This window comes from Ochlerotatus camptorhynchus, unplaced genomic scaffold (assembly GCF_037179485.1).
Source record: "Ochlerotatus camptorhynchus isolate MF236.1 unplaced genomic scaffold, CSIRO-AGI_Acam_v1.1 ptg000244l, whole genome shotgun sequence".
Classification (NCBI taxonomy): Eukaryota; Metazoa; Arthropoda; class Insecta; order Diptera; family Culicidae; genus Ochlerotatus; species Ochlerotatus camptorhynchus.
Window position 1 is genome coordinate 2339307 of NW_027040734.1, and position 135237 is coordinate 2474543.

General features: G+C 39.2%; 3 protein-coding genes across 6 annotated transcripts; 1 reads left to right on the plus strand and 2 right to left on the minus strand.

Moving 5' to 3' along the window:
- Positions 1 to 694: 694 nt before the first annotated feature.
- On the minus strand, positions 695 to 71199 carry nSyb (neuronal Synaptobrevin). Of its 2 annotated transcripts, XM_065226136.1 has the most exons (7): positions 70998 to 71199; positions 70345 to 70500; positions 49347 to 49372; positions 29807 to 29939; positions 29540 to 29698; positions 29314 to 29365; positions 695 to 3443 (listed from the first exon to the last, which is right to left on the minus strand). In XM_065226136.1, the coding sequence occupies exons 3-7, from the start codon at positions 49370 to 49372 to the stop codon at positions 3271 to 3273; spliced, it is 543 nt and encodes a 180-aa protein (XP_065082208.1). In that variant the 5' UTR covers positions 70345 to 70500; positions 70998 to 71199; the 3' UTR covers positions 695 to 3270. The 2 variants fall into 2 exon arrangements, with proteins under 2 accessions (XP_065082208.1, XP_065082209.1); XM_065226137.1 differs by lacking the exon at positions 49347 to 49372.
- A 16702-nt stretch (positions 71200 to 87901) lies between these two features.
- On the minus strand, positions 87902 to 91090 carry dup (double parked). 2 transcript variants are annotated; one of them, XM_065226036.1, is made up of 3 exons: positions 90821 to 91090; positions 90153 to 90712; positions 87902 to 89754 (listed from the first exon to the last, which is right to left on the minus strand). In XM_065226036.1, the coding sequence occupies exons 1-3, from the start codon at positions 90902 to 90904 to the stop codon at positions 88368 to 88370; spliced, it is 2031 nt and encodes a 676-aa protein (XP_065082108.1). In that variant the 5' UTR covers positions 90905 to 91090; the 3' UTR covers positions 87902 to 88367. The 2 variants fall into 2 exon arrangements, with proteins under 2 accessions (XP_065082108.1, XP_065082107.1); XM_065226035.1 differs by having other exon boundaries at positions 90153 to 91090.
- A 5790-nt stretch (positions 91091 to 96880) lies between these two features.
- On the plus strand, positions 96881 to 122622 carry SRPK (SR splicing factor protein kinase). Of its 2 annotated transcripts, XM_065226058.1 has the most exons (3): positions 96881 to 97513; positions 97592 to 100063; positions 121922 to 122622. In XM_065226058.1, exon 2 carries the CDS (start codon positions 97844 to 97846, stop codon positions 99776 to 99778), a length of 1935 nt encoding a protein of 644 aa, XP_065082130.1. In that variant the 5' UTR covers positions 96881 to 97513; positions 97592 to 97843; the 3' UTR covers positions 99779 to 100063; positions 121922 to 122622. The 2 variants fall into 2 exon arrangements, with proteins under 2 accessions (XP_065082130.1, XP_065082129.1); XM_065226057.1 differs by having other exon boundaries at positions 96881 to 100063.
- Positions 122623 to 135237: the final 12615 nt, after the last annotated feature.

Consider the following 135237-nt stretch of genomic DNA (forward strand, 5'->3'; position numbering starts at 1 on the left):
AATTCAACTTTGAAATCTGTGCTAGGGAAATCACTTTTCGCAGGCAATCGGTGATAATTTTAATTATCATAGCAACAGTTGCACATTCGTGCAATTTCCAAAAGCGACAACTTTAAACATTATAAAGTCTTAATTTCAGCAGATGCGTAGGAATATTTCTGATCGATTGGTGATAAAATTATTGAAATTGGTTCAGGGGCAGCTGAGTTATTAACGTTCAAAATCTTTCATTTTCGGTTTTCACAAAGTGTACCCCCATATAGAAATTACAGACGTAATCCTACGTCACAACTGTCTTCGTAGTTAATTAACAGTCCCTAGGTACCATATTTTTATTTGTTTTTTTTTCGATTGCAGTTGCATCAAGCTTGGTTTTATTTGAACATCGGAAAAAAGGAAAATAGGACAGCGTAAAAAAAGGTTGGGTGTAGGTGCTCAGTTGAATCCTCAAGATTAAATATGGAAGAGAATAATGAGCACACAGAGAAGCCTCATTAAAGATGAACCGAAATGTTACGGATTACCTTTGTCACCTTGGGAAAAGAGGGTCAATCAACACCGATACATATAAGCAGTTTGAGGTAGCTCCAATCGACTTCTTAAGACCATTAGTGAACTGTATCTCTCCACTGTCTATCGGACTGTCATCAAATCAACTCCGATTACTCTTCCCCGCAGCAGGCAAACATTCCTCTATTTACATACACTAGTTAATTGTCTTTATTTAATCATTAATTATATATCGTTTATTCATTATTATTTATACTTTTCTTCTTGTCTTCCTGTTCTTCTTCTTCATCTTTTTTTCTTCTTCTTATGGTTGTGCTGTGTATTCAGCGTCAAATTGTCCACAGTTCCTTTCGAGTTGCTGCTTCCTCCGTTCGATTAGTTTCGTTTCGTGTTGTTTGGTTTTTTATTCGTGATTAGCACAGATTTGCTGCCATTTTGTTTTTTTTTCATTCCCTTGCATTCCACATTTGTTTCCCCATTTTATTCTCCGTGTCCGTGTCGCATTTTCTGATTTTTGTTTTGCTTTCTTCTGCTTCTTCTTTTGTGTTTCGCATGGGTCTCTCGCAATGGGGTCGCAAAAGTATAGATAATAATTTATAGTTGTATTTTTTTACAATTTTCAAAGCTATATATATGTAATTTTTATATGTTTTTTTTCCCCATTTTCTTTGTTTATTATTTGTTTTGTCAGTATATATATGTTCATTTTTTGTTTGTTTAAAGATATTGAATTCAAAATAGTAAAATTAAAATAATCTTTTTGTTCCGGTGTGAAATATTTCCACTATTCAATTTACGTTTTATTACATAACACATGTCTTGTCTCATTTACTTCTTTTTGTTGTTGTTGTTGTTGTTGTTCTGTTTTATTTTCAAATGTGTTGCCCTAATTTTCTGAATGCTGAACATGAACGTGTGTGTTGTGTGGCTCTGTGTGTTGCGTGTATGAGTAATTTAAATCTGTTGTTTTGTTGTTCCTTTTCTCTGATGTCTACCTCCTGTGGTTTATGCCGTTTTGCTTTGTTTTTAGATTTGTATTGATTTTTTAAACTATGGTTTCACTATGTTTCATCGTTGAGTTGAGTTGAGTTGAATTGATTTCCAATTTTGTCCTGTTTACTTTCACCTTTCCGGGATCATTGTTCACTGCATGAAAGTAGTTTCCGGGACAAAATCGCCTGTCTGCTGAGAGAAACGGTTCCATCGGAGCAAAATGTGTTGTTGTGTGTGTTTTTTGGTTTGTTTTGATATCTTTGAACTTCTTCTGTATGAGTGAGGCTGTGTGGGTAAGCGAAACAATAGACTCATGGCTATCACATCATGGGCGACGGTGATGCGTGATGAGATTCGGGAAAATGGTGAAACTATGGCGAGTTTGCTTTTACGTTTTTTTTTTTTAATTTTTGCTTTGTTTTGAGACACTTTAATAGAAGGAACGACTAGTAGCTTCTCTTTAAACTTTTATTTTTGTTTGGTAAGTGGACACAGAGAGGTGTTGTCGAAGAAAAATCTGTTGATTATCATGACACTATCGATAAATTCTACTTTCAGCATGAAATTGTTGTACTAAAGGTCGTGCTAACCGACGAGAAACAGAACAAAAAAGTTGAATTTTCGTGAGATGTATGTGTGTGCTTGTGTGCACAGGAGAAAACGTTGAGCACCTTCGAGTGAACGAATCTCAGCGTTTTGCTGCTGTGACACTGTGGTTTAAGCCAGAAGCGCTTTTTCTCAGTGCAAACAGTAACCGTTCGGCGCGTGCACAGATGGAAGAGGGTTGAACCGAAGGGTGAAAGAAACATTGACGAAAATTTCGTATCTTGTAATTCTTCGCTAATGATTATATCGGTTTTAGTAGTATCCTTGTTTCCACTATTTTGTAATTGTGTCCTATAGTAAATTTGTGTTTTCCCTAAAGTTCAAATTTATAACAATTTTTGCTCTAACCTTATGCTCTCTTGTTAAGCAAACCAAACAACGCGTTGTAGTCTGGAATCTGTATGTTCGCTTATCTCGTTGGAACTTAACAATACCTTTGTTTTGCTTTGTTGTCAATTTGTGTTGTTTGTCAACAAAAATCTAGAAGTTTGAGTTTTTTTTCATCATTCTTCTTTGTTTCAGTGTAGATTTTCTATTTCACTTTTTTTGATGTATAATTAAGTTTTATTTTCCTTTCGGTAGTTCCTCACTTGTGTTCTTTTCTTTGGTGTTTTGCGACTCTTGGGGACATGTAAAAATGCGGCTTTGCTTGGAATTGTTGTTTATTACTTCTGTGCTGTAGGTTTTTTTTGTCTAATATTTTCTTCCTTTACTGATTAATGTGTGTGTGTAATTCTGGGATTCGACTCTTTGAGTATGTCTTCAGAACATTTCGCGCTTTCTCATGTGGGGAAAAGCTCGTGGAAAAAACTCTGGAGTAACGTTCATAACGAAGAATGCATCGCTTTGTCACCAGACAAAATCTAAACGAGATCGGTAACAACATACATAAATTTATTTAGTTAGGTATAATCAATGATTAAGTAGAAAATAAACGACCATCCCTTTTTTTAATTTTTTGGTTTCTCTTGTTCGATAAATATGTATAATAGATCATATGTAAAGAGTTTTTGTTTTGTCGTCACTATATACTTTAATTATTCTTCAAATTGTATCATTTAATGTGAGTGTTGTTGTGTGTGTCTTTTGTTTTTTTTTCTTTTACTTGTTTCACCGTCGAATAACTCTTTTAAGTTAGTTTCTTATGATTTTTTACTGACTTTAGTTTTTAAACTGATGCTGATTGGAAACTAGCGACGAGACGTCCTGTACGAGTGCCGCCGGTGCAGCCGGGGCTTGCTGGGCGGCCTGTACCTGCATTGGCATCTGTTGCATCGGGATCTGCGGGGCCATCATCATCGGCTGTTGTGGTTGTTCAGCTGGCATAAATTTCGCTGTAAGACGCAGACAATGTCGCAGATGAAAATGGAAAAGAAAATGCATTAGTTCAACACACAATAACTCTACACGCAGCCGTACACGGGGTGGTTCCAAACTTCTACGCAGAAAGGAAAGAACGAAAGATTTTCAATTGTACACATTTAGTCGAGAGAGATAGGATTTTTGCTTGTTTGTTGAAAATATTGGCTAGGTCACAATTAACATTGGCAGCTAAGGACAAACCACTCTTGCTATATTTAAGGTAGAAGGCGCTATTTACGATATTTACGCGGCTAGAAGTGCGAACTGCACCCGGTGGCCGTGCGTGACCCACCCTGACGAAGTGGCATCGAAACGTCGACAGAGCTCTGAATGTGTACAGAAGTCAAAGTTGTGTAGGTCACAAACCGCCACCGGGTGCAGTCAAGTTTGCGTTGTACATACAGGCTTGCGTTGCGATGTTTAGCGCATGTTCAATACACAGGTGGACTGGATATGTAATGCTTTATTGTTTGCTATGGTACAGGGTATTTATCAATGTTTCAACTGTCGGCAAGCTATACTGGGTGGATTCATTATTGTTACATTATTTAGCTTGACAAAAGTGAAAATCGATATGTTTTCGAAAGCAACAACAACAACAACCGAGGAAAGACAGAGAGAGAGAGAGAGTGAGAGTGAGAGGACGCAACTTGAAGAAACACAATGTGTGTACCTGGTGTGGACATATTTATTGAGACAGAGATAGCGTTGTGATTACTATTTGGGTTACTGAATTTGTATTGGTTCGTGTAGGTCTGAAAAGTTATCGTGGGCTTTTAAGTACTTGCTTTAGTGATGTTTGCTTTTATAGTATGAGTATATAATCGAAGACAATATGTCGAGAAGACTGGCAAGTTTTCCAGAATCCATACTATCGCAAGTCAACATATTACGTATTGCTTTTTGTATTTATACTTGACTTTTTGCCTAACCCTTTTCTTCGCATGGTAGCACAGGTGATCCACTACTTTTCGATTCCCATTAAGGCTGTGAACCATTTGCCGAGTTGAATTTAACTCGTGGTTAAAAGTGACATTTCGAAAGTTATTTTCTATGTTCGAAAATCCCTGTGCTGTCGATCGACCGGTTTTCGAGAAGAACTTAGCCAAGGTTGTCAAAATTTAACTTCATGTCTGTCAGAAGTAACCACGCTCGGATAGCAGGGTTAATCGATAACTTTCCATCTGTCAAATTTTAACCAAAAGTTAAGATAATCCACCAAATGGTTCAGAGCCTAAGGCTGTGAACCATTTGCCGAGTTAATTTTAACTCGTGGTTAATTGTGACACTTCGAAAATCTGAAATAAGGACTGTTCATAAAAGAAAGTGGACACTTGTTTATCAATGGTTTATGTAGTTGAAGATGCTAACTTCAAATAACAGACTAAAGTGGTAACTTTTAATACGATAGATTGATAGTTCCGTTTAGAGTATGGCAGTGTGAAAATTGCATATAGAAGTAGAGAGCGAGCTAGACAATTTTTAGGAAGGTACACATCAGTTTTATCATCTCTCTTTACCAAACTCCCTTTGGAGAGGGATGGTGAGGGGTGTCCCCCACGACACCACTGGCAAAAATGGTTTATGGTTAAAACGTAACGAAAAATTGTGAATTTTTGCTCAGTGTGTAAAAACATTGTTTACTTTGGCAATACACCTGAAAAATAAAAAAAAAATGAGAAATATCGAACGATGGGTAGGATCAGCTTATCAACTCGCAGATTAATTCTGCACAAATAGTTTTCCGAAAAGTTGTCGTTTCGAGAATTGGTAAAAAGCGTGAAGTGCAGGGTATCGGACCAGAAAAAGGAGCTGACAGCAGTACGCCTTTTGAAATCGCATAAACCGTGTTCCGTTCGTGAAATTGCCGAAAAATTGGACATTAGCGTCGGAACTGTGCAGATTATCAAGATTATCAAGCAAAAAGCACCCAAAAGGACGGATTCACAGAAAGCTTCTTTGAAAATACGGTCACGAAACTTGTATGACGTTCTCCTTCAAAACCCGAACTGGTGAATTTGTATGGACGACGAGACGTACATCAAATTGGATACCAGTACACTTCTCGGGCCGCAATTTTTCAACGCTGAGCAGAGGACAGAGTGCCTGATGATATGCGATACATCCGAACCGAAAAATTTGGAAAAAGGCTTTGGTGTGGCAAGCCATTTGCTCCTGTGGCTTGAAAAGTTCTTCGTATTTCACAACGGGCACAATCAATGGCTTCTATCCATCTACCGAAAGCATCCGCATCTGCTCACTATGCTTCTGCTACGTTGGAGATGCTCAAGAAGGAAAAAGTCGATTTCGCCGAAAAATTCCAAAATTCCCCAAACTGCCCTGAACTGCGTCCTATCGAAAGGTACTGGGCAATAATTAAACGGCATCTTAAGAAAGATGGAAGAAAAGCAAGCTCTGTTCATTGCTTCAGGAAAATTTGGTCTGCAGCACAACGAAAAGTTAAGAAGAAAGTTATGCAGAATCTAATGGGCAGTATCAAGAGAAAAGTCCGAGCGTTCTTGAGAGATGAGAAGTAAACATTCAAACTCACGTGAAATCGGTTTGATTTTGATTTTCATTTATATAAAGTAAACTTATGAATTTGTTCGGAAATAAATATTTTCCTTTGAGAAACAGGTGTCTAGCAGTTTTTTTCAAAAATGCATTTTCGCATTTCATAACAACGAAAAATCTGCGGGTAAGGGCTACCTTGTCGAACGGTCTTCGATGACTCGGAATCAGACATGTAAGAGGACAGAGTGCCTGATGAGTAGGACAATCTTAAGTAGGACTTCAAGGAATCTGAAAAAAATATACGGTCACATTTCTTCGGCACTCTTGAAACCCGTTTATCTCCGTTAATAAGCCCTAAATCGAGATTTGAAGGGTGTTCCAAATCTGTAACCCGTTTATCTTCGTAAATAAGCCCTACGTCGTTATTTGGTGTTCCAAATCTTTAAAATCGTTTATCTCCGTAAATATGGCCTTAATCGCGATTTGAAGGGTGTTTATGTGTTCAAATTTTTTATATTCGATTTTCTCTGTAAAATTTGACCTAAATTAGATGTAGGTTTTCTAAAATTTGGTCTAACTCATGATTTGAGTTTTCCAAATCTTTAAACCCGTTCATGGCCTTAATCACGATTTGAGGAGTGTTTAGGTGTTCGATATTTTTATACCCAATTTTCAACGAAAATGTTGGCATGATTTGGGTTTTCCAAATCGTTAAACACATTTTTTTTTTGTAAATATGGCCTTAATCGCAATTTGAGGGGTCTTTAAAGGTTGAACATGAAAAAATCCGAACACATGAAAAACGCTGACATTTTTTTTGAGTATTTTTTTTCAAAATTTCACTGTATCAAGTTAAGAGTGTATAGAATCACAGCAGGCATTCGTTGTCAGGATTAGGCCATTTGTTTACATCATGGTTTCACCAGAGCAAGCACATCGCGATTCGATCCTGCACGCTCGAAACGAAAATCCCGGTCTTGGTAGTTTTCGATCAAATCCCTGGGCAGGAATTTTATACCCCGGTTGACCGGGGAGCATGTTAAAATAAAAAAAAAAATTCCTTAAAAAATTCCTTTTTGCCAAGCAATCTGCAGTTGTGGCTTATATTCCTGGATTGACTTTTCGAAATGACCAATGCAACATTACCGCCATATTAAGGAAAACAAAGTTGAAGTTCGACAGATTATTTCTTAAACTGAACGCTTGGACTAGTTAAGTAGTACTTCGGACATGTTACATTGGACGTTTTTTTTTTGCTCAATAACATAATCAATGAGTGTAACTTTGGACGTTTTGTTTTACATGATACTAGATTCCCTTTCACAGACTTCAGAATAGAGTATCTAACAAACATCGGCAAAATTACTGGTACCCTTATTTAAATCCTTTAGTCATGTTAGGCAGACCAAATGTCCAAAGTAACAATCAAGCACCCAGCATTCCAAACTGTATATTGGACAAATTTTGACCTATGATTATTAGGGTGGGTCAGCTTTATATGGAAAAAAAAGTAAACATGAGGCCATGTTAAGCAAGAACAACCCTTTTTTGGTTCCATTTGGGGTCCCAAACAACTAGTCATATACAACTGCCTAACAACTTCAGCCAAGGAAATGCGGTTTTAGAATATCTCTTTTTGTTAAAACTGTGCAAATATTTATGGTTTGAATTAAATGCCTAAAATCACGTTTTCTGCCAATACTGCCGGTTGCCAATGGAAGTCACATTCCAAACTGAAATAACTTCGGAGTTTCTTAGCTTATCGATTTGGTATGTTCAGATGAATTATTCAAAAACATTTTTTCAATCTCATAAGCATAGTTAGAGAGGGGGAGGGGCTCGCCCCTTCACTTTTATCAATGGAAGTACAGCTTCAAACTGAAATAACTTCGGTGTTTCTCATCTTGTCGAGTTGGTATGTTCAGATGTGTGATTCAAAAATATTTGCTCAATTTCATAAGCGCAGTTGGAATAGGGGATGGAGCTTACTGTATCTCCTATCGTCTTGAGTTGGTATGTTCGGATGGGTTATTCAACAACATTTGCCCAATCTCATAGTAGCAGTTTAAAAGTGAGTACCCCCTCCCTCATTCCTACTCTTTTGGTGTAATATACAATGTCAATTCACATAAACGTCTTAGGATTGGAATGATGATTATATTTAAATTTATCATTTTCTACGATTTCTTAGGGTATTTTTTTTGATGCTGAATCTGAAGCAAATTTTGCTATTGTACTGGGTCTCGGGTGGATTTCTTGTTGAAGTCGTAAATCACCAAAATTGTGCATCACTCAAAACAGCAGTAGGCTTTTTGATCTAATTTCCGTCCTACCGTCCAACCCACGCTTTACCTCTCTTTTCTGAACGAGTTTAAACAAAAAATGGAATATTTCTGTCAAATATGCCTTCTAAATTTATTCATCTTTCCACACGTACCGTTGGATTTGATAAATAGTCACAAATTATTGAGATATTGTTTAAAATCTAATACTACTTCTTGATTCCAAATTCGTTCTACGAGTTTCAATTCCGTCCTAACGCATTGAAACGCCATTAGATTTTCTTCGTGCCACGAATAAACGTAGAAAAAGAAGATTCGCTAGGGGCGCTCCTTTTGTTTTGAGAACAATGAGCGTACATATTCATACAATGCGCTCTAACAGGATTTTTGTTGTAGCTAATGAACTAACGCATCAGAACAAACCTATTATTGATTTGTGTACGGTGAAATTATTGATATTATTGATCTTTTCTAATCTATAGAACGGAAATGGGCGATTACGACGAAGTAGCGCCAACAATCAAAACGAAACTATCGATTTGAAATTGGCTCACTACTTGACTAGCCTATTGGTCCCAAGCAAACCGATTAACGTTCCCCATTCTAGTCAAAATTCTAGTACTACACAATGTTTGTTTTGATTCGCTATGAAAGTTTGACAGATAAAATGAGGGGTTAGTGGAATTTCATATTTTTCGAGGGGTGAATCGATTAGCTTGGGACCGAAGGTAGTACCAGAGCTGAGCCAAAAAGTAGAGCTCGTTTCTTCGGGACCTACCAGTCTTAGAGTTACCTATATGGTAGCGCTCTATCCTACATAATTTTGGTTAGGTTTTTGCCCTAGTTACTCTACTGTATGTCGTTAGATTCACTTTGGCATGCGGATGAAGGCAAAAAACATGGCTTTGCTAGAATTCCTTCATTTGTTTTCGAGAAGAATGAATGTAAATACAGTCAAGATTCCTATAGTACGGTTAATAGGGACCGCACTATAGGAACCGGCATTAACGAATACACGTAGCATGTGGGATTAGAGCTAATTGGGGACAAACGCTTATTGTAGGGTAATCTGAAGAGATAACTTCCTGGTGTCTTGTGAAAAGTTATTAAACATAAAATTTGCCACCTTTTGGGAACATTTAGCATCCGGAAAGTCACGACTCTGATCCTCCCGGAAGACCCGGAAAATCCGTAAAAGTGGTCAATTTATGAATCTGATCCTAGAGCTCAGCGAATTTTTCGAAATCACTCCTAGACGTCTTATCAGAATGAATTCGGAGTTGTGACTGGAATATGGACACTTGAGACCACAGGACGGTCCACCGGAAGATCCGAAAAATCCGTAAAAGTGGTCAATTCATGAATCTGATTCTAGAGCTCAGCGGATTTTTCGAAACCACTCCTAGACGTCTTATCAGAATGAATTCGGAGTTGTGCCTGGAATATGGACGCTGGAGACATCAGTTATCTCTTCAAATTGCCGTACAATCAGTGTGTGGTCCCAATTAGCTCAAATCCCATATGCTACGTGTATTCGTTAATGCCGGATCGACCGTACTATAGGAATCCGGCAAGAACGAATCCGTACTATAGGAATCTTGACTGTATATTATATTAACAATATGATCTACTTTTAGCGACGAAAGCGCTACTGTGGCCAAAAACGCTATCAATGTAGTTGTTTATCTTCACGAGGGGTAAACCAAATGAAAATTTGTATAATTTTCAGAATATTATTTTATTTGATGACAACAGTGACATGTCAGACAAATTTTCAAGCAATATACAAAATGTAATTAAGGAAATAATTTGACTTTTATTTTTGTAATAAGTGCTATATACGCATACGTTTTGCAGCTTTTGAACTAAATTTTCGTCTTCTGTACCATTTTTGCATTGTTATAATTGTGTGGCAAGTCCAATCATATTTCTATACCCAGGGAAGTCGAGAAATTTTCGTTTCGTCTGGTACTGGTCTGGTCTGGTCTCGTAGTCTGGTACAAATACAGTAGCACTACGCTTGAGCAAAGGTGGAACCTCTCCTTAGAAAAAATGAGCAAATACGCAAATCACTCTTATGAAATTGGCATCCGAGTGTTTTATTTTAGCGGTAGATGTTTCTGTTCTTAGCATCTACATTTCTACTCTTAGCATCTGCATAGGATGTGTGCCTCTTAGCATCTGCATAGGAGACGTGCGCCAATCCTCCTGATGTTTGGTTTTCGCTTCGATCAAATGTATTAGTGATCCATTTGTCTTAAAACCTCAGAAAATAACATGTCTTGAAAACGTGTTCAGAGCAGTGATGACATAATCGTTAGCAAATTGAGATTTTTCCGCTCTTCTTCTTCTTTCCTTTATTTAACGTCGGTCTCTGTTCCGCAATCTAGTGCCAATCACCGACGGACATCGATTGCCATCCATTGACGGCAATCGAATGTGCAGGAAGGCAGCTTCCACACCTGCGTAGGATATCGCACCCATTCAAACACACATGGGCCGGGACCAACGGCCTTACTTCCCTTCCGAAGGAAGACGTGACCAGAAATTTTTATGCCTCACCGACCTCGGCTGGGATTGAACCCAGACCCATTGGGGTATTAGAAAGCAGTCACGCTTACCACTACACCACCGGCGCCGGCAGTTTTTTTTTCGCTCTGTAGGCTCTCAATATTACGCGTCATATTGGAGCAAAACATCGTGCTTGATATTGATTTTACAAGCTTCTTTGATATTGCGAGGCTATTCACAATGTGTAAAGTTGAAGCGCTAAAATGATTCCGTTGCACCTCGTTTTCTTAGAAAGAGAAGGTATACAAACTATTTTTATATCGCTGGAAAATAGCAAAATTTTGCTGGATTTTGCCGAGCTGTAAAACCAGCAATTCTTCCAGCAAAATATTTTTGCTGACCGACCAGCAAATTGACCCTACAGAAAAGTGACAGCTGTTTACTGGAAATTCAGCAACACGTACTAGATATCCAGCAAATTAGAGTGTTATTTGCTACAAAACATTTTGATACAAAACAATTGAATTGGAATTGGTTTTCAAACTGATATAAAACTCAATTGTATTTGGTATTTGATTACACGCATGAACATTTCACATATGCATCACATTGATTATTCACTTTTAGGCGTTGAATTAATTTCAAAGTGATTCATAATTTTATTGGATTTTTCGACGGTTTTTAAACTCATTTGATGTTCAACCTGGCAATATTTGCAGCGAGCTTTGCAGCTACAGATGTACAGAGAATCGGTGTAATCCATATAAATATTGAGTTCACTATACATTTGCGAATATTCTAATTATATTTTACCTGTAATTCATGATTAGTTGCTCTCTTCAATAGAAAAACAGAATACGTCTCATACAAGTTACTGAGCATCCAGCAAAATATCTCAAATTACTGAACATGCAGCAAGATATAGTTTTGCTGGAAGCCATTCAGCAATGTGTTTTGCTGGAACTCGATCCCAAAATTTGGTGTGTAATAATGCTATTGGGAGATTGCCGTAAAAGCTCAACGCAGATGTCGCCACTGCATGATGATGATAATGTTGACAGACTGCATATAAAATTCGTAAAATTTAGTATTAAATCATAATTTTTATCAAACCTGCGTAAAATCCTTCCAATATAACATTCGAATTGAAGAAGAAAACGTTTTTACGATCAGGCTGATGTGCATCTTTGACTTTTCCAGATGAACTTTCATAAGCTATACCCTAATAAAGAATTACCATAAACGAACGATAACCCAAATTATTGAACAATTCCACAAATGGTTTGGATGACACCCCGAACACGTCGCTAAGCAAATTAACCATAAAATTTTTATTAGGGTATTCATTTCATTTCATGGCTCCATCAATGCTGCATCGTAAATATGATGTAAACAGAAGTAAATTGCTCAATTACTCAAAATAAAGATGATTTGTCATCTTGTTATCACTTTGAAAACCATCTAGCACCATTTTATAGTATGGTGCGTGTTGAGTACATCAAGTTCCGTTACGTTTTTCGTCAAAAAGTATTGTGAGTATCAATATGTTTACCTTAAAAAGGCCAAAATGAACATTTATTGAATATAGGCGTCCTTTACAACCAATTCTCCATTACCACCAGCATGATACAACCTTTCCTAAGTAAATTCACTTAATTTTCACTTTCATCTTAGTGGAAATCGCACATATTCACCATTTTCCGAAAAATGCAGCTGCGCAGGAGGTAACCTCTCCCTATGGATGCAAACTTGTTATGCATAATTTTCCATGAAAACATCTCCGATCCATACCGAAATAATAACAGTTAGTTTTCAAACACGTTTTCTTACACGATTCAAGCAAAAGTTTCCACGGGAAATTATTAATTTTTCTTTATAGACCGATTTGCCCCAAAAATCGTCTGTTTTACTTGGAAAATTTTGAAACTATCCTCCTTCTAGTAGTTCTCACTTCGAAATGTAGGTGGCGAAAGCTTGAAAAAGTTTCACTGCAAGACGCCAATCCCTTTTTTCTTTTCACCGATGACAGACACGACTACTGCCAGCCGTTATGGAAGTTTCGGTTGCGTTCGAGTGTAAAGGCCTGTATAGAGATCTAAGCGAAGCGAAAATCTCATACAAAATACTACATTTTTCACCTGCGCGAAAAACGCAATTGGCAAATATTTCGCTTCGCTTTGAACTGTAAACAGATACGATCCAGCGAAATCTAATTTTGTGGATCGCATCTTTTTCGCTTACGTTTATTTTTTTTTCGCGCATGCAGCGCTCGCGAAAAGAGCAGCAGCTAAGCGAAAAGTTGACGTTTCGGGAGAGCGTATCTGTCAAATTTTCACTTCACCGGAGGTGTAAACTGATCGATTTCGTTTCACATGAACTGTAAACTGCGAAAAAAGGAAACTGGAAAATGTTCCACAAAATTTTTTTCACAACCTTTTTCGCTAGCGAAATTTTATGATTTTTCGCGTGCTTCAATTTTCGTTTCGCGTCGATCTGTATACTAGGCAATAATCATGAAACTCAATCTCACCATAGTTTGCTGAGATTTTCAGCTGGTGAGTTTTGTTAGCTTGAGCTGCGATATCACAGCTCTAGCGCAACTTTTCAAATAGACCAATCTCCCTGCGCTTTGGTCAGATAGCGTATAGGGCGTCGTCGTGCCAATTTGGTCGTGGCACATTTCGAGTATGAGAGAGTGATTGCAGTTTGCTCAAAAGTGCCTGAGTAAAATGCAAGTACTTTCGATGATTACCCGTAGTTGTTACAGTGAAGATATAACCCATATTATCGTATATGTATGGACGTGTTTGTCATACAGAAACATTTTTATTTGATTTTGTGTGGTGGATGGGTTTCGGGTGCGGACGGGCATATGGGTGATAATATTAACACAGACAAACAGACATAACACTTGCAAGTTGTTCGTCGAACAAGCATTTAACGGAAAATTTAAAAGTATCGTAGTTGGTAGTACCGCCACCTGTGGCGCGCATAGTCAATTCCCTTGCGTTTGACGTTTACACACTGCCGCCACCTGTTCAGTGAGTGCCCACCAGAGTGTACTCAACAGATGGCGGTAATGTTTTAGCGACGATGTTTTACAGTGAGAAATATTCAATGTGTTATGTCTGTTTGTCTGTGATATTAAGTTTACGTTATACCCCGGACAGACTATGACTTATATCATGTAATATAGGCTGTCTTGCAATGAGCACTCATACATCTAGTTTTCACTGGAAATCCTGGTCCAGGGTATTAGCAAATATATCATATTAACAATATGATCCAGTCATGCCTTTTCCAAATGTTGCAATGGCGACCCGCAAAATATTGCTTCACGCACCATCTAGCGTTGAAAAAGGTCAGCAACAATCATTCAATTACAATCGAGGGGTGCGAATATAGCACTTATTACAAAAGCAAGAGTCAAATTATTTTCATTAATTACATTGTGTATATTGCTCTAAAATTTATCTGACATGTCACTGTTGTCATCAAATAAAATAAAATGCTGAAATACATTCATTTGAAATATTACACAAATTTTCATTTGGTTTACCCCTCGTGACGATAAATAAATACATTGGTAGCCTTTTTGGCCACAGAGGTGCTTTCATCGCTAAAAATTCGGTTCGCCAGGTAAGCAAGAGAGTGGATCATATTTTTAATATAATATATTTGGCATTAGGATAACGTTGAAATATTGAAAAATGTATCGCTTGAGTTTGAGAAGCACTTCACTTCGCAACCGATGAACCATTCTGACGGCTCACATTACCGTGCAGGCGCCGTGTGTTGGCAGGGTCCAATATTGGACAGTTTGGTGTTTATAAAGTACCATCAGTTAAAACTGTATTTGAGCTTTATCTCTATACATTCTTAAGTGTTTCTTAGAAAATTATCAGTGTACGCTGATTCAAAGAGTAAATGGTATTAACATTGAGCTGTTCATAGTTGGGCGTTGTTCAACTTGTGGTACTTGTACAACATTTCATGTGAGTACAAAAGTAACCATATAATTACAAAATAACTTTTAATGTAGGTTCAGAGTGAGAAAATGTCACTGAGATATGGTTCGTTGGGTATTCAGATGACTATTACATTAAAAAACTAATCCTGGTTGTATCTCTTTTTTCGTTTGCATGTTACACTGTTTGATATTACTAACCGCACCGAGCCTTCATTCCGGGTGGTAGTGACGAACCAGCCAGTGGCTGGAAGTTACTCTAATAAAGAAAAAAAAAATCCGGGTGGTGAGCGAACCTGAAGAAGAAGAAGAAAATGACCATGAGCCCCTTCTCGGAACGAGTGTATTGTTGATGGACCTGGTTTACGATTCAAGGTTGGATTCGATCTTCATCGAAATGTAAGTATTATTGACAATAATCATAACAATCAACTCGTAAAGGGTGTCCACGATGAAATTGCCACGCTATGAAATTGCTCTAACTTTTTAACCGTTGGGTAGAATTTAATGAAAATTTGGGTGGATTTAGTTCATAGTGCATTATTTACATCCTGCAAGTTTTAAAGTCCTGTGATCAAAACTCGCGGAAATGGAGTCGAAAGAACAGCTCGTGCGTGATAAAATCATGCGCATTCATCACGAGAACAAGGATCTCTCGCATCGTTCCATCGCTAAAACGTTGGGAATCGCGAATTCCACGGTGTCGCGAGTGATTAAGCGGTTCGAGGAACGGTTTACCACCGATCGGAAGCCCAGAAGTGAAGGAAAAAGTATTCCGTACAACACCAAAAATCACAACCGCGTAGTTGGGGCCTTCAACCGAAATCCGAACGCCTCCGTTAGGGATGTGGCTAAGAAGCTGCACCTAGGCCGAAGTTTTGTCCAGAAGGCCAAAACTAAGGCTGGGCTTCGAACGTTCAAGGTACAAAAGGCCCCTAATCGCGACGAGAAGCAGAACAAGTCCGCCAAAACCCGTGCCAGGAAGTTGTACCTCAACATGCTGACGAAAGTTGAATGCTGCATCATGGACGACGAAACATATGTGAAGGCCGACTTCAAACAGATCCCCGGCAACCTGTTTTTCACGGCCAAGGATAAGTTCAGCGTTCCGGAGCATGTCCGCACTCAGAAGATGTCCAAATTGGCGAAGAAATTCCTGGTTTGGCAAGTCATCTGCACGTGCGGGAAGCGGAGTGCACCTTTCGTGACCCAGGACACGATGAACGGACAGGTGTACATAAAAGAGTGCCTCCAGAAGCGGCTGCTTCCTCTCCTGAAGGCCCACAACGTCCCAACAATCTTCTGGCCGGATTTGGCCTCATGCCACTACTCCAAGGACGTGCTGAAGTGGTATGCGGACAATAAGGTCAATTTCGTGCCGAAAATGTTCAACCCTCCCAACACTCCGGAGCTCCGCCCCATCGAGAAGTACTGGGCGATTATGAAGCAGCACCTTCTTAAACGACCTAAGGTAGTGAAGACAGTCGAGGAACTGAAGAAAGTATGGGTTTACATGCAAAAAAACGGTTGATTCACAGGTTGTGCAGAATCTTATGGCCGGGGTTAAGGCCAAGGTGCGGGCATTTGCGTATGGACTGTAAATAAAATACGAGTAAAATGGTAAAATGAAGTTTAATAGTTATTTCTCAATCCCTGAAAATTTGATGGCAATCGGATGAAAACTCGAATTTTGCGAATCAATTTTGTGTGTGGCAATTTCATCGTGGACACCCTTTATATACATTGAAATACATACATAGAAGGGAAGGGACGGTCCAACAGGGCACCCGATTGAAGCGATTTGGACGGGGAGAGTGGGAATGCCCTGTTGATAAAATTTCGTGGATAAAGGGCGGGCTCTTCTTCCCACTCATTGGGGCATCTTCCTGTTTGGGGGCTTGTCTTTTTGACCAATTGGCTGATCAAGTTGCTGGAAGGAGATTCTTTATTGTTCCGTAGATGCGTTTAGGTGACTTTGCCTAATCGATCTACCCATTCCGTTTTTGGTCCTTCATACAGCGACATGTTGAGGACAATCAGAGGTTATTAAGCTTGATCAAGACAAACAGAGAAGAGAGCCCACACAGCAAAAAAATAATTTTGATATCACGTCAAAGTGGATGCACTACAATCATGTCGAAAATATGGTGTAATATTACTTGCTAAAAAGGACAAAATTATCATTAATACAATGCATGAACTGACATTACGCTGCTTTTACTGCATTTGTTTATTTATGTAGTCATAAAAATTACATGAAATTTTCGACATGATTGTAGTGCATCCACTTTGATGTGATATCAAAATTATTTTTTTGCTGTGCACTGCTTTCGGACTTAGTTACCTACAATGGGTGGTAAACCACTATCATCATCATCACTTTTCAAATAGTCCAATCTACATTGATCGATTCTCTGCATCGACTTTCTTTTTCGGTAATAACTGGGCTGCATTCATATTTAGGGCTAATTTTTCCACATAGTCTGCTAAAGGAAAGCATAACTAAGCGTATTGGACGATAAGAACAGCTGAACATGTTTTTGGAGCGAAGTTATTAACGAAAGAGAGAGAGACAGAGTCGATGAAGATAATCGATCAATGTAGATTGGTCTATTTGAAAGGTGACGCGAGAGTTTGCAATATCAACCGCAGTTGGTAACCTGTTGATTTTTGACTGTGAAAATCGAGCGTGATATTGTTCTTTGGTGAGATTTGTTTTTTTTTATATTTTCCCAACACTGGTTCAGAGTGATAATCGTTGAAATTGGATATGATGTGTTAGGATTCTCGTTTTATTCAAATCAGACTATTGTGAGATCTAAGAATGTGTGAATGGTGGCTGAACTGGTGAAAAGTGAACAATGGAATTATTGCCGAAAATTGTGATTTTTTGATAGAATTGGTTTGATTGTGAATGTCATTGCTTGTCATGTCTGGTGTCTTCCTTGTACTGGAATAAATATATTTTGATTTAACAAATCTTGACGTATAAACGAGTAAATTAATATTGAAAGTGGTAGAATATCGTGTTGGATAGCATAGAGGGATCGATCAAAGTTGCATAAAAGAGTAGAATAGAGGAGTATATTGATTAGCTGGAATATTCGGAACATAGCGTATTGCTATCGGCGTTGATCGTCCTGAAGAGTAAATCAGCTAATAATCAAACTACAACATCGCCAAGCTATTGTTTTCTGCAGCGTTTCTACTCAATTTTGCCTACTTTCAATCTAAACACCAATTTATTTCCACTACGCTACAGGGTATGCATCATATCATGCTGTATAAGAGATTTCGTTGCGTCCACTATACTATTAATGAAGAGGATATCTACTACGACGGTAATGCGTACTTGTAGCCATGAACTACATGACACAAACACTCACACAGACACCTTCATGCACCATGGAATTCTACGTCTACTTTGATTATTCATGCATCAGCGATTCTAGTGTGCGATGTGATACATATCTAGGGTCCGGAATACTTAAGGGCCTAATTGCTTTTGTAAAATTGATGCATAAACATCTTAGAGTAAATAGTTAGCGAAAGAAAACTGGTCGATTCTTTCAACGACGAAAGCAGTTAGACCCTTTTAGTTCTGAATGCCAGAAACCATAGAAGAAAGAAAATGATGCTAAATAAGAGTAACTGTTATTCAATCGTAGTCATCCAGCTCCACGGTGCGAAACAAGAGGTACCATTGTTTTATTCCACCCAAGTTACGCAAAGAAAGTTCAACCGTTTGTTTTGCACACGTCTGTCAGAAGCTGTCGCTGAGTGGAGCTGGTTGCATGATTGTTTTGAAGATGTTTTTCGAGGAAAAGAGAAAATAACAGTAAAGATTTAACCTGACTGTAGAGAAGTCTAGAAATTATGTGAGAAATAGTAGGCACTGATATAAAAGACTTTTTTTTTTTCAAAACAAAGCAAACGAAAAATGTGTAGTAAGAACAATAGCATAAGAAAGAAGACATCAGAGATTTTTCATTTATCGCAGAATGACATGGAAACGTTTTGGTATAATTTTGCTGAATGTTTCCAAACAAGGTAATGAATTTCGTTCTATTGATATGAAATATTAGTTGGAATCGGGATTGAAAATGGGGTTCTTGTTGACCTTCTAGAATAAGAAGTCACAGCGTAAGCTCTGATGGAAAGATGAGTTGCTTTTAAAAGTTACTCAAAGGCATCATTTTTTCTTAACTTGTCATCCTGCAGAAAAGATTTTCAGTTGAGCATTGTACTTTCAAAAATAAAATTACCGAACGAAAATAGCCGTTGAAACAAGATGTGCTAGCAATTTACAGTCATAACAGTCATTTTGGTTGGTGCAGTTTTACAGTTTTTTTTTCTAATTATTACTGGATTACAGCTTCGATTGCTAATCGTATGTACAGAAATACCAAATCAAATGGGATAGAGGTACAGGAACAACTGAAACCAGAACAGAAAGGTGTCTACCAATCAATCCACTTTTAGAGAACAAAACAATAAAACTTGCTTCCAGAGTTAGTATACAAAAACTAAAGTACGCATTTGCTTGTTTCCAGGGGAGGGTAATAACAGGTTAGGTTAAAAATATCAGAAAATTTTCCATACTGTTTTAGGTTTTGCATGAGCACTGTAGTAGTATTGGTTGCTGAAGTAGGTAGTAGACAATAACTTTTTTTTAGACGTAAATTATCTGCTTGGCTGTTGGGTAATTGGTTTGTGTTTTGTTTGCTTGCTTGTTTTTTTTTCCGCCAAATCTGACAATTATGCTTTTCAAATGGAACAATATTAGCTAGTGACTTGCATCAAATTTTCTGTTATTTTATGAGGGCGCTCTCCGTTTTTTTTTACTTTTTGCTTTTTTTGTATTTGAGGTTGGCCGTGATTTGCATTTGTTTAGTTTCTGGCTGCAAATTGAAAACGGAGAAAAAAGAGAAAAAAAGAAGATATAGAATGAGGATAAGAGAAGTTTGATTTTTTTTTTGGGAAAATCAGAACAAATTTTGCATTTTGTTTGGGTTTATTGGATGTCGGTATTTTTTCTCTGTCGTTTGGACTGTAGAATTATCGTGGACGTGACTGAATATTTGACGTTGTTCATCTCTCCCTACTGCGATTGCGATGTGTCAGGTTGCCAAATAAAGAGAGAAGAGCAGAGTCTGCTAAACTCATCATGGTGGTACGTTAACAAAGAAAATCATAAAATTATAACAACCCGAATAAAAATTTGCTATTAAATGTATAAGTTAATGATTATATTTCATTAGTACAGTTATAAAGTGGCTAGATGAACATTCTTAATGAAAGTTAGTAAGATTCATACTCGAACTGTGGTTGAAAGATTGATGTTGTCCCATTTTTCAGTCGAATTATAAAATTTACAAATGTATTTAATTTAACAGACTTCGTAACGACTAACCGCATGAACAGATTCTGCAATGTGATCGTCGGAAAGTTTTGTGAATGATTTTGTAATTGTTATCTTTATTGAGCAAAGCTTGTGTTACCAAGTGCACTGCGGCTAGAAAATAATCTCGTGAAGGTTTTATACGAAAATATTAATTCTGGAATAACTTGCTAGTACGCTACAGTCTATTGGAACAACTGACATTGCATTTGTTGTTCCAGCCAAGAAGGGAATATTTATTCTAGGGATCTCAATTTATTAGTTTCCAGTTGGGATACTTTGCCTCCCAGTTGTGATTCGCAAGCTATCGCCTGACTAAAAGTAAATTGGTACGCCCCTCGCGCCCCGCTAGCACGCCTCTAGTGTTGGGAATCGAAAATCTTTGACAGTGTTTTGTTTACACTTCAAAGAGAACAACTGGTGCAAGTTTGATCAAAGTAGTCGATCGCGTTCAGAAATAACGTCAAATGGAACTCGAAAGAAGAAAAAATATTGTGCACGAACACCTAGAAAATCCAGAGTGGTCCGGTTCCAAGCTGGCTAAAGTGCTGAAGATGCCGAAAACAACAGTTTGTCGAATGCTCAAAACCTACAAGAAAACCCTGAGTGTAGAAAGGAATCAGTGGACCTACGAAAAAACTGGAACCAGGGATCGTCAGCTGCGCAGCAAGGTGTTGAGGTGCGTTAAAGCCAACCCCGGTTTTTCGATGCGAGATGTGGCAAGAAGGTATAGCGTCAACTTTCAAACGGTGCGGAACATCCTTGCCAGGGAAGGATGCAAGTCGTACAAAGCCAGTTAACATACGAACCGGCACATGAAGCAGAATTATGTGCCCAAAAAGCGTGAAAGCCTCTTGTACACACAAGGGCTGCACTTTGATCGATGACGAAACATACGTCAAACTCGATTTTAAGCAGGTTCCCGGTCAAAAGTTTTGCATCGTGACTGGACGTGGAGATGTGCCGGGAAGATTCAAGTTCGTGTTTGCCAACAAGTTTACGAAGAAGACCATGATTTGGCAAGCGATTCGCAGTTGTGGCCTGAAAGCGATTTGCAGTTGTTGCCGTTCATCCGCAAGCATAGGGGCAAAGTCATCTTTTGGCCCGATTTGGCCAGCTGCCACTACTCCAAGGTGGTTTTGGAGTGGTATGCTGCCAACAAGATCGATTTTGTCCTCAAGCTAATGAATCCTCGGAATTGCCCGGAATTTCGACCAATTGAAAAATACTGGGCAATTTCAAAGCAGTGATTTCGACGAAGCGGCGGAGCAGTCAAGGACATCCAAAAAATGCGAGCAAAATGGAAGAAATGCGCTGATTCCGTGTCCGTTTCCACTGTGCGGGTGCTGATGGGCTCCATCAAGAGGAAGGTTCAAGATTTCGTTCAAACTGGAGAAATGTAACCATCTAATGCTGTAGCTTTGAAGTTTTAATAAAAGTACTGTAAAGCAACCATTAATGGACTTTTTAAACTTATTGAATCACGAATTAAAGGTATTTTTGTGCGTACCAATTTACTTTTAGTCAGCCTTTATTTTATTAACAAACGGTAGGCAGCGGGTTTGATTCCCGGCCCGTCAAATAAATTATTCGGGTTGGAAATTCTCGACTTCTCTGAGCATAGAGTATCATCACCGTTTGGAAACTAACGATTTAAAATTGGCTCACTACTTGACTAGCCTATTAGTCCCAAGTACATCTATAAGCGTACCCCATTCTAGTCGAAATTCTAGAACTACACTATGTTTGTTTTGATTCGCTATGAAAGTTTGACTGATAAAATGAGGGGTTCCTGGATTTTCCTATGTTTCGAGGGGTGCATCGATTAGCTTGAGACCGAAGAGAGTACCAGAGCTGAGCCAAAAAGTTGAGCACGTTTCTTCGGGACCTTCTGGTCTTAGAGTTGCCTCATTGTGCTAATGATACTCTATACGCAGGGAAGTTGAGAAAATGTCCAATCCGAAAGATTTCTTCGACCGGACCGGGAACCAAACCCGCTGCCTTCCGTTTGTTAATACCGTGCCTTTGCTGACCAGGCCATCTGAGGCCCCATTCTCCAGATCTCAGAGAAGTTAATTTCTGCATTCCGTCGAGAATCTCCGGGTCACCGTCGGATACCAGGGATTCTCTAGATATAAGAAGTAATGTTCTGTTGGTATGCACATATTTTAGATTTTAGATAATCCCCACTTGGATTGCACTTGGATGCCCACCTCGACTGCGATCTGGAGAATTCTTACATTGAAAGTTGATTTATTTTTTAATCAGGTAAGATGTTCAGAATTTGGCAGATACAAGCCGGGTTTCTCTTGAGGTCTAGTCAGGATACTTTAAAATTTTCATCTGGGGATGCAACGAGCAGGTACTTTTTGAAAGCCACAACGAAAACCGGTCCTGTCTGGTTGGCGGTACAAGAATTCATAGGAAGCAATTCTTCAATAGGTACGAGTACGGGATTAGATTCCGGAGAAGAATCCCAATTGGGGTACCGAAAGAGAAATGAAGTATCAAAACAGGAATTCCAGGGGAGAAACCCAACAAGGAGGAGCATCCTAACAACGATTTTAGAGAAGCATCCCTATAAAGATTCCGGAGGACCATCCTAACAGGAATTTTGGAGAAGCATTCCCAACAGGGATTCAGAAGGAGAATTCCAACAGAGATTAGATTCTGGAGTAGAATCCCAACAGGGATTCGATTCTGGTGGAGAATCCCAGAGGGATTCAATTCCGGAGAAAATCCCAATAGGGGTTCCAGAGCTACAACAAGAATTTCCGGAGAGAATCTCGACTGGGATACGACTCCGGAGGAGAATCGCATGGAGGGTTCCAAAGGAGAAATCCAACAAGAATTGGATTCATCTTAACAAGAATTCCGGAGGAGATTCCTTATAGAAATCCTTTTTCGGAAGAGAATCCCAACAAGGGTACAGAAGAAGAATCCCAACAGGAATTCTGGAGGACAATCTCAAAAAAGATTACAAAGTCTGAGATCAAATTGAAATCTAAATTTGATGTTGTGATGTCGCTAGTAATTATGACTCAGGTTGTTGTCGTTTTGGTCGTTTTAACGGTTAACATATCAAAATTAAAAACTAAAAATTTTTCCAGTGACATTGCATTGAAAATTAATTCCGCTATCAGTGAGAGCAAACTGAAAGCTCAATTCGATACAAATGTTCTCTTTTGATAACAAAACGAGTATTCAATTTGATGTTCTGCTAAGGCAATTAAAACAAAAATGTTTTTGAAGAGTAAATATACAGCAAAATGAAAACGAAATTTGTTATCAAATTTGACAATTGCGTAAACTGAAATCAAATTAGGATTTCAGTTTGATGTTGATATGAAAATTTGATTTGATTCGAAAATCTACATAATCGATTATTGTTCTATTTTTGGTTCTTGAGTTTTTGAATGGAATTTTACGAATTGGTGCCCTTCATATGTCTGCCTTATCGAACCAAAGCTTCCGCTCATCACTTTCAAAAATTATGCAATCTGAACTGACGTCAATGAAATCTGACATTGTTGTTGTATTTCAAGCATTTTCCCGACGTTTCGGAAAAAAAGGAAATCGATTCAAAATGATGGATTTCATTGGTGAATCGATCATTTAAAACAAAAATAGATTTATCCAGTGAGATCCTTTTTTTTGGAAAACTTGCCCAACTACTAATTAAAATTTCCTAAAAATTAAAAAATTAAAAAGGCATCTGAATGAGATTAGCATTAATAAAGATAAATAAAAAATCTACACCCTTGCCCTCCCATTTGGTGAAGTCAAAAAGAAATCCTTGTCAACCATAATACTGAGTACGAAATTACCTAATGTTTCAAAGAAAATTGAATTTGCATCAATATTGTATGAATGAGATACCTTATTAAATTACATAACGTACAAAATCGTTATTGAACTCAATATATAGTTGATTCCTACCATGGACGTCATTCAATTTGAATATCTGTAAGTCACCGGGCTTGAACGATCGTCAGTCGCAGTTATATTTTGTGGTACAAGGAACTCGGTGGCCTACTGACGACCGTTTTTGCTCACTGAGCAGATGATATTGAGATCAAACCAGGCTCCTTTTAAAAATAAAAACTACGGGTAGTAAAGCGCTATTGATTCAACTACGATTTTTGGATTAAATGATGACGTACGATTGATCCAGTTTCGAAAACATTATTGACTGCTTACGGGATCGTTCACTCGAATTGCTCATTTCATTTGAATAGCTTCATGTTTCCGAGCGGTCGTCCGTCGCAGTGGTTTGTTGTGATGGAAGGGGCTAGGCGGCCTTAGAGGGACCGTTTTTTCTTCTTACTAAGCAGAAGAAAATAATTTGCTTAGTATGTTTTAAAAAAAAGCAACGGATATCGAACTAACAATGCTTCAGAACGTGGCCATTGCCGTTATTGACCGTACAAACAGAGTGTCTACTACCTTGAAAAACCTGCAAATACCACGAAAACCGGTAAGCCACAATTAATTTTATTCTTCCTGGAAAAACCAGGAATTCTTTGGGAATTTTGAAATTCTCGTATAGTACGCCAAGGAAGTTTCTCAAGAATTTCAAAACATTTTAAAATATAACCAAATTTTTTGTCCTCGTACTTTTTCTCTTTGAACATACTAATTCTGGGGTGGATTTATCTTCAGTAACAACATAAATTCCGAGGGGGGCGACACATCTAAATCTCAATTCTAGATGCTCAAAAAATCTCACACTAGCGAATCAATCTTCGAAAAATCATCTTTCATTTCTCGCATCTACTTGCATCGTGCTTCATCTTTTTGCAGGAAATCTTAAAAATCGACATAAATCTTCCTTCTATCTACTCAGCGTGCGTGCAGCTAGCCACAGCAAAACACAATCTTTTCTGCATCGTAGATAGAGTCACCCCCTCGATAAATTCTCAAACTATACACATTTTAAACTAAGAAAAAATTTTGAATCCCAGGTTCTAATAAAATCAGACGTGGAGAACTTTTCTAGAATCTGGAACGAAATTAAATATTAAGACGTCGGACATTGAATGTTTTCCAAGAGCCCAGATTTAAAAACAAAATAAGGGCCTTGCAAAAGTTTCTCAGCTTATGGACTTTAATGAATGCAGTTGATGAGAATTTCCATGAAACTCGAGGGATAATTTCAAGGGAATTCAGAGGATAATTCCAAGGGAAGAAATGTTAGGAAATGAATCTGAAGATTTGAAACTTGAAATGAAGTCTGAGGATTCCTTTCAAGTTAGTTCTGTTGAATTCCAGATGAAACGTAAGGAGAATTCCAAGGTAGTTCTGAGTATAATGCCAAGTTTTGAGTATATAAAGGAAATTTCCTACAGAATTCTGAGGAGAATTCCAAGGTATTTCCTAAAATAATTCTAAGAGAGTTCTATCTAAGGGATTTGTAAGGAGAACTCCAAGGTACTTGTGAGTAGAATTCCAATAGAAGAAGGAGAATCCAAAGGGAATTTTGGAAAGAATTCAAGGAACATTTTGAGGATGATTCCAAAGGAAAATTTCTAACAACGTTTTGAGGTACATTTCAAGGAAAAACTTAGAAGAGTTTCAGTGCTATTCTTGTAATAATTTTAAAAACAATCAAATAAGAGTTCCTAGGTAATTCTGAGCAGCATTTCAAGGAATTTATGGGACTGCTTTTAGGGAATTCTGAGTGTAATTTAGAGGGAATTCCGAAGATAATTACATGGGAATTTTGGGAAATACTTAGTGAATCCTGAGAAGAGTTTATGTCAGGAGAATTCTTTGGGAATTTCCAGGTTATACAACGAACCTTATTAAAAATGTTCAAGGAACTGTAGAGTGAATTATAAAGAGCTTTCTGCGGATAATTTCTAGAGTATTATGGAGCTAATTTTAAGAGAATACCAGAGAGAGTTCCAATGTAAACTCGGAGAAAGTTTTGAGATGATTCTAAGGAAACTCTTGAGAAAATCTCAAAGAAATCCTGCGAAGAACTCCACGAGTATCAAGTTGATACAAACATAGAAATTTTTCCGATTTCTCATGCTTAGAAAAGTTCTCGTGATTCTGGATTTAAAAAAAAATCAAATCTTCAATATTAGGGGATTACATGCAGTCCTCAGATCAATATTCCGGACTTGGAAACATTTTCAACATTCTGGACCATGAGAAACTTTCATGTATCATCTTCTTATTATTCTTATTCTTCGCATTTCAAGTTTATTGCTTATCGCATATTAGCTTATTGCGTGCTCTCAACTTAGTGTTCTAAATGCACTTTCACAGTTATTAAATAGTTGAGTGCTTTCGATGTCAATACACGGCCATTGAGATCAACCCAAATTTGAGTTCAGTGCACACATAAATCGCAAAAAGAGCAGGAACTCAGCGATGAGTAAATTTGCCTCATGGGTTTCCAGATTTTTTCAAGAAAAAAATCCCGAATATGAGAAAAGTAAAGATTGGATTCTCTCAGTCTATTCGTCAATTTTCCTAATTTTCCCGCAGATGTTCGTGGCATGAGGCAAATTTACTCATTGCTGAGTAATGCACCTGCACCTTTTGCATTAATGAGTAAACTGAACTCAAATTTGGGTTGATCTCATTGGCCGTGTACCAATGTATACATTTTGTATATTCTATGCCAAGCACAATGGTACTCTCTATGCCCAGGGAAGTCGAGAAAATCAAAAGTTTCCCTCGACCGGACCGAGAATCGAACCCGCCGCCTCCGGCTTGGTTATACCGTGCTTTTACTGACTAGGCCCCAACAAGAAATCGTTTTTGGCTTTGAATTGAAAATGTAGAATATTATATTTCTGTGTTAATATCAGTATTTGGTATCAAAGAACTGAAGTTAAACAACGAAACACCCAAAATTCGCTTTTTTCACCATAAACAACATCAATCTCTTTAGGGTGCCCATTTACCTCCACCTCCCCTAAGCAAACGTTCGGCCATTTTGCATCATGGATTTTTTTTTTCAAGATGGCGTTTTTGACATTTTTAAATTAATTGTAGCACGAAAAGGTCGTGTCTTCTGATCAAAATGACGTCTGAGACAAAGTTGTTGAGAAATGTAAAATTTTCAAAGACGCCATTTTGGGAAAAAAGAATTACTAGATCCAAAATGGCCGAATTTTTGCAAAAATGTGAATGATTCTTATAATTCCCAGATAATTAGACGGAAAATTGCACAGTTCACACTTTTCAATTGTCAAGTTTGATGAGGAATACGCAGTACGATAAAATGTTATATCATTTCAACCATTAAACGGGACAAAATCGGTATTGTAATCTCCGGCAACTGATGGCTTAAACTTTTATTCGGGTCAATATAAAAAAAAAAGATTAGGAAAAATGCGTCAAATTAAACGAAAAGGTAATCAAACGAAAGAGTAACAATTGCAGAACTGATGTTTAATTACGGCAGAGATCAGAATAGTAGTAGATAGTATTCGCGATATAGATGATGTTCGTTATCGTATTTTAACATACGCAATAGATAGACAGAGAAATTTGGTTGAGTACACGACATTCAGTATGTATATTCCTTAGCCGAATATATGGAGCTGATGTCGTATGAGAGAGGAGAAATCAAAGGAACTGAAAATATAGGATAAACAGATCCGATCAAGAGAAATGTTGACGGTAAATGAAAGTGAAATGAAGAAAGGGCAAACGGGCTAGAATTCAATATTATGGAAAAGTGTCGAACCTGATATGGATCCCTAGCATATGTCATAAACAACTCTTCCACTGTTTCGCGTCTCCCATCCCAATTGGTACTATGTTTGGTATTGTTTTTTATTCGTTTCCTGATCTAGTGCTACATATAGGGGAGAGTGGACACACTTGATCCCCTGTTTTAATATTGGATATATCTCAGAGCTTTACGCACAGGCTCACAGGAAAATATGTTATGTAACTGATGAATTATTGGAGTGAAAAGTAAATTCTAAAAAGTACGTTTTTCTAAAAGATGTCAAACATCGCATTTTGATAATATCCATTCCTAAAAGTGCATATGCAGATTTATTTTTAACCACATCGATGTGTGACCATTCTGGGGCATAGGTCTCCCCATAAGGGTTCAAATTTCCCCTAACTGAGTTTTCAATTTCATATCAAACTGAACAAAAGATCAAATGAAACAGTACCAATTCAATGCTTATAATTGATTCTACTTATTCAAAGCTTTGAGCTGTGAAAATTTGATGTTAAGAATTTTCATGCTGGCTAAAACAAAGTCCCACGGAGCGAAAATATAAGTACTGCTCTCAAAAAAAATATACATTCAACAATCTGACACGCAACTGTCACCAATAACATTACTTTCCGTCTAACTAGACGAAACTTTGTGGCAACTTACCTGAAAAAAGTATATTCTGGCTTTCGATAAAACAGAGAGAGAGAGAGAGATCAAGTGTCCCCAGGGATCAAGTGTGTCCAGTTTCCCTTATAGTCTTTGAGTTCCCCTTCAATAAGTTTTGGTTCCGTTTCTGAGTCGAAACGTCGTCCGAAATTATAACAAACGGATTGCTTTGATAATAACTTCAGTCAAGTCGCCGTAACGTTGCGTAAGTTGGTGTGTGTGAGTAAAGATTAGTCATTCACTGATGGTGATAAGATGTAGTTATTGTGTTGGTTCGTTCGATCAACTCTTTCATTAGTGATGCTGCCTATATTCATTTATACTAGATGGTATGTGGGCAATTCGATTATTGTAATTAGCCGCCTACATGAAGTTTGCTGTTAAATGGAAAAGTACACGGAATATCTTGATTAGTACGTTAAGAAACCAAATGGGGGCACTGTTGACTGTTGTTTCTGTGGTGGTTTTTGTTATACTAATGTACTCTCTTTTGTTTGTGTTTAAGTTGAGTTGTGAACCTACGCTTACGGACGAGATCCATATTGTATGTTTCGTTTTTGCTCGGGGAAGGAAAACTGACATTTTCCTAGGAAGATATTTTTTTTTGTTTCTGTAAAAGGAGTGGTCGAGTATCGTTGGCGCAATTTGTCGTGAGATCCAAATTCTGACTGAATTGAACATTCGTTTAGGATTCGGGTTTGGTTTGTTTGTTGGTAGCTTGTGTAACAGTTTTGTGCTTATACAAATCAAACGGCAATTGAGTTAACACACTTAGGTAGTGAAATCCTGTCGAGTTACTTACCTACAATGATTGCAAGTATAACAAGGCCAATTACACCCATTATTATCATCATCTAAAAAAGAAAGTATTGTGGTTATTAATCGACTAATTTTAACGAGGGTGTAATGAAAGGTAGCATCATCAACGTGATAAGTTTGACCGCATTCTAAAAATGATACATTTTTGCATGCATCCCTACTTAACTTCTTATAACTGAACTGGACCCATTCAACTCGTTCCTACTTACTTTTAGGTTCTGCAGCCAGAATTTCCTCTTCAGTTTGCCGGCTTGCTGTTCGAACTGTGAGGCTCCCTGCTGCAGGGCGTCGGCTCGGTCGTCTAGTTCCGTCAGTTTCTGATCTCTCTCCAGCACCTTTTCGACATTCGTTTTCATGATATCCACAACCTGCGAGGTGGGTGGGTGGGTGGTGAGAAAAATGGAAAAGGTTAGTCAATTAAAAATTAAATATGATTCTCGTGGGGGAGGTGGCAGAAATTTGCCTTCGATACTTACCTCATCTACCTGTGCCTGTGTCTGTTGCAGTCGCTTCTGTGCAGCGATCTGCTGGGGAGTCCTTGGTCCGCCGACAATTCCATCTGCTCCAGGTTCTCCCGCTGCGCCCGGTGCGAGTCCGTCTGGAGCTGACCTGTGAGTATTCAAAAGAGGAAAGAGGAAGAAATATCGGAGAGGAAAATAATATAAACCCCAGAATTAGTAAGCTGTCCTGTGCCTGCATTTCATTGTTGGTTATAATTAACTTGAAACGATACAAACAGAGAAATTCCAAAAATAAACGCAACGGCGTGGAATCATAGCTATATCAACTAGAATTGATATGAATTCAACTCGAAATCAATAATCGGATAAGGTGGGAGCAGCAGAGCTGTGCTTTTGGTGTGGTGTCCACTCCGACGGGACACTGACTCTAACCTACACTCACTGTTGGTGATAAGAAGGGGGTTGAAGAAAAATAATATCAAGTTTTTTGGAGCACGCTTTCTCCTTCTACTTCTTCGGTTTTTGATTCAATCGATGCCTCTTTTTCGTTCTGCAGTCGGTCGAAGCTTGCTTTGTTCAATCGTTTGGTTCAAAATTATGCAAGTAGGCGTCGAAAGTATTGAATGACTGAACTTGCTGGTACTGGAAAGGGATGTGGAATGTGGGCGGATGAGATGAAGCAGCAGAAGCATCATCATCATCATCAGCAGCATCAAATCACCGCCCACGTATGCTAAATTTGGTTTCGTAGGACTTGTGAAAACATACGCCAACACAGTTTGCATCATGTAGGATGATGTAGTCGACGGTAATTTAAGTGCAGTGGAAAATTCCGTTTGAACAACTTTATTTCAACCATACCTGTGTATCAAGTCATCAGATAAAGCAGACACAGGAGAGGTGCATAACTTATGACTCCACTTAAGAAATGTACCAGTTATAGCCATGAAGTTTACAAGGAGTAGTGCAATAAACAGTACTATCACAGACAAACAGACACAACACTCGCAAGTTGTTCATCGAACAAGCATTTAACGGTAAATTTAAATGTATCGTAGTTGGTAGTACCGCCACCTCTCCCTTGCGTTTGACGTTCGCATACTACCGCCATCTGTTCAGCGTACTGCCCACCACAGTGTACTCAACAGATGGCGGTAATGTTTTAGCGACGATGTTTTACAGTGAGATATAATAAATTTGTTCTGTTTGTCTGTGGTACTCTTACGTATGAGCAAAGATGACCTAATCCAAAAAGATGCACAACTCTCACGATCCACGAATAGCGCCGCCGGGATGGAAAACTCTACTAGTACACTGTTAATATTGTGCCTGTAAAATGTCAAACTGAACTTCAAAATCATCTGACCGACCGGTTACACGTTGCCTCCCCCAAGCAAGTGGAACAACTTATTCACGAATAAAATCAGTCTCAAGATGGCCCAATGCAATTTCAGCACATCGCCTTCAATAGGCCTCGACGACGAGGAAGCGCTCAATGGTCGATAGGAACACTTCAGTTCCAAAGTTTCAAGTCTCCCAACAAACGATCATAATCTTCGAACCAGTGGGAATGACGCTCTTCAAATGCTGTTTTTGCACACCACTTAACATTCCACTAGCAATAGAAAATCATGGTAAGCCCAAGGCAATGAGTTCATCTGTCTTTTCATCGGTACCTGCAGGAACATTCTTTTGGTTTTGGTGATTCGTTGAACTCTTTCGGTCCTGGACTAAGTAGGCGAATTATAGTAGCTATCTGGGTACTGTGAAGTTGAACGATTTTATTTTGCAAACTAATGGAAAACGGCTTGAAAATTCGTCCAAGTTTAAAACTGATTTGCTCCTTCTCAGTTGATTCCCGCTAAAAGCTCTGAGCCAGGAGTGCTCGAGCCCCCATTACTCTATCAAAGTTTGTTTACCTACATGTTTCGCCAAAGTATGTTTTAATGCAATTGAAAACTCAGCTGAGTAAGAAAATCAGCTGAGTATACTTTCATAACTATTGGTTTTTGCCTTTGTGCTTATGAAAAAGTATGAATTATTTTTATGAGATTACAATGCATTTGTTGCTTCTGAATGTTTGGCTCCCGTTTAACAGTTCACACTGGCTCACAAGTTACAACAAGCACATTGAGTGAGTCCGCATCACCTAGGTGGAATGTGGAATGAAGCAAGTGAAGGCGGTTTCACTTATCAAAATCAAACCCGAAATATTCATCAATGAACAATGACGTTCCGTTGTTTGCAAAGCATTTTCTTCTTTCCAAATTTTCACGGCCTTGTACGATTTTGGTTAAAATCTATTACTTTTTTAGTCTTTTTCTCAACAGATGGCCGGAAATGTTGTTATCAAGATGTCCTCACGTGAAATATATGGGAGAATTTTTAAGTCAGTAATCTTTTTGCTTTATGTTATCTCCGGTATGAGACAGTACCACAGAGAACAGACGTTGAGGCTCGAACAATATTTCTGTAAAAACTTGTGTAAAGATTCCTATTCAACTTAAGCGCTACTAACGGCGACTTCCCCACTTAAAAACTCTCTTTGGCAACCTGAAGGCGTTGCATAAATTACACTAGACACTAAGTGCTGGTAGCGCCAAGTGGCTAATTTCAACAGAAAATTTATTGGTGGTAGCGCCAAATTGGTCGAAAGTGGAAAATTTATAGAGGAAACCAGGAAATGCTAGCGCCACGTAACGGCGATGTTCCCACTTATTTTACACAAGTTTATGACCGAAGTTGGACGTCTATTCTCTATGATAGTACCATAACTGGTGCACTGGCCATAACTTGAACATCTACTCTAACTGCAGAAATTCGGTTTTCACCGAGATTTTCACGATTACAACTACAAAAACAAGTAGTAAGTATTCATTTTTGAACAACAAATACTCATAAATGGGTAATATTTTTAATCATTTAATGGGTAGTCCCAGTATGCCTCGAAAATGCTTACTTTGTAGTCATTATTGGGTATTTTGCGGTTACCGTATAAAGTGATTCATCGCGGTGGACAAAAAAAAACAGAATTCAAACTGATCTTTGCATTAAGTCCTGAGTAACATTGATCGATTCTCTTCGTCGGCTTTCTCTTTCGTTAATAACTTATTCACAGAACCGTTTCTTGATGTGTTTGTCGTATTGGATGCTAGATAAAAGCTTCTTTTATCGATTTATGTGCTGAAAATACCTGGGAATGTCTTTACATGACCGTCGACGAAGAGAATCTGTCAAAGTTACTTAGGACCTAATGCAATGTTCAGCTTGAATTGTACTTATTTCGTACCGTTGGTTTCATAAGCTGTGAGATACCAATTCTTATGTAAAAAAATGAGAAATCGAATGCCGCTAGTTTTGCCTTGAGCAGACTACCAGAAGTGCCCTATTTGGCCCGTTTCTCCCCAATTTCAAGCAAAATTGGCTGTTGTTTGGCTTTATATGCATTTGCCGGTGATCTACAGCCGTACAATGCAGTGAATGTAGTAGAAAGCTTTGCTGGTCAATCAACTACAACTAGTCTCACGCTGTACAGACCAAGTAAATAGCCCATTTGGCACCATTTTCCCCATAAATCATGATTTAACTTCCGACATAAAGTACACCTATTCCTACACGGGAAAAAAAAAATGCGTTCCGAACCAGCAAAGACAACCAAAGTCATAGAATCGTGAACTCTGTTCTGAAAATCATGATCAAGTTCTGGTAAACGTGATTTATGTTCATGAGTTGTTCTTGATATCGTGAACCTGTTCTCGAAAACGGGATTGCATCATGTTTCCATGGACTGTAAAATGTCAACATTTAAATGATTTTCAATATTTTAAATGAAGTGAAGAAATTGAAGGAAAACAACGGAAGCTTTGGTGTAGGTTCCACCCACACCCCAAACTGGTATCAGGCAGCAGATAAAATGGCGAGAGCAAGAACACCAGATGCGTTCTCCTCGTTGGGTCCTTTTCTTCGAGGTTTACGGCCAGTTTGATGACTCGTCCCAGCCACTGGTATTGTGTCGGACCACCTTCTGATGATATGTCAAATGTCAAACATTGTACTCAAAATGATTTTAAAAAATTTCCCAGAAACACGTTGTTTTTCTAAGCGTCATTTAGGCTCTGAACCATTTGGCGATTTTTTTTTAACTTTTGGTTAAAATTTGATAGATGGAAAGTTATCGATTAACCTTGCTATCCGAGCAGGGTTATTTCTGACAGACAAGAAGTTAAATTTTGACGACCGTGGCTCAAAAACCGGTCGATCGACAGCACGGGGATTTTCGAACATAAGAAATAACTTTCGAAATGTCATTTTTAACCACGAGTTAAATTTAACTCAGCAAATGGTTCACAGCCTTAGTTCGCGTTTGGTTTTCAACGTTAGCAGTTGTGCACTGTGTGCGCATTTTTTCTTCCCTTTGCTTGCTGCTTGCTGGCGTTCTGCTCAGCGTTGCCAGATTGTTTTAAAGTTTATCGATATCAAAGTTTTTAAAAAATCGGTATTTATCGGTATTTACTATATTATTTTATTTTATATTTTAGCTGTTTTTGAAAGTGAAAATTTTAACGTTTGGACTATGATCGAAAAATGCTGAAAGAAAATTCCGGGGAATGTTTGAATTAGCTTCTGAAGGAACATCTAGATAAAGAAGAAAGAAGCTCTTGTAGAAGAAATTTGAGGAAAATTCTAAGAAAAGTTGGAGAAACATCCGGAAACTACCAAGACAAGAATTGAGGAGCTTCTAGTGAATATTAAAAGTAACCATCGAACAAAAAAAAAGATCGGATGTTACATCCAAAGGAAGAAAAGTTTCGGAAAATAGAAGTAAATTCCAGAAGTAGGCAGTTCTAGAGGAAACCAGAAGAAGCTCGGAAAAACCTTCCAATAAAAATCGAAAACCTATGGCTTATGGACACACTTCCAGAAGAAGACGGAAGAAACTTCCTGAAGACGCTGGCAGACACTTCCTAAGGTAGATTGCAAGAAACTTCTGGAGAAATTCGGAAGCCAGAGCGCCTATGGAACAGTCGAATGAAACAAGGACATAATTCCGGAAGAAAGAGATTTCTGGGGGATGTTCTAATGATCCAGCAAATTTTCCTGATATTCATAAAACATCCCTGAAGTTTTCGGAACATTTCTGAAATGCACATAGGAATATTCCATAATTCCACGGAATTCCTTAAAAGTTATTGTAATTTTCTTGAAGTTAATGGGGCTGTTTTAGATGAGGCTGTCTGAATATATATAATCATCTTTGAAGGTATCAGGACTTTCTTGAAGATTACGAAATTTCTTAAGTGCTTTCACAATTTTCTTGAATTTATTGTATCATTAGTAAAAATTTTAAAATTTTAGTTCTTGGCACTGCCATTAAAAAGCACGGAATTTCCCATAAAATGTTCTCACAATGTTCTAATGGTCATGTAACTTCCCTTACGTTTCCTAAATTTGTGGAACATTGCCTGAGTTTCTCGGAAATCCTTTAAAATATCAGCATTTCCTTGAAATTAATTGATCTGTTCTGACGTTCACGGAGCTTCCCTAAAGTTCTCTGAATTCTCTGAAACAAATGAAACTTTCCTGAAAACCATTAAATTTCCCTGAAGTTCTTTGAACTAGTGAAGTTTCCAAAATATTTCTGATGTTTTCATAAGTTCACTGGAGTTCGCTGGACTTTCCTGAAATTTTCGGGTTTTGGAATTTGAACAGAAGTTAATGAAACTATCTTTAATTTATCGGAGCTTACTCAAAAGTCTAGACTTGTCTGAATTTCAGAACTTCTTAAAAGTTCTTGCAACTAGTGCTGAATCCACAATAAAAATTAGGAAACATCCCTGAAGTTCAGGGGAAGTTGAAAAAAAAAACGGGCGGGAGAAGACGGAAGAACCATTCGAGCGATGACTGAAGAAGCTTCCAAGGGAAGTTGAAATAAGTTTTCGGGAGGAATCAAGAAATAAGTTATGGTGTAAGGTGGAAGAAAACTCCAGGCGAAAGTTGGCAGAAAATTCAGGAAGATAAAAATGAACAGAAACATTAGGAAGTTAAAAAATGTTTAAAAAGCATTTCGCGATTCTCTACGAATAACCGGAAAGTTTCTCGATTTCTGGGTAACCTAAAACGTTGAAGAAATGGAAACATTAGTCAAAAGAGAATCAAGCATATGACATTTTCAAAGATGATTTTTTTTATGAAAAATTTGAGTTATTCAAAAAGATACAAGTCTCTCAAAGTAATTTTCTCCAAAATTCGAGTACGGTTAGGCAATAATAATTTTGATCCTTTAAAAAACATCGGTATAAATCGGTACACAATTTAAAAAATCGGTATTCGGAGGAATCTTATCTGTATATCGGTATATAGTTCGGAAATCGGTATAAATACCGATAAATCGGTATATCTGGCAACGCTGGTTCCGCCTCCCGAACGAAAAGCGCTTGTCGAATGTTGTCGTAGTCGTGTTTGTGCATTGAGGTTAGAAATGCAATCGAAGTGTGCCGTGGCCGCTATTAAACGCGTTTGTTTTCGGTCGCTGGAGTTGTCGGTTCTGTGATTCCGGCGTTGTTTGCGAGCCGATTCGTTCGGTGAGGAGCTGGCGCTGCGTCTTACAACCTGTGTTCTGGCGAACTGATGCCGTTGTGTCGCGAGTGATTGGGAATGGAAAGTCTGGAAATTGGACGCACTCCTTTTTTTCTCTGCTGAATTCCCTCTAGTTGGTGCAGCTAGAGTGTATCATGGTTCATCGGGATTTACGCTGCTGTGTGAGGAACGAAAGGCGAGAGTGTTGTTTTTAACACCGGTTGAAGAAGTAGCAGCAGCGCAGCATATCTATGGGAGCTCTTCGAAATCATCGTGATGCCATAAATTCCTTTGCAACATATCGGGTGAGATCTTTCCTATTTTTATTTTAACTTTCATTCCATTATTATATTAAACATCATATGCTGGTGCTGGATACGGGACGGTTCACCCGATTGAAGCGAAATGGATGGAGAGAGTGGAAATGCCAACTCACTGTCTTTAACATTTCGTGAAAAGAGAGTGGGCTTTTCTTACCACTCATTGGAACATCCTCATATTGGATGGCTTTTTTTTTACCGGTTGTATGATCCTGTCGTTGGAAGGAGATGCTCATTTACCCCGTGGATGCATGTCAGCGATGTTGCCCACGGATTCACCCAAACCGTTTTTGGCCCTTCATACAATGACAGGTTGAGTACAATTAGAGGCTATTGAACTTGATCAAGTCGAACAGCGAGGATAGTCCACAGTCTACCGACAGTTGTCTTGCTACAGTGAGTGGTAGTTCCATATCATTATATCATCATCATGGCTGCTTCTTAGACGTCATTGAAAATAAAAGTAGTTTTGGCTTTGCTGCAGTTCCCCAAGTCACATACAATCGTGCTTTCCTCGGCTTTCTACTAAAGTCATCTCGCCTTTACTTGATTTATCCTTAACTAGAAATTCTCTCTAACTCGATGGAACTTCAGGCTACTCAAATATCTATGTTCAAGATCATGGATAAGCGGATTAGGAGTGGATTCCAAGCCGGAGATAACTCTGTAGCTTTGGGACGTTCTGTTGCAGAGCTTCTCGGGTCGGTTAATCCGGGGCACGTTCATCGCCCCGGAAGGATCGCGGTCGCGGGCTGGAGTTAGACTCGGAGTGGCAGGACCGAACACTGCAACGAGTCAAAGTCTACCGGAGGAGTGTTAAGTCTTTTCCGCTGAAGTCGCATCTTTTCTAGACGCAGCCGTCACTCCGGCAGATCAACCGATCCTCGTGTTAACTGGCTCACACAGCGTCATCCAACCACTGGAAGCCGAAGCCCCGAACCACCCCTGGATACAAGCCATTACACGGTACGCCCCACCTTCAACCGTCTTTACGTGGATCGCCGGACACTGCGGTGTTCCCGGAAACGAGGCTGCGGATAGACTTGCGGGATCTGGTGCATCAAGGAAACCGTACGCTCCTGGCTGGACAGCCAAAAGTACAAGGACCAGCGGATCATCTCAAGACTCCGGACCGGCCATGCGATGATTTCCGCAAGGTTTGTTCAATTTGTAGCATCCCCGCCTCGGTGGAACACGTGCTGTGTGTCTGCCCGGAGTTCCAGAAGCTACGCGAACAACATGGACTCCCGGAGAACGTCAGTAATCTGCTTGGTTACGGCCCCTCGATGTTGGCTACGCTGATCGCCTTTCTGAAGGACGCCCACTTGTATGATCAAATCTAGCCCCCCGTCGGTGGCTTCACTGATCGTGTTTTCCGCATCTTTCTATTTTTCTGCCGTCGGGGTTTCTCAACCGGACCGGGCACTGTCGCCTACGGTGGAGCTCTACCTTGTTCGCGCACCCAGTCCTCACCACAGCCCCGATGTAATCCTCACTTTACATCAAGTTTTAAAACTGTTGTCTGTCTCATTCGTTGGGTAATCAGAGCCAGTTATACGTCACGTTAATGTCAAATTGAAACGTATTTTTTAGGCATGATCTAGCCTGACCATCGGCTGTATAACGTGATGAACTAGCCTACGGCTAAAAAGAATGGTAATAAAGAACAAAAAAGGATATGCCGATAGTAAAAAAATAGTATTAATGACTTAATTTTTGGAGATTTTATAAGGAAAATATATTGCGGATTTCACACCTGATTAGACTCCTGCGCTAAAAATAAGTACACAGTAATATTTTCGCACTGGTCATAAAAGTTAAACATGGAGCTTCTTAATGCTTTCTAGAGCTTTAATTCAACAGTGTAGCTTGCTAGTAATGTTCTAACGCTGTTTCTGCTTTCTAATAAGTCGATTTTTAAATTTTCTGGCCTGTGCGAAAATATTACTGTGCAATTATTTTTTACACAGGAGTCTCATTTGATGTAAAATGCGCAATATTTTTAGGAAAAACAAATTGAGATCTCGTTCCATTTGGTGAATTTTCACTTAATCATGACAAATGGAAAATTTGTCAGCTATTGTACCAGATTTATTTCTGACAGACTAAGAATCCATTTTGACAAACACCTTCTCGAAAATAGGAAGAGTCAACAACAGATGGATTTTCGAACATTATAATTTATTTTCGAAGTGTCAAATTTAAGTGAAAATTCACCAAATGGAACACAGCCTAAATCGCTTCGAAAATAAACTAATATGTTCGAAAATTCCTCTGTTGTTATCGGCCGATTTTCGAGAATGTTTTTGTCAACATTAATCCTTATCTGTCAGAAAAAGTCTAGTTGAATAGCAGAGTTACATTAACATTTTTTATCTGTAAAAATTAAGTAAAAATTCGCCAAATGCAGCACAGCTTAAGTAAACAAAACCGTTGGGCGAATGTTTGCAAGCTCAAACATACAAAAGTTTCCATAATCCTGGAAATGATAAAAATTTATCGCAGACTGACAAACATTGTTGAGATTCTAGACCTTTGTTTCATTACCTCAGTAGGGTAGATAACTACTTCGGCCTAATCGCCCATTTTGGGCCTATCGAGAAGAAAACTTCAAATAAATCCATGATTTCAGAGTTAACAAGTCAATTATGCATTTGGTACGATACTTTAGTTAATAAGCTACCGAACGAAGTCAATGAGAACGCGTGATATGAATGTTTGCACCCATTATTCCCAAAAACAAAAGAAGCGCTCCGACCGAATCATGTTTTATCTTCATCCGATAGGCCGAAGTGAAGTCATTGGCGTTACAATGGTGTTTCAATGCGTTAGGCCGAGTTTAGAATCCGTAGGTCGAGTTTGGCGTCAAGAAGCAGTGTTAGACTTTTAACAATATCTCAACAATTTGTTTCTCTTTAGCAAATCTTACGGTACGTACGAAAAGGTTAATAAATTTGGAAGCCATCAGTAATAATAACATTCCGTTTGGTGCTAAACTACGCAAGATTAGGCTAGGCTAAGTGCGGGTTGTGCTTAATAGGCCGAAAATGGGGTAAATAGTTAACCCTATTGTAACGAAAAACGAAAAGATCTACTGTGTCATGATTTGTCAAAGCTAGGGTGAGATTGTTCAAACATTTTAAAATTCAAATGTAGATATGACACCCCACTCTGCTGGCAAACGTAGTTTTCGATACGATTTTACATAATTTTTTACTGTGTATTCTTCCATCCCGTTGAAACTACTATCGTCAGCACACTTGCATAACTTCAGTATTTAATTTCCTCCATTCTTTCATCAGCATGCAATTCCAACATTAATTGCATCGCTGTCTAGTGTGTAAAATTCTCTTATGCCAAAAAAACGCATACCAATTGGTTCCTAACGTTCTATCGCATGTTCTTTGCCGATGAATCGTTCCGTACAGGTACCAATCCATCTCGCGGCGATGATAGCATTTGATTCGTTTACAAAATAGGAACTCGCCAAATTACTGCATCGAAAGGCAAGGCACAGCAGGAGTATCGAATCCAACAACACACCGCTCGTCGTGCTCGTATAGGGTTGAGATCTCATTTCCGTCATCCTAAGCGCAGTCCACACTTTACCTCTCTTGGTCGAACGGGTTTGGAGATACAATGAAATGGTTCTACTCAAGATGACTTCTAAATTTATTTACCTTTCCACGCGTACCGTTGGATTTGATAAACGGTCATAAATTATTGAGTTTTTATTAAAAATCTAACACCGCTTCTTGATTGCAATTTGGTCATACGAGTTCCAATTCGGTTTAAACAAATTTAACCGTTATTGGATTTACTTCGGCAGAAAAAAAAATGATTTGCTAGGTGCGCTGCATTTGAACTAAAATATTATACCAAACATATGATTGATTCGTTCACGTCAAAATGATTTACATATTTGATACGGCAGTTGGCGCTTATGCCGAAACAGTTCGCTACCCTAATAGTAGTCCTAACGCGGAGAGAAATTGGAAGAGCATGCGCAAATCGTGCCATCTATCGATTTCTCTTGGTTATTATATCGTTGCACACAAAGTTGTTGTTGTCATTGGTGGGAACCTACTACTACCAATGCAATGCCACCTATTGCCTTAGGTCGGTCTCGGAATATGTATTTTCAATTGTGTGGGATTACGTTTTTCCCACTGCCCTTTTTTTTTCCGAGTTATTGAGCTACCGAACACTACCTACGCTCAAAGTCTCAGCGAGTTCTCACAGCTTTAGCAGAAAATAGCTGCAACAGACAGCGTCATCTGCCTTCGGTGATGGGTTTCGAGAAATCAAAAATCGGAGAGCTTTTTTTTTCTTGGAAAGTATTTTTGATCGTTATATCTAGGGAATTTCTGGAATACAATCAACTTTTGCTCGTTGGGCTAAACCCGTAGCCCACTTAGTGAAAGGCTTTGTTTATTATCATCACAATCCTTTAGCAACTATCAAAATTGTTCATACATGAGCCCCTCGAAAATGAAGCAGCACTGTCAGAAATGACGTTTGACATCGATTTAGGTTGGCTATACAGCTCAACTAACGGGAGGCCAATTAAATCGTACACGGTTAGAAAAAAGTACCCAAAATTAAGTTCTTTTCACTCATCTCGGCACTATAGTGCAGGAACCCAAAAGTAGGTAAAGTGGGTCAAAGTAATTTTCATTTGCGTGTGTGCAGTTCGTATGGAATTTTCCACTGGCTTTTTAACCAAAAGTAAGTTAGTTGTACCAAACAGTAGGTAAATATGATTATACTCAACTTTGAGTTCCCACACTTTACTACCCCTGTTGGGTGGTTTTGCTCCTCCGTCTTTGACAACATTAGAAGGAGAAAAGGAGACAAACTAGTCAAAAGTAAGCCAAAAGTGAAGTGGCCGTTGGGTACTTTTTTCTTACCGTGTAGCCCACTTAAACATAGCCCAACGAGCGACCGACTTAAACACAGCCCAACGAGCGCAAAATGAAGCATCGCATAACCTTTCTAGACTAAATGCTCCCTAAGACCAATCAATCATAATTCACAAGATATATACGTTTCATCCATTCGTTGGATTCGTGTTTAAATTTTCGATTTAAACAGGCCCGATGTTTTCTGAATGACGCAACCTCAACTGTATTTAAAACCTGGCTCCGGTTAAATTATTCACTGATAGGGGAAATGGATGTTATATCGGCCTAAATGCCCCATACATAAATTCAAAAATCGACTAAATTTTCAATAGCGACCAAAAATATCCATTAGTACCGTCCCAATGACGTGCTCATTTAGATACCTTACCTTACCAATCAGGCTAAGGCCTTGTTGTCCTCTGCTGTCCGGAGAAGTCGTCTCCACTCCACTCGATCCATGGCCACAGTTCGCCAGCCTCGTAGTCTGCGAAGGGTCCGCAGGTCGCCTTCTACTTGGTCGATCCACCTTGCCCGCTGTGCGCCCCTTCTTCTTCTTGTTCCTGTTGGGTCGCTTTCTAGAACCATTTTCACTGGGTCGTCGTGCGGCATTCTTGCGACGTGCCCTGCCCACCGTAGTCGCCCAATTTTTGCAATGTGGACGATGGATGGTTCTCCCAGCTGCTGGTGCAATTCGTGGTTCATTCGCCTCCACCACGTTCCGTCATCCATCTGCACTTCACCGTAGATGGTACGCAACACCTTCCGTTCGAAAACACCAAGGGCGCGTTGGTCCTCCACGAGCGTAGTCCAGGTCTCGTGGCCGTAGAAGATCACCGGTCTAATCAGCGTCTTGTAGACAGTCAACTTCATGCGGCGGCGAATTTTATTCGACCGGAAAGACCTCCGGAGTACGATTCACTGCCATAATACTTCTTTGAATTTCTCTGCTGGTATAATTTTCGGCGGTCACCAGTGAGCCCAAATACCCAAATACACGAACTCATCGACCACCTCGATTTCGTCACCGTCAATCTGAATTCGGGATGGGAAGCAAACATTGTCTTCCCTAGAACTTCTTCCTTTCATGTATTTTGTCTTTGATGCGTTGATGGCACGTCCTAGCTTCAGCGTTCAGTCACAATGCCATAATGTCAATGTCATCGGCGAGGCCAAGAAGCTGGATGGACTTCCTGAAGATCGTGCCACTCGTGTCTATCCCAGCTCTTCTGATCACATTTTCTAACGCGATGTTGAATAGCAGACACGAAAGTCCATCACCTTGCCGTAACCCCCTTCGAGATTCAAAGGGACTCGAGAGTGTCCCCGATACTTGAAAAACGCACATCACCCGATTCATCGTCGGCTTGACCAATCGCGTCAGTTTATCCGGAAATCCGTACTCGTGCATAATCTGCCATAGCTGATCTGCATTCATTTAGATAAAATTGATACCTTTCCTTACCAATCAGGCTAAGGCCTTGTTATCCTCTGCTGTCCGAAGAATGAACCTAAATGAACGCGTCATTGAGATGGTCCTAATGGATATTGAAAATTTAGTTGATTTTTGAATTTATGTGTGGTCCAAATAAGGGGCATTTAGGCCGATATTACATCCATTTCCCCTCTGAGTGAACGCTCACGAATCATAAAATCGCTGATTGTGACACTCTGAAAACGAAATAGCGTTTCATGTGCCAAACACATACTTTACAACCTATTCTTTGATCTTACAAGCACAAATAACATGATAACATCTATTGATTTTATAATTCCGAAAAACATTTTTTTTTATTTATTTAACCCACCATCTTTGACATTTTAGCCATATAGACTGTTTAAAGTGACTTAATCCAATTCTTAAAAACTGGGCTACTTATATTAAAATCAAAAACATCACACACATCATTAAACAGTATGCAACATCTACCGAGAGGATTGTTATAACCATAAGCAGTAAGATGTCCGGGAGTCCACAGAAAGTAATAGTTGCGGAGACGGCGAGCTGGAGTGTGGAAATTGATGTTCCCGAGCAAACAACTGCAGTCAATATGATTACTAACCATGTCAAATATGAACATCCTCTGGAGAAAGACTCGGCGATTTGTTAGTGTTTGCAGTCGAATAAGCGCACATCTATGCTCGTACGGAGGTAAGCTATCTGGATTTGTCCATGGCAGACGTCGTTTATAAACTGTTTCTGGATTCTCTCGATGCGCAGTACATGAACAGCATGATATGAAGCCCAAATCTGTAATCCATATTCAAGAACACTGCGGACCATAGGGCAGTACAGCGCTTTCAGGGCATACACGTCGTCGAATTGTGCAGTATTGCGGCGCAAAAATCCTAGCATGGAGTTGGCCTTTGCAACTGTCATGGATATGTGCTCGTTAAACCGTAGTTTGCTGTCCAAGATGAGCCCAAGATCCTTAATGGCATTAACCCTTTTCAGCGGCGATTGATTCATAGAGTAATCAAAAATGATCGGAGAGTGAGAGCGGGTAAGGGTAATCACTTTGCATTTGGCAGCATTGGCTTGCATTCCATTCATCTGACACCAGGATGACAATCGCTCTATATCAGCTTGTAGTGCGCAACAATCCACGATCGATTTGATCACACGGTACAGCTTAAGATCATCCGCATATAGCAACTTACAGGAACTTAGCATATCACGTCGTTAATAAACAGAACGAAAATGAGAGGTCCTAGATGACTCCCTTGTGGAACCCCCGATGGTATATGGAATACCTCGGATCTAGAATCACGTACCTTAACGAAAGCCTTCCTGGATGATAAGTATGATTTCAACCAACAAACGATCCACGGTGGAAGACCAAGGCGGTTTAGCTTCATAATGGCTAGGTCGTGAGGGACTTTGTCAAAAGCCTTAGAGAAGTCGATGTAAACGGAGTCCACTTGCTGACGCTTCTCGATGCTACCTATAAGAGTGTTCGTGTAAGTCATCAAGTTAGAGACTGTCGAGCGCTTTTTCATGAATCCATGCTGAAACTCTGAGATTATGGGTTGAACAGCTGGATACAACTTCTCATGCAGCAGACTTTCGAGAACTTTGGCCAGGAAGCTAGAACAGCACTACCGTTCATACTGGCGACAACGCTCTGATGAGACAACGAAACCCTACCCCAAGCTCCTCCCCTGATCCTATCCTTCGAAAATGTACCCTTCTAACCTCGAGTAAGCCGCGAGTAATCGGCCCAACTCCTACTAGACATAGAATTAAGTGAATCTTGTTACACACAGTGAACAATGAATTATCGGCTCCGTAAAGCTAACGCGATTGAGCCTTCCAAATAAACGAACTAGATAAAAAAAAAAAACTTTGGCCAAGCAGTTCAGGATCGAGATAGGTCGGTAATTTTCCACTTTGTGCATGTTACCGGACTTGAAGATTGGTGTAATTGAGGCGAGCTTCCAGGCTTCCGGAAAAACGCCATCTTTAAGCGATCGATTGAAAATAGACATAACGGGGGAGTGGCCAACGATGCTGCACAGTTCTTGACGAAAGACGGTGGAATACGGTCCGGGCCTGGACCTTTCGATGGATCGACTGAGCAAAGGGCTTTGAGAATAGCGTCTTGACTGAAGATGAGCTGCTGCAGGTGAATGTCGTATCTTGGTAGCTGATCAATGTATTGCTGCGGTGGAGGAGTTTGATCGGGTTCGAAAACACTTCGGAAAAAGTCAGCGAAAAGGTCAGCAGAAGCGGTGTCGTTGGTGGAGCTTCTACTACCGTAGGTGACGACATTTTTTTAGCAAGTGAGTGGAAGCAGTGCCCTCAACTACTACTCCGTGTTGTGCTTTAGTTTGACCAACTTGAAATCATCTATAGGCTAGTTTTAGTAGTTGGTTTTTATTTTGCGGCATGGTGGCTTTCGATTACTGTTACTCCACCAGGCACATGACCGTTCCGGTGATAATGGTAGTAGCGGTCGCTGAAGACACCATCGACGATGACTGCGGGTAGTCCACCAGCGAACACAACCGAATAGGAAGTCGCATTTGGCAGCGTTTTGTGAATGTATTCACCTGCTCACCGTTAAAGCAGCCACAGCCTTTAAGCAGCAGGAACATTTTCGTCGCAAGCTCAACTTAACCGCTTCGTCCCGTTTCTTGTCATCCAGTTGGTATATAACCTTGGCCACCTCGAACCGTTCATCCGTGTTGTCCCAGTCGGGTGGTTGGCATCGATACCATGAGCCCGTTCCAGCGGCTATAGATTTTGGATGCCATCAGATGCGCTTCGATGATATCTTTGCCGTGCTCGTTGTCCCGCGGACGGAGGAACTCGATCACATTCTTAACCCCTTAACCCCTCCGATTTAACCAGGTTGTCCTGTATCTGCTTATGCGCCTCTGGAACATCGTCTTGTTTAGGATGTTTAGGATCTGGGATAGGATTCCACTGCTTGTTGTTTTGTTTCAAAACATTTGAACTGTTAAATTAACCGGATTGCCATACAAGCAAACAAATTCAGTCTGATGATAACTGACATTCTCGGCACTGCTGGCACAGCTGCGGCACACGTGAGACACACTGAGAAAACAGCTGGCGAAAAATAAGCGTGTAGAATGACCAACCCTTTCGTATAGTCGCTATATTCGTAGTCTGGCGGATAGAATCTCGGGAACCAATTGAGCTGTCAAATAGCGGAACCAATCGAGCAAATCACGACCAACAACAGAAAAGAGCACATCAGCTATTGCGAACAATACTTCGGATACAATTTTCTCGTGACTCAAGGCTCGCCTACACAAACTAACAAAATCTTTGGGTTGAGGAAAGTTTCCCCTATCCGATGATGCCGGTAATTTGCATTCGATTGGCGAGGAAAGAATAATCAACGTTTTAAAAAAAGTTGATAGTACCCTTTCAATTGTTGGTCTAAAATATATTGAATTGGTTCCGCTTTTTGATAGATCAAAATTCTATCCGCCAGACTAAGAATATAGCGACTATACTCCTTCGGCCCTTATTATAATGAGAAAATTCGCTCAAGACGCCAAGTCATTGAAATGCTTCGTTTCGGAGTTATTAATGTATCCCACAGGAATAGATTCCCGCACACTGAAATACAGTTTCACTGTATTTTTTAAACAGTTTTCGAACGATAAAATACAAAATCCACCGAGTATTCAGTTTTTCTACGTGAAATTACTGTTGCTATAAACTATTTATGGTAAGGGCAAGTGATGAATTTACCGTAGAAAATTACCCACAATGGTGGATATTGATCTGTCATTAACTGAAATTGTGAAATAACCGATCACATCAGTAAATCGGGTTCCTTGCGTCAGTGTCTTCCGCGTTTTTGTTTTCGTAAGTATGAAGTTAAGACTATTTTAAAATAAGTTAAATAAAGTGTAAATATGGATGCGAATACCAAGCAGCTCCAAGAAGGCAATCAAGAAGAGCAGAGTTTATTTTGTAAGGTGATATTTGTATTTGAAAGGTTTGTTTTCTAGATCTACGAGATGGAAGAGCCTGCCCGAACTCTGTACCCGGAGCCAGGCATGGAAAATCATTTGCATTCATTTCGTGCATTCATTTACATTCATTTGCCCTAACTTTTTTCATCATTAGAATTCCGCAAAATGATGTATGAAGCTTTTGTAGGTTTTGTTATTAGCTACAAGTTTTGTTAAAATTTCAAATCCGTATCTCTTATGCAAGACGAAGCAGAGCTAACAGAAGCCACTACTGTTTTTCAGTGAATGTATTTTACATTCACTAAAAAACAGTAACAAGTTCTGCCCGCTCTGATTGGTGATGCATATGAGATACAGATTTGAGTTATGAACAAAAGTTGTAGCTAATAACAAAACCTACTAAAGCTGTATACATAATTTTGCGGAATGCTGTTGATGAAAAAAGCTAGAGGCAAATGAATGTAAATGAATGCATGAAATGAATGTAAATGATTTTCCATACCTGCCCGGAACTTCAAATCAGTTTGTTGAGGCATTGCACGGTTATCGATGTTTCTTATTTGTGCTGTTTACTAGTGAGTTTTGAAATAAAAACGTTAAATCACAGACAAACAGACGTAACTCTTTGAATAAGTTTTTCTTGAAAACATAGCACCTCAGTAACGACATCTCTCGGACTTCTCGCGGAAAATAAGCTTGCTCGCTAATTCGCAAGGTAAACAGAATATATAGAAACGTCAAAGTGATCCAATGCCAGCGCTGCGGTGAGTAATTCGCGGAAATGATAATACTCAAATCAATCGTTTAGTGCGTGAACGAAGATCCAGAATGAAGAGTTACGTCTGTTTGTCTGTGCTCAAATTGAGCGTGAAATATTTTGATTTTTTTTTCGTTTTCCTTTGCACGCAAATTATTCCACGAATCTGATGACTTTATCGCCAAATTACCGACAAAAAATTACCGGAAAACTCAGTAAAAACTAGTAAACAATCAAATAAATTACTGAGAAAGCCCACAATATTTACTGAATACTACGGTTCTTTTTGACAGTTCATATTTTAGACAATTTACAGAGTTTTCAGTAAAATCAAAACGTGGGATTGATTACTGAAAACTCAGTTACTTAAAAACTCAGTAAATTTTTTGACTTCGGTAAACTAAAGTATGTGTGTGGATCCTGACCCTCGAAGCAACACTTTCAGCGGCCTTCTAGAGTTTGTATAAGAAAGCATAGGAGTAACCAGTCTTCTGGATATGCTGTCTTCGGTTGGACGCAACTCATTATTATTTTTTTATCCATAGAAATATGTGTTGAGCAATATTAATTGTTCGGATTATTATGTAAGGGTATCATTGATCGTAAAATATGAAAATCTGAATGTATAGACTGTAACGTATGGTGGATTAAAGGATGTACATAGCAAAAGTTGGTCGATGAAAAAATTGGTTTATCTCAAAAACCTTCTCACTGTCAATGAATTTTTGCACAAAGCCTTTGTGCAATCATTTAGATGTTGTGACAAGCCACAACCTGTAATAGTAGCAAGCTCTTGTGAACAGGCATGGAAAATCATTTACATTGATTTCGTACATTCATTTACATTCATTTGCCTCTAACTTTTTTCTTCAACAGAATTCCGTAAAATTATGTATGAAGCTTTTGTAGGTTGTATGATTAACTACAACAACTGAATAACTCAAATCTGTATCTCTTATGCATGACGAACTAGAGCTGGCAGAACTTGTTATTGTTTTTAGTGAAGGTAATACATTCACTGAAAAACAATGGTAGGTTCTGTTCGCTCTGATTCATCATGCATACGAGATACAGATTTGAATTGTTGACAAAACTTGTAGTTAATCATAAAAACCTACCAAAGCTTCACACATCATTTTACGGAATTTTTTGATGAAAAAGGTTGTAAATGTTTTTCCATGCCTGCTTGTGACAGCTAAGGATTTAAAACAGCAGCTAAATAGAAAAGTTTTGATCAATTTATGGATGTGCTGCCAAATTTTTTTTCAAGAGTAGGTGACATACTAGGCTTACATTCGGTAGTTGATATGACAGCTGTGACCAACTTTTGCTGTGTACATTCGTCTTAGTATTGTTGAAAGCGAAACTGATTACTTGAAAGCAAATTCAACAATAAACGCAAACGCATGCATGCTAGTGTTTTAACGAATTAACAGATAAAGAAAAAAATATATCAGTATATAGATAAAATTGTTTGTAAAGATTAAGCTATGTTTTCTATTCTGTCCTTCCTACCGGAGGCTGATTGTTTGTAATGTAAAACTTACTCTGCTGCTGGTGGTTCAGCGCTCATCTTTTGTTACAAATACATGTTTTACGAAACCAAAAAAACGGTGTTTAGTGTGTTCACAGGAAACGGAAGTAAGATAGAGGAAGAGAGAGAGAGAGAGAGAATATAGGAAAAGTTTGTATAGATTAGTGTCAGCTCTGTGTTGGATATGTTGGTTCGTAGGAATGGAACTGTTGTAATATTGGTTTGCGATGTTGGGATAGATGTTGATATAGATGTCTTGATGTCTGTGGTGTGTATTATGGGTGACTCAACTTATCAACCACAAACTGCAGTGGACCTGTGAAATTTATGAATGTACAAATGTCAAATAGTCGATAGAGAAAAAGTCGAAAGGACTTAAGGTTGGATTCCCAAAACTGTTTTTTTAGAATTATTGCATTTTAAAGAAGATTAAATTGCATTGATATTTTTTTCATTTTAATTTTTTTCATTTGTTTATCTTAGTTTCCCAAAAAATTCGAAAGAACTGATCTTGTATAAAGTAAGAAAATCTACTATTTTGTTTTCTCATAAAATCTAAAAATTCCGGAACTCACAAGTTTTTCAAAGTTCGATGTGTACATTTTTAAACCTAAATGTTTTGAATGTAAATTTCAAGTATCTAAAATAACTCTCATGATGAAAAAGAATAAAAAATACTCAATAAAATTATGTTTTTCCCAAACATTAAACATGAACTGTTCTTTCAGATAGTTTGGTACAATCAGCCATTCCATAGCAAAACGAAATAGTGGTTAGTGGTTCTTTTAAAAATTGGTAGTTTTGTTCGTTATCGCAAAATATTAGACCAGTATTTTTTTTTATAATTAGGGTGACCATTTCTATGTTAGGGTGGTTCAAATATTCGTTTTTTTTTCAAAATTTACTTTATTCAAAAATTTATAACTTTTGAACATTTGGGTCGATTTCAAAGATCAAAATATCAAATGAAAGTATCAAATTAAATCAAAGTAAAATCAATCATGGACACAGTCATCTGAATAAGTCATTTGAAAACCAAATTTGAAAGAACGAGCTGAAAGCTGACTTCTGTGACTTTTGTGAAATGCACAAGTATTAGTGCAGAACTCGGGGTAAATTATATGTTTTAGTGCAAGAAAACCTTTGAATTTACCCAAATTTCTGCACTAATACTTGTGCAATTCACAAACGTCAGAGGAGTCTATTGCCAAAGTTCATTATTTCAAATAAACGGCATAACAATACGCTGTTTTTTTTTTTATTTAAATTTTAATTCGTGACCTATCCGGGAATGATACTTGTACTTGTGACTTTGAACAGAGAGGTAAACAACGAAGTCGGGGCCGTCCCAAAATTAAGTTCATCACTTAATAGTACATTTTAAGAAATTACAGGAGCTGGTTTGCCTGACAGAATTTGATGTTGCTTCTCACAGCTGTTAGGTAACCGCCTCCTGTCAAAGTTCATTAATGAGTTAAATTAGAAACTTCTCATAAAATGCTCCATAAGTACCATCGAAAAATTGTCTCTTCTAGAAAAGATTGATAGTTTCTTATGGGACTTTTCGATGGAGTGAAAGGATAGTACTAAGTCCGCCATGTTTCACGCACAGTCTGACGTTTGCTTATGGATTTTACCATAGGAGTAAAGAGCTACAGAGTCGCCGTCAACGCCAATGTTGCCTGCATAATCAGTTGAATGATCATGGCAGATGATCATCTGCTATCATTAACAACAATAGAGCTAATAAACTATAGAGGAAGAATAGCGCTGCCGTCACTGTCGTAACATTTTTTCCTTACATTCAATATGGACACAACTGTCAAAACGAGAAAAAACTATGCAGTTTGACAGTTCTGTACCCGATATTATTCAACATCGGAACAAAGGGAACACCAGCGTTATTCTTCTTCTATAGTATATTAGCTCTATTTTAACAACTGATGTTATTCATTCGAAAAGTGCACAGGTTCCTGCAGGTTTTCCAAATATGAGTAAATTTCGTATCGAAAGAAAATGCTCTGAGTCAATTGAATTCAGTCACTGAGTTGTTGTTGTTGGCCGTGCACTTTTCGAATGAATAACATCAGTTGTTAATGATAGCAGATGATCATTATAGTCGCTATATTCATAGTCTGGCGGATAGATTCTCGGGAACCAATTGAGCTGTCAAATAGCGGAACTACTCGAGCAAATCACGACCAACAACAGAAAAGAGCACATCAGTTATTGCGAACAAAACTTCGGAACTTTTTGTCTCGTGACTCAAGACACGCCTACGCAAAATAATACCATCTTTGGGTTGGGGAAAGTTTCCCCTATCCGATGATGCTAATAATATCAACGTTTTGTTTATAAAAGTTGATAGTACCTTTTAAATTGTTGGTCTACAATATATTGAATTGGTTCAGCTTTTTGATAAATCGAAATTCTATCCGCCAGACTATGAATATAGCGACTATAGTGATCATCTGCCATGATCATTCAACTGATTATGCAGGCAACATTGGCGTTGACGGCGACTCTGCAGCTCTTTACTCCATGGCGGACTTCGTACTATCAACAATCAGTACAAAACTAGCGATTTTAAATTGGCTCACTACTTGACTAGCCTATTGGGGGTCGTCCATTAATTATGTCTCACATTTAGGGGGGAGGGGGGGGAGGTTTGAAAACTGTGACGAGCCATACAAAAAATAAATTAGGTTCATACAAAAAATGTGACAAAAGGGGGGGGGGGTTGAAAATGGGCCAAATTTGCGTGACATAATTAATGGACCATCCCTTGGTCCCAAGCAAATGATTAACGTACCCCATTCAAGTCAAAATTCTAGTACAACACGATGTTTGTTTTGATTTGCTATGAAAATTTGACAGATAAAATGAGGGGTTATTGGATTTTTTTATGTTTCTAGGGGTGAATCGATTAGCTAGGGACCGAAGATAGTACCAGAGATGAGCCAAAAAGTTGAGCACGTTTCTTCGGGACCTTCTAGTTTTAGAGTTACCTCTATGGTACTATCCTTTCACTCCATCGAAAAGTCCCATAGGAAACTGTCAATCTTTTCTAGAACAGACAATTTTTCGATGGTGCTGCAGGTTTTCCCAAATATCAGTAAATTTCGTATGGAAAGAAAATGCTGTGAGTCAATTGAATTCAGTCGCTGAGTTGTTGTTGTTGGCCGTGTGGTCTTCAGCAAAGTTGTAGATGAGTAAATTTCCTAAAAGTACAGATATCATGTTTAGGTACCCACAATGCCCGATGGAAAAAAAAGTCTACGAAGAGGTTAACCCGTAAAGTACCAGGACGAACGAATTTTTTTCAACAAACTCGTTCTCAGCAATGCTTCATCCGATTTTCATAAAGTTGGATTTATATTCAAGGGGAATAGTTGAACTAACTTTTGGCGTAGGTACCACCCTCTTAGAACCCTCCTCGTTCTTGGGAGATGTAAATATGTCTGACCAAATGACCAAATGTTTTAAATTTTTACGCGAATCGGTTGTATGGTGCAGCAAATGATATCAGATAGATGAAATATGATTAATAAGACTGTATTTAGATATTTCCATAACGTATAGCTACGATATTATCGGTTCCGGGAGTCCCGGAAATCGGTACTGTAGGACATCGTAATATCTCAGGCAAAAGTATCTTGTGGCATATCAAATCATGGCAAATAGGTAGAATCAAGTGAATGAAGATGATTTGAGACGATTTTGGCCTGTTTGGCATCGGTTCCGGAACGCGGATCTGTGAATTCTGGCAAACGGTTTGTTGGGATATAATTTGTCATATTATGCCAAAATGACAAGCTATGATCAATGAAATCAAGTTGTAGTGTATCTGATGACATATGGGCACATTGGCATCGGTTCCGGGAAATCCTATTATATCCGGAATCATATTGCATATCAAATCATAGGATATGGCAATGAACGATTATTTCAGATAATTTGCCTACCGCCTACGCCTACGATTATTTTAGATAATTTGCCTGCCTAAATTAATCGTTTTCCATATGATCGCTTGTATGAAAAAGTATGAAAAACAGTGGATCATGGATTAAATCTGGCATAATATTGTGGAGCGTAGAGAAGCAAAAACCGCGATAGAGCGGGTGAGAACCAGAGGAGCCAACAACGAAGTCTGTCAACTGTAGTCGACTCTAGAGAAGGGAGTAAACCGCAATTGCAGATGGGACAAGCGAGTGTGAGTGGACTCCCTGACCGACGAAGGAGAGAATGCCATATCAACCTCCTCTGCGCTATATCACGACGTCTGATTGGAACAAGGATGAATCCAAAGATGCCTATGAAAGACGCGACTGGACAGTTGCTTACTAACCCCAGTAATCAGCTGAAACGGTGGAGTTGTAATATTCACTTGGGCTTGTTATGTTGCACTCCAGGGAATATTTCAGCCAGGACCATTAGTTCAAAATTACTTCCGGAGAACCTGGATCAGATCCCGTATGAAGGAATGTGTTCACAATTTCCTGAATGATTGGCATTGTAATATTCACATGGGTTTGCTATGGTAGTTTGATTTTTTGCGCTCTATGAAATATTTTAGCCTCGTTTATTGGGCTAGAATGTTTTCCAGAAAACCTGGATCAGATTGTTGATGGTCATACTCTTTGGAATATTTTAGCTAGGACTGTTAGTTCATAATGACTTCCGGAGCACCATGATCAGATCCTGGATAGTGGCTACTGTCCTCAGATTATTTGCATTAGGAGCGATCGATTTATTATGTCACGCTAAAACGAACCCCTTCCCCTTTCGTCACGTTTTTCCTATACCTAATGCATTGCTTGTCACAAAATCAAACAACGCCCCCCTCCCCCCTTAGGGTGTGACATAATATATGCATTACCCCTTATAATATTCACGTCGGCTGAACATGCATGATTTTACATACCGCGCGATATAGTAGTTTCAAATATATCATTTCTAGGCATAATCCAGAATTTACTGAACCAGATCCTGTAAGCCTTGAAACAGATGCCAATGTGTCTATATGACAATGAAATTATTTGAAATATTCGTTCATGGCCATATCCTATGACTTGATATGCAGTATGATTCATTTTCCTCAAATATGACTATGGCCTAAAGAACCGGACACCGGCGCCGGTGGTGTAGTGGTAAGCGTGATTACCTCTCACCCCAGCAGGCCTGGGTTCAATCCCAGTCGGCGCCGCCGGAATGTTCTGAGGCATAACATCTCTGATCACTTCTCTGAAGGGAAGTAAAGCCGTTGGTCCCCGGTTCATGAGTTGATGGGTCGATAGGTGGTAGGGTCCAGGTGTGGGAGCTGCCTCTCTGGCATCGGTAGCATTGGTGCTCAGCACGGAAAACAAATCAAGGAAGACAAAAATAAAAAAAACCGGATTACAAGATCCCCCCTTACCGTATCGTATTGTGGAATCTATGATATGGAATTCCGGAATCCCCGAACCGATGCCAATGTGACCATATGCCAAAGGAATCACCACAAATAATCTTTATTGGCCTTATCTTATCATGCTAACATGATTTCATATGCAACATGATTATTATATCGCGAATGTTACAGTGGGGTATAAAACCGGATTCCACGGATTTCCCGGAACCGATGCCAATGTGCCCATATGTCATCAGATACACTACAACTTGATTTCATTGATCATAGTTTGCCGGAATTCACAGATCCGCGTTCCGGAACCGATGCCAAACTGGCCAAAATCATCTCAAATCATCTTCATTCACTTGATTCTACCTATATGCCATGATTTGACATGCCACAAGATACTTTTGCCTGAGATATTACGATGTCCTACAGTACCGATTTCCGGGACTCCCGGAACCGATAATATCGTAGCTATACGTTATGGAAATATCTAAATACAGTCTTATTAATCATATTTCATCTATCTGATATCATTTGCTGCACCATACAACCGATTCGCTTAAAAATTTAAAACATTTGGTCAAATTGGTTGAAAAAGTTCAAAAAAACACAGACATATTTACATCTCCCAAGAACGAGGAGGGTTCTAAGAGGGTGGTAAGTACGCCAAAAGTTAGTTCAACTATTCCCCTTGAATAAAAATCCAACTTTATGAAAATCGGATGAGGCATTGCTGAGAACGAGTTTGTTGAAAAAAATTCGTTCGTCCTGGTACTTTACGGGTTAACAACAAGGACACTTTTACCAACAGAGCATTTCCAGCCCAAAACGCAAACCGGTTGGACATGAGTGTTTCCTATTTGAATGGAATATTACTCATGTCATATGTTTGCTGCTACCAATGGTTGCATTTTTCATTTACGCATGATTTTTTTTCCAGGGTAACTTTTGAAAAAAGGTGTGTTCAAAAAAAGGATCATTTAAAAAAATCACAATATGAAAATAATTGATCTGATCAAAATGACATCTGAGAAAAAGTTGTAGGTAATTAAATGTTATTTAAAAAAACCTCAGTAAATTAATAGTAAAAAAAACATTAAACTTTTATTATCTCAAAACATTTTCCTCTTCGATTTTTATATATTTTTTTGTATCGAAAGCTGAAGTAATGCCCTCAAATTTGGTGAAAAGTGTAAGCTGGTAAGATAGAAACGGGTAAGTCTGACAGTCACCATATATGAGAATGAATTGTATGTTATTTGAAAAAAACATTTTGTTGCTGGACATCGCAACTAACATTTGAAAATGGTCTAAAATGATGAAAATCATTAATTATTATTTTTTAAATTCGCATTAACTAGAGAACGGCTAAACTAGGAAAAAAATTAACAAAGCAAATTTAACAAAAATTATGCTTAGATTCGAAATAAATTATTATTTTACTAAGAAATACGCAATTTCATTAAATTGTGAAAATCAACAAAAATTAAAAAAAAATATAGATTTTTTTCAAGCAAGTTACCAGCTTAAACTCTCTACCACATTTTAGAGCAGTACTTCTGCTTTCTATGTATAAAAATAAACGTTTTATGTTATTACTATTTCGAAGCAATTTTTTTCTCAAAGAACATTTAATTACCTACAACTTTTTCTCAGATGTCATTTTGATCAGATCAATCATTTTCATGTTATGACGTTTTTTTAATATAATATATTTTTTAATACGCCTTTTCAAAAGCTTTTATTTAGAAAAAAAATCATATGCAAATGAAAAATGCAACCGTAGCAGCGAACATGTGAGCAATGTTTCATTCAAAGAGACAAAACTGACATTTTTTGGCGTTGCTCAATCGTAATTCCCGCATAAACTTCAAAGGACCAGGGGCCAGATTAAAATTGGAATTGATTGGCATGTATGGTGCGAAATGAATACTTTGAACCACCCTAATGTTCGCAATGAACTTCTTTGTGAAACGTGTAATGCACAAGACAGCTTCTGAACGCAAAATGTAGACACGCCTACCAAGGGCTGTCCGCTGTTGATTACGATTTTCAATGGAGACGCCCGATAATTTTCTCGATAAAGTTCCCTTTTTCGACAGATTATGATTGATTCCTCCTAGTGCCGGTCGATGGAATCGAAATCAAATGTGTCCAAGCAATTAATCATGATGTTGATTGGTATTCGTGTCTTTGCTAATTACCAGCCCACGTGTACCTACACAGTGCTGTTCGGCATAATAGCAACGTGTGCTAAACTTCTGAGCTCAATAGGTTACAACAATGTCAAAGTCGGCCAGTTCGTGTGATAATCAGACGGCGCTGCTATTATTTCGATCCGCACTGTACATATTTGCATGTCGCCTGCTCGGCCCGCCTATGAGAGCATCTGTCAATGGCTCGTTTCAGACATTCAGTCGGATCAATAATGCATTAGCCGAGCATTGAGACTATGAAATCGACCGTAGACAGCTGAGTATGACGTGTTGACACTTTCCTAAATGTTGTGTAATGTTTCGGAGGTTATCTTCGGCAACGCAGTCGTCAGGATGAAATCAACGGATTGCTTTGATTATTCGACTGTTTGATTTCATCTTGAAGACGGTATTGCCAGTCCAGAGAAAAAAATGTGTAATGCTAAATTTTCTCTGAATTTGCAATATTTCCGAAGATAGCCTCGAAAATTACGCAGATACTGGTACAGTGGAGCAGTATATAGACGTGCAATAAAACTCAACGGCCCATGGGAAACGCGTTGAATTTGGGTCAGTTTTTGTGTGGCCCTATTTCGCCGCATCCGGGGGAACGTTCAACTTGGAAACGCACAAAAGGATATCCTAGTCGTTCTTTGTCCTTTGTCCTAAATGTCCTCGAGCGACGGTCGCAATCGCAAGTAGATACCTATCAGTACTGTGTTTTGGACATATATCTGTACGTAGGTATATCCAAGTATCTAAGGGAAGCGCATTTCGCGAGACGTCATTTTGGCGGCGTCGTCCTGAATATGTTTTCCCCTTATATTTATAGCTTCTGTATACTGCACCATACACTGTACTCGGACAGTGACGCATATTCTCCAGGGCTTATTTCCCCGTTCAACACTTAGGGCTACGGTAGGGTACATGTAACAGTTCCAATTGAAACACACCATAATGGGAACGTATTGCCATAACTGGCAAATCTACCCTATCTACTTTTGAATATAAAAAGATACACACATTGAAGAGAACAGTTGGGTGAAGAGCAAGTATTTCTGCCCCTTTTTTCGTCGCTCGTAGCAGTGCACCTTTATCGATTGAATGGTAGAAGGTAGTTGCAATGGACTTGTTATGAACGAGTGATTCATGTAACTGCGTGATATTTGCACCGGCTTCGGATGATTATGAAGATTGATTGTTTGTGGTTGGGGTGTGAGGGAAGTGCGATGGGAACGATGTGCTCATTTTATGTCAAGTTTTGTTGTTTTTTTGGCAAGAATGTCTGTTTTCGGGACATTTATTGACATTTACTTTGGTATCTCTTGTTGTTAATGCCGGGAAAATAGATTCAACATTACGATGTCTTCGTAAGAGTTTGTCACATTTGCTACACCGCAACGAAATGTGTTAAGCTTGTATTTCAGTTTTGTAAAAAAGATATGCGAAATTGCTAATGCATCACTTCACAAGATTCTGCAATGGGGTTGTATGAAGATTTTTGAATGGGGTTTAGTAAAGTTTATAGTAGGTAGCCCAGTGTTAAAATTAAGTTGATATTTGCCAATTTGGGCTTGGTTGTCCACTAGGAAGAAGGAGTCACAGCTTCGGTCCTCATAAAATTCTACACCCAATCGGAGATCGTAAGATTCCTTTACAGATTAACATAGAAGTTATACAGATTGTGTAATTAATCAACGTATATGCAGTTGCATTTTATACGACACTATTTATTAAGCTTTTCAAATTTTCTGCAGGAAATGTTAACTTGACGAAGAGATTAACGAACCGCGGTGAACCACGATTCACCACGATTTTTCAATACACGATTTAGGTTAAATGTTCTAATTTCTTCGTCACATTGGTTCTTGAACATTCATCAGCCACATTTAAGTGAACCACGATAAAAACTGTCCGATGAAACTTTGGTGCACCACCAAGTCTGCGAAAAAGGTTTCGAACGGCTCAGTCACGAGAATCTGTGAGGCGGCCCAAATAAAATCGTCAACGTCATCGAAGCGCAGCATAAGATCACAGACAAACAGACGTATTTCTTTACATTATTTTTCCTTAATAATATCGTCTGAATTGACTAACGACAGCTCGCGAGGGATTCGCGGAAAAAAAGCTTGCTTGCTAAATCTCAAACAATGTTGCATACAAGTTCTATAGAACATATAAACACCAAAAAATTCTGAATTTTACTGGCGATGTAAACATCCATGCATGCAAACATTCATACATGTAAACTTCCTTTTCACGTAAACTAGCAGCTTGCAAGAAATATTGCAAACAAAAGTGGAAAGTTGCATACAATATGTGGAATATTGAATGACATCTCGATGAACATTTCAAATGGTCCTATCTGCTTTGATCGATTCTCTTCATCGACTTTCTCTTTTCATAACCACTGCTATGCAAACAGATTTCGCGCTAATTCTACCACATAGTTTGATAAAGGAGGTTCTTATCTAGCGTCCAAAACGTCAAATACAACAGGGAAAGGTTTTGCAGCTGAGTTATTAGCGAAAGAGAAAGTCGATGAAGAGAATCGATCAAAGCAGATAGGACCATTTGAAATGTTCATCGAGACATGTCTCATAAATTTACACGATCTATAATCTAAACTTGTATGATATATGACGCTCCATTTATGTGCATCATAGTAACGGAAATTTACACTACTTTTTTTTAGCTGTGTAGAAACGTCAAAATGATCCGACCAGCGTTGCCAGGATGTTTTAAAGCTTATCGGTATCAAAGGTTTTAATTTTTTTTTATATTTTATTTTTTTAACTTTTGAACTATGCTTGGAAAATTCCGGAAGAAAACTCCGGGGAATGTTTGAATTAGCTTCTGGAGGAAGCTGAAAATCATCCAGAGAGAGAAGAAATAAGTTTTCCTGGAGGAAATTTGAGGAAAGTTCTGAGAGAAGTCGGAAAAACATCCGCGGAACTTCTGAGACATAAATTGAGAAACTTCTGGCGAAAATTTTAAGAAACCTTCAGAAAAAATCGGATTTCACATTCAAATGAAGGCAGAATAGTTTCGGAAATTGGAAGTAAATTCCAGAAGAAGCCATTTCCAGGGGAAGCCAGAAGAAGCTCGGAAAAACCTTCCAATAGAAGTAAAAAAAAAACAACTGGACAAAATTCCAGAACTAGGCGAAAGAAATTTCTGGGAGAACATTAATTGAACTTCCAGGAGAAGACGGAAGAAACTTCCTGGAGACGCAGGCAGAAAATTCCTAAGGTATATTGGAAAAAAAATTCTGGAGAAAGTCGGAAGCTATAGCGCTTACGGAACAGTCGAAAGAAACAAGGAGATAATTCCGGAAGAAAGAGCTCCTGGGGGATATTCTAATGATCCAGAAATTTTCCAAATGGTCAAAAATATCCCTGAAGACCCCGCAATGCCCCTGAAGTTTTTAGGACATTCCTGAAATGTACTTAGGGTTTTTATGCTGTTTTGGAGTACTCTGATCATTTTTGAAATACTTGGAACTTCCCTAATTATAATGAAACTACCGGAATATCTCTAATCAACTTTGAAGGTCTCTAGACTTTTTTGAAAATTACGAAATTTCTTAAGCGCACAATTTTCTTGAATTTATTGTAACATCAGCATTGAAGTTCTCTGATCCTCCGATTTTTCTAATTTTAAAAAAATATCGACACTGCCATTAATAAGCACGGAACTTCCCATAAAATGTTCTCACAATGTGCTTATGTTCATGTAACTTCCCTTACGTTTCTTAAATTTGCATTAACCCCTCGGAACTTTGCTGAAGTTTTCGAAAATTGCCTGAGTTTCTCGGAACTCCTTTAAAATTTCATTTATTGATCTGTCCTTACGATCTCGGAGCTTCCTAAAGTTCTCTCAATTCTCCTGAAACTAATGGAACTGTTCTGAAAACCTTAATTTTTCCAGAAGTTCTTTGGACTTGTAAAGCATCCAAAATATTTATGATGTATCCTTAAGTTCACTGGAGTTCGCTTGACCGGGTTTTAGAATTTTAACAGAATTTATTGAAACATTCTTTAATTTATCGAGACTTACTCAAAAGTCTGAACTTTTCCGAAGTTTCAGAACTTCTTAAAAGTTCCTGCAGCTAGTTTGGATCTGCAATCAAAATCTGGAAGCATCCCTGAAGTTCCGGGAAAGTTGAAAAAAAAAACTGGCGGGAGAAGATGGAAGAATCATTCGAGCGAAGGCTGAAGAAGCTTCCAAGGGAAGTCGAAATAAGTTTCCGATAGGAATCAGAATTATCAGAAAGAGCCATCTACTGTTTATCGATTCATGGGTAGCCAAAAACGGTGAGGAAATTGAAACATTAATCGAAAGAGTATCCATAAAATGATTTTTTTTTTTTATTTTAAAGGCCTAAAAAATTTGAGTTATTCAAAAAGATACAAGTCTTTCACAATAATTGTCTCCAAAATTCGAGCGCGAGCAGGCAATAATCATTTTGATTATTTAAAAAAAATCGGTATAAATCGGTATAAAACCGGTATTCTGAGGAACCTTATCTGTATATCGGTATCTAGTTCGGAAATCGGTATAAATACCGATAAATCGGTATACCTGGCAACACTGGATCCGACTCCAGCGCAGTGGTGGGGGATTCGCGAGCGAAACTAATTATATTTAAATTGAACGTTAACCGCGTGTACGACGATTGAGGAAAAAGAATTACGTATGTTTGTCTGTGATGAGGCTTACACGTGCAAATTGATGCAATTGATGCAAATTTTATCGAGTTTCTGAAACATTGTACAAGTCATGGACTATCATAAAACCAAAATTGTGACTTTGGAGGCGCTCTGATATATCATCGTCAACAAGACCAGATCGTTGGAAGTCAACACGGACAACCCTTTCAACTTTACGGTAGCAGGGCAAGCAGTGGAGAAAGCGCGAAAGTTTCAAATATCTTGCTAGTCAGATAGCGGCGCTATCTGAAAAAGTTTGCTATCTGTACTAATGTGAAATTTCCCCAGCTTTGCTCAAGACTACAAACGTTGAACGTCAGAATAATTAATTAATAATTAGTGACATGCTCAGTAACATTGATGTGCTTTGCGCGAAGGATACACGCTATTTCAAAACTACCCAAATTTGGGTAGAATCCACCCAGATCGGCCAAAACTGAACCTACCCAAAAATGGGTCAACTGTGTTGGGAGTGACAAGTTGACAAATGAACAACGTCGTTCGGATTCATGTCAATACCCAAATTTGGGTAGTTTTGAAATAGCGTGTAGGGCAAAAAATTCAAGCTACTTTGTCATAGGGACCATCCATAAAATGACGTATCATATTTTTTGACTATTTTTAGACCCCCCCACTACCCCTCATATTAAATTTTGCTATACCTGCTCACAACTTCTGAAGCTCCCCCCACCCCCCTCAGATACAACGTCATTTATGCATGTTCCCATAAGTGTAAGATGCCGTGTTGCCCTGAAAGCAGTCGAATAATCATATCAGAATATTATCGGTTTCGAAATCAATTAATAACTAATTACCTTGAAGTCTAATCAAAAAGTGGTCTTCAGCAAAGCTGTAGCTGATTAAATTTCACATAACACAGAGAACATCCTTTTCCGTAAATCATAGTGGCGAAAGGCTAGGACTTTGAGAACAAAAAGTTCACTTTTCCCATAGTAAGTACGAATTCGCATCCAAATAAATTCAAATTTTGGGAGGATGATGGTGGAGCAAAGTCGATATTTTTTCTAACCACCCTAATGGCCATTCAAGCTTTCCGATATGTATTTTGGAGTTGCCAGTAAATGTTCGTGCCTTTAAAGCCATTTTGTCGTTTTTAAGACATTTCTCGGTTAAGACTAACTATGGCGAGTGTCAGGCCATTTTGAGTTACGAAGGCTTTGTTTTTATTATTTTGTTTTTTGGCTACTTCGACGATTTTGATGGAGCTCTTTTGACGTTTTAAGGTTATTTTCAGTCATTAAAATTGCTCGCTCATGGGCCTATGAGTCGTATTCAAGCACAATCCGCTCACTCCCCAAGCAACACAATTCCATCACGGAAAGTTGCAGCCACTTGATTGTGACTGAAACAATTCACATAGAAGTTTGCACAACCGTTTTCCGACAAGTATGCTACAGGTGGTTGTTGCATGCTGTATCATCATCAGCATTGTTGACGGTTACGCCCGCCTTGAGTTGTTACATTGTTTTATGTTACTCGATGGTGATGTCGATTTGCTAGGGAAAGCCATGGGTTTCGAGAAATCATCGAGTGAAGCCATTTTTCCACAGTGATTTACCCGAGGGGGGCGACACATCTACACACTTAATCTAGCTCGGTAAAATCTCCAACAGCTGATTACCTCGGCATTTACTTTTGCTGATATCTCTGCAAAATATCTGTTTGTTAGCTGATATCTCAGCAAAATTTTATTTGTTAGCTGAGTCTCGGCAATTTTACTGAATCTCAGCAAAATAAATTGCAGAACTACTCGGCTGTTGGAATCTCGGCGAAAAAATTTAAGTGTGTAAATCTCAATTTTAGATGCTCAAAAAATCTCACACTAGCGAATCAATTTTCGAAAAATCTTCTTGCATTTCTCGCATCTGCTTGCATCGAGCATCATCTTTTTGCAGGAAATCTTCAGAATCGTCATCAATCTTCTTTCTATCTACTCAGCGTGCGAGCAGCTAGCTACAGCACAACATAATCTTTCCTGCAGCGTAGATAGAGTCGTCCCCCTCGGATTTACCTTATTTTCAGAGAACTTTCAAGATTTTCAGGAATACTTGCAGAAAAGGTTGAGAGTTTTCCTGAAAGACGAGGCTCGGTAGTTTAGTGATTACCGTTTCGCTTACTGAGCAGAATTTCGGGAGTTCAATTCCAGGCCCGTCCCATTCCTTGTATTTGTCACTATGCCTAATTCTCTATCCCCATTAGATTAACAAAACACAAATCTGCTTTACCGATCGCATCACTTACCACAGTAAATCCAGATAAAAAATAATTTGACCCACACACAACTTTCCTTCCAGTGGCAATCGTAGGACGCAGAGGTAAACACGGTCTCTATAACAACGGTAGTCATACTAATCATCCCTCACCATCGCAAAAGATCCTGTGAATGTGGCCGGCGCTGGTGCTGATCTATAAAAAGCTTGAATTAGTGGACTTGCACATTGAAGATGGATAAGCTAATTCCAAGCGCCATATATGTGGTTCTTTTCGCAATTCCACTTGTTCTGATCCGCAACGGAGTAGCAACTACAATATCCTTCTTCTTCTTATTCGCATTTCAAGCTTATTGCTTAGCGCATATTAGCTTATTGCGTACTCTCAAACTTAGTGTTCTAAATGCACTTCCACAGTTATAAATTGAGAGCTTTCGATGCCAATACCAATGCATGAATTTGTATATTGTGTGGCAAGCACAATGATACTCTATGCCCAGGGAAGTCGAGAAAATTTCCAACCCGAAAGATTCCCTCGACCGGACCGGGAATCGAACCTGCCGCCTCCGGCTTGGTAATACCGTGCCTTTACTGACTAGGCTATGAGCTCCACTACAATATCCGCGGCTTTTTAAAAAAAAGTTTGAGAGTCTATTTGAAAGTTTGGAGAAGTTCATAGATGTTCTGAGATCTTGGCAGAGTAAAGAGAGCCTTGAAAAAACTATGGAGAAAGTTCAGGGAACTTCGTTGACGTTAAGGAAACTTTCTGGAAGTTGAGGTCAGGGTACGTTGTGTAAGTTATAGGAAATTTGTTCAAGTTCAGTCTAGGCAGAAATTCAGTGAACTTCCTAGAAGTATTGAAAACTTTGTATTAGCTATGGAAAAAATCGCAGTTGAGAGAACATCATCTTAAAAGGTGAAGGATCTTCCCAGAAGTTTCCCCACAAGTTCAGGGAAATTCATATAGCGAAAGGGAATAAGGGGATACGCGGTACAAGTTCAAGAAACTTTGTGGAAGTATAGGAACCTTCGTAGAAGTTCAGCAAACATCATTAATCAACATCCTCAAGAAGGAGCTTAAAATTTGAAGTCAGAATTATGATTTCCAAAGAAAAAATCATCACTTTACTGCTTAAAAATCAAACGGAAATCTTTATAAATTTCAACACGTTTTCAAAAAATCTTAACAAAACATTAAATGTCTTCAAAGAACTTCGATTGTCTTCAAATTGGTCACGAGAATCTGTGAGGCATCCTGAGGTAAAAGAGAGTCCCAAATAAAATCGTCAACCTCATCGAAGTGCAGTTTGAGGCTTTCACGTGCAGAGTTCTGCATAAAGGCTTGTATAGAGATCGAAGCGAAACGAAAACCTCATACAAAATACTAAATTTTTCACCAACGTGAAAAACGCAATTGGCAATTTTTTCATTTCGCTTTGAACTGTAAACAGATCTACAGAAATCTAATGTCCACACACATTTTTCACAACCATTTTTGCTAGCGAAATTTCATGATTTTTCGCGTGCTTCAATTTTCGTTTCGCTTCGATCTGTATACTAGCGAAAACAACAAATCAAGAAGACTGGCAACTTTGCCAGAATCCAAGCGACAGATACAGTAGCGCTGCACTTGAGTGAATGTGGAAGCAACGCATAGAAAAATAAGCAAATACACAAACCTTTCTTCTGAGGATGTAATCTTTGCTATCAAATTCGTTCGAAGCAGTTACCTTTGAGCGGCAGATGACGCGATTGTACCTGTCTCATAGCGTTTGTATGAGAAAATGGAAGAGTTGCCAGTCTTCTTGATTTGTTGTCTTCGATACTAGGCTTAACGGAGCCTTGTGCGACCCTATCCGGGTAGTCGCTGGTGTGAGGCAAGGATGCATATTATTACCACTTCTGTTCCTCATCGTAATCGACGATATCATGGCAGGCAACGATGCCATGTATCCTGATTTTCGTACACGAAGAAACATTTCGACAGTGAGCATGCATAAGGGCCTATACGCGATGATCGATTCTCTTCATCGATTTTCTCTTTGCATTGCTACAGCTAAGCGCAACAATTTTGTAGAATTTATTCAATGTAGAGTTGTAACAGGTTGCAGTGGCTATCAAAAGCAACAGCAAACGCACCGACAAACGTTAAATCTAGCGAGTTATTAACAAAAGAGAAAATCGATGAAGAGAATCGATCATCGCGTATACGCCCTTATGAATGCTCACTGTCGATTTTTATTTTGATACCGTACACGGTAACCGCAAAATACCCAACAATGACTACAAAAGACTCAATATTTACCCTAATAAAATTGTTATGGTTATTTTGCTTAACGACGTGTTTCGGGAATCATCCAAACCATTTGTGGAATAGTTCCATTTGGGTTATCGTTCGCCTATGATTATTTTTTATTATGGTTTTCGAGGGAAACTGGGACTACTCATTAAATGAGTAAACATTTTACCCATTTATGAGTATTTGTTACTCATAAATCAATACTTACTACTCATTTTAGTAGTTGTAATTACTCATAAATGGGTAAAATTTGACTCGGTTTAATGGGTAGTCCCAGTTTCCTTCGAAAATGCTCACTTTGTAGTCAATATTGGGCAAAATAACCGTGGGGTTACCGTGTAAGGTTCTGGAACAAGTTTAGCTCAATAAATATTGAATTTTTGGAACTATTTTTTTAAGGAACAAACTTGTTACAGGTTCCATATAGCTTGGAAGTGGTCTTTTAACTAAACTATGTGTCAGAGCATTAACATTATTTAGAATTTTACGAAACAATTTTTTTTCCAATACCTATCAATAAAATAGAGGATTTTCGTCAAATCTCAAACGATTTTTAAATAAATTGCCTACATTTAGGCGTAACTGTGTATTTTAAGAAACATTTTCTGGCAGTTTAGCTTAAAATACACTTCGCCTACGGATTCTAACATCTGATCCGGATTCAGGAAACCCAAATTCATAAAGCACATTTATTATAAATTCATTGGGATGCTATTTGAAGGGTTAATTAATTTCACGCCATATAGACATTTTCAAATTTAATTAAAAATTGACCTTCCAATAATTATCCATTATGACAAGTTAGCATGTAGAGCGGCTAAGTCCACATAGCTGCCGGCTTTTTTTGTACAAATTTATTTCGGTATTAACGTTAAACAGTGATCAATTTGCCTCCAGTTTACGATACGTTGAGTAAATAAAAGCAAGATTGATGAAGATTTTGAAAATTCCCTGTTGAGCGATGCGAGTAGATGGGAGGAATGAGAGAAGATTTTCCGTAGACTGATTCGTTGGGTGAAATATTCAAGAATCTTAGGATTGAGATTTACAATGTGGCCAAGGTTGCTTGTCAGTTTTTTTCGTCACTGGGTATTTCTTGTAAAGATTCATGTACCAAAATGTGTATGTGTTTATTATTCAGTTCCAACCTGGATCGGGTATCAAGATCGGCTCTGCATGTTTTCTGACAAGCGTCAATTTGATCGTTTGGTTTTAAAACCTTCCTCAGGTTGAGGTTCGCACTGACAAAAAGTTCGGTTTCGCACTGCATACAGCCTTTTACATTCCATAAGACAAACCACATAGGTCCTACACTGAAAAAAGTTTTCACTTAGTTTCTATTAGGAACGCACTTAGTATTTTTTTTTTCAAAAAACAAAAACAATGGCTTTTACCTGAATATCACATAGCATTAGAAATTCTATATGAGAAATCATATAGATTTCATTGGACACATAACATTCATGTGATTTAGTGGTGCAATTTCCAATTATGGGATCACATGAAAGTTATGTGAAATTCACATGGATATTTTCCACTGGTTATGTGTTTTATTTTATGAGTGTATAAGAATACATAAAAAGTACACACTAAGATTATTTTACAGATTTCAGTAAAATTTTACCGAAATCTCAACAGCTGAACGTTCGGTAAACAATTTTACAGTTTTCCTGTAATTATTTACAGATATCTGTGAAAAATTCACAGATATTTGTGAAAAATTACAGGAAATCTGCAAAACTGTTTACCAAACGTTCAGCTGTTGAGATTTCGGTAAAATTTTACAGATTTCTGTAAAAATTCTAAGTGTGTATGTGTGACCGCTTATACATTTAATTTGACACATGATCTTCATTAACTTTTTGCAAGGCGTCTGCTTATTAGTTGACTTATACATTTTATGAATAATCAGCAATATAAATTTGCCAAAAGGTATAAGGAGATTTCTATCCGTGTATAGAGTTCTCCAGATGCACAAAAGTGTGCATGAGACCGCTTGCTACCTTTTTAAGTTGCGATATCGCGATACCTTTCTCCTTCTTCTTCTTCTTCATTTTTATATATGGATGTTGGATTTTAGGTTTCGTGAGATTGCGCTTGGAGGTCTCTATTAGTTACGCTACAATCATTGACTTCTTGCCGCAAGATCTCACTAATACAGCCTTGCTAGTGTAGCCGTGTATAGAGGTTGCTGACGTTTATCGTACGCACACTACGTCACGTAAACGTATACGCAAAATATTTTCCAAAGATTTGAATATTTCTAAATCATCGATGCAGAATATTGTCAAGCCTGATTTGAAACTCAAATCGTACAAAAAAAAAAAAAAAAAAAAAAAAACAGCGAGTACATGGATTAATGAAGAAACTGAAGAAGGCTAGAGTGATTCGAAGTAAGGAGCTATTGCAACGATACGCTGATTGTGAATTTTGGTTTTTCCTATGAAAAAATGTTTCTGTTGCAAGATACTCACAACCAACAGAATGACCGAATATATGCAGCAAAGCTTGTTGATATTCCCAAAGATCAGTTAGCTGTGTAACGGATCCAAAGTGTGTCGAGAGTGATGGTTTGGGTGGAATTTGACGAAATGTCAAGCTGCTACTGCTTTTCATCGAATCGGGGGTGTTTTGAACATGTTTTGAAGAATCATTTGTTGCTCCATGCTTAGAAATTAATTTCAGATAGAAACTACTGCTTTCAACAGGATTCTACCTCATCTCATCAATCAAAAGCAATACAGAAGTGGTGTCGCCAGAATTAACCCCATTTCATATCATCACAAGAATGGCTTGCTTCATCGCCGAATCTCAATCCCTATCTCTCTATCCCCATACATGCGTAGTAAAATCGGATGCACAAAAGGTCACACTCTGGAATCATTCAAGAAACTGTTGATCGATATTTGGGGCCAGTATGCCTCAAGAAACCGTGCGTGCCAGTTGCGATTCGTTTTACAAACGATGTAAATTTCAAAACAAACATATGTTGTTTTGATTTTATGAACATTTATTTCACTGACAAGCAACCTTGGACATCCTCCTTAAGTCAGACTTTAAAAGTGCTGAAAACGAAACATACATGCCAGTAACTAAAATAAAACCTTTTCAAGTCGAATGCAGCTGGTAATTAAGGCAAAGGGTTGGGAAACATCCCAACTTGATTAAGCTAAGCCTAATTGAAGACTGATTTTTTTCTGATCTGACATGTAGGGAACAACAGTCCAAAATGCCCGAAGCGATTTTTCACAGCATTCTCGTGCTGAATTAATAAATTTGACAAACCACAATGCTAGTTTTAATCTTAAACAAGCATTTCGGCACGAACAATCCCACAACTAAGAGTGGAATACCTATGAAAAACCACATCGGGCCTTTTTTCCCGTGGTGCATTTGTTCCCTGTTCAAACCTATACTGATTTCAAAAATTCATGCGAATCAACTACTCCACCTGTACACGCGCTGGTTTATTACAGATCTCACATATCTTTTAAACAAAACTGTATGAAATTTCCCGGTTGGGCCCGTACATCGTAAACAAAGAAACCATGGTAATTATAAACAATTTGAAAACGCTCACATGGGACATTCTAGCCATTTGCCACCGGACAGCATTGTTTAACTCAACGATACACGTGAGAGATTGGCGAGAATTGTCAGAGAGCATATTGCCCTCCTACTGGAAAGGGTGAGAGCGAGCTTTCGATTTTCCCCACCTTTTCCAGCAAGGATTTCCCAGCACCACTACAGGCACAAGCAAGCGAGGATGAATGGAAAGTGAAAAATAACGAACCGTCGGACAGCAGAGCAGTATTATAGCAGAGGGGGTTCACTTTGCGATGATGACTGTGTGTTTTATTTTTCTTGACGTTATTCATGATGATGGGATTGAGGAGGTGAAGCAATAACAGAGTTTGTACTAGGAACGGATTGGGTGAATAACGATTCCGTAGGAGAGGTTTGGGGGTGGGGGCTGGTTGAGACTTTTGTGATGTATTAATGAATGCGATTTATTTTCCAGAAAATGTCGTCCGAAGAATGGTAATTTTAGCTTTCGTTTGCGTTTGTTTGCTCCATTCTATTTCTGGGAACTGGAAGCTTTATCTAGCGCTGATGAATGAACTGGTTTGAATGGCTGTAAAACGCTAAGTGGCAAGCAAACTATACTTCTCGACTTACATTTTGTGTGTTTTGCTGTGTAGGTAACAAGGGCAGGCGTGTGAAAATCCAAAATCCTTTCTCGGGTTTCGTTCAGGAAATTTTCGCTAGCTGCTTCTCCTCCCTCCTCTGCTCTGCGTGCACCGCCTTGCTCTACTGGTAATCCTAATGTGTCGGCTGAAAATCCAATTTTTCACTTTAGCAATAGTGGGTAACTTTTTTTTCTCTATCACAATATAGATTAAATTTGACTATTTTCGCTTGAGCGCTTGCACACTTCGTATTGCTTCTTTTCCTCTGTGCTCCGTGTACTTTGAAATAATGAGCTTTTTTCTTTTTTCCTCACGTCACATGCACCACTCACTCTTATGGGAGCACCAATTTTCACACCTACGGGGCACAGTGACGACTGAATTTTCCTACAAATTTCCAACCTAATTCCGAGCTCTGAATGGTGCAAATTCGCCTTGGAACGATTTTTTCTCCAGATTTTTCACCGCTGGCACCATTCGATACGGGATTACCCAACTGCTGAAAACGCATTTCCACAGCGTTTTCAGCAGCAGGATCGAAAATCGAAACCCGACCGAAAATCCTTCCACCAGTCTTCCAGAGGTATCCGATTTTCCTGCGAATTTCCAATCAAATCAATCCACCACACTGCAATTTCTTACTTTTTTGCTCGTTTCTCGGCCGAATTTTCCAATCAATGGATCCAACTGGGCAAGAAATGGGAAAACTTTTCTTCTTGCTTCTTCTTCTGCCGCTGGCTTTTCCCTGTTCCTGCTACTATTCTTCTTCAGCGACGTTCCGGATCGAAAGTGGTACGTGTCCGACTGCCAGCTTGGTCAACGATCGTTTGAGAAAAGGGACACGATATGGTCCGTTTTCTTGCACGGCACACTTCCAGAAGCGCAGCGAAAGCTCTTCCAGTGTGCGCACCACCCCTCTCGCTGGCTGGAAAAGAGCAGTGGAAAACTTTTCCGCGAGCGAGCATCTGACAGTTCCGTACAAACACCCATCGTATCGTAGGGAGTGGAGAGGGTCTAGTAGGGACTGGTTTTAGGGAGGAACAGATGGGACATGCTGGGGAACCGTTTTCCACGTGTATTGCGCACATATTGTGCAACGCGTTGGAAAACTGGTACCCATAAGATGGGGAAATGGCAACGGCATGAATTGGGGCTCACACACAGTTGATGGGCTGGAAAATGGTACAAAGGCGATGAATCAGTTGTCTTTGGAAAGCTTGAAAAGAACGACGGGGGGATGGAACATTTGTTCGATAAAGCTTCGCTTATTGGCTGGTTCAAGTCCGGGGTTTAACAGGTCAATTATTTTGAATGGGTGAAAAATATGTTGAACTAAAGCGCTGTACTCAGATATTTTCTTATTCAACGTTTCAAAGTGTAAACCAGGGTGCCTTCCATTCATTTTGACTAAAAAAATGTTTTATGAAATTATAGAATAATAGGATATCATGATGATATTTTGTATGTGTAAGTAATAAGAAAAGATTGTAAAGTTTGTGTTTCACACATCAAACCTGCAAATTTAGCTTTTACAGAGTCACAATGAGCGTTTTTCTGATCGCCTCTTCGCGAAGAGTGAAGAGCGAAGAGTGGGTGTGATAAATTACAAAATCGCTTATTGCGACTCTCATGTAGCAAAATTGGCAGGTATTATGTGTCAAACACAAACTTAACAATCTTTTCTTGTTGTTTACATAATCAAAATATTTTCATTATGTCTTATTATTCCGTAATTTCTTAAAACATTTTTTTAGTCAAAATGAATGGAAGGCAACCTGGTGTAAACTAGAGTCGGTGTATAATGAGTCACGCCAAGAGAAAAACAGTTGAACTCGCATCACGGTTTTCGAAACATTCCCTTTCTTTTCACTTGGCAACAGAGGACTTTTACATCAACTTTAAATGACTTCTAGCGAGAAAAAAAATAGCGGCTGTAGTAAACCATTATATCAGTGACTTTGTCAAATTATCTTAACAAAAAATAGTAGCAATTCTCATTACTGATCATTACCAAACGTATCCCATGACAATTTAATGCTCACTGCGTGTTGATGATCATTTCTTCGATTATATTTTATATTTTATTACAATACCTTTCGTGGACCTTTCATAGCACCGTAATGTTTGTTTACTTTGCACGATAGGTAGCCGGTTTGACAGTTCAATAGGTAGACTTGGCTTCACTCTTGGCGTGACTCATTATACACCGACTCTAGTGTAAACCAAGTTTTTTTCTGAACTATCGATGCAGGTATATTTGACTGAAACGCCAAATATGCATCATGTCACGTTGAGCACCATTGGAAGGTGCAATCTCTATCCTCGGGCGTGCGCAGCCTTGTCAAAACGTGTTCATATTAGAAAAAACTGTTTCCTGTCTTTTTCCACTCAACAAATATCAAGTGACATGTTTATTCGTTATTTTTTTAATTTCTTCAAAAAAAGGTTTTCCTTATTCGAAACCAAAACAAACTATTTTGTCCAACATTGATTTTTAGGAATCACACGAGGAACCACATCTACTTGGGCAAAGAGGGCAAAGCCCACACAAGTGGGCGCAGAATCTCATCATTTTGCCGCGTACACTCTTGGATGACAAACTATGAGCATGAGCATTATTTCTCGCGTAACATTTGAAAAGGGCCTATGTCCAAAATGTAAACAATTCAGAAAATGAATTGTAAATTTTTCCGCCAGTATTTAATTCCTATATAAATAAATTGAAGTATTTTAGGCATTTATATTGTTCACAATAACAATAGTAACTATATCTCAGTACACAACATCCAAAACATGCGAAACGTTTTCAAAAATACATGAAAATCGATAAAAATTTAATATCACAGTAATAAGCCTTTTTGTGAATCTTTAAATGGTTAGGCCCTTTTTGTTAAGCCGTTGTGCTTGTCATCATAAATTGTAGGCCCTTTGCTAAGCCTTTTCTTAACGTCAAATAAATCATCGGCCCTGCCTCAAGCAGTAGGGCCTAGCTTTGATTTGAAATTTTTCAATCATCGGCCCTTCTACGTCGCTAGGCTTATGAATGGAACCTCATCGAACGAAAAAAAAAATGTATGTTAGGCCCGAGGTTAGGCCGTTTTAGCATGAATGATTGGGAAAATTTCGTGGATCGGCCGTTTTTAAAATCAAGTTATTTTATCAAGTTTTATCGATAATGCGGAACATTCCTATACGACTGGTAGCTAATTACCAATGCTACAGAATGGTATCAAAAGTCGGTTTGTTTACATTTTGATCATAGGCCCTATTCAAATGTTACGCGAGATTTGTATAATAAATTATAAGCACATCCATGGTCACACTTGTATAGTTGGTGTATAGTGCTCATAATTATTATACAAATAATACTCAAGCTCATAGTACCCTCCCCTTGGCTAGTTTTTTAACCTGGACGTTGGTGGGCGGGCCTAATCTTATGCTTCATAGTGGAGCGTTGGAGACGGTTGGTTTAGGTCCGGCATCGTTGGCTCATGCCGTGGCAAAATAGCATCATGAGCATGCAATGAAAATTACTGAGCTTCCCCTCTCTGATGAACCATTGCATGAGAGAACCAAAGTTCTAGCCTGAAGTGATAGTATCACACTTGTTACTCCTTTGTTTGAGAGCCGCGTTGTAGTACGCTTACGTATAGGCACTGATGTTGGGTGCGATACTGGCGGGTTTTTCCGCAAATCACTCTTATTTTATTTATTTTTACGCAGATAGATTTATTTGGGTTTGCAAGGGAAAATACTATTGAAATATTTCAGAAAGTGCCTAAGTGCTCCTTCTACTTGCGTGACAAGCTTTCGTTGTTGTTTTCATTGAGATGTTACTCAGGGAACAATGTTAAACACCATTTTTGTACATGGTATTGTAACTAATCTTATATGTGCTTCATTTTGATTTGGGATAAGTGTTTGAACTATGGCTCGGGATTTCCACTGTGGCGTGCTTTAATTGTGACATAACCATACGTATTTTTGTGGTGCGACATAGTGGAAACATGTGAGCGTAGTTGAAGCATATGCCCTATGTAATTTAAAAATCAGCTAGGAAACTAACTTCAAAGTGAAGCATTTTAGTCACTTGAAGGTGGGACCTGGGATGAACTAATATATATTATATATAGGTCAAAGTCAAAAACAACTTGAAACACGTTAAATTTTAGATTACATTCACAAGTGCAGGTACTTCCTTAAGCATGGTAGGTAGATTAGAGATTTCAATTATTTATAAAATTAGACTAGAGATATCATAATCATCAAACGAACTTAAATAAGAAAATTTAGACAGCCTAGTAGCATTAAGTGGATTAACAGAAGAGTTAGGATGCGGAGGGTCCGCTTATGGAGGCAACTAGCCTTTAAAGCAACTGGCAACTAGCCTTTTAATGTATTGTCTGTTTAATTTGATTATTGCTTTAAAATATCAATTTGGTATATATGTGAAAGGATGACCCAGACAACCAGATACAGCTTAAGTCAAAATCGCATATAAGAATAACATACCTCGCATTATGTTTAAGTTAAATCGTATAGAATGCAAATTTCCGACTTATATGCGATGAATCATCTTTCTGTCGTACTGTATCACAAATTAAATCGGAATACATCGTAAGACTTTTCAGAATGAATATGTTATTACAGATTAAATCGTTTATGATGTTAAATCAACTCGTTTAAAATTAAATTAAAATATGCACGTATATGGCCTCCACTTTTGTACGTATAAGGCATATCTTTGCATTCTATACGAGTTGTTTGTTTGCATATATGTTTGTACACAGTTGTCTGTGTACAGACATAACACATTGAATATTTCCCACTGTAAAACATCGTCGCTAAAACATTACCGCCATCTGTTGAGTACGCTGTGGTGGGTAGTACGCTGAACAGATGGCGGTAGTGTGAAAACGTCAAACTCAAGGGAAATGACTATGCGCGCCACAGGTGGCGGTGCTACCAACTACGATACTTTTAAATTTACCGTTAAATGCTTGTTCGATGAACAACTTGCGAGTGTTATGTCTGTTTGTCTGTGGTTTGTATATCACGAAAACAACTTTGAATATACGTGCATTCTGGTTGTCTGGGGAATCAGTGGGAGATCGATTTTCGGTTTCTTTACATTTAGCATCACAAATCACTATGAGTCATTTCCTCAAAACCCCCCAATAACTGGCCTCTTCAATCCCTTCCTTTTCCCATGGCGTTCAAGTGGTCCGCATAGACTATTCAGCCATTACCCGTCGTTTATCCTCGGCTTTGGATTGACTTGCACTCCCATTGCCCCACCAAACGCTGCAAAATGAAAATGAAATGAAAATGAAATAATACTCAAGCTCATAGTAGGTCATACAAGTGTATCCGCGGCATTTCAGTACCAAGGCTAAAAATCTCCCTAATAAAGACTTAAGCTGGGCTTAGACTAGGCAAGTCAAATGATCAACTCAGTTGAATTCAATTGGCTTGAAAAGTTGAGCCTGGTTCAACTTTTTTCAATTCAAGTGAGTTAATCAAGTCAGTTGAATGACATGGTTTACACGTTCAATTTGCGTTCAAGTCAGTTGAATTCAACTGACTTGATCAATTAACCACTTCATTCGAGCAGTTAAAATGACTCGAACTTTAATAATATATAATATAAAACATTATGTTGAGATTTTTTCTTCTAGAACTACGAGAAAAGTAGCCAACATTTCCGGAGTGATTTGAGATTTGGGCGTAATTACATTTGTAAAAAAACACGTCAATCGACGATTTCTCACGAATAAAAGCTCAATCTCCTACACAAACTATACCAAATGACAGAGAAATCAATCCTATACCAGGTAGTGTTATTATTTTTCGAGATTGAGGTTTAATTTGCGAGAAATCGTCGATTGATGTGTTTGTTTACAAATGTAATTACGCCCAAATCTCAAATCACTCCGGATTTGTGCGTTTCATAAAAAATAGAAGCTGATCCAGTTTTGTGAAACCGCTGGTAGAAAGTCACGCCAAAACTGCTTGACAAAGTGGTCAATTGAATTGCCATGTCTAAACCCAGTTAAAAAAAAATCAGTGCCAACAGATAACATGGAATCCTACAGATGCATTTGCTTAAACTAAGTCCTGAATCTATAAAACGATATTAATGAATAACATGCACGCTTTAGTCAGAGTGCGTATATTTGGTCGTGGCACATTTCGAGTATGAGAGAGTGATTACAGTTAGATGAAAAGTGCCTGAGAAAAATGCAAGTACTTTCGCGGATTACCTGAAGTTGCGATAGTAAAGATATGATTACAGACAAGCATACATAACACTCTTAACACGTTCAACGAAATTGCTTTTAAAGGCACGGGGTAAATAACTCTACCACATTGTGTCTGTGCTTATTGTGTTTTATGTGTGTTGTTGGGTGTCGGAAGGTGTTTCTTCGTGTCGACCGAGCTGTCAAAACATCAACCGAAAAAATAAATTTATCGGCAACCATATCCTCGACCATTGACCTTTCTGACGTCACGCAAATCTCATTTTCACCATTTTCAAGTGCGAAGTTTGTTATCCTCACTTTAGCTCCAGCCTAAAATGTTGGTTTGTCTTGTTATCGTCACTTTCAAACCATCAATACGGTCCCGGCCCATGTGTGTTTTAAATGGGTGCGATATCCTACGCAGGTGTGGAAGCTGCCTTCCTGCACATTCGGTTGCCGTCAATGGATGGCAATCGATGTCCGTCGGTGATTGGCACTAGATTGCGGAACAGAGACCGACGTTAAATAAAGGAAAAAAAAAAAAAAAAAAAAAAAAAAAAAAAAAAAACCATCAATACTTGCGCATATATAATGGACAATAATATAACGCTGAAAATTACAGATTCCTCTAAGACTCCCTCTGATGTTTGTTTAATGAAAAAGCACAACCAGCGGGATGATTTTTTGGAGCTAATTCTACCGCAGCCGATGGGCTTTCGGAGTGATATCTGAAAAGGACCGCCAACTATATCACGGGCATTGGCCCTCTCGCTGCAGAAAAAAGACGAATGGGAAGAAAGTTCAAGCAATGGTTGCAATCCTACCCGCAGTAGAATCCAGTCGGTGGCAATAGTTTCAACTCTAAGGGCAAAATTTGCAATCATTTTGTGGGGCCATGCTTATACCAACAATCAATACGAAACTAACGATTTTAAATTGGCTCACCACTTTAGTAGCCTATTGGTCCCAAGCAAACGATTAACGTACCCTATTCTAGTTGAAATTCTATTACTACACTATGTTTGTTTTGATTCGCTATGAAAGTTTGACAGATAACATCAGGGGTGTGTGGATTCATGCAGAACATGCAGGGGTGAGTGAAATAGCTTGGGACTGCTTGGGACCGTTGTTCTGGTACTGAGTGAGCCAAAAATAATAATGATTTTCTTCGGGACCCAGTGGTCTTAGAGTTACCTCTATGGTATTACGCTACTGCTGGTTAGAACCTAAATAGAATTGACAATCAGAAACTGTTCCGTTGCGTATGTCTTGGTTTTTTGCAGGACATCTTTACGTTTTTTTGCAACGGAAGGGAAGTAAAGCCGTTGGTCCAGGCCCATGTGTGTGCTTGAATGAGTGCGATATCCTACGCGCAGTGTTGGGAAAATATCAAAAAATCAAATCTCACCAACGCCCAAGATCTCGCTTGATTTTTGTAGACAAAAATCAACAAGCAAACAACTCCGGTTGATTTTGCAAGCTGTGATATCGCAGCTCGGAATATCATGCTTACGAAACTCACCAACTGCAAATCTCACCAAACTGTGGTGAGATTGAGTTTAATGATTTTTGTTGTACACCCGAATGCAACCGAAACTTCCATAATGGCTTGCAGCAGTCCCTCTGCGTCTGCCATCGGTGAAGACTAAAAAGAGATAGGAAACTATGCTTTCTCTTTCTAAGAAAACGATGTGCAATGAAATCATTTTTGTGTCGAGTCAACTCTCAGCTTGATTTTTGCACGTTGTGAATAGTCTCGCAATATCAAAGGAGCTTGTAAAATCAATATCAAGCATGATATTTTGTTCCAATATCACGCGTGATATTGCGAGCGCATAAGAGCGGAATAATATCAATTGATTTCTGATTTTGCCAACACTGCCTACGCGTGTGTGGAAGCTGCCTTCCTGCACATTCGATTGCCATCAATGGATGGCAATCGATGTCCGTCGGTGATTGGCACTAGATTGCGAAACAGAGACCGAAGTTAAATAAAGGAAAGAAGAAGAAGACTTACCGCCTGCTCCTACCGGATTTGATACCAATTTAGTCTAATCTTATGATCCACGGTGTGTTTCTTCATTATGAGTTCGTCAGTTATCTTTTTGACCTCCATTATTATGGTTCTCTCAAGCTGTTCGTCTTGAGGTTTGCTACTGCTAGATGTCGGTGTGAACATCTGGCTGAACACCAGAGCTAGCTGCTCTCCTTAGAATTCTTGTTGCTCTCCTTCGGGCATGCTCAGGGGATAAGTCACTCTGCCCAAGGGGTATTCAACTCTGCACACCTTAATTTGTGCCGAGAGTTTTAGCTGTCCCATGCGCTATGCCGAACGCGCCGAAATAGGCCGAAGTTTGCCAATCATGGTGTCAATATCCCACGAGCTTGGCAACCCTGAAGCTATAATGACATTTGTGATTGTGTTTAACTTTTCATTTTCGGTGCGGGAGGTGAAAGAGAAACCGGAAGTTATCAAACCCATACGGTGTTCAAGCAAACTCGACCGATCCACAAGATTCAATAGCATTATTTTCAAGGGCTGTTTGGAAGAAAGAATCGAATCTACGTACCACAGACAAACAGACGTAACTCTTCATTGTGTATCTTCGTTCATGCATTTAACGGTTGATTTGAATATTATCAGTTCCGCGAACTACTCGCCGCAGCGCTGGCATCGGATCACTTTGACGTTTCTATACATTCTATATAACTTTTATGCAATATTGTTTACGAGTTATCGAACAAGCTTGTTTTCCGCGAGAAGCCAGATAGATGTCGCTACTGAGGTTATATGTTTTGAGATACTATGTTTTCAAGAACAAGTTTATCAAAGAGTTACGTCTGTTTGTCTGTGTACGTACTGTAACTCTTTCCGGAAGTCTGCTCGAGTACCGTTGAAAACAGACTTCTTCAACATTTCTTGTACAGCCGGCACAAGAGATTCATCCCTACAGAGATACGTACTGAAAACGTGTGGTTTGGTTTTGAACTCCATGACGGTTTGGTTTTGAACTCCATGTACTTACCAATCTGTTTACACCAACGGCAAACTTAACGATTTCGACGATCGCATTCCGAACCAGATCTTCTAGGCATATGACCAACCCTCGTTGGAGGTAACCCGTTACGGCCGTCTTGACAAAACCACAAGCCGTAGGGATTTTCACTGCGAATCAAATTATATGGACTGAGTATTGTTAGTTTGATTGGATTCATGATGCACAAAACAGCTACAGACTTTTAATCAATTCTGACACCATTGCTAATCATGTTTACATTCGATATGAAAAAAAACCGTCGGACCGCCGGGATAGGTAAACATTTTGCATCTGGATTGAAAACCTCCAATCCGAAGAAAACAAAGCCCGGAACCGGTTGAGATCCACGAATACAGGATTAGCATTAGGACGAACCCTTTGTCCTTCTCCTTTTCCTTTTCCTCTTCTCTTTTCAGAAAGCGAGTAATGGCGCTATAGTCATAAAAGGCTAGGACAAGAGTTAGTGCTCATGTCGCAACCCTCAGAAGAAAATGGAGCATCACTTAACCCGATGTTTTCTGAATCATCTTGCCCCTTAAATTCTGCACAGTAGGCCTGGCCGTTTTGATATGTGTGACGCATCTTCGATGTGAAACATATATCAAGTAGACAAGAAAAATGATGTAGGTAAGTTAACAACGGCCCCATCATATCATCCATCACACCAGCCATCATACCAACCACAGTACAGCCAACAATTACATCAGTCAACACACCACTCTGCACGGTCAGCACTTCGGCCTAGCACCCGATCATCGCACCAGCCAGCAGAGTCAACATTCTAACCAACACCTCGATCAGTTCATCAGCCAGCGCAGTCAGCATTCCGGCCACTAGCCTAGTCGATACCACCCGATCGATATCACACCCGGTCAGCACATTCACCAGGGTAAGCAGCCACGGAACCGAAGTCCACGATAAACCGCCAGCATAAGCAACCTCAGGAATAGGCACACAGCTCCGAGTAAACAGCAACAGGAAATGCAGCATAGGCAATTTAACAGGTAGAACCATTTTTATAATACCAAAATTGAATAAACATCACTCGATGTTTAGCGTTAGTTGTGAACAATTCTTTTTAAAAACGTTAATCCGAAGCTTCCGGACGTAATTGGTATATATATCATTTTCCAGGATGCTTTCAAGAACTGACTGTGTTGGTGTTAGATTAGATTAAGATGTTTCGCTGTGAGATCCTTACCGAAACTTTAAGTGCACAAATATCAGCTTCTACGACAATGAAACTGTTACTCCACGTTTGCTGTACTGCAGCATACGAAAAGTAGCAATTTCAGGTGAAATGGGGCAGTAATTTCGAAGATGTGTGTAATTGAAAATTCGAAGTGGAAGCAGCGTTGCCAAATTGTTTTCAAGCTTATCGGTATCATATGTTTAAAAAACCGGTATTTATCGGTATTCACTGTTTAAATTAATTTTATATTTTTGCCTTTTGGTATGCGAAAATTCATACTTTTGGACTAAGAACGAAGTAGTAAGTCAGAAGAAATTTCCGGATATATTTGAATTAGTCTCTTAATGATACCGAAAAAAAAAAACTTCCAGAGAAAGAATAAAGAAGATCTTGTGGTGGAAGTTTGCAGGCCATTCTAAGAAATGTCGGAAAAACATCCGATAAGGATCTTCGAAGACAAATATGGAGAAACTTCTGGCGAAAACTTTAGAAACTTTCAGATAACACACCCAGAGTAACCAGAAAAGTTTTGGAAATTGGAAGGCAATTCTAGGGGAAGTCATAAGAAGCTCGGAAAAACCACCCAATAGAAGTCGGAAAAACCTACGGAGAACGACTTATGGAGAAACTTCCAAAGGATGAAAGAAACTTCTGGGTGAACTTCCTGTAGAAGATGGAAGAAACCTTTTGGAGGCGCTGGGAGCAACATCCTAAGAAGAAACTTCTGGAAAAAGGTGGAAGCCAGAGAGCGCAAGATACTTCAAGGAGAAGTTGCGGAAACATCTGAAAGAAATAGATTTCTGGGCGATGTTAGCAACATTCCCTGAAGTTCCTTACATTTTTGATATTTATAAAACATCCCTGAAACCCCCCAATTTCTCTGAAGCACTTCAGAATATTCCTTAATTTCTTGGAACTCCTTGAAAGTTCTTGCAATTTTCCAGAAGTTAATGGGGATGTTTTGAAGTTTACAAAGTTTTCATGAACCTCTCGGAACTTTGCTGAAGTTTTTGGAAATTCCCTGAGTTTTTCGGAACTCCTTTAAAGGTTCAGAAATTTTTATCAAGTTATCTCAACTCTCTTGAAGTAAATGAAAGTGTCCTGAAAACCATTAAATTTCTATGAAGTTCTTTGGACTTGTGAAGTTTCCAAAATATTTCATATGTTTCCTTAAGTTCACTGGAGTTCTCTGGACTTTCCTGAAATTCTCGGGTTCTCGAATTTAAGCAGCAGTTAATGAAACTGTCTTTAGTTTATCGGAACATATCCTTATATATCTTTAAACTTACCCAAAAGTCCAAACTATTTTCAAAACTTCTGAAAGGATCCTGCAGTTTTCCTGAAGCTAATGGAACCGCAATAAATCCAACCGGTGAACACTCGTGTTTATTTCAGTTACCATGGAGACGTAATTTGTGATTAGCCCCGGTCCCTTTCAAATTGTATCATTATTTATGAACGGCCTTTAATTTGAAATGACGTTTCACATTCATCTAGTGATGTCCGATTTTCATTCGAATAATCGTTTAATCGATTAACGAACCGAAAAGTAAACTATTTATAATCGGTTAGATCATGCCGATATAAGCATTAACATCTCCACAGGATCATTACCGATCGTTTCAAACATGTGCTGCACTCTCATTGGTGGAAAAATGGCAGCACAGCGAACAAAAAATAATCGATTAGTTGTTAATCGAGTAATTAAAAATGGGACACCTCTGATTTTGGTGTGATTGTTTTGATAAAAATGAGCGCAAAATTTCATCTCTTCCGAGGGGGCAGCAAAACCACAAAATTACGTTGAATACGGGGGTTCTCATTGGATGAAAGGGACCGTGAAAGAAGACACTAAAATAGAAAGTTTTTCTTCCGACAGTTTCATCTTAGTATTCATCTTTGATAAATCTCTGGAATTTGAAAAAAACTGACGCGAGAAGACGAAGTAGAAGGCGACCTGCGGACCCTTCGTAGACTATACGAGGCTGACAACGTGTGGCCATGGATCGAGTAGAGTGGTAACGACTTCTGCGGACAGCAGAGGACAACTAGGCGTGATTGGTAAGGTAAGGGAGAAGCCAGAAGAAGCTTCTAAGGGAAGTCGAAATAGATTTCCGGAAGGAATTGTAAAATAACTTACAAGGTAAGGTGGACGAAAAATTCTAGGGAAAGTTGGAAGAAACTTCGAAGGGAAGATTAGAGAAATTTCAGGATTTATTTGTTCACTGAATAAAAGCATAGAGGTAACTCTAAGACAAGAAGGTCCCGAAATAACGTGCTCTTCTGTTTTGACTCAGCTCTGGTACTCTCTTCGGTCCCAAGCTAATCGATTCACCCCTCGAAACATGGGAAAATCCACTAATCCCTCATTTTATCTGTCAAACTTTCATAGCGAATCAAAACAAACATTTTTTTTTTTTTTACTAGTTCGTTTATTTACTAGGCTCAGTCGTAAAACAAACATTGTGTAGTAGTAGAATTTCGACTAGAATGGGGTACTTTAAACGTTTGCTTGGGACCAATAGGCTAGTCAAGTAGTGAGCCAATTTAAAATCGTTAGTTTCGTATTGATTGTTGATAAAAGTATTTCCCGATTTCTAGGAATTACCGGGATGCGCCATCAACTGTTTTTCGACCCCTTGGTGGCCAAAAAAGGCGAGGAAATGGAAGTGTTAGTCGAAAGAGTATCAATCATAAGACATTTTTTAGAGCTGGCTCAAAACTGAATATTTAAAAAGATATAAGCCTCTCACAATAGTTTCAGTGCGTGCGAGCAGTAATCATTTTGATTATTAAAAAAAATCGGTATAAATCGGTATTCATGCTATTTAAAAACTACCCAAATTTGGGTAGAATCCACCCAGATCGGTCAAAACTGAACCTACCCAAAAATGTGTAAACTGTGTTGGGAGTGACAAGATGACAAATGAACAACATCGACATGAATCCGATCAACTTTGTTCATTTGTCAACTTGGTCACTCCCAACACAGTTTACCCATTTTTGGGTAGGTTCAGTTTTGACCGATCTGGGTGAATTCTACCCAAATTTGGGTAGTTTTGAAATAGCGTGTTAAACTCAAAAATCGGTATTCTGAGAAACCTTATCTGTATACGAAGTTTACTCAGAAGCATATGCAGGGCTGATAGCAGTGTTAAGCAATAAAAATAGTGAATTAGTGACTAAAATAATTTTAAAAAGTGACTAAAATCATTTTAAAAAGTTACCAAAATGCGACTTAAACATTATCAGAAAACTTTCAGGTAGTCATGCGTATCTGTACGCATTTGTCTAAAGTTTACATTGCAAGATCTTGCACAACTAGATTAAAAACTAACACCACTGTGTAACACGACTTTCAATAACAGAGATATTTTACCATATTTGAAATTCTTATGGTCTCCTGAATTAAAATCTAGAATAAATCTATTCTCTAACAGGTCACGCTTTTTAGATATGAACTATGATGATCTCTATGCGATCTGCAAACTTGCATCAACAAGGTGCTCCGCGTTTGCTTAGTTACCTAATAATAAGACATTGCCTTATTAATAGAATTATTTCCGAAATGAGGAATGAAACGTCGAGATGGCGTTTTAAAATATTAAATGATATAAATTACCAGATCTAATTTTTGAATTACTGAAAAAAAATCTCAACAAATGAATGTTATGGCAACATTTTTAATGTGTCCGTATTTTTTTTTCGTGTTCAACCTTTAAATTTATAACCTAAAAAAAATATAATAAGACATAAGTGATAGAAATTGTTTGTGCAAGATACCAGGAATTCATAAAATCCTTGAACTTCAATTCACAAGATCCCTGGCGAGATTTTGGATCATTTGACATTTGACAGGCTTACAAATAATCTTAATTTTTTGGAAATAAGAAAGTTTTCAATACAGATATTAGATAAATGATTCTACAAAAAGAACTGCAAGATGCGGGAAATTTACAAATCATAGTTCTGCCGTGATTTTTTTTGGTAAACCTTCTAGAAACATGTGAGATAAATATATAAAGGGGAATATTGAGCACAAGAGAAACTTAAATCAATGCTGACTAATTTAAGCTGTAATGCTAATCGTAAGACGGACCAAAAACCTATAGATCCCCGGTGCTACCGTGGGAAGGAAAGGGTCATAGAGCTTAAACGTACAAAATATTACAACATCTTTCGAAAACAGTTTTAATTAACTTTGCAATGCTCATTACATTATTAATAATTCTTGCTAGGAATTACCTGAAGATTTCTTCTGAAAATTCTCTTGGAGTTCACCTAAGAATTTACCTAATATTATCCTGTCATTGCCATGGAACTATCTTAGGAATAATTTTTTAGTTCTGCTAGGAAATCCCAAAAATTCTTCGAAATGCTGCTGGGATTTTTCTTGAAAATCTCTGCAAAAAAACATCGGAATATCCTTAGATTACTCCTCGAAATCCACTTGAAATTTAGCTCAGAATTTTCTTAGGATATTTCTAAGAAATTCTCATTGAATATACATATTTTAGAATAACCATTGAATATTGCTCCTTTCCTTGGAATTCATCTCACAATTATGAAATTCTCACCTAAAAAATGACTTGCAGTTCTTCTTAGATTTCTCCACAAAATTTGTCAGAACCCTCTTGGAATTTTTACCCGAACTCATTTGAGTGAGGTTCGATAGGAATAATACTCATAGATTTTTTTTTATTATTATAGTCACTTTAACACTCTTGGGTCATTCGTGACTTAATAATACTCATATTTAATTGTAATCCTCCATAATATACCTTCTATGAATTCTCCGAAAACTCACATGGAAATATGCTCCGGATTCCTTTTGTCCCAGAATCTTCTCTAAATTGTCCTTAGAATATTCTTAGATTTCTCTTTTGTATTATCTTGAAGTTCTCCTCAGAATGATCATGGTGTAATCCTCCTTCTCGTTCAAATTTTCTCATAATTCCTTAAGAATTAACGTCAAAAGCTGTTATGAATTTTCATTAAATTTTGTATTGAATCCTATTCAAGGTTGCCTTGGAATTCTACTCAGAATTACCTACACAAATAGAGTTCTAGGACATTGACGAAAATGATCCAAGGGTTAAGATTTTTTGGCCATAGACAAGAATAAAAATTTAAACTCATCAGGTACATGAACTTGATGAAATTTTAGAGATCTGGATTCAAATTTAACCTAGACCAATCAGTAGATTAACTATATATAAAACCAAAAGCTACTTTTTGATGAAGTTTTTGATTTTAGTTACAATAAGTTTCTTATATTTTTTGTAACGAATATTATATTGGAATTGTAAATTTCAACTTGCCGTATTTAAAGTTCCAGAGAAGCTTTACAGAGCTTAACAGGATTATATTTGATTTCAAGTATTTATTTCAAAAGAATTACCCCTTATAAAGTTCTTTATAGAATTCTTCTAAAATAAATTCGAGTTTTTCTCTGGGAGTGCCGCGAATTTTCTTTATAACAGTGCAGAAATTCTCTGAAGAACACTAAAAAAGTCATGAAATTCGTCCATAGATTCTCTTTGAATTATAAACTTTTTAAGGAATTCCGCTTCTTTGAAAATTCCATGCTGTTCACCTCTGAGTTCTCATAACTTTTTTTTAATCTCAATTGTTTTGGAGTTCTCCTCTAAGTTCTACTGAAAATTCACATGGAGTTCTCCTTAATTTTATCTGGAAATGCTTTCTAACTAGTTCCTAGTCCAATTTGTACCCAAGAAATGTTTCACAGAGCAACTTAAAAAAAAACACTGATCCCACACAATTGACTTGAAGCTCTAGTCATAGCCCTCGTATACTCCCTAGAACTTTTTTGTCCGAAGTACCTTGGTATAACATATCTCTAGAATCTAGGCTAAAATTAATAGTTCTTCAAAGTAACTGTACCCTGAAAATCTAGTGCACTCCAAGGGTCTTGAGATTTTTTAAAAGAGGAAGAAGCACATTTTATTTTAATTTGGCATCGCAGTTCACGAGCTTATCCCGGTGACAACACATTTCCGGTATTTTCCGGTTATCTCGATTTCTCTGATTATTTACTTTTGCAGTTGAAACTGGACTCCTCAAAGGTGCGAAATCGCAAATAAAAGTGTGCTTTGATGATGTATCGTCTTGGTTTCTTCTGCGTACTTTTTCGTTCGCTAGTTTAATGAACTTCCAACTAAGAACTAAGCATAGGTACTGTAGTACTGTAACGAATTTTACATTGCAATTCAAGCGAGAATGGCGAAAAAAGTGACTTTAGTGACTTTTTGTCGAAAATAGGGACTTTTTAGTGACCACCATAAAAAAAGTGACAAAGCCACTAAAAAGTGACCCGCTATCAGCCCTGCATATGAACTGTCGAAGTTTGCTAAGAAATATTTGGTTTGGCAGGCTTGAAAAGCGACATTTTCATTGCAATCGGAACCGTCTACCAGGAGATTTACGTGAACGAGTGTCTGGAAAAACTTCTGTTGTTTTTCCTGAAGCAACACGATTGTTCCGTGCTGTTTTGGCCGGATTTGGCATCCTGCCATTACGGAAAAAAGGCCATGGACTGGTATGCCGTTAACAACGTGCAGTTGGTGCCCAAGGACAAGAGCCCTCCCAACACGCCAGAACTCCACTCAATCGAAAAATATTGGGTCATCGTCAAGCAGAACCTTGAGAAGACCCAAAAAACTGTTGGAAGCGAGAAGCAGTTTAAGGCAAACTGGTGTTCTGCGGATGACAGGAGTTAAACGAAAGGCCCGGCAATTCGGATTCGGTCAAACGGAAGCTTAGCTGAATATTTTTTCAGTATTTTATACTAATTGAACTTAAAGACAAATAATTTGATTTTTCTAATAAACAATCAATTTACACGCATTCTTGTTTGACCAAGTTTTGGTCGTAGCACCCTTTATTCCGGGCAATGCTACATTCTGGCGAATGGGTTTCGGGCAACTGACGGACCATCATTTTAAAGAACTAGTCAATCCTTAGATTCCCACCGAATTGCATTCTGTTTTTAAATAAAACAAACCAATTTCAGCAAATTTTGCTTTTATTTCATTGTATGTATCATTAGATAATGTAGTGTAACAATTGGGAAAACAGATTTATGCTAGACAAGTAAAAGAACGAATAAAAGTAATAATCCTTATAGGGAATTTCATATATAATTCTAAAGAAAAAGAAAGTTTGGTCAAAGTAGCGTATAGTCAGGGGCGATCCACAAATGACGTAGCATTTTAGAGGGGTCTACAGAAGTTGTGCCCGGCCATGTATTAAGTATAGCACAATACGCTACGAGGGGGGTTCAAAAATATGCTACGTCATTTATCTATGTCCCTTGAATTAATATATCATTTGAAACACACGAACACACTATAATGTAAATTCTATAATCTAGTTGCGAACGAAAGGAACTATTTTTAATTAAAATAAAAGCAATGGATAGTGAGTTGATCTGAATGAAGCCGTAAATATGGAGTAGAATTTGAATTACGATCGTGTAAAATGTAACCTAATAAAACAGACAATGACAAATAAAAGCAGCCTAACATTTGAGCTTGTCGCTGGCCCTCTTCTCCAGCAGGTCAATAACCTTGGTCAGGTCGCAGTCTTTTACAATTTTCACATACATGGTTTTGCGGGCCTCGGCGAGCGACAGCCAGCAGGGTGCAATCTCGACAATCAGCTTGAGGTGTTCTTCCAGTTCCTTAATCGACAGCCGACCGCGGTAGCTGTTTTCGATCTTCAACAGGGTGGTTTCTAGGGGAAGGACATTTTTCTTCTCGGTTACGAAGACGTTCCGTAGGTGGCGTGCTATCTCCGGCAGGCGCGAGTATTGGATCGCTTCCTTTTCTTGCGAAGGTCGTCGGGTCATTTGGTCTAGTGCTTTGGCGGCCTGTTTGGCACGGATTTTGTCCAACAGGGACTGGGGGACGTTTTTCAACGCGGATTGGAAGGGGTTTTCAGTCTTTTTCTTGGTGGTGTCTTCCTGGCTGTTGGCGCTCGATGGAGTTTGGTTTGTAGCGGTGATGGTTCCTTGGGCTGCTGCATTTTCGCGCTTCTTCACCTCCAGACGTTCCAGTGCCCGGTCCATTGCCGTGCCACAGTTGAAGAGGTTTCTGGCGGTCGAAAGAACGTCCTTTGCCGAGGAAAAACGTTCTACATTCGGCGGTTGTGCAATCTCACCCAGTTCTACATCTGGGCAACTTTCCAGATTGAACTCCGGATGCCAACGGTTCAGTTTGTGCTTTGGGATTATTACGGGTGGATCCAATTGTAGTAGGAACTTTTCATGCGCTTCCTTGGTTCTGGCAAGCAAAATTCTGTTGAACTTTTGAAAACGTTCAATCATAACCTGAGGATTCATGGAGTGGTTCTGAGCGTTTCTGATCAAATTGGCGTCTTCGTCAAGCGACTTCGGCAGTTCTTTTTCCTCAACGTTAGGTTTGATGACAAGTTGATAGGTTTCATGCTTTGTTGCAGAGCCGTAATTCTTGGTCAGTTCCTGGCGGAAATCGAACGCATCTGGGAAGAGTGTTTTGATTTGAGCGAGATGAGTTTCGTACAAATTCTTGCGTGCCATCCGCTGCACCGCTGGTTTCAGTTTCTTGAAAGTGACCTGCTCCTTGCGATTGTAGTACATGGCGCACACGGTGTCAATGCACTTGAACAGCTCAGCCAGGGAGCGGTACTTGTACGGGAGCAGAAGGGACGGTGTGCCGGATTCAACTAGCGTCTGGAAACGCTGATAGGCTGGTACCTTAGTTGGACTGGCAGTGACGGGCGTAGCAGTGGGCTCCTTAATAGGACTCATCAAACTGGTGAGACGTTTTGGAGTAAGCTGTTTCCGGGGGGACATCAGCGAACTGTGGTTCGCTTTGGTCGGAGTGCGGTGTTGGGTCTTGATCGGAGAAGCGAACGGTTTTTGGGGGCTGAAAGGGAATGAAGATAGATAAACGAGTGTGAGCTAAATGACGCAAATCTCTCAAAAAAAAAAAACAAAAAAAAAAGACCAACATCAAAGTATGTTTCTTGTCATAGACATAGTTACTTATTTTTGGAACAAGTTCAATGTATGCATGAATGCACTTTTAATCAAAGCGGAACAAATACTCCCACGCGACACATGATAATTATGTCAGTGTTCAATCAGTGTGTGTAATACCGATAAGATTACCAGATAGGACGTCTACTTTTCTAATACGTATTGATGAATAATGCATTCATTGCCACGCAGCACTTGCTTATGTGCCTAAATACAAACATTCATTTACCTTAATGCCCTTGATCAGCTGATAAGCTTAGAAAAAATAAAGAAAAAAAAACTCACCTTACTGGCACCTCCACCTCAAACTTCTCGAACTGTTTCAAGTTCCGAGCCGCTGTGGTCGGACTCGGTGGCACCGGAGGCTTCCAGTTGTCCTCCTGTCGGGTCTTCTGCAGCCGATCTAGTCGATCGAATCCACTCTGCAGTTTGTTCAAGGATGTCTTCAATTCCGCCAGTCGGACACTTCGGCTCAGCTTGCCTTTGGTTTCCTCCATGGTCAGTTTGCTGACGACGCTGGGATTTGATGCCCTACCCGGATTTACCGTCGAAGGCTCCTGTTTCGTCGGTGTGTGTAGTCCTCTCTCAACATTGCTGGTGTTATTCTTGGCGGAGAATTCCGCCTTCGAAGGAGTGTTTGCCTGTTTCGGAGCAGTACATGCCTTCTTCGGGGACAGAGTTCCCATCTTCAAAAATCGCACCAATTTTGGCTGCTCTAGCATCTCCTTCGTCTTCTCGTTCACCTTGACGGCACCGATCCGCTTGATGGACCGGGTAGCCCGAGTAATCTTCTTCCTCTCCGGTGTTCCAACGGAACACGATTCGCTTCCATCGGCGATGACATTCTTGGAAAGAAAATTTTTAGTATTGGCAAAGACAACTCGACTCGGAGAGTCCAACACCCGGCCATTTTCCGAGCCTACTCCAGAAGTCGAGTGTTCCAACACCAATACCTTGTTGCGGGTAGTCGCATTCAGTTCATCCGCTGCCACACGTTTTCTGGTGTTAAAATATGCCGCAACTGTTGGCTGAGACATTCTGCACTGATTCACTAATTACTAGCCGGTAATTAACTTTTTATATTAAAACGCAAAACGAGACTTAAATGGAGCGCGTCACTAATCTTACTCTTGCAAGGGCTTTTAAAGTTCTGACAGTTTTTCATTCGTTGAACGAATGACTATGATGGCGAGAGCGCGGTTTTCCCTCCAATTTGAATCCAATTGCAGCAAAAGTGCATTCCGGTGCATAACAATCGACGAAAGTCGTCGAGCGCCAACAAAATCGATGAACCGAGGTAACGGTGCCCTTCAGAAATGCTTTGTCATTTTTATTTTATGTTTTGACAGCTCCCGATTGGTAGCAAATGGGTGGTGTCCTGCTTCACGGTAAGAAAAAAGAACTCAACGGATTAGTAAAAAGTACCTAAAATTAGGTAAACAGCTCATAGTGCACTGATGGGTAAAAGAATCCACGTATATTTTACCCAACTTTGAGTATATATGAATATACTCAATAATAAGTAAAAAATCGTTTTTTTTTTAATTCTTTGTTTCACAAACTTTTAATCGTAGGCTAGTTAATCTCTTTAAAAAAATCGGAAGAGTTTTTTTCCGGTTTATCCCTGGGTTTATCAATAAACATAAAATAAATCACAAATCTAAAAACAAGAGTAAGCGTTAAGGATGCAAACATATTCTGGATTGAAAACAACAAACATTTGTTACTAACATTCTTCAACACAGCTCACATAAGGCTCTGTTTGCTATCACATTATTCTACTGCTTCATTACGAACTTGATGGGTAGTTTTTACTTTATATTAAGTGGAAAAATAATCGTGCGTATTCCCTAATAAAATTTTTATAATTAATTTGCTTAACGACGTGTTCGGGGCATGTGTAGAATAGTTCTATTATTTGGGTTATGTTCGTTTATGGTATTTTTTTATTAGGGCTGCTGCCTGTAGTTCTGATGTGCATGTGAGAAGGTATAACAGAAAGGGCAGACGAAATCGATTGATCGTTCTATGAGCGCTTTTATATGCCTTTAGTCTGGTCAATTTCCAAAGTATTGACAGGCGAGTGGTGAAGAGACAGGCCTAATAATGGTAACGTTCATGGTTCGAGTCCGATCTATTTCATTTTAACGTAGGATTACGTCTTTCGGCAACATTTTGGGGGTGCAATTAAAAAAAAACAAAATCGCCCGCTTTACGAAAAGTGGTCAGGTTTTGACCACTTATATCTCTGTCAATAGCGGATGGATTTTAATTCTAAACAAGCTTATCGATTGGTAATTTTTCTACAAAGCTGCTTAAATGAATATTTTATCAATTTTTAATAGGTCACTATTGAAAATTACACAAATGTCCAACTGTTGCAATGGTGATCAAAATTATCACCGATTTCCTGAAAATAGTGCTTTCCCCTCGGGTTTCATTAACATAGTCGCCAAATATTGATACCGAGCACGTAATCCTACGTCAAATCTACGGTCGAGTCTTGAATACAACCTCTTACTTTTTTAATTTTTTGAACATCATTCATTACTAGGGGCAGATCACTTGAGGTGCATTTATTATAACAAAACAAATTAAATGCATTTTCTCAGTGCATTTTTTGCTGTGTGTAGCTTTAAGTGACACCTCCCACCAATACATGCATGTATACATGGGCTACAAAATGGTGAGTTGACAACCTGGAAGGAGCGGAATACCTAGCCCTGGTCCTCACAAGTTCCTACTTCACGCCTCCTCGAGTCATATGATAACAAAAGACTACCAGCTGAAACATGGACACAGCTGGTTGGCGTAGCCTGGGCAATGTTGCCAGTCCGGCAATAGCAAAGTGAAGAGGTGCGACGCGAACACTGGCGCGGTAACCATAGTACGGTGATAGAGGAAATGCTTCACCAAACCTGAGCGTCTGCTCACCATGGAGGTGCGGCTCAAAACGGCGTCTGTTCTCCATGTTAGGAGCGGCTGATCACCGTCCTAGTACCAGCGTGGGACTCTAAACAGAGCTGTGCACGATGGTCCCCCGGCGAGACAGGGGGTTGGGGCAGGCCCAACAAGCCGCCCTGGAAAAAAACAAAGTTGCAAATACCGAAGAAAGAAATACGGATCGGAACAATCGGCACAGACCTACGCGACGAAATAAGGACTACGATTGGAAACTCGGAACATGGAACTGCAAATCGCTCGGCTTCCCGGGTTGCGATAGGTTAATCTATGACGAACTTCAACCACGCAACTTCGAAGTCGTAGCACTGCAGGAACTTTGCTGGACGGGACAAAAGGTATGGAAAAGCGGGCATCGAGCGGCTACTTTCTACCAGAGCTGTGGCACCACCAACGAGCTGGGAACCGGCTTTGTAGTGCTGGGTAAGATGCGCCAACGCGTGATTGGTTGGCAGCCGATCAACGCGAGGATGTGCAAGTTGAGGATTAAGAGCCGTTTCTTCAACTACAGCATCATCAACGTGCACTGCCCACACGAAGGGAGACCCGACGACAAGAAAGAAGCGTTCTATGCGCAGCTGGAGCAGGTGTACGACGGCTGTTCGCAACGGGACGTCAAAATCGTCATCGGCGACATGAACGCTCAGGTAGGACGGGAGGCAATGTATAGACCGGCAATCGGGCCAAACAGCCTGCATGCCGTATCGAACGACAACGGCCAACGATGCGTGAACTTTGCAGCCTCCCGGGGTATGGTAGTTCGAAGTACCTTTTTCCCCCGCAAGGATATCCACAAAGCCACCTGGAGATCACCTGACCAACACACAGAAAACCAAATCGATCACGTTCTAATCGATGGGAAATTCTTCTCCGACATTATCAACGTCCGCACGTACCGCAGTGCGAACATAGATTCGGACCATTACCTAGTTGCAGTATGCATGCGCTCAAAACTCTCAACGGTGCATAACACACGTCGAAGTCGAACGCCGCGACCCAACATTGAGCAACTACGGGACACCGGAGTTGCCCAGGACTACGCGCTGCAGCTGGAAGTTGCACTACCCACGGAAGAGCAGCTTGGCGCAGCTTCTCTTGAAGATGGCTGGAGGGACATCTGTTCAACCATAGGTAGTACTGCGATTCCGGACCGAAGAAATGACTGGTTTGACGGCGAATGCAAACTGTTAGTAGAGGAGAAGAATGCAGCACGGGCGAGAATGCTGCAACACCGCACGAGATTGAATGTGGAGCGATACAGACAAGCGCGGAACAGACAAAACTCGGTTTTCCGAAGGAAGAAGCGTCAGCAGGAAGATCGAGATCGCGAGGCGATGGAAAATCTGTACCGCGTAAACGACACACGGAAGTTCTACGAGAAGCTAAATAGTTCGCGCAAAGGCTACGTGCCGCAAGCCGATATGTGCAAGGACTTGGACGGTAACCTTCTCACGAACGAGTGTGAGGTGATTGAGAGGTGGAAGCAGGACTATGACGAGCACCTCAACGGTGAAGCAGCAGAAAACGAAGGTGGCACGGCAACAGACCTTGGAGCACGCGCAGAAGACGACAGGCTACCGGCCCCTGATCTTCAAGAAGTTGAGGAGGAGATCGGTCGGCTGAAGAACAACAAAGCAACTGGTGTAGATCAACTACCAAGTGAGCTATTGAAATACGGTGGTGAAGCACTGGCTAGAGCGCTGCACTGGGTAATTGCCAAGATTTGGGAGGAGGAGATATTACCGGAGGAGTGGATGGAAGGTGTCGTATGCCCAATCTACAAAAAGGGCGACAAGTTGGATTGCTGCAACTACCGCGCGATCACACTGCTGAGCGCCGCCTACAAGGTACTCTCCCAAATTCTATGCCGCCGTCTGTCACCATATGCAAGAGAGTTCGTGGGGCAATACCAGGCGGGATTCATGGGTGCCCGCGCTACCACGGACCAAATTTTCGCGATTCGGCAGGTTCTGCAGAAATGCCGCGAATACAACGTGCCCACACATCATTTGTTCATCGATTTCAAATCCGCATACGACACAATCGATCGAGATCAGCTATGGCAGATTATGCACGAGTACGGATTTCCGGATAAACTGACGCGATTGGTCAAGGCGACGATGGATCGAGTGACGTGCGTTGTTCGAGTATCGGGGACACTCTCGAGTCCCTTTGAATCTCGAAGGGGGTTACGGCAGGGTGATGGACTTTCGTGTCTGCTGTTCAACATCGCGTTAGAAGGTGTGATCAGAAGAGCTGGGATAGACACGAGTGGCACGATATTCAGGAAGTCCATCCAGCTCCTTGGCTTCACCGATGACATTGACATTATGGCACGGAACCTTGAGATGATGGCGGAAACGTACATCAGACTGAAGGCTGAAGCTAGACGGATTGGACTTGCCATCAACGCATCAAAGACAAAATATATGAAAGCAAGAGGTTCTAGGGAAGACAATGTTAGCCTCCCACCCCGAGTTCAGATTGACGGTGACGAAATCGAGGTGGTCGATGAGTTCGTGTATTTGGGCTCACTGGTGACCGCCGAAAATGATACCAGCAGAGAAATTCGATGGTGTGTTATAATGCAGTTCTTCTTTACCCAACTATTGTGTTGCTCCTCTCGTCATGACCAACGTGATCATCTCAGAGAGAAAGCAGTAGGGTGGTTGTTGCGTGCTGTACCATCATCAGCATTGTTGACGGCTACTCCCGCCTTGAGTTGTTACATTCAAAGTGTTTTTATGTTACTTCATACGCGAAGTTAACGATTTTCAGAGTTGGTTGGAAATGCTAACATGAAGCTTTAGTGTGATGATTTATTAGCTAGAGAATGATCTTTAGAAGAGAGTAGGTGGATAGGTGTGATGCGTAGAGCAGGCGATAAGATAACTGGCTTTCACGCAGATGAACACGGTTCAAATCAAAGCTGAATGTTCTTGTTCACTTTTTTATGATTTTGCAGTTGCGTGCGATCGATAAAGAAGCAAAACAAACTTAATATGTCGATAATGAAGAGCAGTTCGTTTAATAAACATTGTAAAATTTTGCTTTACTAACAATAGTTTTCTTGAATCAACTAAAGCATAGTTGTATTTTAAAGTTTGACGTTTGTTCATCTACTGAAAAATATAGTTGAGCCAACCGAGGAGCCAACTATGGACTATAGTTGTTGCCCTCTATATATAGTCAAATCAACTATAGTTTCGGGTTATCTCTAAAACAATTGAACAATATAGTTATTTTAACCGGAAAAATAATTGCGTCTGCTATAATTTGTTCTCCGTGTTACAATGCATAGATACGGTTTTTTCGAGAGAATGTATTTTTCGCTTCTTTATTTTATTTATGGTAAATATTATTGTTTTCAAATAAAAATTAAAATTGTCTCAGGAAGGTTTTTTAATTATTTTATTTTTTATGAATATTATTTAAAAAAATACTTACAATTTCAATGTTCATTAGGATGAACTCGTGCTCGCGCTGTCCAGCTGCCCAGCAGAACACAGGTGCAGTAGAAATCCGCCGGGACGAAGCTCTTCACCAGCACGCAGTTCCAAAGAGAATCCAGATGTTCTTTTTCCTATCATTTTAGTAAACACTGATCGAATTCCACACCGTTTTCCGGACTTAGTATAATTTTGCCGAAAATTTTAATCGAACCAATGTATAAATTTTGAAAAACCATAAAATTTAATCTACATTCGTTAAGTACTATTTTTGAGTATAGTTACCGCAGATCGCCTGATTTTGAGTTGTTTCGCTCTTGCGTGCCATATTTCCTCCAGTGTATAAATATTTTAAGCAACACAAGTGCGTGTCTTGGCTAATTTCCAACAGGATTCCGAAGATGCCCTGCACATTTTTCGCCATTCTTGTTTGTGTAGACATTTTACTTGGTAGCCGAGCAAGCAAACGGATCGCGAATTTTCTGATGCTTTTTCGCATCGGCGTCAAAAGGGAAAAGAAGAAACGCCGAAAAGCCTTCTGCCCTGCTGCGGTGTGACTGTGTTCGAGTAAGCGAGGCGACCGACCGACCGTGTGCAAGCGACAGCCGAGCGAGTGAGCGAGCAACCAAACCAAAGAACAATCCGTCGAAAATCGAAAAAAATAGGCAGTGAAGCGACAACGACGACGACGGAGCAGTGTGTGCGCGGTTGGTGATGGTTTTTCGTTTTTCATTTCTCGGTCGTCGCGGGTCCGAAAAAAAAACGCATTTTTATCAGTTTTTTCTTTTGTTTTAATCAAAGCAAGTGAGTGAGTGAGTGGTAGAATTTTTATGCGATTCGAATTTGCTAGAAGCACCTACTACGGCTGCCAAGTGGACAAGAGATAAAAGTTTGGTGATAAAAGTGGAGGATTTTCATCCGTTCTGAAGAAGAGCAAAAGAGGGTTTCTTTTTTTTTTTTTCTTCTGGTAGAATCCGAGAAGAACGCATCAGAGTGTTCGAAGGAGGATAAGAAAAGCAACCGAAGAAGTAGAAGAATTTTTCGGGAGTAAAAGAGACGGGGAGACCGTTTTCGGTGTGTGTCGAGTTTGGCTGTCAAAAAAGAAGAAAGACCTCTGCGGAACGAGTGAGTGGTGCTGCACAAACATCGCATCGCACACTTTGTGGATTCTGAGCTCGAGTTTTGACAGGGGAAGGAAAATTCCGGACGATTTCTTCCTTTTTTCGAACTAAGGTGGTACGCAAACCGAATTTGTTCGAGGAAAAGTACGTGAAATTGTGAGATTTAGTGGTTTTCTTTTTGTTTGCTTTTTAGTTCGGTGGCGTTTGTTTTCGGAGAAGCTGGAAGCAGATTGCATAAGCGCGGTGTGTGCGAAAACACCGAGGTCCGAAAGAGGAATAATAGTTTGGCAAAAATTTGGCTGAGCAGCACGCCGAGTGAACTTCCTGTCAAGAGTGAGAATCGATACCTCTATCCGGAAGGGAAGAGCAAGCGAGCGTGTGTGTGCGGTTGGTGGTGTTGTGGACACGGGCAAATAATTGACGACAACAGTGTGGAAGGCAAAAAATGAACACAAAATCCGACACCAATCGGCATGTACTAACGATTCAGGCGAAAAAGAAGCGTCATAAGGCAGCGAAGAAAAAGGCCAAACAACAGGCGGCCGCAGCGGCAGCAGCAGCTCAACACCCGCAGGAGGAGAGTCAGGTGTCGTCTCCCGATAATGAGATGAATCCGGTTCCGGTAAATGACAATCAGCAGTATTCGAGCTTAAGCACCAGCAACAAGAAGAACAGCAGCTCGAACGAGAGCATTGACGATCCGGATGAGCGGCTGCTGGACGACGCCGGAGGATATAGCAGCGATGAGAGGGAAGGAGAACAGGAATGCCGGGAGGATTACTGCCGAGGTGGCTATCATCCGGTAAAGCTTGGAGATTTGTTCCTGCAGCGCTATCATGTCATCCGGAAACTCGGGTGGGGTCACTTTTCGACGGTGTGGCTCAGTTGGGATCTGGAGGAGAAACGGTACGTAGCGTTAAAGATTGTTAAATCGGCGCAGCATTTCACCGATACGGCCAAGGACGAGATTCAGATTCTGAAATCGATCAGGAATGCCGACCCAGCGGATCCTAAACGGAACAAGACGGTCCAACTGTTGAACGATTTCCGGATAACCGGTGTCAATGGAACCCACATCTGCATGGTGTTCGAAGTGCTCGGCCACAACCTGTTGAAGTTGATTCTGAAGAGCAACTACCGGGGCATTCCGCTGTCTAATGTGAAATCCATCATCCGGCAGGTGCTGGAAGGGTTAGATTATCTGCATTCAAAGTGTAAGGTGATTCACACTGACATCAAACCGGAGAATGTGCTTCTATGCGTAGATGAAAGCTACATCCGAAAGCTGGCCTGTGAAGCTACGGAACTGCACACAATGGGTTGCCGGCTGCCGTATTCGTTGATTTCAGCTGCTCCGCCACAATTTCAGGAGCAGCCAATTAGCCAAAATATGAGCAAAACGAAGAAGAAAAAGCTGAAGAAAAAGGCCAAGATGCAAACCGAACTGATTCGGCAGCAGATGGAGCACATTCAGAAGCTTGAGTTCGGTAGCCTGGAGAACGGTGACTTAGACACCAGCTCGAAGAAGATGGACCAAGACGACGGACCAGATTGTGAATCTCCTATTGCCTCTCCGGAAAGTCCTCGGCTACTGAATGGTGACCATTCTGGATCCGGCTCCTCTGGCGATGAGGACGAGCCCACTCCGAAACCAGCTGCAAAACAGATCGTCACCAACACTTCCACCACCTCCAGCCCGGATCAGTCTGCTTCCAACAATAATGACGACTCGGCTACCGAGAAAGCTTCCTCTTCTCCCCTCCCAACTGCCTCATCCTCTCAACCTGCCACCTCTAGCAGCAAGTTGGACATTAGCGCTTCGATGCGTCGGATCCTGTCCCGGGTGAAAGAACGCAAGGACGCGGCATTCGAAGTGTGCGACGTTGAGGTCAAGATCGCCGATCTGGGTAATGCGTGTTGGGTCGACAAGCACTTCACCGAGGACATCCAGACTCGCCAGTATCGGTCCCTGGAAGTGATCATCGGTTCGGGTTACAACACTTCGGCCGACATCTGGAGCACGGCCTGCATGGCATTCGAGATGGCCACCGGAGATTACCTGTTTGAGCCGCACTCCGGCGATAACTACTGTCGTGATGACGATCACATCGCTCACATTATCGAACTGCTCGGACCCATCCCGAAGCGGATTGCCCTGTCCGGACGGATGTCCAACCATGCATTCAACTCCAAGGGCGAACTGCGGAACATCACCGGTCTGAAACCGTGGGGTCTGGTGGAGGTTCTGCGGGAAAAGTACGAGTGGAACCTGGAGGATGCGATCGAGTTTAGTGATTTCCTTACGCCGATGTTGAGCTACGATCCGAAGAACCGGGCGACCGCGGCCGAGTGTCTCGCGCATTCGTGGTTGAAGCATTAATCAATCAGTGTGTTTGTGTGCCCGAGAAGAAAATTGTTTAAAAATTTCAAGAGAAGAGAAAATCGAGAAAAGGAGGAAAATCGGTGACAAAAGTGAAGCACGAGAGAGAGAAAGAGAGAGAGAGAGCCATAAATGATTTTGCATTAGTGGAAGCAAAAGAGCAAGAGGGCGAGAGATCGAGTGCGAGTGTGGGGTATCAAGGGGTGGGGCAAAAGGATTCGAGACGGAGCAGCAGGAAACGTGGACGACAGTGACTGCGGATAACAAGATACAACTAGGAAAATTGTAAGTTTTCACTTCAATCAACTTTTACGATGCCTGGGTGGGGATCGTGGGGATGGCGATGGAGGATATTCCTTTATCTGCTCTTCTGCTGCTGCTCTTGCTGTTGGGTGATGATAGTGCTCGCGATGTAAGGAAGGGGATGTAGTTTACTGGCTGGCATGTGCTGTTTTTTTCTCTTCCCGCGTGGTGTGAGTTTTCTTTTCTCTTTTGCCTTGTCTTTTCTTTGCGAGTATTGTGCTAGAAAATAGCGGAGCAGTAGGGACAGCAGCAGAGCAAAAGAATTTTTTGTACGATGAACAGGTGTTGAATTGTTCACGGAAACCCAGTTCGATCGAACGAATGACTATTGGTAGAATAGAAAAAAAAAGTTATTCTGTCTATTTACATATTTGTTTGACGTGCGTGCTACACAGCTGCTTGGAGACAAGCAGCCACGAGCTAGGTTGATTGGCGTAACATTGCAATGTGCAGCAGGTTGTCGTACCTTGGGTCAGGCAAAGTTAAAAGTTAGGACCACGAGATAGTTTGTCTACTTTATTAAAACTTTAAACTTTATCAATATCCTGAAATTAACAGTCAATTTCGGTTCCGAACATACTCATGTTTCGGTAACTGAAGACTTGGTAAGATAATGTTAGAATTCACTGAGGATTTCAGATTTTTCCAGGGAAATCAAAATTCTCTGAGAATTTCTTATTTTCCTGGTTTTTCGAGTTAGTAGATTAACTGATTCGTGTGAAAAATATTTTCAGATCAAACATGGCATTGTTAGATGTTGAAAAAGCGTACGGTTGACAATGGTGTACAAGTAACAGATACGGTCTTTCCATTTTATTCGTGAAGATCATCATAAATCATGCTGAATATTGCATTAGGTCCTAAGTAACATTGGTCGATTCTATTCGACGATTTTCTCTTTCGTTAATAGCTTGAGCACATAACCGTTTGGTGTTGTGTTTGCCGTATTAGATGTTAGATAAAAGCTTCTTGTATCGAACTGTGTGCTGAAAATGCCTGGGCATATCATTCATGGAGATACAAAGAGAAAGTCGATGAAGGAAATCTGTCAATGTTACTTAGGACCTAATGCAGCTTGAAATTATTTCTAGGATAGCACATTAAAAATCTCTGTATGGATTCGCATCAGATGTCTTCAACATCTGTGCCGGTGTACCTCAAGGATGAATCCTTGGGTCCATCTTGTTCAATCGGTTCACCTCCGCTATTCCGGCTCTCTCACATTGTATCTCTGTTTGCAGCAGAACTTTGGAGTCGGGTCGGAATCGTAGGCATATTCGATGCATCGAATCCTACTAAAATGCTTCCAACTCCGACCTGACTGCCAACATTCGGAGACCTGAATGGCTTTTCAAACCAACAATCACCTAGATTTGGGTCCCTCCCCTTGGCTAGTTTTTAACCTGGACGTTGGTGGGCGGGCCTAATCTTATACTCAGTGGTTTTTCCTTAACCTCAATCTACCTGTGCACCAACTCTCAAAACAAACAATTATCAAAATATTGCTTGCAATGGATAGATATCAAGTACACTAGAAGATTAAGTGTATTTTTCAACCGACTCGAGTATGAATATAGCATGAAATCCACCCGACAAACCGACATGGCACTTAATTCTGACTTGACCGAAAGTTGTAAACAGCCGATTTAAATGTGCAGTGATTCGAATAGTCAAAACCATAGGATTTTTTTATCTAGATAAAAATAATTTGTCCAGAATAGATCAGACACGATCAAATTCATAAGTTTTGCATGCGGGTTCATGGCTTAACTAAATATTTCCCGCGAATACGGAGCCAGATGTCCGCATGATATATTGCTTGCCTGCTTTGTTGCAATATACACGGATGAGAACATAGCTTGATATGAATCGAGAAAAGACATAACAAAAAAATTCTCTGGAAGAGGTCGGTCGATTCCAAGAATTGTTAAAGCATACAGAGGATCACTATCCGGTGGTTTCATGTTCTGACAACATCTAAAATGGAAATATCTAGACTAACATTTGAAAAGGGCGTAATTCCAAAATGACCATATCGAGAAAATCGCTTCTGAATTTTGATGACCTAAAAATTAATCCTATTTCACGACTTTCCATTTTCTGGATGATTTTATAAGCTTAACATATAGTTAATAGTGTAATCTATCATCATGCATCACTAAAAACTCAAAAAATTTCTTTGACGTGAAATCGAGAAGAAAACATTATACGCCCTGATAATTTCATACATGTTGTTACCCCCCGGATCTTCCACCCTTTGAACTGCCAACACTGGTGATACGCCGTGGAAGTACACCCTCGGGATTTTTTGTTTGTTGTTCCGCCTTGGTTCTTCGTTCGCAAATTTTGTGAGAATGGAATTACGCCCGGAGATTTTTTGGTCTTCTTTTTGTTCGATGTTTACACGTGAACTATCAATCGGATGCATTTCAAATGAATCGGGCGTGACTAGATACTACAGAATCAATAGGTTTGGCATAATAAAACGATATAATTCGTAGTTCTGGTCCAAGGCGTAACAACCAGATCCATCATAGAGTTGAAAGTTGGAAATACGCCATGTAAGAAGAAACGTTTTTGATGATTTGAAGTGATATTTTCTTCTACTTTTTCGTGTTTATCGAGTAGTTTGTGAACTATTCTCTCTATATGTGGCAAAATATGGTTTGTTTACATTTTGGCTCTTACGCCCCTTTCAAATGTTAGTCTAGATATATCCTTTATCAAGACTTACCGTTTGGGATTGTAGCATAGAGGTAACTCTAACACTAGAAGGTCCCGAAGAAACGTGCTCAAGTGTTTGGCTCTGCTCAGCTCTGGTACTATCTTCGGTCCCAAGCTAATCGATGCACCCCTCGAAACATAGGAAAATCCACGAACCCCTCATTTTATCTGTCAAACTTTCATACACGCTAACTTTTGCTTACTCACCAGGTGAGTCGATCGTACTCACTTTCGTCCGATGTATCGAGTTGTCAAAAATTGAGTAAACGAGAAATGTCAAACTGAGTAAAAGCCACTCAGTCAGCAAAATCCTGGACTTGGAAAAAATACCAGTCATGTAGGAGGAAACCTTATAGAAAATGTTTTTCTAAAGCGGCTGAAATGCCTTCAGGTAAGTACCAATTGCTTAGGGAAACGGTGTTGAACCGTTTTTTGCTCCGGTAGAATGAATCCGAAGCAGGCAATTCCCATTTCCTTGAATAAAACTCAAAATAAAAACCCTCCCCGCAACTGAAAATACCGGCGAGTGGATTTGACTCAGTCTACGTGAGAACGTAGTTTACTCAAAAGTGAGTCAACATAAGGCTACTCAATTTTGAGTAGCCATACTTGCCGCTGAGATGAATACATTCGACTCAATTTGGAGTTGACCAGAATAAGCGTGTAGTGAATCAAAACAAACATAGTGTAGTACTAGAATTTTGACTAGAATGGGGTACGTTAAAAGATTTGTTTGGGACCAATAGGCTAGTCAAGTAGTAAGCCAATTTTAAATCGTTAGTTTCCACCGGTTGATTGTAGTCCTTCAACCTTTCATTTTCATTTCCTCCAACATTAGATCCTGCTACGCCTTCCATTGGATCGTGATGTAGGTACCGGATCTTTCTTCTTTTTGAATCAGCTTCTTAATGACGGTAGCTCACTAAATGGTGGTGGAAGCTGCCAATTCCTTTTACAGGGTGTCTATTACCTGGAAAAACCTGGAAAACCGGGAATTTTATTTGTTCTGGAAAAACCTGGAATATTCAGGGAATTTTCCAATTATCACTTCATTCGTAATTCAAAAGAAGTTTTTCGTTCAGTTTCTCGAAACGTTTCTTAAGGACACTGAACTTGACAAGCATCTGACAGCTAAGACAACGTGTGCGAACGAGACAAGTTCATTCAGAGAGTCTTGTCACGCTCGCTCTTCGCTGATTTGTATGTGGAGGATCAAAATCGTCGTAAAAAGGAAACAGCCGAAAAAGAGAGACTGGCAACCGTCAAAAGGAAGCATACGAAGCATGTATTGTATAAGAATAAGCATGCCAGACAGCAGGTCTGAGACCCAACATAGAATTTCTTTTTGAGCTTCAGAGAGGGTCGGAGATCTACTGAGAAATTTGTTGAGCTTCAGGGTAGTTCGTAGATCTTGAGAACAGAACTACAAACAAATTAAAAGTTATTAACAGAAATTCATAAAAACAAAATCACAAGAGAGGTCGTAGATCTTCAGATAAATGTTCAAAGAAATTTTCAAAACTTCAAGCAAGCAAAAATAATTTCAAATCAATTTATAAAACTATAAGCGAAATTTTACAAATCTTCAGGGAAATTCGCATAACTTCAGACAAGTCCAAGAATCTACAGTGAAATATAAAGTATTTCACAGAAGTTTGAAGATCCTCGAAACATTATTCAACATCAGAAAAGTTCGTACATCTTCAGAACAAAGCTACAGAACTTTGAAAAAAAATTACAGGACTTTTGAAAAAATAACAAGAATCTCAGAAATGTTAATGGATCTTCAGTAAAAATTGCAGAACTTCAGGGAAGCTCGGCGATTAAAAAAAAATATATATACACGATTTCAGGAAAATTTGTAGATCTTGAGAGAGACATTTAAAACTTCAAAGAAGCTCATATATTTTTTCAGATAAATTTTGACAACTTTAGGTAATCTTCAAGGAAATTTTCAAATCTTCAGGGTAACCCTAGAGGAATTTACAAAACATCAGAGAAGTTTGCAGATCTACTGAGAAATTTATTGAGCCTCAAGTTTTTTTTGTAGATCTTGGGAATAGAGCTACGGAGCTTAAGGAAACTTTACAGAACTTTAAAGATATTTGCAGGAATTCGACAGAAAGTTTCACAGTTTCACACAAATGTGATATCTTCAGAAAAATTCGTTAAATGTCAGAAAAGCACCTCAATTCCAAAAACAAATCGCAGCGAAGTACAAAAGTACAATATTTTGCAGAACTCCATGGAAGTCGGAAATAGATAGACCTAAAGAACTTCAGAGAAGTCCGTAGACCTGAAGAGAAGTCCGTAGACCTTAAGAGAAGTCTGTGGAACGTCAGAAAGTTCGTACGTTTTTAGAAAAATTTGCAAAACTTCAGCAAAACTCACAGATCTTCGGGAAAGTTCGCCGATCTTTAGATCAAGAATCCACAAAGAAATTAAAAGAACTTTAGAAAAGTTCGGAGATCTACTGTGAAATTTATTGAACCTCAGGGTAGTTCGTAGATCTTTCGAGCAGAAATACAGTAGTTCAGAAAACTTTACAGAATTTGAAATAAATTTTAGGAACTACAGAAAAGTTCAGAGGGTAGGTCGTAAATCTACTCAAAAATTAGCAGATGTTTAAATAAATTTTCAGAATTTTACTGTGGTTCTTAGATTTTGAAAGACATTTACAGAACTTCAGGTAAGTTCGCTGATCTTTAGAGATATTTACACAGCTTCAGAAGAATTAGAAAAAAAACTTCCGGAAAGCTAAAAAATATCTAGATAATCTTTTAATTCTTTAGAAAATTGTATAGATGTTCAGAGATATTTGCAGATATTCATTGAATCATGAAAATCTGCAGAAAAAATTACAGAACTTTCGAGAAGTTTGTAGATTATTAGAAATTTTGGGAACATCAGAGATAATTGTTGATCTTCAAATATCTTAAATCTTCAGGGATTCAGGAACTTTGTAGGTTTTTAGGAAAATTTTCTGAACTTCTGAAGAACACTCAGAACTTCAAAGAAAACTGTAAAACTACCGAGACATTTGCAGATTGTCAGGAAAGATTGTTGATCTTTAAATAAATTTTACCGGAGAACAGAAACAAAACTTCAGGGACGTCAGAAGATTTGAAGACCTTGCAGAATTGAGTTGTTAACAGAAATTTTCAGAACCCACTAGCTTGTCTAAAGTTGGTATCGACATCCGGGTGAAGTTTTGAAATCCATTTTCCTCTTCATATCGCAGCTCTTGATGGACAAGATGAGCCAAATCCCTGCCGTTGTTTCTTCTGAGCAACCATTTCCTACTCCACAATGTTCACCTTCTCTTTCTCATTTTATTTAAAATAATAAAAGCAAATACGTCTGCCGAAACTAGAGCAATTTTCCGGTAATTCATGATGGAAGTATTTACTTTTGATTCCTGATACAGTTTTGTTTTGAAATCTAAATTGACAGTTCTTTCGACATGTGCAAGCAGTGTGAACACCAGCAAACAGAGGGGTTCGATAAAATAATAATGTGTATAATTTGTATGCACCTGGAATTTTTTTCATCCGACCTGGAAAAACCTGGAAAACTCAGGGAATTTGATTCCTTGGATTGAGTAGACACCCTGTTTTAATTGATTGCTTTCAACAGGCAAAATAAACAATATTTCGATTCCTCGTTCACAAGCGAAAGTTACTTTCACTAGGTATCGATCCGAGTTTCAATCCTCTACTTGATCCACCATGACAAGTTTTTCGGTTTGGAGTTGGAAAACCTCTGGCTTGCTGGGATTAGGATACAAATTGCTGTGAAATTTTGTAGAGCAAAACAAAAACAACATCGAAGCCTTGTTATGATTATTCGTTTCGGTGACATTAGGTCACACACACAGTCACTGTTAATGAGCAATCTCACTAACACTTGTGCTTCAAAGCTCCACCTTTGATTGACAGAGGCGCTGTTATCAGTGACGTTTGACATTTGTATGGGAGAAGGAAACAGTTGCCAGTCTTCTTGATTTGTAGTCTTCGCTAAAATGCTTAATTTTGAAGTTAGTTTCCTAGCTGATTTTTAAATTATATAGGGGTATATGCTCCAACTATGCTCACACGCTTCCACTATGTCGCACCACAAAAAAACGTATGGATATGCCACAATAGAAGCACGCCACAGTGGAAATCTCGAGCCATAGTTCAAACACTTATCCCAAATCAAAATGAGGCACATATAAGATTAGTTACAATACCATGTACAAAAATGGTGTTTAACATTGTTCCCTGAGTAATACTTCAATGAAAACAACAATGAAAGCTTGTCACGCAAATAGAATTAATAGAATTATTCCCTTGCAAAACCAAATAAATCTAGCTGTGTAAAAATAAATAAAATATGAGTGATTTGCGGTTAAAACTCGCCAGTATCGCACCCAACGTCAGTGCCTATAGGCCTCTCCAGGCGGGTTCGTATTGGTGTGATTGGCGTGTGTTAGTGAGATGAAATTTTTTGTTTGCTGTAAGAACTGTCATTCTAAAGTAAAAATAAACAACAAAACGAAAACAAACCCTACGCTTGCACGGTAACAGTCAAATACCCTTTTATGAGTAAAAGTTAACCCATTTTTATTAAAAGTGGCTTTACTCATTAGTTTCTGCTAACAGTAGCTAACAGTTACTACTTAATTGGTATAATAAGTTACTCATTAATTAGTAGTGCCGCTTTTATTGACAATGGATTCACTTTTACTCATAAATGGACGAGGGGAGTGACTATCTAAGATGCAGGAAAATGTTTGCTTTGCTTTTGTTAGATGCGTTCGCGCTTAATAGATTTGATTTTGAAGATTTCTTGCAAAAAGGTGGAGAGCGATGCGAGTAGATGGATTTAGATGCAAAAGAAGAAAAAATATGTTTTGTAGATTGATTCGCTAGCATCAGATTAAGCGAACTTCTAAAATTGAGATTTAGATGTGTCGCAGTGTTTGTAAAATAATATTATTAGTGTAGTGCACGTGAGATCCTGCTCGGAGAACTCAATACGTAAGCGTACTACAACGCGGCTTTCAAACAAAGGAGTAACAAGTGTGATACTAACACTGCTAGACTAGATCTTTGGTTTTCTCATGCAGTGGTTCATCAGAGAGGGGAAGCTTAGTAATCCCCATCGCATGCCCATTGCGCCATTCTATCGCCGCATGAGCCAGCAACGCCGGTCATAAACCTACCGTCTCCAACACTCCACTATAAAGCATGAAATTAAGCCCGCCCATCAACAGCAAGGTGCAAAAACTAGCCAAGGAAAGGGATCAGCGGCAGCCAATGAATTTGAAATGGAAATCAACCAGGGGGTAAGTCACTCTGCCACCTTGTGTTTAACACTCCAAAAACACAGTTCGACACACTCCAAACACACTTCCAATAAAATTTTTTATTAATTCTGGCACCACTTCCATGACTGTTTACATTCGATCAAGCATTCGATTGCTATGTTTATAAACAGTAGTTTTGCATCTACGACGAATGTGTTACTCTCTCGGTTACTCTTTACTCTTATTGTTAAATCATATATAACCAACTGATATGCGTTAAACATGATGGATTTTTCCTTACCTTTTCACTCCACTGAAAAAGCCAGGGCGCGAATGCATCTTGGGTCCGACGACGAATTTGATGGCCACAAGGAAAAACTCCGAATGAAGGGCTTTTTCTATGTCAACCAATGCATCCATCTGAGTTTTGTTTTACAAGCACCTGGAACACTTAATAAAAAACATTCTTCCAGTTACTCCCAGCTTTATTAGGCTTCCATAAAAATTTATATTTGTTAGAAAAGTCAACAATATCTTGCCGCTAGGTACAAATTGTAGGGTTTAGAGGCTTTGCAATAATCCGAGGATGTAGTTTCTTAAATCTTCATCTTGGTAAACCCAAAAAACGCTACAAATGTTATGCTTCGTTGAAATGCCTGGCGGTGGTGGTGGATCCCGGTGGTACCTCTGGTGAGTCTTCGATCTTGGTATTCACAGATTCCACATTGAGCCCTTCTCATCCATCGATACGGTCCATCCCGTGAGGCACTCGTTTAGCAGATTGTACAGTTTCTCAACCTTGTTCTCTACTGTTCGCAGCGTTGGTCCCGGATCGTCAATTTTCACCTTCGCAATGAATCTGAAACAACCATTAAAAATACATTGCATGAGTCACACTTGAATGTCATGATTAAATGACATAAAGTTTACCTTATTACGTGACGATTGATTCCTCATTCGTTGAAGATTTCATCGATGGTCATCAGCGAGATTTTGTTATCCTACTTCACCAACAACTCGTAGATGACGCGTCTACGCTTCGGATCTGGTGGCTCGGCACTTTTATTTTTCGATTCTTCATTTGGGTTCACACTACTGGATCAGCTACATGATGCCTCTGTCTGAACACTGAAACTCATGTATTCGACCTGCCGATTCTCGAACTCCGCTCCACCGAGAATCTTGTGTGCGACTGTTCCCTGGACGCAATAATATTGATATTAGGCACCCATTTCGTCTTTCTGATGCAGTGAGAGGGCCAATGCCCGTTTGAATTACTAATCTGCACATCTATACAACAACAAAGGAGTCGCAGGAGGATCTGCCATTATCAGCGTTTTTTTTATGGTTGAGGATATGGTTGCCAGTAAATATATTTTTTCGGTTGAAGTTTTGACAGCTCGGTTAACACGATGAAACACCCAGAAACACCTTTCGACACTCAAAAACGCACATGAAGCACAATAAGCACAGACACAAGGTGGCAGAGTGACTTACCCCCTGAAATCAACTCTCTTTTGTCTTAACTGGAGCGCTACAGCAAAGTCGTCATAGCGGGCGATTTCAACTGTCACCACTACTCATGGGGCAACACCACCTGCGACAGAAAAGTAGCAGGTGGTGTTGCCCCAACGACGTCATAAATGGCTCAAACCTGCTTTTGATAAATGACGGATCAAAAACGTTTGTTCCAATAGACAGCAATTGATTTAACAATATGTTCGGCAGGACTATATTCGCACATTGATAGAAAGTTCTTCTGGACCACACCTGACAAGCATTTCAGACCGCTTTTCGTAAACCATCGAAAATTTTTCGAAGAGGTCTCAAATTGGAACAATGAAGAAGTTCAAAGCTTGGATGACTTCAGAAACAAAGTAAGACAATGCGTAAACAAGAACAGAAAAGTAAGTAGATATACTCCTAAACCATGGTGGAATGACGAGGTAGAGAGAGCATGGAAGGATAAGATGGAAGTTAGAAGGTTTCAAGGACAAAGTACTAAAGGGTGATACGGTCAAAATTTGGTCAAGGGAAAACGCGTGTAAATCGGTGAAATCGTTTATTTAAAAAATCAAATTAAATTTCTTTTTCAAGTTCAATTAGTATAAAATTCAGGAAAAATATTCAGTTAGGCTTCCGCTTTTCCAAATCCGAATTGCCGGGCCTTACGTTTGACCCCTGCCATCAGATTTTGTACAGCCACCTTGTCCACCTTCTTCGCCGCAGAAAACCAGTTTGCCTTGAACTTCTGCTCGCCCTTAGCAGTTTTTTTGGTCTTCTTTAGGTTCCGCTTGACAATAGCCCAGTATTTCTCAATTGGGCGGAGCACTGGTGTGTTGGGAGGGTTCTTGTCCTTGGGAACCACCTGCACGTTGTTGGCGGCGTACCACTCCATGGCCTTTTTACCGTAATGGCAAGATGCCAAATCCGGCCAAAACAGTACGGAACAACCGTGTTTCTTCAGGAAAGGCAGCAGACGTTTATTCAAACACTCTTTCACGTAAATTTCTTGGTTGACAGTCCCGGAAGCTATGAAAATGCTGCTTTTCAAGCCACAGGTACAGATGGCTTGCCAAACCAGATATTTCTTTGCGAACTTTGACAGTTTCATGTCCTTGAAAACATCTGCTACCTTTCCCCTTCCTTTTGCCGTATAAAACTCCTGTCCCGGAAGCTGCTTGTAGTCGGCTTTGACGTAGGTTTCGTCGTCCATTACCACGCAGTCAAACTTCGTCAGCATCGTCGTGTACAGCCTCCGGGATCGCGCTTTGGCCGTCGTATTTTGTTTATCATCGCGATTTGGAGTCACTACCTTCTTGTAAGTCGATAGTCCGGCTCGTTTTTTGGCTCGATGCACGGTTGTAGACGATACACCCAGCTTATTTGTGGCATCTCGGAGAGAGAAGTTAGGGTTTCGCTTGAAACTACCGGCAACTCTCTTTGTCGTCTCAGCGGCTTCCGGTTTTCGATTTCCCCCCGATCCAGACTTCCTGGCTGTTGACAAACGTTCCCCAAACACTTTAATTACATTTGTAACGGTTGATTTGGCAACTTTTAGCGATTTTGCCAACTTTGCGTGCGAGTAGCTTGGATTTTCGCGATGCGCGAGCAAAATTTTGAAACGCTGCTCTTCTTGCTTGGACGGCATTTTGACAACTGAAGAGTGAATTCCAAAATCAAAATAGGAACAACATTCTACACACACACACCTTCAAAATGAGGGGTGTTCAGATTTTTAAAAACAAAATTGAAAGAAATACGTCAAGTTGATATTGACCAAATTTTGACCGTATCACCCTTTATAGAAAATGCTATAGAGGTAAAAAAAATATTCGGCGATATTTACTCGATTAAAAAATGAAGGTGTTAAAAAACAAATCCTGATCCTCAAACAAGCTCGAAGGTACTCTGGAACAAAATAGCAAGGATATCAGGGAAAAGCAATAGAAGGAGAGTTAACAATTCAATACAGGAAGACACACGTCTGGGAGAAGAGTTTCTGGATGTACATGTTGGAAAAAATGATGTAGACATCAAGGTACCGTTATCATATGGGCCGGTATGTCGATACAACCTGGTGGATGCGGAAAAATGGAACCAGATTCTAACATCAAAGAACTCGAAGTCAGCCCCTTCCGTAGATATGATTACATACGGTATGCTCGTATGCTCAAGCTAATAAAACCTGAGCTCTTATCTCATATTAAACAAATCAACCAAATGTTCATATCAAGGTACAATGACATATCACCTAAAAGAAATAAAAATTGTAGCGGTTCCCAAACCGGGCCGGGATCAAGGTACTGTGCAGGGGAAAAGGCCAATAGCCCTGATTCCAACTATCACTTTTTTTTTCCTTTGGTTTGTTTTCCGTGCTGAGCACCAATGCTACCGACGCTAGGGAGGCAGCTCCCACACCTGGGCCCTACCTATCAACCCATCAACTCATGAACCGGGGACCAACGGCTGTACTTCCCTTCCGAAGGAAGGCGTGATCAGAGATGTTGGCCCTTATTATGGGTGTCACTTCACGGTGAAAGGAGATTTTTAGAAGATTGATTCGCTAGTGTGAGATTTTTCGAGCATCTAGCATTGAGATTTAGATGTGTCGCCCCCCTCGGAAAATTCGACGGATTTTTTTCCGCGTTCTCGGTCGAGGATCTTCTGGAATAATTTTCTCACGCCAGGAAAGCGGATTTGAGCAAAACCGAAGCGAACAACAAAACAGGACAAAACCTGGGGGGAGGTGACTGTCAAATACGAACAATCGTCGCCTACCTCGCATAACTGGTTCCAAACGACAACACAGTCGTAAGCAACGATGGTTTGTTTATGTTTGGAACCAAAATCACATATGCAATGAGCGTAAACAGGTAAGGTCCAGAAATGTATCGTCCCTTTCGTTCTCTGGCTGATTAAATCGATGATGGAGTTTGAAGTCACACTCCTTCAACCGTTTAAGGTGATTCCTTGTATGGTCCACAAATGGCCGCCACGTAGGCTATAGATGCACTTCCACCTCGAGTTTTCAATTACACAAATCTCGGAAATTAGAGCTACATTTCACCTGAAATTGCTACTGCGTGTATGCTGCAGCGCAGCAAACGTGGAGTAACAGTTTAATTGTAGTACGTGTCGGGGAAGCTGATATTTGTGAACTTAAAGTTTCGAAGTGGTATAAGGATCTCGCAGCGAATCACCTTAAACAGCGGGAGAACGAAAGAGATGAGAAATTCACTGAGCCTTACATATTTACATCTCATTGATGGATTTTCCGTAGGCCGATTTGGTAGCGCATCCCGCCCCTGGACAAAACCCTTCATGTATACATGCATGTATTGCTGGGAGGTGTCACTTAAAGCTACACACAGCAAAAAAAAATACTATGGCGTTGTTGCATTTGCGGGCAGATGAGTTGGTCGCCGGTAAGAGCCAGTAAGTGCGGCCAGCAATTGAATCAAGAGGTATTCGAAACAAAATTGATAAGAAATGTCCATTCAAATCGATTTAATACAGTTGAACAAATTTCAAAACTATATACGTGCCAGATTTGGAAATAATATTTTTTGAATCTGGAAGTGTGTTTATGATACCATTATCCATTTGATAAAGGTAGAGTGAACATGCGGGGCTTATTGTAAGTAAAAGTGACCTCGGAGTGGTCGTGAATTACCAGGCATTCTGAAATGGGTCACTGGAGCTGCAATAGAGCTAACACCTTCTAACACCCGGACTAAACCTGCTTTAATTTAAGGGTAATAAAAAGCAGTTTTCTTCCATAATAACACTGCCGGACAGTGGGGGTTTGATTGTACACACACACACACACACACACACACACACACACACACACACACACACACACACACACACACACACACACACACACACACACACACACACGCAAGTCACTAAAGTCACTATTTCTTGTAATCAGTCACTATTTTCAACTTTTATAGCGTGGATTTATTTCAAGATTGATCATTCTTTGCTTCAGGCGTTTAATCGTTTTTCTCTATCTATTCATTTTGCTAAGCTAAATTTTTAAATGCGTTAAAATATTCTTTTTTTTTTGTAGATCAAAAACAACAGCAATTTACCCAAATGTGTTTAAAACATGTCAATCAGTTTTAAAGAAACAGCTTTACAATCAAATCCATTGAATGTTGAATTTTATCACTTACTTAATTTCTCACATAATTTTTTGATTTTTTTGGGGGAATTTCAGACCTTAAGAGCAGTTTCTGTAGCTTTAGTCCAGACTTTTGGAGCAGTTTTAATATCTATAATCGTAAATTTAGAAAAATTCAGGGCAGTTCCATGATGTGCTGAAAAAAAAATCGAGAACCCTTAAGATGTTCCGAGAATTTGACGGAAGTACAGAGTCCTTCAGAGAATTTAAGAAAACTTTAAATTTAAAGGTTTTTACCGGAATTCCATTTATTTCCGAGCAGCAGAACCGAGATCTTCAATAGAATTGACAGTTTTAGGGAAGCTTCGAGAATATCAAGACAGATTATAGAATAAAAGGGCAGTTCAAAAAATTTCAAGGAAATTGTAGAAACCGTAAAGAAGTTGCGAGAAACTCAGGGAATTATGAATATATCTCAAACAAATTGCCGGATTATTAAATAAATTAAGAGAACTTCAGGTAACCACTGTTTAGTTCAGGGAAAATTAGGGACCGTTTATAATGGTTATAATACTTAAGGAAAGTCGAAACTTCAAGGCAAATAATTGAATTTCAGTAAAGTTGCGGTTTCTTAAAATATACTGAAAATGCAGGGCATTTAAAGAAATTCAATAATCGTTTAGGCAGTTTAAATACCACCAGGAATGTCTAGACTATTGAAGAAGTTTTAAATAAGTGTCGATAATTTAAGGGAAGTGAACTTCAAAAGAGTCTTGAGAACTTCAATGAAAATCATAGAACTATATTACATCATTATTTCGTTCTAACTCCATGAAAATTGCGGTAGCACAAAAGTTCCAGAAATTTAGAAAAACTTCGAAAACTTCACAGAAGGACTGTGGTCTTCACAAACATTTCGTGAACTTTATAGAAATCTATAGAGCTTAAGGAGAAATCCGCGTACTTCAGGATTTTTTATGAACATTGAGGAGGCCAGTTCCTTTAGTTTCAGAATATTAATGGGAAGTTTAAAGCAGTTCCCAGATTTTCAGATAATTTCAGAGACGCAGGGCTGGTAGCGAGTCACTTTTTAGTGACTTGGTCACTTTTTTCAAGCCAGTCACTAAAAAGTCTCTTTTTTTAAGGCCAAGTCACTAAAGTCACTTTTTCTTGTAATAAGTCACTATTTTCAACTTTTTTAGCGTGAATTTATTTCAAGATTGATTGCTTTGTGGCATTTAATCGTCTTTCTCTATCTACAGGGTGTCTTCTCATTTTTCTAAATAGACTTACTTGAGTTTTCGAGGTTTTTCCAGTACTTTACCGGATAAAATCCAGGTTTATAATATGAAAGCTATTCTTTAAATGCGTTAAAAATATGCTTTTTTTTGTAGATCAAAAATAACAGCAATTTACATTAACTTTTTTAAGACATGGCAATCAGTTTTAAAGAAACAGCTTGACAATCAAATCCGTTGAATGTTTAAGTTTAACACTTACTTAATTTCTCACTTAATAAAGTTTAAAAAAAAACTTACTGAATTTGAGTAAGTCGAAGATCTAAAATTTTTCAATATCTTGAAGTTTCGTATTCCATGTTAAAGATATTAAAAATTTTCAAAGCTCAAGAATCAAGAAAAGCTAGAGATTTTTGGGGAATTTCAGATCTTAAGAGCAGTTTCCGAAGCTTTAGTCCAGGCTTCCGAAATAATTTCTTGAACGTGATCAAAATTATATGAAAATCTGGAAATCGTAATAGTATTTTAGCGTGTTGGAGATTATCAAGAACTTAAAAAAATGCGAAAATTTAGTTAAATTTATTAGAGAAAATCAACGAAGTTCCATTAATTAAAAAAATGCGAGAACTTTTAGCAAGAAGTGATATCTTCAAGAAATTCCAGAGAACTTCTTATAAATTTAGATAGTTTCATGATATTCAGCGAAGTTCCGAGTTCTTCAAGGACGATCAGATAGCTTCAGAATAATCCCATTAACTTAAGAGAATTTGCAGAGATCTACAAGGAGTTCCGTAGATAGGGGTATTGCATGAATTCTATGATTGATCTGAAAACGTCAGAAGCGTCAGGGAATTATGGATATATATCAGAAAATTTGCCGGATTATTAAACAAGTTTAGAGAACTTCAGGTAACCATAGATAAGTTCAGGGAAAATAAGTGAGCGTTTATAATGCTTATAATACTTAAAGAAAATTGTCGAAACTTCAAGGCAACGATAGAAACATTGAGGAAACTTTAGGAAGTCCTATAAAGTTCGGGAAGTTTAAGAATTTGATGAGAAGTATTGTGAGCGTCCGGCTAGTTTCTCAAACTACAAAAGAACTTCAAGGCAGTTTCATTAACTTCAGAAAAAATTTGGGAACTTTCAAGTAGTTCTTAAGACTTCAGAATAGTCCATTCTGATTTCCATTGAAATATTCCTCAACATTTCAATAAAGCTATCCTCGTAATTCAATTTTCTTTTAGTTTTCCTCGGAATTAACTTAAAATTCTCCTTTTGAATCTCACTACTTGGAATTCAGCTCACATTAAAAGTCTCCTAAGAATGCAGTGGCATTTCTTCTCACAAGTTCCTTAGATGTATTCTCATAATTTGTATGGCAAACCCTCCTGAATTTCTTTGAAAATGTTTTGGAGTTATTCTCAGATTTAATTGTAATCCTCCTTTTAGTATTTTCAAAAAGATTCCAAGGACTTATGCTCCGGATTCGTTTTCTCTCACAACTTTATAAAATAATCCTAAGAAGGCCCTTGAAATTTTGCTCTGAAGGAGTTGTGCTCCTCAGAAATTTTCAGAGTTTTCATTAAAATTAGCAAAAATTAGAAATTAATTCAGGGTTTCTTGAAATTCTACTCAAAACTTTCAGGCTTCACAATAAATCTAAAATTCCTCAGAACTACCTTAAAAGCAGATTGCATTTGATTTTTTTTTTCTGAAAGATTTTTTTTTCCCAGAACTTCCTTGAAATAAGGTCCTTAGAAATTATAATAAAATTTCACGAGCTTTTAAAACTGTGCGTGGATTTTGACTCCAGATTCTCGAAAGTTTCTATAAGTATTATAGCTTTTAAGCCCAAAACTAGTTCACATTTAAAATTTCTAGAAAATAAGCATATTAAAAAATACAATGCAAGCCTCTGTTTTGTTTTTAATTTATTTATTACTGAATATTAGTCCACTGTGGATCTACAAAGTTCAAATTTTGAAAATAAATAACGAGAAACATTAAATGCTTGTATTTTAAAATTTGTTATTTTCTTTAAATATTCTTAGTAAGAAAATTATTAAATTCTCTGAGCCTTCCAGGTATTTTAAGGATAAAATAAATTTCCTGAGGATTCCCGGTTTTCCAGGTTTTTGAAGTTAGTAGACACCCTGACTAATACCGTGGGTTTGGCAATAAATTTTCTACTGAATCTTGCGTTTCAAAGGTTCATACCGTACATAAGTGTTTATGATACAAGTAAATAAATCTAAAACATCAAACATTTATTTTCTTTTAGATCACTTTTTAGTCACTATTTTTACAACTATAAGTCACTATTTGGTCACTTATTTCTTCAAAATGGTCACTTAAATCACTATTTTTGACAGCAGTGGTCGCTCCCAGCCCGAGACGTTAAAAAGTTAATTGAGGTCTTCGCATACGTTCAGAAGCTCACTGAAGCTTAACCATTTTTAGGGCGGTTCAATTAAATTCAGCGCAATACAACAAGATTTATGAGAACTGCTAACTTTAGAGAAGTTTTGAGAATTTCAGAAAAGAACAAATAACCTCATCGCAGTTCCAACCTCATCGCATTAGAGAAGTCACATAAATTTTAAAGAAGTTTAGAGAACTTCAGCGAATTGTTAAACGCTTAGAGGAGATCCATGATCATTGAAAAAATTTAGGAAACTTTAGTTCAGGGAAGTTTATGAATTTGATGAGAAGTATTGTGAGTCTCAGGCTAGTTTCTCAAACTACAAAAGAACTTCACGGCAGTTTCATTAACTTCAGGAAAAAATTGGAAACTTTCAAGTAGTTCTGAAAACCTCCATTCCATATTCTACGGAGATTTGACAACTTATCACTCACGGTGAAGTGATTCCCATTCGATTTACACGGTAATCACTTCATCGTGAATGACAACTGGTCACTTCACTTCGTTTTCACCATGAAGTGAGACCCGTAATAAGGCCCCTTGTATGCTGTTGGATCATAGTCAGAGGCATCTGGAGAGAAGCGAAATAGCGGACGAGATCATTCGAACATGCCGGGAATGGAAGGTGGACAACCAGTGGATTCCAAGCCATATCAGCCATATCCAAATATGGAGCGCAGCCCGGCGACCTTCTAAAGCACCCTATATTGTTGAAAGACGCATATTTGCAATTGCTGAAAAAAAAAATGGTCACTGTCAATCAAAACAGAAGAGAAGAAAAAGAAGACACCTTCAAGTGACTAAAACCGAAGACAACAAATCAAGAAGACTGGCAACTCTGCCAGAATCTAAGCGACAGATGCAGTAGCGGTGCGCTCGAGTGAAGGTGTCCCTAATAAAAAATAACCATAAACGAACAATAACCCAAACCATTGAACTATTCCACAAATGGTTTGGATGATACCCAGAACACGTCGTTAAGCAAATTAACCATACAATTTTTATTAGGGGTAAGTAATACATAGAAAAATGAGCAAATACACAAACCTTGCTTCTGAGGTTGTAATCTTTGCTATCAAATCGTTCGAAGCATTTACCTTGGAGCGGCAGATGACGCGATTGTGTCGGTCTGATAGCGGTCGTACGAGAAAATGGAAGAGTTGCCAGTCTTCTTGATATGTTGCCTTCGCTAAAATGAGCCACTAGCCTATTCATATATGGTTGCTTTTAAATATCAATTTTGTACATATGTGAAAGGATGAATCAGTGGGAGATGTATTTTCGGTTTCATTACATTTTGTAGCACTAATCGAGTACTATGTGTCATTTCCTCAAAACCCGACCTCTTCAATCCCTTCCTTTTCCCATGGCGTTCAAGTTGTCCGCATAGACTATTCAGCCATTACCCTTCCTTTATCCTCGGCTTTGGATTGACTTGCGCTCCTATTGCCCCACCAAACGCTGCAGAATGAAAATGAAAATTATTGACTGCTGTCGAGAACATAATTTCATTAGAATAGCTTGTTTAACCAGCGCTTAAACCAGTGTTGGAAAAATCATTTTCAAAAAAAGTTCTATCACAGCTCATTGCAGAGATAAATCCCAAAGGAACTTCTCACAAAAAGTTCGCGAACGAGAGATGATAAAAAGTTCATGAAAGCGTAGAGCGAGAGAAATTTTCATTTCGTATCGCGAAAGATCTTTCGTCTCTCCATCTCACATCATTTCACACGTACTCGTGATTCGAACCAACCAAATATCCCCTCAGCTTTGTTCTTTTTTTCCAGCGAGTAAAGGTAGGCGATGATCACGCGAGAGTGTCTGTTTGTTTTCTTCTCGTTCTCCGATATTTTTCGCATCCTTCACATTAAATACCATTTCCAGAGAACTTTGAGATTTGGGCGTAATTGCTTTTGTAAACAAACACGTCATTCAGCGATTTCTCACGAATCAAAGCACAATCTAGCGAACTATACTATACCAAATGAATCATTCATCTACCTGTCTGTGTTGTTAGTTTTTTAGATTGAACTTTAATTCACGAGAAATCGGCGAATTAAGTGTGTGTTTAAATTTTTTATCATCCTAAATTGCACACTAAAAAGATGTTTTTGTCAGATCCTTGGTCAGCAAATAAAGCGTTTTGAAGTTCAGCAGTGCAGCAGTCCCGCATACCTTATGGTTTTGGAGGGTCTAGACCCTTTCTAGTTTTACATTGTTTTACAGGATTCCCAGTCATGGGAGAGGACAGTAATTGCCAGTGCTGTAAATTTTCATATCATTCGATTGAAGATGAACCACTACAACCATTCAATCAATTCTGTGTAAACGAATTCTCACATGACCATAATTTGAAGAGCCCCTTTCTCATTCGAAGCTCATTGTCACTGTCAATTGAGTCACTCAGTATCATTTGATATACGACAGTGGAGTATGGAAGAAATCCAGGAAAATGGTCCCGAACAGACAAGTCGACCCGATGTCGGATCAATGTAAGGCTAATTTAAGGTCAATGTCGACCCAATGTCGTGTTGATGTCGGGTCAATTTTGGGTTTATGTCGGGTCAATGTCGGGTCAACATCGGGTTGGGGTTTGATAGAAGTCAGGTTGGTGTCGGGTTGGCTTAGCTTTTTCGCCGGAATGTCGACCAGAGCTCCGTTTGTGTGTAGGTTACACTCATTCGAATGATATATAGCGTTTCTCAAATGAGAATGATCCATGCAAATGACTAAGCAACTGATATCACCCATTCGGAGGAGGTCCCCTTTGATAGCGAATAGCTACTTTTCTCATTTTCATCAAAAATGTTCAAATGATTTTGAGAATTTACAGCACTGGTAATAGCACAGTGAAAAAGTTCACCACCACCTATATTCCCAACCATCCCCCTGCATATAATTATTGCATAAGAGCTTACAGGAACGATATTACGAACACTAGTGATGAGAGGAGCCATGTATTAACTGTATTTCGTGAAAATTAGGATACATTAGGCGCTCCTCCTTCCGCAACCCCCTATCCTGAGGAACGGTTTTAATATAAAAATTGCTAGTCACAAAATCTTACACTACCCTCCCCGTTCCTCGTTAATGTCGCGTTGACACTTGTGCTGATTCATTCATTTTTTTGCCAGAAACCAATGCACCAATCAATCAGTTGCACAAAACTGTTCACATCATCCTGATAACGGCTACTTTAAACAACAGGCGCCAGTAGACAGCCAGGTACCAGACTTATCAGTCTTTAGAGATTGTATTGATTTACTCGGGATAGCTTTCTGTCTATAATCTTTCCCTTGTGAAATGTGCAGTGCAATTTTCAAGAACGAATGTGGTGTAAAGAGATAGAGAGAAAAAATGTTCTGATATTTTTCGTATCCTCACGTTGGTGATTCGAGTTAAAAAAGTTCGCGATATCTCATTCTCTCATCCCAGAAAGTTCGCTCAGGAAATATTGGAGTGTGAAACTAGTGAGGGAAAGTTCCCAAGAGAAAACGTATCGCAAGCGAAAATGATATTTTGGTGAGAATTCCATCACTGGCTTAAACAATCGTCACGTTGGTCATAGCTTGTTATGATAGCCTGAACAATGCGAAAAGAGCAAATCGAAACATTGAACGTCGCGTGAAAGTGAAACTTAATGAAGGCCTAGATGATTTTTCGTAGCTTTTAGTTTTCGGATTTGTAAGATCATCTCTTTCAAATTAAAGAGATTTATGGTCAAATCGGTTGTTTATCGTGTATTTTGTGAAATTTGTCGTCGTCGTCGGTGCCCGGGTTTGAATGGTTACAACAACTCGAGTAACGGTATGATGTAGATGAGGGGCTCGGTGGCCTTTGAACGACCGTTTTTGCTTACTGAGCAGAACATCATATGAGTCTAATCTCAGGCCCGTCCACTTCAAGATTCGTCAATCGTTTTATTAGTTAAAATGACTACATGGTAATAACTGCAACTCGATGATTGAAAAGGAGCTCGTTTGCCTAGTGGCAAACGTTTTTGCTTACTGAGCAGAAGACCGTGAGTTCAAACCGTTATATGATCGTTAGGGCATACATTCAGCAGTCTCTTACCCATCATTCCATTGATTCCTTGTGGAAGTGCAGAGGTCTCCTCAGCTTCCATCATAGCGAGTGTAAGGTCAACACATTCCTACCCATTCCTTTCTTGACCTGCGTTAGGGCGCGGCCGGCGCTGCTATTGCCTAGTTTGAGATCACCAGTTTTTACACATTGACGATGAATACTAGTCCCAATCATCGTCTATTGGTTCTCTGTGTAATTACAGCTGATCTGGCAATAATAGAGTAGCAACCGTGGGCGGTCAATCATACTCATGCTCATATTGATAAATGAGATACCAACTCGTAGAAATTATAATTTATATTACACCGTATTTCTTAAGATTCCAGTGAACTATTCGACACCTACCATTCAAAGTCATCTAAAAATATCCTTGCAAAACGATTTCTTGCTGAACCATTTACTACTATTGCCATTGTTTTCTCTTCCGTTCTTTCCAAAACAGCACACCACTACATCCGGAGATTGAGACCATTTCGAAACGAGTGCTACTACTGCTGCTGCGGCGTGTGTGAGCCAACGAATCAACAGCCGGTCGGCACAAGGTGGTGGTACTTGGTGGAAGGAATCCTATCACAGCAGCGAAATTTTCACCACTGGACACAAGCATGAAGATAGGAACATACAAAAAAAAGATCGTAATGAAATTGTTTCAACTCTAGACAGACTAAATTAAACAAAAGTAAAAACCATAAGCAAATGAAACACACACAAACAGACACTATGAGATGAGATAATAAAAAGAAGTAAATAATCACCAAACCGAAAAAAAAACTCGTAGATATTTTATATCGTCTATATTGAAAAGAATAAAAGAAAGGAAGCAAAACACGCAGAGATATGGAACACGGCAAATGTCGCTGCCGGGGAGTCCGCGAGAAGCCTTTACTGCTGAGATCTAGGTACCTACTACGACCACTAAAATGCCGCTACTACTGCACGAACGGCCGTGAGCAGCAACACGGCGAATTTACCGGAACAGAAGAAGAGAATACAACTTCCCGCGACGCTCCACTGTGTAGGTATATACCGTTATACAGCGGTGTGCAGTGCAAGTCAGCCAGAACCGGAAAACCACCGACGACGGCGACGACCGATGGAGATTTGATATGCGGCACAATCACACTCTCACTCCCCACGGAAGAAGGCGAAAATGGCAAATGAGCCGGCCGACAGGTTGACATTGGTGTGGAAGACAGGTAGGCCATTCGGAGGGGGTGGGGGTTGGGTAAGCCACCTCAGTTTCACAGTTAATGTGGTGGTTTAAATGTGGTCTGAAATTGTTGGGGAGGGAGGGGGGGGGTGGTGTACTGACGGCAACTGGAAGGATTTGATGCGCGGTGCGCACAGTAGTAGTCGGAAAAGGGTGGATGAGCAAACGAACGAACGAACGACCAATCTTCTTCATCGTAGTTTTTGTCGTTTCAGCTATCCTGGTGACGTTTTTTAGAATGAGCTTGGTTTTCTCATTTTCTGTAGCAGCATTGTGCTAATGACTTCCTACTTCGGTGGGTAAAGTGGGAGGGGGGAGGGTGCAGAAAAGTGGGTGGGAAAGCTTTATGAGGGTAAACTTTTTTTAGTAGAAGAAGCAGCAGCAGCAGCATGAATGGCCCAGGGATCTGAGACGATAAAATGTCATTATCAAACAGAATAACAATAACTTTAGTAACTTACAATAGTTAGCTGGATGAAAGAAAACTATGTATGAATAAACAAGGAACCCGAAACCGTGTTAGTAGCTGAGAGGAAATTACCTACGTGGAGAACTGTGTAATCCTATATTGTTAATAGACAAAAAAAAGCAAACGAGATGAAGCGTCGGAAATTATGTCACATACAGGCACTTTTTAAAGGGATAATACAAATTTAAGAGCTGTGGAAGGGTTTAGCAACATTACATTACATTACATTCGTACGTAGAGAGAAATAAATAGATGCAACCGTTCACTGTTTCACACAGACACCATTACACACATTCACATATGTAAAGAGTAGTAGGTACACCACGAAAGCGTAGCAAAGCATACCCCCATGTCATATTATACGTTGCATTAATACTTGTATCATCGTCTCATCGGGAAACATGAAGCCGGTCGGGGGGCCGGGCCCGGTTAACCTTTCCAGTGGTTTCGGTTTGACATGGTAAAATCGAATTGGTTATTGGTTAGTTACCTACGCATGTAGGTATGAAGTTACATTCGGCAGCAAACGATGTCAGGTCGGAATCGAATCATCCTCTTCTAAGCCATCAAACTCGGTCGGTTTTGTTCTTGGCAAGGAGTTCGTTGTAGGTACATGTGAATGTAGGTTAACTTCGATCTGTTGTGGCCATGGCATAATGTGTAAAACGCGCTCCACAAATAATATTAGATTATGGGAGCACAGAGAGGATGTTGAAATATTCGATGAAGAAAAAAGAGGACTGTCGTTGAACGAGCTATTGCTATAGGAGGTACAACTTATGGTTGACCCTTTCGGTTGCTTTGAACGTACGATACCTCGAGGCCGTTTGTGGTTTTCAGTACTGATCGTGTGAACGACACCTGGGGATGTTTTTTATATTACAGTCGAAATTCGCTGGTTGGGCCACCACCTCGGTCCAACTAACGAATTCGATTCGTTAGTTGGGCCAACTGACAGAAGGGTGAAATTTCTTGAGGGGGTGCACGCATTGTTTGTTGTGGTTGTGTAAATTGTGGGGAGAAAGCATCTGCTGATCTGGAAGCATATGCTAAATTTAAGCCCGTGTTGATGCAATGAATATAAGTGCGTCACAATTATTCAATGCGGATGAATCGGAAATTTTTATTGAGCTTATAGCATCTAAAACGGTAGTGTTGTGGGAAGAAAGAGCAGCTTTTGGTCGGAAACTCAACCGATCCAGGTATACATTCATGCCCTGTGCTAATCTTGACGGTTCCCTTAAACTCAAGCTGATGTTTATCGAAAAATCATCGAGATCTCCCACGCGGGGCAAATAAAGAGTTACCAGTTTCGTACTATTCCTCGAAAAAAGCATGGATGACACCGACACGCATATTGTTCCGAAAATGGTTTGAGGAAGAATTTGTATCAGCTGTAAGAATGTTCTGTCAAGAAAAAAGTCTTGAGCCAAAAGCGCTATTGGTTTTGGACAAATGTTCGGCGCACCATGATGGTTGCGACTTAAAGAGTGATGATGGTTTAATTCAGGTGATCTATCTTCCACCCAACGTCACCAGTGAATGCCAACCGATGGATCAGGCGGTAATTAATGCCATCAAGACGCGATATAAGAGGAAGCTCATGTTGAAACTAGTCTTGGAAGATGAACACTTGTCATTCGATCAACGTCTAAAAAACATTTCATTGAAAATGTGTTTGGATTGGCTGGCCAGCTCAGTTTCCACAATAAGAAACTCGTAGAATAAACTTATTGACGAGTTTCCAGGATTAATTCATGATGAATCAAATGTTGTCGAACAGGACTATCCGACACAAGAAGATGCGGATTGTATAAAATCGCTCATAGCAGAAGTTGACAAGATGGTTGGAACGCAGACCAGTGAAAGTGATGTGAAACGATGGTTGAATGACCAAGTTATAGACTCTGAGGGAAATGTGCTGTGTGGAACTAGTCAGGTATACACCGACGTTGAGATTGTAACTGGCGTTCTCCGTGGTATCGATGAATCAGTCTGCATGCAAGTCAGACAAGCAAGACAGTCGATGAGGAACCGACAACAAAGCAGGATTTCGCTAATGTACTGCAATCACTTGACAAGGTCATTCAGTACGTAGAAAACGATGTTTTGGAGGTTACGCGACTCAAATCCTTGAGAACTAAGCTGATTGAAGCTGAGTGGCAAAAGCAAAACCTGTAATGTGTGCATTTTTGTATGAATTTCAAATAAACATTCATTAAACACAATACGCAATGTAAAATGCATTTGCTCACCCCTAGAAAGAATTGACGTCTGGTTGTCAACTTCAATTTGACAAGAGATTTTGACATCCAGATTCTTTTTAATTGGGTCACCGCCCAACTAGCGCAGGCCCAACTAAAAAGCAGCCCAAGTATTAAAAGCCCAACCAGCGAATTCCGACTTACTACAGTACTTGTTCGCTAACTGGGCTAAATGCGCAGCCCAGTTAAGGTCCGTTTAGACTATCTGATTTTGATCGCCGCCATATTGAAAAATCTGCTCGATTTTTTCGACACACTTTGTCGAACCTCCCTGTTTGTTGGCGTTCACACTGCTTGCACATGTCGAAAGAACTGTCAATTTCAATTTCAAAACAAAATTGTATCAGAAATCAAAAGTAAATACTTCCACACAGGCGCATTTGCTTTTATTGTTTTAAATAAAATGAGAAGGTGAAGGTAAACTTTGTGGAGTAGAAAATTGTTGCTCAGGGGGAACACCGGCAGGGATCTGGCTCATCTTGTCCTTCAAGAATTGCGATATGAAGACGAAAAAGGATTTCAAAACTTGGCCAGGATGTGGATACCAACTTTCGACAAACTAGTGGGAAAAGTTCTCTAAAAATCCACATGGTTCCTTGAGTTCTGAAAATTTATTTTAAGATCTCAATTCTGCATATTTCTCTGAAGACCTTCGGACGTTCCAGAACTTTTGTTTCTGTTCTCTGGAAAAATATCTTTGAAGATCAACAAACCTTCCTGAAGATCTGCAAATTTCACGGTAGTTCTGCAGATTTCTTAGAAGTCCTGTGTGTTCTTCAGAAGTTCTGTAAAATTCTCTAAAAATCTACAAAGTTCCTGAAGCCATGCAGATTTAAGATCTTTAAATATTTCTGATGTTCACTTAATTTCTAATAATCTACGAACTCCTTCAGAGTTCCGTAATTTTCTCCGTAGATTTTCATGATTTAATAAATATCTGCAAGGAAGTTCTTTGAAGATCAATATTTTTTTCTGAAGTTGTGCAAATATCTCTAAAGATCAGCCGGAGATTAACTAGCCTACGGCTAAAAATCTCCTAAATAAAGGAAGAAAATAAAATCTAAAGGTCAGCGAATTTCCCTGAACTTCTGTAAATTTCTCTTAAAATCCAATAAACTCAATAAAATTCTGAAAATTTATTTAAACATCTGCACATTTTTCAGTAGATTTGCTATCATCTTTCTAAACTTTTCTGAAGTTCCTTAAATGTCTTAAAAATTATGTAAAGTTGTATTTCTGCTCTGAAGATCTACGAACTGCCCTGAAGTTCAATAAATTTCTCAGTAGATCTCCGAACTTCTCTAAAGTTCTGTAAATTTCTTGGACTTCCATAAATTCTGAAAGTTGTACGTTCTGAAGTTCTAAAACATCTCTTAAGGTCTACGGATTTCTCTGAAGTTCTTCAGATCTATCTGTTTCCAACTTCCATGGAGTTATGCAGAATATTGGACTACTAAATGTCTCTGAAGATCTGCAAAATTCATTGAACATCTACAGATTTCTCTTAATATCTACTCTTCTGAAGTTCTGCAAATACCTTTAAAGTTCTGTAAAGTTGTCTGAAGCTCCGAAGTTTTATTCTCAAGACCTATTACCTTGAGGCTCTATAAATTTCTCAGTTGATTTGCAAACTTGTCTGAAGTTTTGTAAACTCCTCTGTACGCTCTCGGGCTACCCTGAAAATCTGAAAATTTCCCTGAAGATCTTCTAAATTACCTAAAGTTCTCCAAATTTATCTGAAACTAATTGAGCTTAATTAAAGTTAAAAATGTTTCTCTGAAGATCTACAAATTTTCCTGAAATCGTATGAATACTTTATTTAAAATCGGTGAACTTCCCTGAAGTTCCACTGAAGATTAATTAAAATTTCTGAGATTCTAAAACTGTATTATATAATCACACTTTCTTGGAGGTCTTCAAATTTATCTGAAGATCTATGACCATTCTTGTAATTCTTTCAGAAGTTCTGTACATTTTTTCAAAGTTCTGTAGCTTTGTTCTGATGGTCTACGAACTTTTCTGACGTTCAATAATTTTTCAGTAGATCTCTAAACTTCTGTGAAATTCTTTACTTTTCACTGTAGATTTTTGGACTTGTCTGAAGTTCTGCGAATTTCCCCTTATAGTTTGCAAAACTCCCCTTATAGTTTTATAAATTGATCTGAAAATACTTAAGCTTGTGAAGAGCTTTAAAAGTGTTGGTTTATTTCCTTTAAATTCCATTATGATTGCTTATCTTTTGACAGATACGCGTATTTCGTCTACTACTTTCAAACTTCATCAGTGCCAAGTACGCAACACCACTTGGCGTATCTGTCAAAAGATAAGCAATCATAACGGAATTTAAAGGAATTAAACCAACACACTCAAAGCTCTTCATAAAGGGATTTCGTTAAGAGGTTCGACAAATTTAAAAGATTTACTTTATCTTGCTTGAAGTTTTTGAAATTTCTTTCTTTCTGAACTCTTGTGAAATTTTCTGAATTTCTGCAAATTTCTTTTAATTTCTGTAAAATTTTCTGAGGTTATAGTTCTGTTCTCAAGATCTACGAACTACCCTGAAGTTCAACAAATTTCCCCGTAAATCTCCGAACCTCTCTGAAGCTCTTGAAATTTCTTAGTAGGCTCTCAGTTCACTGTTTAGTTGAACATGCCATGATCAAAGCCATTACGACATCTTTCTGCCAATCACACTGGTTATTTTGCTGAATGAGTCGAATGAAAATTAAACACAAACCCATTTCGTTCGACAAATCAAACAACAAATCTAATCTTCATGTCGAAAAAGTGTGAACGCATCCAAACATTGCATCCGACAAAATTATCGAGCAGTCCGCTCGAATCAGACCAACAAATCAGATAGTCTAAACGTATCTTTAGTGAATTGACCACTTGGTCAAGCAGTTTTGGCGTGACTTTCTACCAGCGATTTCTCAAAACCGGACCAACTAATTTCTATTTTTTTGTGAAACACACAAATGTTGGCTACTTTTTTCGAGGTTCCAGAAGAAAAAATCTTAAAATAATGTTTCATTTCAAGGTTCGAGTGGTAGTAAACGTCATTTTATCTGCTCGAATAAAGTGGTTAATTGCACTCACTAACTGGGCTGGCTTGTCAAACGCGTCAAGCGTCAAAAAACACTGAGGGGAACTTCTATGGATTGTTTGATCGACGTTAAAAAAATCCACGTTCATTGAATTGGCACAGTGCAAAGTTTGTTATTGTTATTTTCACAGCATTCAAACTCGCGTATTTAGAAAGGCTTGGCGCTTTCGCTAAAACCGCTTTCGTCTTGATTTCAGTGTGAAATGAAAATAAGTTTAAATTTATGTATATTAACATTTAATATTCCATTCTAATACCCCTCACCAGTTATGACAACTAAATGTCAAACTAAATGTGACGTCTATTTTTGACGTATAACTGCTTTTTAACTGTGCTACAGCCCAGTTAACGAACGCCCAGTTAACGAACAAGTAGGGGGAGGAGGGGCATAGTGAGCATCCCGCAGTTTGACATTTGCATGAAACAAATCAACTGGTAGTAGGTTCAATATCATTATGATATTGATCCTACCACCAACCAATTTGTTCCGAATGGCCGGAAGTCCAAGCTGGTGCACGGGATGCTTACTATGGCCAACATGTTCACTATGCCCCTCTTACCCCTACTGTAATGCAAAAATGGTACGGCCATCGAAAGCTCTCAATTAATAACTGTGGAAGTGCATCTAGAACACTAAGGTTCTGAACCATTTGGCGAATTTTTTAAACTTTTGGTTAAAATTTGACAGAAGGAAAGTTATCGATTAACCCTGCTATCCGAGCGTGGTTATTTCTGACAGGCAAGAAGTTAAATTTTGACAACACAGTTACTGTGGCTGAATTCTTCTTGAAAATCGGTCGATCGACAGCACAGGCATTTTCGAACACAGAAAATAATTTTCGAATCATCACTTTTAACCACGAGTTAAATTTAACTCGCCAAATGGTTCACAGCCTAAGTTGAGAGCACACAATAATGCGAGGAAGAAGAAGAAGAATAAGAGGCATGGGAGTGTATGGAGGCGTTTGCTTTAGTTTGAGTGATGTACCGTAAAACAGGGTCAGTTTGATCAGCGGGGTATAATCACCGATATTTCCCATTATTTTTCTTCAAGTGCACTATTTTGGTTGTTTCAGTGCTTAAGCATGAATTCTATTTCGACATTATTAGGGTAAAAAGTATTACTATTGAAATGGTTTCAGAAACGTCCAAGGTAACCTCAGAAATACTAAGGGGGACTTTGAAAAGGTTAAGGGGAACCTCAGAGAAATTCCGGGGTACATCATAAAAGTACTGAGAACTGTAGTATATTCAGTGGCGTCGCCCTAACCTCAACCTACCTATTCAACAACTCTCAAAACGTAAAGAAATAAAACCATAGTGCTGTAACTCGATACAAATCAGTTAAACTAGAAGATCCTCAGTATTTTTGGGATCGAATTGAATATAGAAATGACTCTAAATCACGTTTTCAAAGCTATTGAACAGGTAAAAGGTGTGGTTACGCGATGCTACAGAGTGTGCTTCAAAACTATTTAGGAAACCTTAGAAAGATTAAAGTGCCTCACACAAGCTTTGTAAAGGGTCTGCTAAGGAGTTCAGAGGAATTTCACAGAAATCCAGAGTGGTTTTAAGAAGTTCTGAGAACTTCCTGAAAGTTCTTAGAAGTGATATTTAGAGCAGTGGCGTTGCCTTAACCTGAATCTACCTGTGCACCAACTCGTAAACAATTATCAAAATATGTCTTGAAATGGTTAGATATCGAGTAAACCAGAAGATTTTTCCGAACAATTCGAGTATGTATAAATATGGAATAACATCTGAGTTTGAAAGTTGGTGCACAGTTAAAAAGTGAGGTTACGTGACGCCACTGATTTAGAGTGCGGGTCCGACAGACAAGCCTTTTGAAAGTTTTTTAGGGTCGCCCGAGGCAACAAAGATGCTCAGAGGGACTTTGGGGATCTTAAGAGAACATCAGGGTGGTACAAAAAAGCTCTGAAAGCTCCATAAAAGTACTGAGCACTGTACACAACATTCTGAGATTTTTAGAAAACAAACGTCCAAGGTAATTTTAGAAATAGGTTGTTTCTATGCACCACCAATGTAAAGTATAGTCGCTATATTTATAGTTTGGCGGATAGAATTTCGATCTATTAAAAGCGGAACCAATTCAATATATTGTAGACCAACAATTGAAAAGGTACTTTCAACTATTTGGAGGCGAACCAGCCTAAGGCTGAAAGCCTCCTAAATAAAGCTAAATAATAATAATACTTTCAACTTTTATAAACAATACGTTGATTATTATTTCCTCGCCAATTGAAGACAAATTACCAGCATCATCGGATAGGGGAAACTTGCCTCAACCCAAAGATGGTGTTAGTTTGCGTAGGCGAGCCTTGAGTCACGAGAAAAGGGTTTCCGAAGTTTTGTTCGCAATAGCTGATGTGCTCTTTTCTGTTGTTGGTCGTGATTTCCTCGATTGGTTCCGCTATTTGACAGCTCAATTGGTTCCCGAGATTCTATTCGCCAGACTATGGATATAGCGACTATAATGTAGAGTGCGCTAGGCGATTATGAGAGGAAACGTCAACCAAACCGTTTGTTTACATCAAAATTACAATTCAGTGTCAACATTTCAAAGGGGCGTAATTGCTTTTGTAAACAATGGCTTTAGCCGTCGATTTCTCGCGAATAAAAGCTCACACATGAAAATTAATAAAACCAACAAGTAGAGGAATGTTTCCTCTACCAGCTAGCATTGTTAATTTGGAGGGGTGAGCTTTAATTCGCGAGAAATCGACGGTTAAAGCCATTGTTTACAAAAGCAATTACGCCCCTTTGAAATGTTGACACTGAATTGTTACATCTCAAATTAACGCAAATTGTTATGCGTACCTTGCATATTTCCATCCGGAGGGGTCTTATTTGATCATTTTGCACATATTTGAACGGATTCACAGCAAAAATAACACCACATTAAAAATCCGGAAGATCATAACCGCTGGAATAAATCTTCGCTTTTCTTAAGAAAAATATGTGGAAGCACCAGCCGGATCATTCCCAAATCGATACAGAAAACAAAATATTCCATGTGGATGATGATTACAAGCACCTCCTATGAATAAATTAATCATAAAAGGTAAACACATTTTCCTCTTCCTATGCTTCACAGCGAAAATTTCAGCCCTTATCACTCTTTTGATCCGGTCTTCCTTCGGAAGGGAAGTAAAGCCGTTGGTCCCGGCCCATGTGTGTTAAATGGGTGCGATATCCTACGCAGGTGTGGAAGCTGCCTTCCTGCACATTCGATTGCCGTCGATGGATGGCAATCGATGTCCGTCGGTGATTGGCACTATATTGCGGAACAGAGACCGACGTTAAATAAAGGAATGAAGAACACTCTTTTATGGTTCCCTCATTCACCACCAGAGGCTGAAACGATCGCTTAGATTTAGGAGAACACTAAGTGGAGACAACTGTCTTCTTACCCGAGCAAAGTCTGAGATCAAATTGAAATCTAAATTTGATGTTGTGATTTCGCTGATATTGATTACTCAGGTTGCTGTCGTTTTGGTCGCTATAACGATTAAAATATCAAAATTGAGAGCAAAAAAATCTTCCTGTGACATCACATTGAAAACTATTTCTGCTATCAGTGAGAGCAAACTGAAAACTCAATTTGATATCAATTTTTCCTGTTGATAACAAAACATGTATTCAATTTGATGTTATGCTAAAGCAATGAAAACAAACCCGCAACAAAATATTTTTGAAGAGCAAATGTACAGCAAAATGAAAACGAAATTTATCAATTGCATACACTGAAATCAAATTAGGATTTCAGTTTGATGTTGATATCAAAACTTGATTTCAATTTGCTGTCATTTTGATGTTTTACTTTGCTCGGGTACTCTTTAATCTCTATCTCTATCTTACGCACTTCAAATCGACCAATCACGAGCTGATAAGCGTTAGGCAGAAAAGTTTCAAATACCGAATAAGTCAATGGCAATGCTTTCCGGTTACTTCAATTTCGATTCCCATCCACCGCTTGACTACATCAATCGAAGTTGACCTACATTGCGCTACTGCCAAGCCACAAACAATCATTAAACCGTTGACTCCGTGCCAGGACCTCATTGAACGACATTCACAAACACACAAAGACACACACACACACACACAGTCACAAAGCTAGAGGCGTGTATGAGCAATGGAATGTGAAATAAATAGCAACCCGAACCGGAAGAAAGAGGCCACAGGCAATATCTAAAAACGCTAAACAGTCCCAGTCCCAGCCAGACGGGACAGCAGGAGGAGTAGTTGAAGAAGCAAATGAATAAGTATGAAACAAACAGTAGAAAAAAAAAATCATAAAACCAAGCCATCGAGTGAAAATAAGCAAGTTAGAGAAAGCAAGCAAAACGAGAGTAAAAAAGGCTTTAATATCTTGTATTTCTTTAATTAGTCTTAGTTTTTTCGTGGTAGGTACCCTAATGATGTACACTTTTTCCTATTCCGTGTTTTTTTTTTGTTTTCTTGCAAAGCGTAAAGTTGTTGGATTATATCTCATGAACGATGACTCAGACTAAATAATAATAAACTAATAACGTATCATGACAAAAAAAAAACAAACAAACCACACACTGTGAAGGAGGTTACAGATGGTTTGGATGCTGCTGCACTTGCCCTTGACGGTCGTTAATGGGTAAAACACGGGAAGGATTTTTTGGGTCCGAGATTTTATATTACATTACACATCAATAAGAACGCAAGAAGTAGGGCATTTCGCTAAGCACAGGAACCAATGCAAAGGCACCGGCCAGTGTGGTTTGTGAAAACAACATTCAATTATTATCAACCCCAGTGAGGTATGGCCCCTGGGGGAAGGGAAATCAAGGGGAGATGAAAGGAAAATCAACAGAAGCTTAAGAATGTTAATATCGATTACGAAAATGGAAAACCTAGAACGTGGAGTAGACAACAACAGAGACAGAGCCAGAGGGATGAGTTGTTTTTCGTTCTTACTGTTTACATTATTTATTTTAAACACACTATAGAAACACATACACAACATGAGGAGTAAGAAAGTTGTAATAATAATTATAAATAATGAAACAAAATGGAAAACACTCTGTAGAGAAGTAGTGACTAATCTAGTAATAAATGATTATCAATAATTCGGGAGCATTGGTGTCAATTGAATATCACAATCCCTTGGTTTGAGAAGCGGTGTTTGTTGATTTTCGAAAAAGGAGGTACGTCAACCAGGATAACCTGGAAAACCGGGAAATAGTCGGGATTTTATTTTCACCATGAAAATCCGGGAAAAAGTCATGAATTTTAATAGCCCATCAGGAAAATAATCTGGTTTCAATGATTTCATATATTTACAGGTAGTACGGTAGACCAAATCAATCCTAGCTTTGAACATATAGGGTATCCTAGAATATCTAAGCACGATTAAAAAAAAAACGATGACGTAACTCTGTTTATAGCAAATTCGATTTTTATTTCGTATCCATGTTCTCTATAGTATACTCTTACAGTTTAACTTAGAAAATGCGAGATCCGATCAGTCGTAAGCCAAGGGCCGGATTTGTTATCTCACACTACTCATTAGCAGGGTTGCTTCCACTCATCTGCTATAAAAAAATATTTTTCGGAATTATGCAATCATTAGATGTTATAATGATATGTTGTACTAGTAAGAAACAAGAATAGGGTGTAAAGTATGTGTTTGACTCATAAAACCTGTAAATTTCGCTTTCAGAACGTCACAATCAGCGATCTTATGATTCGTGATCGTTCACTCAGAGTGAGCGCTCACGAGTCGTAAAATCGCTGATTGTGACGCACTGAAAGCAATATTGACAGATTTTATGTGTCAAACATATACTTCATGACCTCTTCTTGTAACTTACAAGTACTAATTAGCATTATACTATTTCATGATTTCATAATTCCAAAAAACATTTTTTTATAGCAAGTGAGTGGAAGTAACCCTGCTCATTAGCTTCAGCACAGATGCCTTTCCAACAATTTTGGATACTTGTTCCCAGTCTTTCGTAAACTTTGTAACGGAATCCATACTGCCTTTACATGTTTCCGCAAATATGTTTTGGTCAGGGCCCAAAAAATTACGATTGACCTGGCCTGGGGACAGTTTGGCGGAGTCATCTCCTGGGGTACGAATTGGACCTTGTTGGCTACGGTTGAATGAACCGACCCCAAATCTGGCCAAAACAGTACTGAGACGTCCTGTTTGCGGAGCATGGGTAACAGACGCTTGTTTAAACACTCACGCACGTAAACATCGGTTGTCATTGTATCCGTTGTCACAAACGGTTTGGAAAGCATACCACACTCACAAATGGCTTGCCAAATCATAGCCTTTTACCGAATGTTTCGGTAAAAATCGACTTATCCGCGTTGTCAACACTTCTGCCATCGCGAACGGTGCAGTACTGATTACCAGTAAGAGTTTTGTAATCAAATTTATCGTATCAAGACCAACAATTGAAATGGCCTTAACTCCATTTTGTAAACAAACCTTGTGAGGCCATTTTCTCGCGAATCGAAGTCCGTAAAGGCAAACCAACACAATTAACAGGTAGGGGAAATTATCCTCTACCCGATTGTGGTATAGGTTTGCGAATGAAGGTTTCGGTTCGCGAGAAAATGGCCTTACAAGGTTTGTTTACAAAATGGAGTTAAGGCCATTTCAATTGTTGGTCTTGGTATGATTCATCGTCCGGTTTCCCGC

Excerpts from the sequence above, each read along its gene's own strand:
- nSyb (XM_065226136.1), bottom strand. The coding sequence starts at position 49,372 with ATGAGCGCTGAACCACCAGCAGCAGA. Across the intron at positions 29,699-29,806 it reads CACAGGCACAGGTAGATGAG|GTTGTGGATATCATGAAAAC; the intron begins GTAAGTATCGAA and ends CCCACCTCGCAG. Across the intron at positions 29,366-29,539 it reads TCTGGCTGCAGAACCTAAAA|ATGATGATAATAATGGGTGT; the intron begins GTAAGTAGGAAC and ends TTTCTTTTTTAG.
- dup (XM_065226035.1), bottom strand. The coding sequence starts at position 90,904 with ATGTCTCAGCCAACAGTTGCGGCATATTTTAACACCAGAAAACGTGTG. Across the intron at positions 89,755-90,152 it reads GAGGTGGAGGTGCCAGTAAG|CCCCCAAAAACCGTTCGCTT; the intron begins GTGAGTTTTTTT and ends ATTCCCTTTCAG.
- SRPK (XM_065226057.1), top strand. The coding sequence starts at position 97,844 with ATGAACACAAAATCCGACACCAATCGGCATGTACTAACGATTCAGGCG.